General features: G+C 41.5%; 1 protein-coding gene across 3 annotated transcripts; it reads left to right on the top strand.

The window, feature by feature from the left end:
* The first annotated feature begins 50,445 nt into the window (after nt 1-50,445).
* On the top strand, nt 50,446-125,750 carry NIPAL2 (NIPA like domain containing 2). 3 transcript variants are annotated; one of them, XM_032421660.1, is made up of 11 exons: nt 50,446-51,221; nt 72,211-72,279; nt 73,311-73,482; nt 91,296-91,355; nt 98,549-98,670; nt 107,065-107,161; nt 114,440-114,575; nt 116,485-116,573; nt 120,447-120,510; nt 121,655-121,749; nt 123,141-125,750. In XM_032421660.1, exons 1-11 carry the CDS (start codon nt 51,156-51,158, stop codon nt 123,251-123,253), a joined length of 1,083 nt encoding a protein of 360 aa, XP_032277551.1. In that variant the 5' UTR covers nt 50,446-51,155; the 3' UTR covers nt 123,254-125,750. The 3 variants fall into 3 exon arrangements, with proteins under 3 accessions (XP_032277551.1, XP_032277550.1, XP_032277552.1); XM_032421659.1 differs by lacking the exon at nt 50,446-51,221 and adding an exon at nt 51,679-51,867; XM_032421661.1 differs by lacking the exon at nt 50,446-51,221 and adding an exon at nt 56,019-56,203.
* Nucleotides 125,751-144,179: the final 18,429 nt, after the last annotated feature.

Raw genomic sequence — 144,179 nt, 5'->3', positions numbered from 1 at the left:
GTTGATTGGTGTCCTGGAAATCACCAAGGAGACTGTCTTGTGGGATCCCTGCTAACCCAGCCATCAAAGGGGGCCAGAAACCACTGGACTTGAAAATTACGTTCACGGCACCTTGAGCTCTGATCATGAAGGGGAACCCAGAATAAAAAGCAGAAAGACTCTTTCCTTCTTCAATCAAAAGGGCAGACAGGCTACATGCATTTGAAAGTGGTTATAAACACCAGACCCACCAGCTACAATTTAGAAGGTCTTCTGTGTAATCTGCCCAGTCCCAGATACTTTAATTCTATGTTGCAGGGAAGTAAGGTGCCAGCTGGCTGCTGACCGACCACGCTCAGGGTTCAGTTCTCCATAGCACTGTTTGGGAAAAGCTCAATCTAAAACAGACAGCTCTGGATGTGTTTAGGTTTTGCTTTCTTTCCACTTTTAAATATTAAAAATTGACTCCAGCTGTGGGGTAGAAAGTAACGCCTAACCTATAAAAACATTGACAAATAAATCACAATGCAATTTGCTGCGCATTTTTGTGAGGTCTAAACACCAGTTCTTGAAAGGAATTTTCCATTATTGCATTTTGGGAAGATAACTCCTTCATGAAAAATTCATTTGACTTTTATATTTCATAAAATCATCACATCGCATTCCCACATTTGGGATCTGCATGTGGGCTGGAGCACCCATGGCTTTTAGCTTGGCTTTCTAGACTCCTAAACCTCTCTTCTGTGACTTTTGCAGGAAGAGGGAGAGCATCAGGAGCCTTATCTGGTTATGCTGTATCCCCTGCTTGGGGCCCTGTCCTTCTAAAAAACCAGGCTAAGTCTCAAGAAAGGACAGCTCTTTTTGAGTTGGATTGAATGCCAAACTCCCCTAACCAGACTGTCCATGTGTGCACACCACAAGGCATCACCCCCATCCAAGCAAGAAAGAAGCACTCAAATGTGTTATTCCTTGGTGGTATCACTACGAAGAAATAGCACTTTTACGTCTGAGGTAAGGATAAAAAATACATGGGAGACTCAGAACAGAGGAGGGGAGAAGAGTCTGTGTGACAGACTTAGTACTATGAATTAGAGACTTTAAGAGACTTTTTTCCAGAAATGATGCTGATCCCAGCCCAGTTCGCATGGTATCTGTCAGTAAGGTAGGCGTGCTGCACTAACAAACAGCCCCAAATCTCAATGACTCATTTCTGCTTATATTACATATCCACCACAGGTCCTTTGCACTGTAATATCCATGCCAGGATCCAAATGATGGAACAACCATGGTCTCAAACATTGCCAATGTTCATGCCAAAGGGAAAGGACCATCTTGGAAGGCCTCTCATAAGTCATTAAATGCTCACAGCCTATTGGGCCAGAGCTGCTCACATGGTGCCATCCAACCTCAGGGTATGCCAGGAAATAAAATCCAACTGCCCAGAAAACAGAACTGGAAAGACTTGGAATGTGGCACTGATGGATATGATAGCCAACATGTCTACCTAAACGTGGAGGTCCTTCTGCAGTGTCTATGTTAGTCAACAACCCTTCTGGGCCCTGGCCTCGATAAGATCATGACCCTGGGAATATAGCTTTGGGAATCCCGAATGGGTCAACTACAGTCAGGCTTGTAGTGGACACCTTCTTGGGGTGTCTGCCCTGTCCCTGCACTTCCCTGACTGCTATACCCAGCCTACCCACTCATAGGGGTGGCTCCAGCAGTTCCTGTCATGCTGGTACTACGCAGCCCTCTCCTAGATCCAATTGACTGGATCAGGGGAATGCACCTAACCAAAGCTGCGCCACTAGGATCCTCTGGGACAGAGGATCCTAGAATTGTAGTTCAGAAACAGCTAGTCCGTATGCCACGTGTAAATTTGGAAGCTCTGGTAAAGGCATTTTCTGCCATATGCATGGAAAAAACTAATGACATTGAACTGCAGGGCAAAAAGAATGAGTCAGACATGCAGGGAGAAGTGAATACAAGAAAGCCCATGGAGAGAGAGAGTGTGTGTGTGAGAGCAAGGGTGGAGGGTGAGGGAGGGAGAATCCCAGCCTATGTGCCTTGCACATAACCACTTGATGCTGGCATAAAATTGGCACTTGGTTGACAAGGGAGAATGAATGTTGTACAGACCAATATGAATGCCCACCACAGAAGGCAATTACTTAGATCAAGGGCATTGAGTGTCTAGAACATTCCTGTTAAAATACTGACAATCATGGAAAAATAACACCTGACACTATTACCAGCCATAGCCACTTTATGGTAGATACATTTAGTGAGTTCGGCAGCCATTTGGTGTTGTCCTTAGGGAAAAGAGCTCAGGATTAGTTAAATATATATAAAATAGTCAAATGTATATAAAATAGTCTATATGTATATATAACCATCAAATACAGAAAGCAAGGGGGAGGAGAGGAAAGAGAGAGAGAGGGAACACTGAATTACAGAGCTTTTATTAACTTCTTAAATCTGTATCTCTTTTCTTTCATGCCAAGAGTCCTGATTCTCAAGGACATGGAATGATAGAATGAGAATATCCCACAATTACTTATTTATTTTATCCCATATTTCATACACAGCAGCCTCAGAATCACAATACCAATCTTACCATCATTATGATGACCAAAAACATTTTGAAATGTTTTGTATATGATCTCTCCACTCCCCCTCCACCACCATTAAAAAAAATAGTTGTACTGTATCTACGTTGTCAGAGCATAGAGCTATTTAATACTTTCCTCTCCCTCCTGGACTTCATTTAGTCTTGGTGTTGACAAGTAATTACAGTCATCCCCTTTTATCTGCAGTTTCACTTTCCACGGTTCTGGTTACCCATGGTAAACCTGGGTCTGGAAGCAAACGATCCTTCTTCTGATGTATTGTCAGCAAGTCAGTAGTAACCCAACACTGTGGTCACGATGCCCACGTCATTCCCTTCACTACATCTCGTCACGTAGGTATTTTATCATCTTACGTCATCACGAGAAGGGTGAGTACAGTACAAGAAGATATTTTGAGACAGAGACCACATTCACATAAGTTTTATGGCAGTGTATTGTTGTAATTGGTCTATTTTATTATTGTTGTTAATCACCTACTTGCCTAATTTATAAATTAAAATTTATCATAGGTATGTGTAGGAGAAACCATAGCATATAAAGGGTTTGGTACCGTCCTCAGTTTCAGGCATCACTGGGGGTCTTGGAAAATGTCCCCCGTGGATAAGAAGGACTACTGTATATACTTAATGCTCCCTACAAACATCTTTCTTGTTATTTTGATAGTTCAGAGTTTGTTCTCTTATAGACTCTTCAGGGAGGTCTATGGGACCAGTTTCCCTAAATTGTCACATGTTGATAGCAATATGTCTGTACCCTTTGCAACTGAGAGTAAATTTTGCTGAATGCAAAATCTTGGCTCACATTTTCTTTTCTTGATTATCTTACACATTTTACTCTATTTTCTTCTGGCATAAAGTGGCACTATCAAAGTCTGATGATAATTTAATTTTTTTCTATTTTATGCTACATGTTCTTGTTTTCTATTCCCTGAAATATTTTTTTCTTGTTCTTTAAAGTCTCATGATTTTATAGAAATATATCATGGAATGGGTCATGCGGGTCAATATTCCCAGGTACATGGTATGCTTTTTCCTCCTGATGAATTGACCACTTAGATGTTATAGTATAGCCTTGTTTCTCTCTGGTGATATTATTTGCTCTGAAATCTACTTTGTGTAATATTAATATACCAACTCTAGCTTCCTTTTTATTATTTTTAATTGTGATAAAATATACATAATATGAAACTTACCACATTAACTATTTTTAATATACAGTTCAGTAGTATTAAGGACATGCACCATTGTTGTACAACTAATCTCCAAAACTCTTTTCATCTTGCAAAACTGAATCTTTATTTCCATTAAACAAACTCCCCATTCTTCCTTCCCCCTTCCACCTGGAAATTACTATTCCACTTTCTGTCTATTAATTTGACTGCTCTAGGTACCTCATATATGAGAAATCATACAATATTTGTCTTCTTGTGACTGGCTTACTTCACTTTTCTTAATGTCTTTAAGTTTCATCCATGTTGTAGCATGTGTCATAATGTCCTTACTTTTTAAGGTTGACTAATATTCCATTGTATGTATATAGATTTGTGTGTCCAGTCATCTTTATATGTATAAGATTTTGTTTATCCAAACATCTGTCAGTGGACACTTAGGTTGCTTCCATCTTTTGGCTATTGTAAATAATGCTGCTCTGAACATGGGTGTCTAAAAATCTCTTTGAGACCTTTTGGATATATACCTAGAAAAGGAATTGCTGGATCATATGATAATTCTATGTTCAATTTTTTGAGAAGCCACTCTTCTGTTTTCCATAGTGGTTGTCCCATTTTACATTTGCACCAGCAGTGCACAAGGAAGCATTCCAATTTTTCTACATCCTCACCAACACTTGTTACTTTCCTGGGGGTTTTTTTTTGTTTGATAGTAGCCATCCTAATGGGTATAAGGTAGTAGTATCTCATTGGGATTTCGATTTGCATTTCCCTAATGATTAGTGATGTTGAACATCTTTTCCCATATTTATTTGCCATTCATACATGTTCTTTGGAGAAATGTTTATTCAAGTTCTTTGCTCATTTTTAATCAGGTTGGGTTTTTTTTTGTTACTGAGTTGTGGGAGGTCTTTATATATTCTGTACATTAACCACTTATCAGATATACGGTTTGCAAATATTTTCTCCTATTATGTAGGTTGTCTTTTCACTCTGTTGGTCTTGTTCTTTGATGCACAGAAGTTAAGCTTTCTTATGATTACTATTATTATATCTTTTTTCATTCTTTCACTTTTAACCTATTTGCCTTTTTAATCCGTTCTGATAACCTCTGCCTTTTAACTGAGGGTGTTAAGACCATTTACATTTAATGTGATTATAGATATGAGTAGGTTTAAATCTATCATTTTATTTGTTTTCTATTTGTCTCATCTGTATTTTGTTCCATTTTTCTCTATTTCTGCCTTCTTTTTGGATTAATTGAATATTTTGTATGATTTTATTTTATCTTCTTTGTTGACTTATCAGCTATGACTATTATTTAGTTGTTGCTTTAGGGTTTATAATTTATATCTTTAAGTTATCATAGTCTACCTTCAAATGACATTATAGCATTTAATGTATATTATAAGAGCTTTGCTTCTTTTTCTCCCTTTCTGGACTTTGTGCTATTGTTGACATTCATTTACTTTTACATATGTTATAAATCCTAAAATACATTGCTATTATTTTTGTTTAAACAGACAATTATTTTTTGATGAAATTTAAATAATAAAAAAATTTTACATTATACACATGTACTTACCATTTTCGGTGTTCTTTGTTCCTTTGTGTAGAACTGTATTTCCATCTGGTACCATTTTTCTTCTGCCTTAGATGTCCTATAACATTTCTAACAATGCAGGTCTGCTGGTGATGAATTCTTTCAGCTTTTTATGTCTAAAAAAGTCTTTATTTGACACTTTTTTTGGAAAGATGTTTTTGGTGGATGTAGAAGTCTAGATTGATGTGACCTTCTTACTTGCATTGTTCCCAAAAAGAAATCTGTCATCCTTATCTTGTTCCTTTGTATGTTAAGTGTCCTTTATCTCTGGTTGATTTTATGCTTTTCTCTTTATCAGTGGCATTGAGCAATTTGATTTTGATGTGACTTCGTGGAGTTTTCTTCATGTTTTTTATACTTGGGATCCATTGAGCTTCTTGGATCTGTGAGTTTATAGTTTTCATCAAGTTTGGAAAAATCTTGGACATTATTTCTTCAAATAATTTTCAACCCCTCTCTCCTTCCTCTCCTTCAAAGACTCCAATTACATGTCTATTAGCCTATTGAAATTGTCCTAGAGCTTAAAAAGTCTGCTAACTTTTTAAAATTGTTTTTTCTCTCTATTTCATTTAGATAGTTATGTTTTCAAGTTCAGCTCATCCTTTTTGTGTGTGTGTGCAATGCCAGTCATCTCATCCACTGTATTCTTAATCTTAGACATTGTAGTTTTTATCTCTAGAAGTTCAGATCAGATCTCTCATATTTCCCATGTTTCTATTAAAGTTTAAAACATATAGGACATAGTTATAAAAGTTGTTTAATGTCCTTGTCTGTTAATTAATAGATGTTAATTCTAACATCTGTTGGTTCTGGGTTGGTTTCTACTGATTGATTATTCTCCTCGTCTGGGCCCTTCCTCTTTGCAGGCATTATTCCCAGGCCTGTGTGAGCATCAGGTATTCTTTCCTCCAATCCTCTCATGTGGTTCTTTCCCAGCCTTGGATATCACTGATCAATATTTTGCTCAGTGCCCTACATGACCCTCATCAGATCTATGGGTTCTTTCTCAGTATTTCTTTCTGCTAACTCTAGCTTCTTTTGGTCTTCCTGGACTCATAACTTTGTCTTCTCAACTTGAAGAATCTGCCAGATTCCTTCTGCCAGATTTCTCCTGCCAGATTTCCTTTCTTGTACCACAATCTGGAAACTATCACAAGGTAACAAGTTGGGACAATCATAGTGCTGACCTCAACGTTTTCTATATCTCAGGAATCACTGCCCTTCATTACTTGATGTCCAGTGCCTTGAAGCCCTTATTTCATACATTTTGTCCAGTTTTTTAAGTTGTTTCATACTGGAGAGTAAATCCATTCCCCGTTATTCCATCTTGGCCTGAAGCAGAAGAGTGATGTGCTTTTTCAATATGTATGATTTCATTTTTTTCAGGAATGTTTTCTTGAATTATATGTTAGTAATTTTTTCTATTCTCTTTAATTTTCACCTTCAAGAATTTCTATTATCTGTATATTGGACTTTCTTTGCCTATCTTCAATGATCTTTTTTCCCAATTTCTTTTTATCTCAGTCTTTATTTTTTTATTTTAAAATTTTACCTCTTTTTTTTTATGTTATGTTAGTCCCCATACAGTACATCATTAGTTTTTGATGTAGTGTTCCATGATTCATTGTTTGCATATAACACCCAGTGCTCCATGCAATACGTGCCCTCCTTAATACCCATCACTGGGCTCCCCCCACCCTCCTCCCCTCTAAAACCCTCAGTTTGTTTCTCAGAGTCCATACTTCTTTTCACTTTGATTTTTAAGGCATTAACTGTTGTGCATTTTGCTCTCATTATTCCTTATAGTTTAGTCTTTGTTTCTGAAATAATTTTTTTCTTTTATTTTTACATCTTTCCTGAGTTCTGTCAGCTCATTTATGAGTTTTTCCTATTTCTTTTTTTTTTTTTTTAAGAAATTTTTTTTAAGCAATTTCTACACCCAGTGTGGGGCTCAAACTTACAACCCTGAGATCAAGAGTTGCATGCTTCACTGACTGAGCCAGGCAGGTGCCCCTGAGTCTTTCCTATTTCTGACTTCTGTTGTTCTTTCAGGTCTTCAGTTACTTTCTTAATGTGTTTTGCTTCAATTTGAGGTAATGTTACAATTTTGATCTGTCTTATGGACACGTCTTTCCAAGGTTTTTATTATTTGTAGGGATATTATTTTCATTGTCTTCTGCTTTTAAATAGTAACTTTGTATGGGCTTTAAGTGTTGCTTATTTTTATGTGACATTAGTTTTCCTGAGCATTTAGAACAAGGCAGGAAATGAGGTTCAGGAAAGTTTTCTGCTCCCTCTTCTGTTGCTGTGCTGTGTTAATACATACATGAGCTTGTTTTCTGACACTTTGGAACTCAGTTCTTTCCCACCACATGGGACTGGACTTCTTTTCTCATCCTTTTATTGTCTATGTCCTGATCAATTTTTATTCCATTCCCATAAGTTTCTCCTAGCTGTGGGACTCTGTTGTGGAAGGGAGCTCTGGGTTGTTTTTGAGAATTCAAAGGGTGAGACAGATCCAGCCTCTTCAGTCATTCTTATCATGGGCCCTTTTCTTCACCTGGTGTTGGAAAAATCGACACTTCCAGTTTCAGCTGCCCTCCTCAAATTGGCCCACTATGCTTTCCAGTGTATACCTGTTGTCTGTTCTCTTTTTTTTTTTAATATTTTATTTATTTATTTGATAGAGACAGATAGTGACAGAGATATCTAGAGAGAACACAAGCAGGGGGAGAGGCAAAGGGAGAGGGAGAAGCTGGCTCCCCGTGGAGCAGGGAGCCCAACATGGGGCTTGATCCCAGGACCTTGGGATCATGACCTGAGCCGAAGGCAGATGCTTAACCAACTGAGCCACCCAGGGGACCCTGTTCTCTGGTTTATCAAACCCTGCCCAGTTGCTTCTCTCTCCTTCCTCCTGTACAGATCCTGCTACCATGCAGATTTTGTGGCTATTAATGGTTTGTCTTCATCTGCTTGTATTTGGGGTTGGTGAGGATAACTTATTACCTAGTTTTGTTTAAATGGTGTCCGTGGGTTTCTCAGTTCTGCTATCTAGTTGCACTGTCTGTTTTTATGACAGATTAAAACCTCTGCTGTCACCACCACCAAATTTTCTGAAAATTCTGTATCAATGTCCAATATTTTGAAAGAGCTTCTTGCTCGTTGACAAAGCCCTAGACAGACCAAAACCAGGAAAGGGAAGTGAGAGACAGGATTCCTACTAAGACAAAATGGAGAAAAGCATGAAATGGTTATCCAAAGCCTTCAGTTTAGGTGCTGAGTGTAAAGGGATGGTGTTGGTATTTAGAGAGCTGCTTTGTTTACTTCTACTCAGTAAGTATGAGCTCATCTTTTCATTATGAGACTCAAGAGGCCCTGTGATAGTTTGGGCACATATTGCTTGATCTAGTGTACATAGATCTCAAACCACTTCAGGCTCAGTAATTTGTAGTGCTTTGTCTTGTTTTTAATGAAAATGGTCTATTTCCACATTCTCATAGATACGTATGACTTTCAGCTCTAACATTCTGTGCTTCTAAGTATCTCAAAATATTTGACAGATATTTCATTGTATGGCTCCTTTTCTGATCTTGGAGATGCAACTCAGGATTTCAACTGCCCCATATCTCATTAATATTAGTGATGGAATTAGCATCACAGGGTAAGAAATTGGTAAGAGTCCCAGACTTCCAACTAATGCTTTCCTGCTTTAGCCATGTTGCATTCCCAACTGAGTTTGCCTATCCCACTCTTGAAAATAAACCCAGGTCATTTGTCAAGAGAACAAGAAGGCACTGGGCAATGAGTATGCCTAAATTATACTGAGTGTATTGCCTCATCTTTCTCCTTTTGGACCGTTGGGCTTTCCTGGCAACGAGACTTTGTGGAGTTGCTCAGAGTATTTGCTATAGGTAACTGTCCATGTTTCATTTGAACCAGAGATATAGGGAGCCAAGGAAGAAAATGGGATGGATTCCCAGATGTGAAGAACTGTGACATTGGAAAACATGGTGGAATTAGGGTAAACTTTATCTCCAGATGGAAACAGTGCCTTTCTATGATGTCAAATGATTTGCAAAATTATTATGTTTTCTTCCGTGGTTTGGAACAATGTCCAAATAGGTTTTTTATGGTTCTAGGGTCCCACATAGCCTAGTATCTTTTCAAAATCACATTCAAAAGAAAATGTACTTCAGAAACTAAAAGCAATTTTTAAAAGCACACTAGTCTTTACTGTGCCTCTCTAAGATAAGGATCCAATTTCTAATCCTAAGCAACACAATGCCCATTCAATTTTTCACTTATTTCCAGTTCTTTCACTTCACAGCTACTCTGTGGCATCTAATTCTCAATTTTCTCTAAAACTTGTCCTGACATCCAACCTACAGGTCTTCATACATGATTCTTTTCACTATCATTTTCCCCTACCCTGATGCCTCACCAGAAGTTGGCCACAGGGATTACCATACCTACCAGACTGCTCCAGGAAAGGTGGGAGACCCTCTGGCTCCATACTCTTTGGTCTTCTTTTGTTGCCCACAGAGGGAAGCTGGCAGGACCACTGGGTATTATATTCTTTGCTTGCTCTGACTGCTTTTCTTACAAAGAATTCCAGGAGAGAATTAATGAATAAAGCCCCCCTCTTTATATGTTTAATCAATAATGGAAAATACACTTGAGAAAGCTTCCAAATGAGCCCCTGGTGTCAGTGATAGTGATGAGAGGGGGCCTAAAAGACTGGGCAAAATTATTACTAGCCAACCCAGTGGGTGGACAGAGCTTCCAAAAGGCAGACCACTAAGGGAAGACTGGGTTATGACCCTGGTTGTTGCAGAAGCAGTGTGTGGTCCAGGCTCCCTGCCACCCCTCTGGGGGAAAATTCAGGTTTGCTTATAGTCCTCTTACAAATGCTTTAGTGTTACCTGGGGGTGGTTTAAACCTAGGGAATAGATGGCAAAAGTTGAGGAAGTATTATGCAGTGACCAAGGATATCAAAAGCTTATAAGTGGGCCTAGAATATAGGAGTGTATGGAAGTCAGAGAGAGGCAGTGTGGCTCAGTGAAGCTGGTGGTCAGCAACAGGGTGGTCTGTCAAAGGCAACAAGAAAATAGCAGTTATCCATAAATCTAGAAGGTACTGGGAAACCCACCCAGAATCTCAGACTCATAGGCAGTGCTAGAAAGATCAAGGCAAATATTTTGTCCTGGGAAAGTAGAGATCCTGGGTATGATGGGCACTCAATGCAGGGGAATTTGATAAGGATACAGTGACCAGAAATGGCCCTAAGACAAGAAGACTGGTTACTGGGAACAAAGCAGAACCTAGTTTTTAGAATGAAAGGACAAGATCAGAGCTGGACCCTAGGAAAACTGAGTGAAGTTGAGCCCCCAAGTACAAAGTGTAAGTGCCAGGTGCCTTGTAGGATCTGTTGTCTGATGTTCATTAAGAGCATGGGCTGGGTTAGAATGCCCGGCTCTGTGACCTCCCATCTTTATGACCTCAGGCAAGTTAGAGAATTCCAGCCCAGCTTCCTACCTCTAAAAGGGGGTTAGTAATTCCTACCTCACAGAATAGTCATAGACATTATAAGGCACAGTCATTGTCAAGCACTGGTACTACAGAGTAGGGTTGGAGAATGTATTAGCTCTTCTTCTCCTCCTACCACCACCACCACCACCATCACCATCATCACTGTATCTTACCCACCCTTTCAGATCAAGACTGGCCCCAGAGCCAGTTTTGGGAAGATATAGGTACAAAATGCACACACATGTACAAACAAGATGGCCCCAACTTATTCAAGCTTGTTTGTAAGACAGTTGTTTGCCACTTAGAATCCCTGTCTTTAAGAGCTATACTATAAACAATGGTTGGGTTTCCAGGCTAGCCTACTCATGCCTTTTTGTTCATGAGAAAGAGGCTAAGCATTGAGTCAGCATGAAGTGGGGCCACCATCTTCAGTGAAGCTTTCAGGGCTGACCTTCAAAGGAGAGGACTTGAGAGCAGAGAAGTAGTAGGAATCCACTTGAGATGAGCTGAGCTCATAAAGGCCACATGAGGGCTCTCTCAGAGATTCATGCCCCTCTTGGAGCCATGCTATGATCCAGCTCCTGGCAAGTGGCACCAAGCCCCCAGAGTGGTGGCCCAGGTGTTCCAGGGTTGAGAGCTGGGGAGAAGGGGGATGAATGGACCTTCTTTGCTATTACCCATTATCCTCATTCATCTCTCCTGCTTCTGCTGAAGTAGCTCCAGTGAGTGGGCATGTCTGTTCCTGCCATTTGTCAGCTGTTGTAAGAGAATTAGAAGTCCCATCTGAGGCTATGATGAACAACTTAATGATGTGACTGTGGATTACGGCATAATGGCAGAACTGTCACTTCATTTTTAGACTTAGATTAGTGGAGCTGACTTTATGCTGCCTGACCAGCAAATGGGTCCTGCGATGCACTTCTGTGCAGGAACAGGCAGAATTCACCAGGAAGGAGAAGAGGAGGAGGAACAACAGCAAAATTTGATCAGGCTGTTCTGATCCAGAGGAGAGCCAACAGAAAGTCGCAGATTAAACAGGAACTACAGCAATACCCAACTTATCCCAAACTTCTGGAGAAGAAGGAGTTCTAAATTAATGCATTTTTTAGATGACTGAAAGCAAATACTTTTTCCCAAAAAATGGAAACTTCTAAAAGCACTTTCATCATTGCTCCATGCTCTAATGGACTCCTGTCCCAAGGAGATTTTGAAGCATGTAGGGCTATTTTCCCTGACACTAAATGACTCCCAACTGATGTGCTTTTCTATTTGGAGACTCACCTCTTTTTTGCTGCCAGCTACCACTTCTCAGTGTATAATCTCCCAACATCTCCCACTCTGCTTGTTTGTCTTTAAATTTGGTAGAAACTAAAGTTTACCACGGAAAATGAGAAGATCAATCTGTTAGAGCAGTATCCATCAGTTTCATTTGATTCTAAGGCAATAGAGTTGTATTAAGGGTGGTTCTTCTTCTTTACCTTCTATCTGTCATCACTGCCACCCACCTGCCTAAAACATACAGAGAAACACATACACACACACACACACACACCTTGTTGAATACAAAGGTCCTAACTCAGTCTTTTCCTCCATCCCAATCCTTGCCATTTCTGCCCTTAGGCACAACCCATCAGGATTTCTATCCTGGGGCCCATCTTTTAGAGGACCCTGCTCTGGCCTTCCTATAAACATGTTCCTTCCCAAGGGGCAAGGAGTCCATGGGGCCAAGAGTAGAGCCCCATAGGGAACACATGCTTCCTCTTTCAGAACCATGTTCTGGGTTCCTAGGACCCTGAAAGTCCCTACCCACGTGGCCCTGAGCCCCCTTCCAGGGCCTCTTTCATGTATCTGTCCTCTAGAAGGTGGACAGTGCTGCTGGCATGTGCACTCTTAGGAGTAGCCAAGTCGCCTATGGTTGAAGGGGTGAGGAGAGAGCTTGGCTGTGCAGGCTGAGGTCACACAGGCAGAAGAGCAAGCCCCCAACTCAGAATGGAACAGGGCTGGGGTTGGGAAGAGAAGAGGGGCACCTCTATTTGTACTCCTGCCAAAGCTGCACAAATCTTAGGGGTGAACTGAATCCCTGCTTGATTCTAGGACTTTCCAATGGCTTTGTGGATGGCTCAGAGGGTCACTACCTATAGTTCAGTCTCTTTTGGGGACATCCTGTCCCATTTCTTGACTCTGTACCTTCCTTCCTTCCATCACCTAGACCACATCTTCCCTTGAGTGTCATGTTAGTCTCTCATCTGGCCTCTGCTCTTTTTTAAAAAAATATTCCTATTTTATTTGTTTTTTTAAAATTGCAGTGTAACTGACATACAGTATCCTATTAGTTCAGGTGTGCATCCTAGTGATTTGATAAGTTTATCCATTATGAAATGGCCTCTGTTCTTTAAATCCATGCTTGATGCTGCAGCAAGACGAAAATCAGACTGCCTCACACTGTGCTTGAGACATTGCCCTCCCCATGCACAAGAGGGCTCCCACTCCAGGTCCTCTATGACCTGGCCTCTCCATCTCCCCAGACTCACCTCCAATCCATCCCAGCCCCATCAACATCAGATCATACGTAATTTGCCTCCCATATCTTCCCAGGACTTGCCTCTGGAGTTCTGTTTATGCTATTCCTCTGCCTGGGTGACCATTGCCATCATCCTACCCCTTCACTGACCACCTCCCTTCACATGACCAACTTCTGGTTGTCCCTTCATACTCAGCCCACATATCACACTTTCCCACCTTGTTCCTCTCTCCTACTAGCAAAGACCAGGTTGGTGGCCCTTGATTGGACTCCCACAGCACTGGTAAAACCCCTTTATCTTAGGATGTCTCACATTGCATTGAAATTATCCACCGCTCTGCCTTTAAGTGACTTGAAGTGCCTCAAAAGGAGGGACTGCATCTTTTTACCTTCGTGTCCCAGCCCCGCTGCACCAAGCACTCAATAAATATTTACTGAACAGATCCAAACTGAGAAGAGTATGTGCATTTCTGTGATACTTATTTCTTCACTCGTGACTCACTCCAATAAAGATACCTACCGAAATTCTGTTCACTTACTTCTAGACTAACTATGACTAAGGCTGCCAGAAGTCTAACTACTAGATGACAATTTTAATTAAACAGTTAATTATTATACATTTATTGAGCACCTACTGTATGCCAAGCTTTGTGGACAATTATACAGTTATACTCAGAGGCACAGAACACAGCGCCTGCCTTCAAGGAGATTATAACCTTGATGGTTTTTCTGGAAATTAAAAATAACATCATTTACAACAGAGTATTTTTAATCAAAAGGACATTTAAAAGTTCTCTTTTGCCTTTCAGTGTCTGAAAATGTTTGATTATCAGTTCACCTAAAGTTCCCAAGCCACAGGGCTTTTGTTTGGCAGGCATGGTGTGCCTGAGAGGACTGAGAAAATCAAATAAACTATTATAGGGGAATGTGTATTTTCAGGCAGCAAAAAGACTCTGGAAGTTAGAAAAGCAACTACAGACTAAAAGAAGGAAAGGTGAAGACCTGTTTCTTTCTTTTTTTTTTTTCTTTTGGGAAAAAAAACCAGAACGACCCACTTAGATTTTTTTTGGAATAATTTTGTTCTATAGCAAGATCGTGTGACCCTAGGTCAGTGGTTCTCAAACGGGGACAGTTTTGTCCCCCAGGGGATATTTGGCAATGTCTTCAGACATTTTGATTGTCAGATCTTGGGAGAGGAGTAGTCTACTAGCATCTGTGTATTGGATGAAAGCCAGGGATACTGATAAAAATCCTATAATGCAAGGACAAAGCCCACAGCAAAGAATGATCCGGCTCAAAATGTCAGTAGTGCTGAGATTGAGAAACCCTGCCCTATGTTATGGGGTGGGATGGACACTAACTGCATTCTAAAATTCCACAGAAACAACCAAATGTAATAATGGCTCTTGGTAGTCACAAGCTTGACCCCTGGGTGCCTCTGACTCATGCATAAGGGTAAAGCTGGGACTTTGACAGGCTGGAACAGAGATCTTGGATGATTTTTATGCTGTAATTAGTTTTTAAATAGTCTCACTCTCCTGTCCCTTCCCCAACCCCAGCTGCCTTCTTTTAAAAAAAGGAAATTAAATAAACAAGAACACCCCCCCAAATGCCCATTGTTTATGTCACTGGCTTTTTCTCTTTTTTTCTTTGCTGATGAAATAAAACACAATATAATGGACAAAGAAGATCATCAAAGGCTGCTGCTAAGGCTTAGTGGTAGCTCACAGAGCACAGCAAAAGCCTTGCTTATGTGAACCGCTCAGAGAGACAAACACCTCAAACAGAGATGAAACGCATAGGTGGAATATGATCATCATAATTTGTTAATTGTGCTTTCCCCATGGTCGATATTTCTGGGTTATTTATTTATTTAAACACAGTGGTGTATGTTTGAAGTAAGAATATCCCAATCCATATTGTTCTATTTTCCCCTGCAAGGGTCATATTTCTTCTGTCAATAACACAAGCTTGGATCTCCTTGAGCCCCAAATTACACTTCCTCATAAGAGATGAAAATGTCACATTTTCCTTGAGATCTTTATTCCACATGACTTTGCTAATGACTAGGGTAAAATTGAGAAGTTCAGGAAAAGGAAATCTCTCCCTCCATCAAAGTGCGTAAACAAACCAAAGGAAAACAGGACGCCAGAAGCTAAAATGTGTAGAGAGTTTAAAATATGTTCCATAGATCTGGAGGATAGCCTAGGTCTATGGTTGGACCTCCTTGCTTGTCCACCCAGTTATCCCCACAGTATACAACCATGTCATATGGCCAACACTAACAAAATTTTTTCCACCATTTTGTTGTGGGTTTTTGTCTCTTGGCATTGAAAAGATGTGATGCAAATGCTTATCCAATCCCTCCAATCTCACCTTGCCCCTTGTTGCCTCAGCACCAACCCTGGCTCATCTGTACCCAGGTATCCCACATTAGCATAGTAATTCACATCTCTAAGCCCTCATGCATAATATCTTCTTGGTCTAAAACACTTTCCCTACTAGTCCACTTGGAGAACTTTTCCACCTTCAAACGTTGCTAAGACAGCACCTGTATGGAGATTTTTCTGACCTACAGTATTCTCTCCCTACACACATATTTCTGTGTCCATGTAGCAGATGTGGCTGGTGCCTCACTCATATCTCCTGGGACTCCCCCAGAAGCTGCCTGGAGATTCAGTAATTCCTGTGCATGTCTATGGCCTTATTTCTCAAACATCTGTTTCTCTTGACTTGAGGGCTTTCTCTCACCACAGGAGCACATCATCACCACATGGAGTAGGCCAAAGTGCCAGAAAGTTAATGCCCCAGAAACAACCCTTAACCATTGAGAGGCAGGAATTCACTGATGAACACCCCAGCTTCCTTACTTTACAACAGGACAATTCTGAAGGGTGCTCTCCACCATGTCTCAGAGGGTTCCAAGGAGGTCTGAGCCCCTATTGCCTCCAGTCTTTCCCTACTTTTTAATACACTCTCAATTGGCTTTTTCTCTTTCTCTGTTTCACTCTCTCAGTCCCTCATTGTGCTTCCTTGGATCACCTCTCAAATAAAGGAATGGCACTCAAATCTTTATCACAAGGTTTCTTCTTGGAGAAGAAAACTAAGACAGTCCCATATAAACTTCTGTTATGTAATTTCTCCGTGTTTTCTTTCTTTCTTTCTTTCTTTCTTTCTTTCTTTCTTTCTTTCTTTCTTTCTTTCTTTCTTTCTTTTCTTTCTTTCTGTATGTCTTGGATAATTCCTTCAAGGGCAAGCACTCTCTGTTATTTATCTTTATCCCCAGTGCCTACCAAATGCTTACCCCAGTAAATGCGTGTTGAAGTAAACGGAGGGGGAAACAGTCTAAGAGGCATGAGGGACCACCTGCAGAAGACCTGGAAGGCTGGATCAGTGAGAGTACAGGAGAGAAGAGGAAAAGGACATGACTGAAAGAAACTGAGCTGTGAGGAAAAAATACATTAATTAATAAGGATTTAAGAGCTCCCAGAAGAAGCAACAACAACAACAACAAAATGCATCAACTGAGGGGAATTTTCTAAGCAGACAGAGTGGTATGATAAATAAGTGGAAAGTGAATCCTAGGGTGAGATAGAATCCACACTGGCTTTTGGGTGGCCAAGGAAAGGAGAATCCCAGCTGTATGGAAGGTGTAGACTGGACAGACACAGAGTCAGGTGAAGGGGTGATCTGGCTCCTTTTAAAGGGACACCTTCTTAGATGGTTGAGCCCCAGACTGATGGGTCACATGATATCAAGGTTTAGCCCTCTCAGCACTTGCCACCTGCTTGCATGTAGTTTCTACTCAACAATGAATGCTAACAAGGTGGAAAAAAACACAATTTGCTTTCTAAATGGCTAAGCATGTGCTGGGCTGCAGGTTTATTGTGGAGGAGTCAGTAAAGAGAAGGTAGGGAAGAAAGATGATGCTCTTGATACAAGGTGCCCCAGGTGCCCAGGTGGAGGAAGCAGAAAGCTCCAGGAACAGAGCACTGGGTTTTATTTGGGGTGTGTGTGTGGGGGGGGTGCACTGTTTCATCACAAGGCTACATCTTTCCTTAATTTCTTTTTCTTTTTATATCTTCTATTTTTTCCCCATTTGTAATGATGGGACCCTAATGAAAAGTCTCAACTGATGTGAATGAACTAAGTATCAGGCCCTATACCAGGGGCTAAGCTTGAAGCTGGCAAAAATATTATCCCTACCCCCAGTGAGCTTACAATTTAGCAAGGCTGTATTTGAAGACTTGCTAAATATATTATCTGTATTATAGTACATTTCCAGGAGAGCCCAGAGATACTAATTCCACAGAGCGGACAGGGCAAGCTCAGCACTAGAGGAGAACTGAAGTTGGAGCCAATTTTTGAAGCAAAGCAAGGATTTCATCAAGAAGTGAAGACAGGGAAGGCATTCCAGATATTCATTCATTTGTTTATGTGTTCACTTTCTTTGCTGGATATTTATTGAATTCCTATTATGTGACAGGCATTGGGGAACAATAGTGAATAAGATGACAGTCCTGCCAGTTAGGGAATGCATAGTTCAGTGCTACAAGCTGACAAGAACCAGGCCGTGACCTGATAGTGAGGCAAGGACAAAGCGAGTAATTAACACATTGTGCTAGGATACATTGGATGGCAAAATATGCTTCCAAGCCTGAAAGACATTAGTAGGGGCAAGAGTCAAGGATGGTGTTCCAGAGGAGAAGACATCCCAACTGAGGCCTGACGGTTAAGAAGGCATTAGCCAAGTGAGGACTGAAACAGAATATTCTGGGCAAAGGGGCTTTTCTGTGCAAAGGCCCTTTTCTGTGAAAGGGCCCATTTAGGAGTTCAGTGAGAGATGAAGACTGGAGAAGTAAGCTAGGACAGGTCATGAAGGGCTCTTTGAAGGAATTTAGGCTTGATCCCTTTGGCAATGGGAGAGTATTGAGAGGCCTTAAGCGTGGACATGCCATGCTCAGCTCTGAATTTTAGAAAGATTACTCTGGCTACCAAGTAGAAAATGAACTGGGACAGAGAAAGAGGTAGAGGAAGGAAGACGAGTTGGAAGGTGGCTGCAGCAATCCAAATGAGAGCTAGAGGCCTAGGAATGAGTGGTAATGGTGGGTAGGCATGGGGAGAGGTGACCCAGGTAGCACATGCACATGGCCATAGGCACCAAAGAATGCAGTGGAGCTGAGAGATGCCCATAACGTGGTTACAGCCTAGAGTGAGTGGTAGAAATTGATGGGAATTGGGCCATGCAAATGTTGGTGGACTTCCAGTGCCATGCTAAGTTTGGAATTCACTCTACAGGCAGCAGTAAACCATTGACGGATTAAAGGGAAAGAAGAGTGTAACTTGAATATCTCTGAAGGATGGATTGGCAAGAAAGAAAACTGTCACCACCTTAGAAGTTAATACAGTAGTCCAAATGCAAAATTGAAGAGTTTGAGGAGTTTGAAACCTGCATGTAGCAAAAAAGAATCTAAGCTAAAAAAGAAACAACTGACGGGGCACCTGGCTGGCTCAGTCAGTTGAGCGTCTGCCTTCGGCTCAGGTCATGATCATGGGGTCCTGGAATCGAGCCCCGCATCAGGCTCCCTGCTTAGCGGGGAGCCTGCTTCTCCCTCTCCCTGTGCCCCTCCCCCTACTCATGCTCTCTCTCTCTCTCTCTCTCTCTCAAATAAATAAACAAATAAATCTTTAAAAAAAAAAAAGAAATGACTGACTTTTGTAAATTCCATTTTCTTCTACTTTTTTGCTCTATTCAGGCTCTCAATGGATTGAATGATGCCCACCCACACTGGGGAGAGCAATCTGCTTTACTATGTCCACAAATTCAATTGTTAGTCTCTCCCAGAAACTCTCACAGACACACCCAGAAGTAATAGTTAACAAGATATCTGGGCCTCCGGTGGCCCATTCACCATCATTCATGGTAAACACTTGGTATTAACCTATTTGCTTACTTACCGTTGTGAAGATTAAATTAAATAATGCATATAAAATTCTCAGCAAAGCGATGGTTCATACAAATTGATAAAGAAATAATAGCTATTACTATTAGTTCTATTATTTTATTATTAATGTTGAAAGTATAAAGTAGTGCCGAGACAATGGCAGGCCAGAGGAGGAATCATGTCGGCAATGTCATGCTGAATGTAGACTTTGATAAAAACACTTTCCAAAAATAAAAGAGAGGAAGAGAGGTTCTTTTTTCTTTGTATCTGAGCAGTTGGAGGTAAGAAAGTCAGCCAATTTACTTTGAAATATTATGATATTATTAAGAAAAACAGGCATCTGGTGAGAATGATTTGATAGCTTTCAAATTCCTCAAATTCTTGTATGGAGTATCCTAAAATTTTGTTAATACATGGGCTATACTGTCAGTGCCGATCTTTGCAAAAGTCAGTCATTTCTTTCTAGCCTAGATTCTTTTTGTTACATGGAGATTTCAGAGTTTGCCCTTTTGGGGTCAGTGACATGTCAATTGGTTATTTTTTCCCTTTACCTGCAGGCAGAAGTGAGTTTACCCTAAAAAGAAAACAAAGCAGAAAGATGTGCAGTAATTGACATCCCTGGCTCTGCTCAGAAGGCCCTCTGATAGCAGCTCTGCAGCCAACCTTGGGAACAGCCTTCTTGCCATGGAAGTCTAGGCCCTCCAGAGTGATGCTAGGACTGTTACCTGGGCTTTGGGTCATTCATAACTAAAGGACCTGCAGAGGGATGAGCCTGAATAAAGCCTCATCTCCTGCACAGAATATGCAAATACATAAGAATAAGAGCGTCTCTTTCATTGTATCAGGACAGCTGGAATTTTATGAGCTGACTTTCCAGGTTATGGGTGGATGAAGCATTAAATACCCCTCACAGGACCAACTGGTGAGTGAACACCACCCAAGATGGTACTCTAAACTCTATGAACCTCCCCAGCAGAAAGCAATAAGTAATACATGTGCAATCCTGTGAAATTACTTTCCTTCCCACTCCCCCTGCTTACACATGTTCTCCGAGCACCCAAGAACAAAATGGTGGCCATTAGTCCATGAGTGTTTACTCAGCAAGTGCTGGTGTCCTTAGGAACCTCTCTAGCCCAATACTCTGTTTGATCTTTTCAGAGCTGGCTCCAAGCTGACCCCACAAAGCAATGGGGATCATCATTTAGACATCAGAGTAGAATTATTTAGTTAAAAACAAACAGAGCTATCTGGTTAGAAAAAAGGTTTATTTCCCATTGCTCCCTCTGTCTGGGGGTCTGTTTAAGAATTTAATACCACCTAAGTCTGTTTAAGACCCATGTTGAATAAACAAGACAGAGTTTAAAAATATGTCAATTTTTTTACCCTAAAGTTATCAATGCAATATCAACCTCACATATCTTGATAATAAAATCATCAGGGCATAGGCACTCTTGTTCTTCTTCACTTTATCTTCTGTTTTTGAAATGCTGTTTTAAATTAGAGAAGACAAATGGGGGTAAGAAGAGCTACAGAGTGAGAACAGGACATCTGGAGAACTGAGCCAATATGAGGGTTCTGAGTCCACCCTCCCTCTTCATGTGCCATTCGAGCTAACTCGGGAGCACACAGAAGCCTGATGACCATACCCATGGCTCGTAACTGTGCTTAAAACCACTTTCAGTGGTAGTCTTTGCTAAGAGTTCTTTATATTTCATTTCCTTGATAATTTATGGACCGACCTTATCAGGGGATTTACAGGTTTCAAGAGAAAGCAAACCTGTGATTTAGTTAAGATATCGAGTATATGGAACAATCAGGACTAGCAATAAAGAGAGAGAAAAATTTAGGACATTCTTGGTTAGTGCTAGGAGTTGTACTGTTGGACGACATAGTGAGGATTCTGTTCAAACATAACCCAGTGCATTGGTACTGAGATTTGTGTTCAATTCTATTAGCTCTCATCATGTAATTTTGGGTAAGTAACTTAAACAGAAACATCTTGGATTGGACAGGACATGGTTTCTGGAATCAGGGAGATCTAGGTTTAAATCTTGGCTCTGCTGCTTAACTAAATGGTGACCTTGGGTACATTAATTAAGAGCTCTGAGTCAGTTTCCTTGTCAATCAGATGGAGAGGATGATCCTTACCTCACACTGTTTTATGAAGAATAAATGAGATTTGTGTGTAAAATGCCTTCTACTTCCTCTTGGTTTTTTTTATCCAGCTTTAAAAGATGAAATATACCTGTGCCTTCTTGTCTAATGATCTTTTGGGAGAATTAGTTAAGATTAGGCAGGGCGCCTGGGTGGCTCAGTTGGTTGAGCGACTGCTTTCAGCTCAGGTCATGATCCTGGAGTCCCGGGATCGAGTCCCGCATCGGGCTCCCTGCTTGGCAGGGAGTCTGCTTCTCCCTCTGATCCTCCCCCCTCTCATGCTCTCTGTCTCTCATTCTCTCTCTCTCTCAAATAAATAAATAAAATCTTTAAAAAAAAAAAAAAAGATTAGGCAACCCCTAGAAACCAGTTTTAGTGAGTAAAATAAATTAGTTTACAATAAAACCATTATTATTAAGAATTAAGTAGAGCACATGCCCAGGGGCCTGAGGAGAGGGTGGGATTCACAAGCCAATTCTCACCTACCAGACCCTAGGCAAGTTACTCCTCTGGGCGTCAGTATCCCCCAGAACAAAGTGGGGCTGGGTGGAGCAGCAGATTATAGGATCACTGTATGAACACTAAAGTCCTTCCCACCTGTCACAATCTTCGATTCGATCAATGAGTAACTTTGCAGTTTGTAAAATGTATTCTTATAGGAAAACATGCAAGGACAATTAAAATTTGTCTAAGAGTGACTTTTGTAGCATCTTCCTTCTGTGTGATTAGATACAATTTTCTGATTTCTAAGGCTTTGTGATGGTATGTGAATGCAGATATTCAAATACAATGACTTTGGTGCGTTGATCCATGAAACATACGTCACCAAGTTAAAATTCCCTATTTGACATTATCCAATAGCGAGTCCTTAGCTATTTGTTTCAGTAATTTCTATGCACCAGAGAAATAATACACGTGCATATGCATTTGGGGGGAGAGGGAGCTCTGTTTGCAGTGAATTTCACAAACATTTTAACGTCAGAGGAGATGAGCTTTGAAAAAAATCAGTTCTCTTCTCATGAACAAAACTGCAGGTGTATCAGTGCTTTTATAAGTAGAGTCCAGGGTTGCCTGCATGGCTCAATCAGTTAGGCGTCTGCCTTCAGCTCAGGTCATGATCCCAGTGTCCTGGGATGGAGGCCTGCATCGGGCTCCTTGCTCAGCGGGGAGCCTGCTTCTCCCTCTCCCTCTGACTGCACCTCTCCCTGCTTGTGTTCTCTCTCTCTGTCCAATAAAGTCTCAAGAAAAAAAAAAAAAGTAGAGTCCAAAAAATTTTGTCAGACTTTTCTTCCTCCTGTCATAAATGACAAGACTATAACAATTTTTCTCACACTAAACATTCATATTTCAAAGGATTTCTTTCCAAGGGTAAAGCCTACAGCCATATCAACTTCTAGGATAAAGGAGGATACTTTCATTCCTAAGATAAAATGTGCACTGTTCATTATTCAGCAGGAAGCCTAGAGCTGCCTTGCAATGCTGTCCCCAGGGACCATGCCCCGGATGATGCCACAGTGAGACTTTATAATTCGAAGTTTCAACATGGACCTCATTCATGCAAAATTCATTCTTTTCTGAAAACAGCAAAGTGCCAAGGACTCCAAACATTTCTAGAGCTTACACTTAACAAAATGCACATGTATTTCACGATTAAAGCTATACTGTTAAATAGCATTTAAAATTTTATCCTTATTGCTTATGGAAAACCCTCCCAGGTCTATCCTGTTAAAGAATGGAACAGTTGTTGTTTAATAACAACCTACACATTAAAAATTTGGTCAGTTTACTAAGCCTTTACATTTTTGACCACCGACATCATTTTTGTTAACTGAAATAACATCTCCGGGAGGCGTGAGAACTCAGTTTAGGTCCTTCCGTCATGTCAAAAAGAGACCCATGTTAAGCTTTAAACTTTCTCAACTTCTTATTGTTTCAATAAGATAATACAGGTGAAAGTCCTAGCACTTATCTACAGTAAAAGTTAGTTATCTTCTCTATGAATAAAAAGCCCCTTTATCTTGCTGATAAACTCCTATAAACACTAAACGCCAAAAAGACATTTCCTTAATGGAGAAGTCAGGTCAATAGGCAAGGGAAAACACAGAAGAGGTCCAGCTGTGGGTGTGCTGAGTTCCTGTTCTTCAACATGCTGCTTGAGCTCTCTGACCACACATCACTTTCAGAGTAGGGCATTCCTACCTTTAAGATCCACAGTGCTGAGATTTATTGGGAACTGGGGAATTTGCATCTAAACCGAGGGGCCTCTACCATAACATAGTTGACGTTGAGGAATAGGATTTATAATCCTCTCGAGAACCTTAATTATTTGGCCACTACCGCCCCTTTCATTAACTGGAATGAAAACTCTGGATGGCTTTGGGAACTCCGTGGTAATCGTACAGGATATACTGACATCTGGTGGCATTGATTAAGCAAATACTTATGAATTAATAAGCAGGGTTGTGATTAAAATTATTGACCAAAATTGCTCTTAAATACCCAGAACTCCTTCAGAGCTTTTCCAAACTCTGTTTTCAAAGGCTTTGCTTTTCCTCCCATAACATTTATCATCTGGCCTAGTCCATTCATTTAAGCCTTCAGTAAAAAGTTATGTTTTAACTCAAGGTTAATCAATCCTAGATTAACAATGATCGGTGTGAACTGTTGACCAATTTAGGACTTCAATTTTAATAATAAGGTCTCAATTGTAATCAATTTTTATGGGGTTATTGGTTTGAAGGAATACTTTAACGTGGAATAAATGTGATCCTTCTACTTTCCTCCTTAGAAGCCAAGAGTGGAGAGCTGCCCACAGTAAAAATGGGGTGTGGTGTGTACAATTTCATGCTACTAAATCATTTGACCTTTCAAAAATACATCTAATCAAATTGAGGAGAGAATTACCACTGTCTCCTTATTAGCATGACTCTCTCCAGAGTTGTCCATCAAAAGAAGTAAAACAAGAGTTTCCACCCTGCTTTTCAGAGTAAAAAAATGAAGACAGATTTTGACTTGTCCAAAGTCAGTGACGAATCCATGAATAGAATCCGGGAGTTGCTAAGTCTTGGTTCTTGCCACCTTTTGATGTGTGTTTCCATTTAAGATGAGTGACATGTAGTCAGTTGTCACGGTTTTTAAAAGAGCTCTGTAAGGTCTGGCTTTTGCATCAGATTCTGGACTAAAATCATGTTTAAATTGATTTCCTCTCATCTTTTCCTGGTTTTGATTATTTTTTAAGAGTAGTTGATGGTCTCATGACATGAGCCTTCTATTTTGCATTTTGTGTCTCGTGTTTTGAATTTTATGTGAAATTGTGGGTTTGATCTTTGACCTCTGTTTACTATAATACTGATTTGCCACTAATTTGATAGCAAGCCATAGGGATCTACTGTAAACATGCTGCTCACTTTACACAGCTCTGTTTTACTCTTAAGTGAAGAAATATGTGTGTAGAATATAATTGAGAGACTCTTGCAGAAGTAATAAAAACCACATAAGTTTCCAACTTCCCAGGTAGGACTCAGATTAACATAATCACTTTCTGTGATAGAAGGACCTGGTAAATTGAGAGGAAGTCATCAAAGAGGTATAAAACTTCACATTTCATTCTACCCAGTCTATATACTCATCCCAAAACGGGAGATGTGGCGTAGACCCCACAGCCCTACCTAGCTCACTGGGGTTCTGAACCCAGAGAATGCCGATCACAGGTGTGGTCAGCACAGGAGGTAAGATTAAGCCTAAATCATTCTGTGCACTAATTCTGGGGTGGGCGGTCAGTGCAACTAGGCGGGAAATACACAACAGAGAAACGTGGTGAAGAAGCATTGCCTATGAGTGAGAACGGCAGAGAGTGGGCATCATTAAGTCTTAGTCAAGCCTCATAAACCGGTAAGGTGATACTTTCATGAATTTTGTGTCCCATTTATCAGCTTTCCAAAGGCAACTATGTTTAGTTCTTAATCTGACAACCAAAGAGAGATGAGAAGACTTCGGAAAGCTCCAAGGAAGGTTTGCCTTGTTGCAGCTGCACCTCTGGGCTCTGTCCAGGAAACCACAGGGCAGCATCAGCCTCCAGAAAGTAGAGATATGGCAAGGTCAGCATTTTGGGAGGAAAACACTATCTTTCTCTTTCCTCCTATTATGCCAACTACCTGTGAGTTGCTGGCCTAAAGAAGTAAAAGTTATAAAAGGGTTGTCGTATCAGTGTATATTCCAAGTCTTAATTTCCTCATGGGCTGGTTTATGTTATGCCCAGTTTAAGATCACTCAGCCCTTGGGACTCTGGGCTTCAGCTAAACATGGAGCATCAGTGGCTGTCCTTGGAAAGTCCTTGGAATACTTTCATTCAATAGAAAAGAATTTGCTATTAAAAACACATTTGTGATATTCAACCCAATCTCCTTTTTTTGGTTTCATCTCTTTTCTCTTAATCATATTCAGAGATAGCATGAGAATGAAATCATTTGTTTGTCCACCAAATATCTATTGGGCCCTGCCTTCTTTGTGCGCTATGCAAGGCATGGTGGAGGAGAAAAGAAATAGAGGCACTCCATAGATGGTCCCTCAAAGAGCATGTAGCTCCACTGGAGACATGCGGCAGTCACTTGGGCAAAGCCTAGGAGCTCTTCGAAAATCTCACTATACCCTGAACATAATCTAATAAGGCAAGAGGCGCCACAAAGCATGGTAGGATTCTGAGGAAAAGGAACGGTTGTCTACAAAAAGTGTGTGGGTTCAGAGAAGGAGAAAGAGAACACTAAATACTAGAGCTCAGGAAAGGTTTGCTAGCGGAGACAGAAAAAGAACGAGAAACCAAGAGGTGGTATTCCACGAGCCAGGAGCAAAGGCGAAGTAGGCAAACACAGAACATGTTTTGGGAGCAAGTGTAACTTAGAGGAAAGGACTCAAGAATGTGTTGCTTGGGGCAGGAGACCTGGGTTCGAGCCCTAACTCAGCCCCTTACCGTTGTGTGACCTTCAGCCTGTCCATTGAGCCAGCTATCCCGAAGCCTGGTTATCCAAAAACTGACAACTACCTCCTCCCTTGACGTGCGTGAGGGGTACTGTACAGATCAAATGAGCTAATAGGCATGAAAATACGTTGTGATACCGGCATAAGGGAGATTAGAGAATGCCTGAAATGCCAGCCAGGCTTGACTTTAATCCTTTAAGTAATAAGAAGTCACTGAACATCTTTGAAGAAGGGAGTGAATGACATGATGAACAAGGTGTAAGGAAGCTAATTCCTTCTCCACCTCCCTCCCGCAGCCGGGCAATCAGTCTCTTTTCTCTGCTGACAATTTTCTGTGATGTCAATTCAATATCTCCTGCAGGTGCGGGGAGGAAAATCCATCCCAGCTCTTGGGAAGGGCTGTACACGCCTTGAAACAATCATGCTGTGTAAATCAAAGGCCTCGCTGCAGCTGAGTCTTCCCATTCACTTGAGCATATCTATTGTTTTTGGAACTTCATCCAATTTATTCACATTTCAAGATGCTTCATACTGTGTACAGAGCATTCTTGTCCTATATCACCAAAAAGCATCCTTGTTTTACGATGTGCTGTCTCTGGCTAGGCAGCTCTAAAGATCATTAGCCCTTTTTCCCATTTCTCTGCCTTGCTAAATCCAAACACACTTCTAAGCTCCTATAATCTTTTTAATATTATCCACCTTTTGAGAGGAATAGGTTTGCTTTCTCTTTTATTTGAATATCACTTGAAACACTGCTAAAATTCATGATGTTACCGAGTTTAACTTGGGAATGAGTCATTTTGCAGCAACAAATTAGAAAAGTATTAATTTCCAAGATATCAATCAAATGCAGTTAACTTAAAAAAACATACTATCCAACTTAGTTTTTCCTTTCTTTGTTTGAAACAACTAAAAGGTTTGAAGAAAATTGAAAGGCAATATCTACAGTCCTTTTTAACCCCCCATGAGTGTTTCTATGATTTTTAGTTCTTACCTGTCTACATGAATGAATGAATGAATGAATGGGAATCACTGGATCTGGAAAAATGTATTTCTTTTTATATCACATCAGCTCATTTAGGAGTCTGCAAACATTTCCTATAATGGGCCAGATAGTAAATCTTTTCAGGTTTGCGGGCCGCATGGTCTTTGTCACAACTAATCAGTCCTGCCGTTGTAGCATGAAATCAGGGCCATAGACAGTACAGAAACAATGGGTGTGATTTGCACTGTGGTGGGAATGCAAACTGATGCAGCCACTCGTGGAAAACAGTATGGAAGGTCCTCAAAAAATTAAAAAGAGAACTGCCCTACAACCCAGCAATTGCACTATTAGGTATTTATCCAAAGGATACAAAATTGTTGATTTGACAGGACACATGCACCCCAATGTTTATAGCAGCATTATCAACAATAGCCAAATTATGGAAAGAGCCCAAATGTCCATCAACTGATGAATGGATAAAGAAGATGTGGTACACACACACACACACACACACACACACACACACACACACAAAATGGAATATTATGCAGCCATCAAAAAGAATGAAATCTTGCCATTTGCAACAATGTGGATGGAACTAGAGGGTATTATGCTACTCGAAATAACTCAGAGAATGACAAGTATCATATGATTTCACTCGTGTGTGGAATTTAAGAAACAAAATAGGTGAACATAGGGAAGGGAAGGAAAAATAAGATAAAAACAGAGAGGGAGGCAAACCATAAGAGACCGAGGATTGCTGGAGGCTTGCTGGAGGGGGATTGGGAGTGGTGATGATGGCTAGATGGGGGATGGTAATGAAGGAGGGCGCTTGTTGGAATGAGCTGGGTATTTTATGTGGATGATGGATCTCTGGATTCTACTCCTGAAACCAGTACTACACTATATGTTAACTAACTTGAATTTAAACTAAAAAAAAAAGATGAAAAAAAATGATGGGTGTGGCTGTATTCCAATAAAGTGTTATCTACAAAAACAGGCAATGGGCAGATTTGGCCTTTGGGCGGGTCTCATTCATTTGTTCTCAAACTATGTGCATCAGGATAACCTGAGCGATTTGTGACCAAAAAAAAAAAAAAAAAAAAAAAGTTGCCCAGACCCCAGATTCTGATTCCATGGGTTCAGGCTGAAGCTCAGGTTCCCAAGGTTATTCTGAACTACCAAAGTTTGAGAAACCCTGCTCCTTTTCCTTAAAGAATGCAGCTCCAAAATGTTATGTTAACTACCAAAATTTTGATAAAAGATTCATAAGGGGCTCATAAAAGGGAGGTTTAGACAAGAGAATCAAAGTTGGCCCAATGAAAATTAGCATATTTTAAATTGAAAAAATAGAACAATTTCTGCATTTCTAGAAATTTTAGGAACCAATAATTTTGACCCATAATTCTAGCTAACATCAATTTCTATAAATCATCTAAATAGTGGCATTCAAATAAGTTATAGAACTAAAGCTATAGCCAAATAATATTTTGGATTTAGTCCTTAGGGTGTAAATTGAATTGAAACAATTTCAACTGATTTTAAAAGGTTAATCAGCCTTCCAGCCTCTAAAATCGTTTACTACTACTATTATTAAAATTATCACAACCAAAAAATTATTTAATAATAAGAGATTTACAGCCCATAAAATACCCCATTGTTCTAGCATAGCATCAGTTGATACTTTATAAATCTGGATCCAGACTTTTTCCAAAAGCTTGTTGAAAGCTACTCAGCAAAGCAATGAAAAGATAGAAAATATTTTTTTCCATATAGAAATTGAGAGGAGCATGGGTCCCACCCTGTACAAAAGCATTTCTCATACAAAGAAAAGACACTCAAATTATAAACAGATGGCCAATCATATGACAATCAATTAAAATATATCAGGTGAGGTCTGGTTCCAAATTTGAATTCCATTTTTGTTGGCTAACTCCAAGAGTTTCCTTCACAGTGGGCTGAACTGCTGCGTGGAGCTGTAGGCTCTGGCCACTCCCTGTCCTCCCTCCCTGAATGGCAAGGACAGACTGCTGCATAAGCAAAGAACTTGGCATGGGCGGCGGCTTGCATTGAGCCCATCTGCCAGCTGGTGGTGATGGATGGGGGAGTGAACGAGAGCCCTTCTTGGCTTATAGATGAGTTTCCATTTGGTGCTTTTTTGTTATTCAACCCAAAGCTAATAATTTTTATTACCTTATTATTTTCCCTCTTGTTCTTTATAGTAAGCTGCCTGCCTGACATACTGTACAAATACTAACCATGTTTAAAAAAAAAAATCAGAGTTCAATTCTCGAGTTTTAACACTGGATTGACGAACATATATGCACAAATTGACTCATTTCCCCACACTTCGATTTTGACAAATGACAAAATTACACTTTTTAATATATTTAATAAGACCATAAACAGGTTAATCTAGCTGTAAGGCAGTTGGGTATTAGAACAGAGAAAATTCAATCATCTGATATTTTAAGTTGTTTTTATAAGTGATACAAAGCTGTTTTAAATATGTGGTTAATGATGCAAGACTTTAATGCTTGTATAATTAAGAAATGATTTTTATATTTGCATTTGGCAAATATGAACTAACTTATAAATGCTTAATAACATAGTAATGATCTCTGTATGTGTCCAAATCCTCTTAAACCCAAAGCACCCCCTCCCAATGATGACACATTTAGTACTCTCTGGGTTTTTTTTTGAAAAGCTGCTAATCCTCAGCTTGTCCTCGCTAAAGTGAATGCTGGTGATCTCACTGGTTTTGTTCAAAGCAAGGTGAACCACACTGAAACCCTTCCTGAAGCCTCTGGTAATGCCTAACAAACAACTCTCAGCCATGAACGATTGTCTGCCACACACCATAACTGCTGATCCTGTTCCAGGGCATGGTCAATAAAACCTATAGTATTCTGGAACTGATTCTTAGAGGTCAAACTTTTAACTGTATTTTCCCCAAAGATAGTGGAATAAAATGTCTTTATGTTTGTTTGATTTAATTTTTCCCCCAAAGAACCAGCATCATGGCTCAAGAATGTTGGTTTACTACCAAAATGATATTTTATCTTAAAGTCACAATACTCTTAAACAATTTATCCCTCTGGACTGTATTCCCTGTGTCTCTCTTCAGTTTGAAATCAACCCCTGTACTTCTCTCATCTTGTGATCCAAGAAGACGTACAGTCATATCATATCCCATATACATTTCCCAGACCTCCACTGTATGACTTTCACTTTTGATATCTAAATTAAACAATGAGTTGCTTATTCACACCTCATACTTGTAAAGTGGAGGGATCTTTGAGTGGTTTCTTAACTTTCTACATAAAATGCTACAACCTCCTTAAGAATAACATTCTTTTGTTTGTTGAAAACTGTTAGGATGTATCTTTTTTTCTAAAGATTTTATTTTATTTGAGAGAGCGCACACGTGCAGGGGGAAGGGACAGAGGGAGAGGGAGAAGCAGGCTCCCTGCTGAGCAGGGAGTCTGAGGACAGCACGGGGCTCCAGGACTCTGAGATCATGACCTGAGTGACCTGAGTGACCTGAGCCAAAGGCAGATGCTTAACTGACTGAGCCAACCAGGCGCCCCCTAAAGGAAGACTTTGCATATGAATATATACTTTTTCCCTTCTTTTTAGTCTTCTATCAAGTATCAAACTATAGTATATCAACATCTCGTTTGATCTCCTCAGTTCCCAAACAAGAAAAAGGAAACACAAAGATGCTCTTTTGGGGGAATTATGTATTCAATTTTCTCTTCTCCAGATGATGAATCATCATTTTTAAAGTCAAGTATTCTCCCTCCACCATTGTATCTCCCGAAATCCTGTTCATCCTCTGACACTTGATGACTCAAGTCCTACACACTCAGTAGTGTTCTCAAACTTCCTCAAACCAGGCAGCTACACTCTTTCTGACTTGATCTATTTCTGACAGTATATTAGCCGCAGACTAGCCTTCAGTTGTTCTCTCATGCTTTCATGCTGGGTTTTTTTGTTTTTGTTTTTTAATTTTTTATTGTTATATTATTCACCATACATTACATCATTAGTTTTTGATGTAGTGTTCCATGATTCATTGTTTGCGTATAACACCCAGTGCTCCATGCAGAATATGCCCTCTTTAATACCCACCACCAGGCTAACCCATCCCCCCACCCCCCTCCCCTCTAGAACCCTCAGTTTGTTTTTCAGAGTCCATCGTCTCTCATGGTTCATCTCCCCCTCCGATTTCCCCCCTCCATTCTTCCGCTTTCATGCTGTTCTTTGTGGCTTGCCCAGTCACATAACTGGTAAGCTCCTATAAGGAAATGGGATGCTATGGCTGCCCCTCCAAGTTCTAGGATCTTTCTCTCCACATCATGCATCTCCTTGAACATTGTCACTCTTTACTCAGAAGAAGGAAGAGGTTGTTCTCTCCCCCAAAGGACTGTAACTTAGTATTTTATGTGCTGTCAAACTATTTTGTCTCCATAAGTTATACTCTTCCAACTGGTTCTCTACTCCTTGGATTTCTCCTTCTCTGTCTCCTTCAGGGACTCCTCATCCTCTTATTGCTCTTTCCAATTTTGAAGTTCCCTAAAGTTTATCTTCAGTCACCTTCTTCTTTTGTGTTCTCTACATTAGTGACTTCACTTATACCCCTGAGTTCAGCAACTGCTCAAGTGTAGGTTACTTAGCTCAAGTCTCTAGCCCTATAGTCTCTTAAGTTCCACTATTATATTTTCTGGTACCTGTTTAACATCTGCAGCGTGTTGTTGTTTTTTTTTTAAATGATCTCATCAGTTTTCCTCTATCAGTTCTTCCTCCTACCCTACCAAGCTCTCCCCAGAGAGAATCTCAAAATTTTCTTTCTCCTGTATCCCCACTCCAATCTCTAAACAAATCGTAGAGTTCTGTCCTCCTCTTCCATTTCTAGTGGTATCTCCTTCATTCAGGGCCTCTTCATCCTGCTTCTGGAACAAGTACAATAGATATATGACTCTTCTTCTCACTTCCCATCTCTCTGCCTCAATCCTTCCTACATGTTGCTTAAAGCCATGGAATAAATGATGCCAAAGCAGAGGAGGCAAAGCTAGGCAAGTACCTTGACGTTAAACAGATGGAAAACCAATATTTCAAGACCAAGGCAGAATAGATCAATAGATCAATATTTTTAAACTATCAGAAAATATAGGTGGAAGAGAAGGGAGAGAGAGAGAGAGAGAGGGACCCTGAAGGGATATCCTGAAAGGCAAGTAGAAGTAGGGAGGGGCCAAATACCGAAGAGGTCAAAGAGGATATTTATCTTTCATATATTCTACTTCCTTCCCCTCTATCTTCTTATCATATCACCAACAAGAAATAATATTTACATTAAAGCAAAATAAAAAATTGATAGCCAGTTCATTTTAATTTTTACAATTAATTGCAACTGTCAGAATGATGAGTCTCAAGAGACTTGACAGAGTAGGAAGTCAGAGCAGTATTAAATAGGATATAAACCTAGATCCTGGGAATGTACCAAAGTGTTCTTTTTACGGGAGCAATTTTTACTACTGTATCAGGCTCAACACAATCTCCTTTCTCAGGTTGTATTGTATGTAATAATCCACCAATGCTGAAGAAAAAGTGTTAGATTTTATTAACCTCGGGTACGCATTTAGACTTTATCAGAAAAAAACCAATGAAATCAAACACATTGCATCCTTGAAACAAAGTGTTTCTCATTAGACCACATCTCAAAATTATTTGCAACTGAATCAAGAAAAGACAGAATAACCAACCATTAAAAACTCCTGGGTACATTTAGTCTCCAACCAAAGGTAATCAGCACTGAGGAGGATTTATAATGAAAGCATCTTTATTTAGAACAGATTTTTGCCAACTGTGGTTTCCAACCCATTAGTGAGTTGTGAAACCAATTTAGTGGGGGTATGATCAACATTTTTAAATTTATTTTTTATTTATTTTTATCCCTTTTTTTCTTTTTTAAAATTTTTATTTAAATTCTAGTTAGTTAACATACAGTGTAATATTAGTTTCAGGAGTAGAATTCAGTGACTCATCACTTACATACAACACCCAGTGCTCATCACAAGTGCCCTCCTTAACACCCATCCCCCACCTAGCCCATCCCCCACCCTCCATCAACTCTCAGGTTTTTTTCTATCCTTAAGAGTCTCATATGGTTTGTTTCCCTCTTTCTCTCTTTTTCCCCCGTCCCATATGTTCATCTGTTTTGTTTCTTAAATTCCACACGAGTGAAATCAGATCAACACTTTTTTAAAAATATGAAACACAATAACATAAAAATGTTAGAACGCATCACAAATTACAAGGATATTATTTCGTGAAACCTGTATTTCAGTAAATATATTTGCATATATGTATGTACACCTTCTTGTGTGTTACAGTCGAAAAGGGTTGAAAAATTTAGGGCAGTGTAATATGCTTCCTGCCGCTTAAAAACAATAGCAGCCAATTCCATCAGATGATAATGCCTTCCGTCATCCTAGGTATTCCGGAAGACGCTGCTTTAAAAAGATCCCCTGCCCTCTGCTTGCCGCTCCCCGCCTTGCTTGTGCTCTCTCTCTCTCTCTCTGTCAAATAAATAAGAAAATAAAATCTTTAAAAACAAAAAATCCCCTGTCTCCTCAGCAGCACCTTCAGTGCATTCTTATACCTGTGATTCTCAAAGTACTGTCCATGCACCCCTGGAGGTCCCTGAGAGCCTTTCAGAGAGTCTACAAGTTCAAAACTATTTCATTGCACGACTCGAACATGATCCGCCTTTTCAGTGTGCTGATACTTGCATTGGGGAAGCAAGGGCAAGGTGGCTGAAGCTGCTTGAAGTGCAGCAGTCCGTGTATAAGGCACTGCCATGCACTTGCAGATTTTTCTTAAAATGCCAATTCCAGGGTGCCTGGGTGGCTCAGTCGTTAAGCGTCTGCCTTCGGCTCAGGTCATGATCCCAGTGTCCTGGGATCGAGTCCCGCATCGGGCTCCCTGCTTGGCGGGAAGCCTGCTTCTCCCTCTCCCACTCCCCCTGCTTGTGTTCCTGCTCTAGCTATCTCTCTCTCTGTCAAATAAATAAATAAAATCTTTAAAAAAAAAAAAAATGCCAATTCCACTTAACAGTGACCTTGATGAAGCAGTAAAAAGTATTCATTTTATTAAATGTTTACCCTTGAGCACATACCATTTTAATATTCTGTGTGAGGAAGTGGGAAGTTGTTACAAAGACCTGGACGCATACCGATTATGGTGGTTGTCTCAAGGAAAATCATTTGTGCGGTGAGCTGAACTAGCTGCTTTTCGGTGGAAAGGCATTTTTACTTGAAAAAGCCATGCTTATTCAGATGTCGGTATTTGGCAGACATTGTCTCTAAAATGAACAAAGTGAGACTATCACTTCAAGGAAAACAACTGAAAGCATTTATTGCCAATAATAAAATTCCAGCTTTATAGCAAAAATGAAAATTTTAGAAAACTTGACAGTATACCAACACTTAAAGAATTTTAGCACGAAATCAGTGGTGATATTGATAAAAGTGAGTGTTTGATACTGTATAATGAAATGTTTGGAACATCCGGAAGATCTGCATAACTCAGTGAACCAATAGTTTCCAAAGGATCAATGCATGATGCAAGTACAAGACAGACCATTGGATTTTAAAAGTGATGGGGTGCAAAAAGTCACAGACACGGTTTTAGAATCCACCAACATTGAAGAAACAACCTTTAGGACACTATCACTTGCTGAGTTCTGGTGTCAAATCAAAAGGGAAGATCCAATTATCTAAAAGGGTTCTTAACATATTTCTCCCTCTTCCAGTTACATATTTGTGTGAGGCCGAATTTTCTTCACCTCCTTCAACCAAAACGATGTATCACATCAGATTGGATGCAGAAGCAGATAGGGAGCTACAGCTGTTTTCCATGAAGCTAGACATTAAAGAGATTTCTAAAAAATGCAGAACAATGCCACTCTTCTCACCTCTTCTCATTAAAAGTCTCTTATCTATGTTATTATGCAACGGGCTTCTTAGTTTCAGTGAATAAAATAAATTTAAATTTTTTTCCTGGCTTTAATTTCTAAATACAATAAACACTGGTAAATATAACACACATAAACAAAGCTCTCTGGGGTCCTCAGTGATTTTTAAAAGTAGAAAGGACCCTGAGACCAAAATGTTTGAAAACCACTATCCTGGACCTTATTTTATTCCTCTTTCAAAAACTACCAAATCCAAACATATGAATGTATATTTGAGCTTCTGAGTCAATAATCAATTATACTGCTTAAGACCAGCTTGCTAACAGGTATGGACTGGGGATATTCAAAGCCATGTCTAGATTTAAAAAATGAATTTCCTAACTGAAGAATATTTAATGTACATGTCATATAGTAGGTAAGGTTCACATAGGGCTTCCAATAAAACCCTTAATGTTCTCTCTCCTGCTGATCTTGATTTTAAAGTGTTTGCTTTTAATTACTATATTATCAGGCTGCGTATCATGTAAAAACATAACCTTTATTCATTAGTAGAAGCCACAATTCTAATCTGGCACTTTAAATTCCTCATCTTACCTGAGCTGTGTATCAAACATGATGCCAAATGCCTGTCACCATGCTCCGAACATCAAGAGTTTTCTTGATGAAATGCCTGTTCGAGAACCCTTGCCCCCAACTGTCTCCAGAACACCCCAGAACAGACGTTATCCTGCAATGAAGGTTTGTATGAAATCAACATGACTTAATTACACTCATCATACTGAAAATCAAATTCTATGCCAATGATACATGGCACTTGGAGCTTATTTTACAAACATTAACTAATTAATCTGCAAAACATCCCCGAGAGGCAAGGCATAATGATATATGAGCTGACAACCTAATTATGTCTAATTATTCATAAGATTTCTCCCTTCCAAGTGTTTTCTATTGCCAGTTCAGAGAAACAGGCCTGCTACGTGCTTAAATCAGATGTGGAAATCAGCTATCACTTACTACATCCAGAATTCTTTTGCTACAGAGTGCCCACATTTCCTTTTAGAACAGATCATCCTGCACCATTTTCCACTGGAACAGTTCGTAGAAACCCCAGAGCTCCCAAGTTTCATCTAGTGCTGAACTCACAGTTCTAGATCTTAAATGGCATTCTTTGCTCCTTTCTTTCCCCCAGGCAATTTTGGTCATTATCCCAATTGCTCTGACCAGTTTTGCTCTACTGTCCTTTCTTCTCACAGCATCTTTTTCCACTGTAAAGACGCTCGGAGACACAGGGCCAATCATCCATGCGCTTTCTTTCCTCCAAATTTTGTCAGCAGGAGGCCAACACTGCCTTCTCTGGGCTATCACTTCTGTCACCTCCCTGACTCGAACACTTCTGCGGTTTCCTCAAGCTCTCTGCATTCCCTTATTTCTCATCCCGCTTGAAATTAGGCAGCTTTGTTCCATCTGATAATTCCATTTCGGCTTCTAAATTTTCTCTTTAACAGCAAAAGTTGGGCCTTGAAAGTCAATGCCATATGTTTAAAAAACATTGCTAGAAGACATATTTGTGAAGTGGGATGTTACCATTTGTGGGGGGAGGGAGGTATTATACAATTCTGAAAATGCATAGATTATCTCAGGAATGGGAAATAACAATTCTTATGAGAGCTGTATTAGGGTTCTCCAGAGAAACAGAACCAACAGGGGGTGTGTGTATGTGTGTATGTCTGTGTGTGTGCACGTGCACGCGCAGAGGGAAGGAGAGATAGACTTATTTAAGGAATTGGCTCACACGATTGTGGAAAGCAGTAAATCCAAAATCTGCAGGGTAGGCGGGCAAGAAATTCTAGCAAGAGCCGAGATTGTAGTCTTGAGTCCGGAGGCAGAATTTTCCTTTCTTGGGGGGAATTTCAATCTTTGCTCTCAAGGCCTTCAGCCGTTCGGATGAGGCCCATTCACGTTATGGAGGATACTCTCCTCAAAGTCTACTGATGTAAATGTTAACTGCAACTAAAAAATACCTTCACGGCCACATCTAGACTAGTGTTTGACCAACAGCTGGGCACCATAACCTAGCCAAGCTGACACATAAAATTAGCCTCACAGTGTTTCAGAAAGCATTTCAGGCAACTGTATTTTTCATCTTTGTGACTTTATGAGCTAGCAAAATACCTCCTATACGAGGTGCTCACTATTCAGTGGCCAAATAAATAAATGTGTGTTGGACTTGTGTTTCCAATAAAATTATAAACTTGAGGGATGATATTTATCTTGCATTTCCTATAACTATGGAAATCATTTGGCCCAAATTTTCCAGGGTAGTACTGATTTCAAATCTCTGTCCCCATTGTCACACCTGTGTCCTCATTTTTAATTGTGGAAAACATGGTCACCATCCCTCTAACAAGTAGTTTCATGCAGAACACAGTCCTTAAGTCTCACTAAATAGTGACTGATTAAAATGGAATTTCCAGTCAGCGGACATTTTGCTTAAAATATGACAAAATACAACTGGGGGAAATTATCATTTCTCTTCTCATTTATTTATGAGATACAAAGTGCAGTCTAGTTCTTGTGTTTTAAATTTTCCATGTCCAGTACAGGGTGTGGTTATAATAAATTGCCGAGCCAACATGAAGTAAGATACTTGGTAATCAAGGGCAAGTTTAAACAGTGTTGAACATTTTTTTAGGGTGAGTGAACATGCAGGTAATGTATCCAGGAAAGAGCTTGTGTAGAAAGGGAGGGACGCAATTAGACAAATAAAAATCCCTGTTTATGTATTCTCTGTGCTGGTAATATGACCTTACAATTTCAGGAGGAAGGTTGATGATTTTTTTTTAAAGATATAAGAAGACAGTAGAATCAAAAAAATAAATAAAACATTTTTTCCAATAAAAATTGCTTGGGGCGGGCACCTGGGTGGCTCAGTTGCTTAAGCGACTGCCTTCGGCTCAGGTCATGATCCTGGAGTCCCTGGATCGAGTCCCGCATCGGGCTCCCTGCTCGGCAGGGAGTCTGCTTTGCCTTCTGACCTTATCCCCTCTCATGTGTTCTCTCTCATTCTCTCTCTCTCAAATAAATAAATAAAATCTTTAAAAAAAAAAAAAAATTGCTTGGGGCATTTCTGGACTGCTGGAATTATTTTCCTACTTTATAATCTGATGTGATTTTTAAAACTGCTGGTTTGTTCCAAAATGATATCTCAAAGGAGTACAAATTATACCACTTGGAGTTTGGATAGCCCTGGTGAAAATTTAAAGCTATTATAGAAAAATGAGTGATGAATTATCTTCAAGGAAGCCAGAAAGTGCTTGAACCAAAAGCCTTCAGATATTCAGTCAAAAAATTAGTGAGATTTAGTGATGGCTTGGGTACAGGGGTGAAGATATAAATGGGGATGGAAGATGTTTTAGCTGTGGTAGGAGACTGGAACTATGCTGATCTCATTATGAGAGACAGAGAAATTAGGGTAGAGAACCAGTTTGTAATATTTAGCAGAGGAGTAAAGGTGATGAGTGATTTGGAGCATACTGAATTTAAGTGGAACATGGACATACCCTGTAAACAGCAAGCAAATCAGAACCAGAGCCGAGTTCCTAGGATCTTTACAATAGAATTTAAATAAAGCCCTATTAACCGTGGTTAATCCCTTGCCTCCCTGACATCTACCCAAACTACAAGTGTACTCTTCCTGGACTCCAGCTGGATGGGGTGATGTGCGGGCCCCCTACTTTGAACCTTCTGGGACATGTGATTGTTCTCTCCTTACCTAGAATGTTCTCTTTCTTTCTCCAGCTCCATACCCAATAACCCCATACTCCAATTTTAACTCAAACTTCAGATTTTACTTTAGATGTTGCTTCCCTGATTGCCCCCTTACACACACACACACACACACACACACACTACTGTGTTAGCTTGGTTGCCCTCCTATGAGCTTCCAGAGTACTTACTATTTATTCTCCCCATTATACTATAAGACCTTGCTTATTCACCCTCCCATCCAACTCAAGTTTAACATTCCCAAGGGCAGGCACTGCATTTTTCCTGCTCATTACTATATTCCTAACTCCATTACACATTGTAGGCACTCACTAAATTAAATGAACAAAGGAATTACCAGAGAGGGTTAGGTACAGGGCAGATCGCAGTGTTTTAAAGCTCTCCAAAGGCATGACTGAGAAAAGAGGATGATAGTTGATGGTTGATGATAGTTGATATTTCAAATAACAAGCTTGGAAGTGCTTTGAACAATTAATTCCCTGTTGTAGATGTATATCTCCTGGAAGGGGTGTTGAGGTTATGGTGTTGTATTCTGATGTGGTCTTTCCAGTGAGACATGGAAGATCAGAGCACACCCATGTGGGTAGTGGGTGTATCTTCTAAGAAGCCCGAAGCCTTTCTCTAGAGCACCCTCCTGGAAAATCAGTGGGTGCTCAGACAGGAAGTGGAACTAAGGGGGTGGGCTTGAGGGTGTGTGGGAGAGGCTTGATCGTGCATTCTTGATCTGGAGCCATGCCTTCCAATATAGGGGCCACTGGACACATGAGGTTATTGAGCACTTGAAATATGCTATCTGAATAGAGATACGCAGCAAGTGTAAAATCCATACCAGGTTTCACACTTAATACAAAAAATATTAAATAATTTTGATTTTGATTTTGATTGTGTATTGAAATGATAATACTTTGGATATAGTGGGTTAAATAAAGTACATTATTAAAATTAACTTCACTTATTTTTTTACCTTTTTTTAACAAGGCTACTAAGACTTTTAAAATTCTGTATGTGGCTTATATTTCTTTTGGACAGCACTGGTCTAGAGTGAAGAGGAGGTCTCGACATCTCCAAATGTCCTCTTGGGTGAAGTTTTGAAGACAGCAGATGGAATAGACCTGAAGGCCTGAAAACTAAGCCAGGTCTTGTAAAAGCAGAATGACTTATGAGCACCCCTTGCTTGTTTCCACTATCGGTAAAGGCTTTCTTTCTGGTGCCTGAGTGTGCCAGGCACCACGCTAGGTATTGAAGCTATAGGATAAGCCAGGTGGAGAGAGTCCTGCACTCGCGAAGCATGCTGTCCAGCTACATGATTCAGTCCCTCTCTCAGTCTGGAGATTTTCCTTCCACTATGCCATCCTTGGAGGAAAGCCAGCAGGGGAAGGAAGCACAGCAGTTACTATTACTTTTGTTTGTTTGTGGTTGTGATTAAATTTGTTGGATGTTTACTCTGTCCTGTGCAGGCTCAGTGAATGCCTTGTCTTGCTGAATCTTCATTCATAAGTCTACAAAGCGGGCACTATTCTGAGTCCCTGTTAAGAGGAAGAAACTGAGGCTTGAGGAAGTAGAATCACTCGCCCAAGGTACACAGCTGGTTAGGGATAAAGCCCAGACTGAAACTCAGATCTGCCTTGATCCAGTGTCCCCCTGCCAACCACTGTGTAACACTATACTTCACGTCCTCACGGCCCCACAGATGACGGCCACAGTGCGCCTCCGGCTTGTGGATATTTACTATGTGTAGGCACCATCCTAAGGACCTGATACCTGATACTTACAGATTTAATCCTCGCAGTTACCCTAAGGAGTGTGGTTCTTCTTCTTATTATTCTCATTTTATAAATGAGGAAACTGAGTCCCAGGAAAGTGAAGTAACTGGTTCAAGATCATATAGTTACTAAATTGTGGCATTTGAATCTTGGTTCTCCTACATATAAAGTTGTCTAAATATTCCATCTCTCTAAAATGCCCATAAAAGATTTTTTAATAATGTGTCTGGTAGGGGCACCTGGGTGGCTCAGTCGATTGAACCTCTGACTCGTGATTTCGGCTCAGGTCATGATCTCAGGGTCCTGGGACTGAGCCCTGCAGCGGGCTCCGCACTCAGCGGGGAGTCTGCTGGGGATTCTCCCTCCCTCTTCTTGTGTTCCTCCCCCCGCCCCCCGCTCATGCTCTCTCTCTCTCTCAAATGAATAAATACATCTTTTAAAAAACGTGTCTGGTAGGTAAAATCAAACCCTCTTTGATTAGAGACCATTATCTCAAGACATTTTAGGGAGAGGAACTAGTACCTTCTAGAGCTGCCCTTTCCTCCCCTAAGTAGCCAGGGGAGAAAAACACTATGATATAATTCGAGGAAGATACAATTCCTCCTAGACTCATCCTTCAGAGTTGAAACATTCTGCATGGTCATCTAGTCCAAACCTCTCATTTTACAGTTGAGAAAATGGGGCTTAGGGAGGGAAAGGGACTTGCAGCTGGTTCGTGGCAGAACGGGACGGGAGCACAGGTGGTTTCTCACAGGGTTTCACTCTCCGTGACCTACACAGCCTCCCCAGGACCCAGGAGGGTCTGGGGAAATTGGGGGGAGGAAGGTGAGCTGCCCTACTGGCTGACGGCGGCAAAGCTTACACCGTCTCATCACACACACAGTTTCTATGCTGTCCCCAACGCAAACCGAACACAACACTGAGCAGGGCCCTAGGAGAGAACCACCAGACCAGTCCCTGCTTGCTCTGTGATCTATAGCTCACCGGGACTATGGACCCAGACAAACAGGACAAGCCATATAAAAACAGCATTCACTGAGCACATGAAAACAAGTAGAGGCTTTTTCTTTCTTTCCTCTTTTTTTTTTTTTTCCTTTAATCATGTGCAAATCCAGGATTTTCCGAGGGAATATATGTAACTCGGTAGAGCAGCAGGGATACCTGACCGGCTAGACAGGTTTAGGAAGTTGTGCTGGGAGGGAGATGCCTCTCAGAGATGCAGATGACTCTCCGTGCTGATCCTGGAAAATTTCACACACAGTGAAAAAATTTTAATTAGCAACCTGGCCCTAAAGTTGTTCCTGGCTACTCTCCAAGCATCAAGCTGTTCAATGGCTCAGGAAGGAGCCCACTGAGCCTCGCCTCGCTGTCTCTGCACACACTCACACTTTCCACTGTCATCCAGCGGGTTCTCCCTCGTTCTTGACAGTCTCTCTTGTTTTGGATGCACCCTTCCCTCAGGCCCTGCCCAACGGTCACAGACGCCTTGAAGCTTTTCCAGACCACGCTCAGCCTGCTTATCACTCCCTTTTTGTGGCATCTTAAGATGAATGTCCTCCTGCACTTAGCCCTTAGTTAACTCGTTCAGAGTTGGTTTACATTTATTTATCTCTTTATGCTTATGTTCTGTCTCCTAAACTGTAATTAAGCCACTCAAAGCAAGGGACAGATCTAGTTTCCCCTGTGAATTCTGAATTCCTTCCTGGTACAGAGCCATGAGAGCAGAAGGCACTCAGTAAACCTTGGATGCTGCTGATGACAGCATGATGATAATGATGATGCGGGAGAAGGAGAAGGAGATGGGGAGAAAGATAGAAAATAAATCCTATTCAAGTAAAGTGGTCATAGAAAACCTACAGGACAAATCGGATTACTACAGACACTAAACTCCAAGCCAAAGAAAAATGGTACAAATAATCAAATTTATGTCCGTGAAACTTCTGCTGGCCACCTTTGTCACACCTGGTTCCATAGGGCATTTCATTGGTATTCAATGCAATACAGGACTGTCTTTTTATTTCCCTCTTTGAGGTTCTCGTTATGATGGTTAATTTTATATGTCAGCCTGACTGGGCCACAAGGCACACAGACATTGGGTCAAACACTATTCTGGTTGTTTCTGAGAGGGTGTTTCTGGATGAGATTAGCATTCGCATCAGTAGACTGAGTAACATAGATTGCCCTTCCTAATGTGGGGAGGTCTCCTCCAATCAGTTGAAGACCTGAATAAAATAAAAGATTGGGTAAGAGGGAACTACTTCTGCCTGCCCGATGAGCTGGAACACCAGTCTTTTTCTGCCTTCAACCTTGAACTGAAAAGCTGACTCTTCTTGGGTCTCAAGCCTTCTGACTAGTTGAGACTAGAACTGACACCATCAGCTCCCCTGCATCTCCAGCTTGCTGGCTGTAGATCTTGGGACTTCTCAGTCTCCATCATCACATGAGCTCTGTATCTGTATCTATATCTACATCTCCTATTGATTCTTTCTCTCTGGAGAACCTTGACTAATTCACCCACGTGGCAGGACTTCTTGAGCAGCAGAGGTCCAAACTCCACCCCAGACCAGAGTGAACATTAGATGAGTGCTTTAGCTTCTCTAAGCTGAATTTTTTTGGTTTTGCTTTTTAAAAAGAAATTTTTAAAATGCTTTTAAGAAACACAAATGCCTCACCTACTTCACAGAACTTTTGTGAGGATCAAGTGAAATAACAGATGTAAGCATAGAAGATATGAACTGGAAGAAAAGGGTAATACCAGGATATGGGTAACTGTGTCCTGACCCTGGATTTGTGGCCTTTTGTCTAGCCCTGTGATTCTCACATCAGAACATTTTCATTTAGCAATTACATCTAAAATCTGTTGTGTTGTCACCTAAAATTAAATATTTTATTTCTAAAATTAAGGTTCTTATTTAACTTCCTTCAATGCCTTCTCCAGTTCAGGACAAACCTCATCAGTGACAAACTTATTATGTGGTAAGATTTGAGAGGCAATTTTGCACGCCCCACCTCTGTCTGCCCAATTCTTACTCCTTTGACAGAAATATTCCTTTGGGTTGAGATGTCATGTTACCAGGAGAGTCCATTTAGAAAGGAAATAACCACGGAAGAAGTTAATATCTTGGCATGGATCCATTCCCAGGTGCCTCCTTCAGAGTGGAGAGCAAAGGAATGAGACATGAGACAGTACAATTTAAGAGGAGGCAGAAGGAATGATGTTGGGGTACTGTCTGGGGAGGACCAGCCTGGGTGAGACACAGCCTTGGGAAGTTGTACATAGTTAGACATCAGTAAAGGCAGGCGGGATAGGGTGGAGCATGTCCCCCTTAGCGGGGACAGGAAAGAGGACAGGGGCTAAGGAAAGGGGCCTGAAAGAAGTCAAGACAAGGTCAGAGTCCCAAAAGGGGGTGGGCACTAGGTTAACATTTTGTCAGTTGGATACCTGTGTGACGGCTGGCTCTGTTACTGTTTCTCCAGGCCTGAGACCAGATACTCTTATCAGCTGTCTCTTCCCTTGGCCTCTCCCACCTCCCTCGTGATCCCTCACTAAACCCTGCTGTTTTAATTTCCATGTCGCTTGGATCCTGCCTTCACATCTGGTTCCCAAAGATACAATTCTGCTGCTACAGGCCCTGAGGGTCACACCAAGACTGTGCTCCACCTTTCACCCTGGTTCCACCCTTGAGGGCTGTATCTCCCACTTCGAGAACCATCTCCCTCCAGTGTGGATGATCCCAACACTCCCTTTCCCTGGAGGCTTCCCGTGGCTCCATAGTGCTGCACTGATTAATGAAACTCCTGACCCCCAACTCACGGACTCCTAACCTGCTCCTTATCTAAGGTCCTTCTTAGGAATAGCTAAAGCTCCTATAGTGAATTAGAGTTTATTGAAATATAATCATCAACTATCATCTGGCCGGTGCCCCCAATACTCAACTGAAACTGCTCAAAGATCACTAATGACTTTTATTGGTCATTATTGCCAAAGCACTTGAACACCTTTCGTTTATTGTCTCCATGTCTTCTTGGCCATCTATGGCCCTCACTTTTGCCTGTGTCCCTGGTACGACTCCCCATGGCTTCTCCACAGCACTGGCTACTGCTTTGGTCTGCTCAGCCCGCCTCTCCTCACCTTGGTAACTGCCCCCAACTCTCAGAGAGAGTGAGCGCAGGATCCAAATCTCTCTGCTCTCGGTAATTGGTCCCGAGATGGGTTACATGTCCCCAAATCAGGCCAGTTTTCCCCCAGGACTTTCTAAATGAGACTGATTAAAGGTATGCCCAACCAGTATTTATTTTCTCATCCCTGAGTCCACAGGCCAGATGTGGCAAGGGTTGGCTCCAGGTGGGCTCACAGGTGTCTTCATTCTCTCTGGACCAGTGGCTACTTAAAGCCTCCTCTTCTCAGGATAGAGCACAGGAATACAGAGCGAGCAGAAATATGGGATACCTCTTAAGGTCTTGGCCCAGAACTGTCACATTGTCACTATCCACATTTCCAAAGCAAGCCATGTGGCCAAACCTAGCATCACTGAGATGCTGCCTCTGGTGGGAGGAATTGCAATCATTTGGCAATTGGCTGGTGGGGGGAAGGAGGGAGGAGTTGGGGGTGAATAATACATATATCCCTGCATTGGGGGGGCATAAATACCTGGGAACAATAACCAATCTGTCACACTCTACCTTTCTGAACCCAGGCTCTAAGGACAGACACCAGGAGTTGCTGTGGCCATGTCCCCACCATGTGAAGCTGACCTGAGGATGAAGCCCATACCCAGAAATCAAGTTCCTGGATCTAGTGGTCTGGCTCCATCCCTGCCTTCCCAGGTTTTAGTTATGAATTATTGAATTTTCCTTTGGTTTGGGATCCTGTCGCTCATGTGCCAAGAGGCCTAGTAAATGTATTCTCTTACTCTGAAGTGGTCCTTGTTGGCCTTGCGTTCTGCACTCAGCTCTCCTGTCTCTAGAAAGGGGGTCAGCAAACTATGGTTTGTGCCAGCCACCTGCTTTTGTAAATAAAGCTTTATTGGAACACAGCCACGTACTAATTTACATACTGTCCGTGGCTGCTTCTGCACTGTAACAGCAGAGTTGAATAGTTATGGTAGGAGACCATATGGTCCACAAAAACTATAATAGTTACTCTCTGGCCCTTTATAGAAAAAGTTTGCCTAGTCTGACTCCAAAAAATGGGGGCCATTGCTCTCCCTGGCTGGTCTCATGCACCTGCACACTGGTGGCTCCCAAATCTCCCTGGCCCCGGACTTCACTCCTGCATCTTAAGATAATTGTGCACATCCTTGTGCTTGTGCCCCACAAGCTCTTCAAATTCAATAAGTCTTCAACTCAAACTGAACTCACCCTCTGCCCCTAAACTGAATCCTCTTTCCTAGTCCCCATGCTGGTAAGTGGTGCTGCCTTAGCACACATTAGTGCAAACTGGAACACATCTTAGACTCTCTCTTCTCTCTCTCTCCCCTGCTTCACATCTCCCCTCCACCCCTTCTGTCTCCCTCCCCTGCCCCATCCACGGGTTGTGCTGGTTTTGCATGGAAACATTGCTGAAATCTCTGCACTCTCTAGCCTTTGCCATGTATCCTCACTTGAGCCGTTGTAGGCTCTTAACTTGACTCTCCCTCTCTGGTGTTTTCCACCTAAGCCATCACTGCCCTTCCAGCAGAGAATCTTTTAAAGCACCAATCCTGTCCTGCTGTTCCCTTATGTAAACTTACTCAAAGGCTGCCATTAAGAGTCAAGTCCAACCTTGATAACCCAGCACACAAATCCTCTATTTCCTGGCCCTAATGGTCCTTCTGTCCTTACTCGGGTAAATCTCATCCCACCATGACTAATGTGGAAACATGCACGCTATACTGTTTCTGGCCTCTGGCCTTGGTTTATGCTGTTCCTTCTGTCAGCCCTGCTCACTCCAACCTCCCTTCTGCAGTGGCTAACTCATCCCTGGGATTCGGAACACTCAGCACCCCCTTCTAGGTGGCCTTCGCAGGCTGCACTTGTCTTCCCAAGCTGAGCTGAGGACAACTATTTTGTTGTCTCCCGGCTCTCATGCTAAAGTTAACTTGAGTCTACCTGTTTACCTGCCTGTCTGCTCATGTCCGTGTCAGCCCCTGGGCACAGAGCCTGTGTTTCATTCATCCCTGTGCTTTGGCTCCTGGCACCAAGTGTTTGGTGAACTGAGCTGAACTATAAAGTGTTTTTCACTCACATTACCTAGTACTGAATGTTTACAACAGTCCTTGAAACCAAATATTACTATTTCCAACTTCATGAATTGGGAAACTGAATCTCAGAGAATTTGCCCAAAGCCACGCAGCTGATAAGGAGCAGAAGACTGAACTTAAATCCAGGTCTACCAACCTTGAACTTTCAGAAAGTTTGACCATAAAACCTTGCATTGTATTCTTAATTAATCTTTTGTGTTAGTTATAAAATATATTACACTTATAAAAATTATGTCACATAAGACATAAATGTGTATCTTTCATAATAATAATGAAATAAATGCCCATGTAGTCCATCACTCAGTTTAGGAAGTAGAACATTGCCAATACCTTTGAACCACTATCCAAATTTTGTGTTTATCATCCCCTTGCTTTTCTTTAGATTTTCCTACATATGGATGTACGGTGTGTTGTCTGATTTTGCATGCTTTTGAATCACACTGTATATAATCTGTGGACTTGCTTTTTTAACTCAATATCTTGTTTGTGGGATTCATCCATGTCAATGTGGATACGGGATAGCTGTGGTATAGGCAATTTCATTGCTGTCTAGTAGTTTATTGTATAAGAGTATCAAAGTTCACTTGCCCACTGCTTCTTCTGTTGATGGATACTTGAGATGTCGCCATTTTTTGTTTGTTTGTTTTGCTTTTACAAAGAGTGTTGTTATCCTTGTACATCTCTCCTGCTACCCATGTTTCTCTGGGGCATATACCTAAGAGTGAAATTCATAGAAGCACCTTTATCTTTACCAAATCATGTCAAACTATTTCCAGTGTCAATAGCATCAGCAGTGAAAAGGAGTTTCTGTTACTCCACATCCTTACCAAAATTTATATGTGCTGTGATCTGAATGTTTGTGTCCCCCCAAAATTCATGTGTTAAAATCCAAACCTGCCCAAAGGTTGATGATATTAGTAGGTGAGGCCTTGGAAAGTGGAGCCTTCATAAATAAGATTAGTGCCTTATAAAAGAGGCTCCAGAGAGATCTCTAGCCCATAGGTGCTGGCTGTGAACGAGGAAAAGGGCCTTCCTGAATGTGACCATGCTGGTGCCTTGATCTTGGACTTCCCAGCCTCAAAACTGAGAGAAATGAATTTCTGTTGTTTATAAGCTATCCAGTTGTTAGTATTTTGGTATAGCAGCCCAAATGAACTGAAACAATACAAAAATTTAAAAAAAATTTTTTTGCCAACCAGGTAGGTATAAATGGATTCTCATTAGGCTTTTTAATTTGCATTTTCCTAATTATTGGTGAGACAGAAGCATTTCATATGTTTATCAGCCATTTATACTTTATCTTATGAAATATGCCTGTTTATGTTTTTGCCCTTTTTTCTCCTGGGTTATCTGGCATTTTCTTATTGACCTATCGGAGTTATTTACATATTCTGGATGTGAACCTTTGTCGGTTATATGTTGTGACAAATAATGTTCTCATTTTGTGACTTATCTTTTTATATTTTATGGTCTATTGATATATGAAGGTTCTTAATTTTATTGCAATTGTGTGTTATCAATCTTATCCTCTGTGGTTTGTATTTTTGTGTGTATTTGTTTGTTTAAAGAATTCTTCCCTCTCCCACGGTCATAAGTAGTAAATGATAGCACTTAATGAGTACTTTCTATGTTTCAGTACTCATCAGCTCCATTTTACAGATGATGAATGCAAAGCACAGAGAAATTAAGCAACTTGATCAAAATCACACAGCCAATCTGCAGTGGAGTCAGGATTTAGCTTCAAATGATGTGGCACCAGAATAGAATTCCTTGAATTAACTGAGGAACAGACCTCCACCATTTCAGTGCTCAAAACAGGCAGTTGATCGAAGGCTTTTGGTGTCCTATAAAGTGAACAGGATATCCCCGGAAGAAAACCCGCAAGAGGTAGAGGCCGTCATAAAGCCCTGAACAGCCTTCAGCAACTCCTACTCTGCTGGGACCAAAATAGCTCACACAGCATTCCTGCCGCCTCCTTGTGAACTGAGTGGAAAGGAACATTGGTCACGAATTCTTTGTTCCAACCACCCCCACGCACTAGGACAACCACAGCAACGGCAGCGGCATCTTGGACTCTGGAGAACAGCATGTCACAAGCTACACATCACACTTCTTCTGTACCAAGTGCTGTCTTCCTCCAAAATTAGACGTTTTTTAAACAAATGCAAAGAAACAGAAAATGATCTTTTTAATTAAAAAAATAAAATGGGAGTAATTTGAGTGTAGCAGCGTAGGGGGGCCAGATCATAAAGTATCTCATATGCCAAGCTTAAAAAGTGTGAACTTTATTGTGTCAATGGGGAGGTTTGGTAGCATTTGAAACAGGAAAGTGACACGATCCATTTATTATCTTGCTTGTTAGAGACAGTATGACTAGTTACAATCTGGCTGATAGAATATACTGAGGAGTGGTTGTGCCAGGCTCTGGTGATAGTACCCTCCCACCCCATCCTGGCTTCTTCCTTGCTGACAGAGCTCCACTCCCACTCTGAAGGCTGGAAATGCCTGAGAGTCACTTTCCCAGCTTCCTTTTGCACGTAGAGCGTGGATGGGCGTGTGACCCAGTCCTGGCTAAAGGGACCTGAAAGGGAGTCTGCTGGGGGAATCTGAAAAAAGTTTTCCTCTAATCAAAAGATGCATAAGAAGAAATGCCTCTTGGGCGCCAGGGTGGCTCAGTCTGTTAAACATCTATCTGCCTTTCGACTCAGGTCATGATCCCAGGGTCCTGGGATCGAGCCCCGCATCGGGCTCCCTGTTCAGCGGAGAGCCTGCTTCTCCCTCTCCCTCTGGTGCTCCCCCTGCTTGTGCTCTCTCTCTGTCAAATAAATAAATAAAATCTTTAAAAAAAAGAAGAAGATATGCCTCGTTTTTGTTTTTCTTTTTTTTTCCTAGATGTGGTCCTGTTTGCATGTAATGCCTGGAGCTGCCACCATGAAAAGGGAAAAGTCTGATATATCCGGGATGGTAGAGCAGAAAGATGGAAGTGATGATATCATTGAGCCATACAGAACAAAATTTCCTCCGGGGATAATAGATGTTTGTTGTCTAAGCCACTTTTACTAGGATATTCTGTTACTGGTACCCTAAAGCAGCTCAACTGAAGGAAGCCTTAATAAAGTCACCAACACAAGTTAATGTGATATTATAGAAGATATAAAAAATAAACACTTTTTCCTTCAGATATTTATTTGAAATAAGTGAGCCTCTTAAAATTGCGTATAGTTAGCTACCCTATTAACTGTTCATTGAGCATTTCGGGTGGTGCTCAAGCAAGAAACCACACAGCTTCCCAGATGACATGTCTTGTTATTTCTTTACCTAAAATGATATTTTTCTCATTTCCTTCTCTCATTTGCACACATCCCCTAATAAACACTGAAAATTTTCTCCCAGTTTTTCACTAGGCAGCAATTCTCTGTTCTTGAAGGTCTCTCTGTAATGAAGTCATGGCAGTCAAAATACAATATGTAAGAAGAATCTCAGCATTGTGTAAACAAAAGAATTGCAAGTGCCAGGGCTTCAGGCAACAATATAGAATCACAGGATTCTCAAGGTCAGTGATACCTTACAAGTCGTTTGTGTAGTAACAGTAGAATTTGCATACAGACAAAACCAAAACATCTAGTTAGAGTTCTTGAAGACCATTAACAATTATCTCCCATTCTAAATTCTTAAATCCAGCAGCTGGCAACATTTCAGCAATTCCTTCTGGTTCCATCTGAAGTAAACCCCATTTCTGAAGGAAACTTTGGGGTCCTCCAGCTACCACCAGGAGATTCCTTCCTTCATTGCGGGAATATTTACTAAGATCTATCAGTTGTTGGTATTGAGATTTAATCGATCCAACCTTCATTCTCGTGTTGCTTACAGTATTTTCGGGAACTCGTGACTTTTCCATATGCAAACAACTTTGAAAGTTCAAGTGAGAAACACTGGAAGTGTGATAGAGAGCTGGAACTGCCAGGTACAGACGGGGTGAAGGGGGCTGCTTTGGGCTAGACGGAGGGGCTTCTCTCCCATTCACTTCCGTGCGTCCTGACCGAGCGCTCGCTGGGGCTGGAAGCGCCTGTGGAGACACCTCCTTCTCGCCCCAGCAGGTGCGGCCACCCGCGCGCACGGGGATCCGCCCTGGGCGGTCTGGCCAGCGAGGGCGCCGAGCGCCCAGGCCCCGCGGCCCCGAGGATGCGCCGCGAGCCGGGCCGCCCCGAGAGGCCGCAGACGGCGGCGGTCCCTGCGGGCACCTGGCGCCCGAGGACCGAGGCCGCGCCGGGCCGGGCGGGGGGGGGGGGGCGGGAGCCGCACCTGCCGCCGCGCGGGGGCGGGAGCCAGGTGGCCGCGGCGCGCCCGCCATCCCGGGCGCCGAGCAGGAAGTGGCCTCGGCGCGGCCCGGGCGCGGCCTCGGCAGGGCGCGCCTCCTCCGCGGCGCCTGGCGGAGCTGCGGGGCCGGGAGGCAGCCGGAGGCCGAGCCCGAGCCCGAGCCCGAGCGCCGGGAACGAGCCCCAATGGCCGCCGCCTCGGCTGCGGTGGACGAGCTGTCCCGGAACTTCACGTACTGGGCGCTGGGCGCCGGCAACGGCTCCCTGTCGGGCGCGTGGTACCGCAGGAACCAGGTAAGGGGCCGGCCGCCCCAGTCGCCCGGTGGGGACACGGGCGGGGCCGCGGCGCCTCCTGCTCCTCGGCCGCGCGCCTGCCAGCTCTCAGACGCCGGGAAGAGCTGACGTGATGTTGCCACACGTTCACTGAAGTACCCCTCCTGTGGGAGAGCGCGGGGGCCCCCCTCCCCCGGCCTCACTCTCCGCCGCATCAGTCCCTGGGAGTGGGGCGCCTAGGTCTGCGGCTCCGACCTCTGCGGGGTCATTCCGGGGCCTCTTGGTCCCGAACATTCCCGCCTCTCCAGCCTGAATCCGCCTGCTCCCGGAAGGATTCTAGGAGTGTGGGGTGACTGCCCTCCACCCATATTCGGTTCCCCTGCATCCCGATTATTTTACAGTGAAAAATAAATGACACCCCATTCTCAGAAGCAGGGAACTCATTAAGGGCTTCCAAATGTCCCCTCCGCGCAGATGCTCTGCGCGCGCGTGTCCCCGCTGGCTCAGCACGGCGCTTCCATTTCCGTGCGAAGAACACCCATATTCTTGGGTTGCGATTGCATGACTCTGTCCTTCTGTCTCACCGGTCCTCTGGGGGAACATCGTCAGCCTAAACAATGCCAGTTTGTGCTGGAAATATACACTGAAAAAGATCAAAGGGGAGTGGAGCTGCCCATTTATTTTTGTCTTGGTTTAAGATAGAAAAACAGCCCTGGCAAGCCCTTCCTCTGGGCGCATTTATATTCTTTCAAGTGGGAGCAAGAGATCTTGACGTAGTGGATCCCGGGCTTCCTCCTGGGTTCATAAGTGTGTTACTTTTTTCTTGTTCTTTAACAAATCCGTGGGCCTTCTTAGTTTGCAACAATATAATCAAAGTATTTGTTACTGTTGGCTACATCGTTTTTTAACCAATAATCAAAGGTCTAGAATTCCTCTAAGAACACTTGAAAAGTGTTTTGAATGTTAATTTATAAAATATTGAAATTTTGTTTTCAGAAATTTAACACAGAAAATTTATATAAAGACAGGATAAGCATGTTCACCTTATTCGTTTTCAACAAAGGAGAGGGTATTGCTTGAAGTCTGTCTCACCACAAAACGTACTAAAGTAGGAAAAATGAGGGGACTCAGAGCCTCTTGGTCACTGTTTTTTAACTCTTCCAGTTCTTCCTTCACAGCAGTTACAAAGAAAAAAAATGCTTTTTTATGGAAAGATCTTTGAGTCTATCTATTAAATTATGCTTATGCTAGTATATATTATAAACATGCTATAATGTGCTTCTGCTAGAGGCACTCCCAGTAAAGGTTTAAGAATGAACTTTTTTCTTTTGGTAAAGAAACTAGAGGGTTAGTAGTTGTGACCTACAATGGCATCATCCAAAACAGGAAAAAACATTGTTCTCAGAGTTGGAACTCCTGTAGTCAGTTTTCCTTGATGTTTCCTGGAATTCAAGATTGTCTTGGCTCTCTAACAGCAAAACAGATTACCACGTGACATAAATGTGGGGACCTAACGTGATGTTTGCAAGGCCTAACTTGCCTTTGACGGTATATGTTTGTACAGATTTAAAAGGGTGTATCCAGGATATGCTAATTGAAATTATTCAACTGACATCCAAACTATACCTAGTTTGAGGTAAGGTTGTATCAACTTTTCCCAATATTGTACAAATTTAGGCCATCTTATAAGACTCAGAAGAGTGTGAAAATTGATTTTTTGAAATTCATTCAGCAAACATTTTATTGAGTGCCTCTAGTGCGGGCCAGGCCAACAAAAATAAAATGGAGTCTAATTTTTTTTTTTTTTTCTTTTCTTTTTTGACACAGCCAAATGTAGATGACTGAAAATGGGAGTGGCTCCCGAAAAACAAAAATGTGAGATCTCAGTTTAGGACTCTCACACTCAAAATTAGCCTTGGTTGCTGAGTAGTCATGGTTTAATCAGTTTTATCACAACTGAACTATTTGATGACAGTAGCCCAGCTCTCTGCGTCTTTCCAAGTGATAATCATCAGACTGATAAATTAACCTTATTCCTAGAGAAAGACCAACACTTTCACATAACAGATGAATATTTAACAGTGGTCTCTTAGAAGCAATGTTTTCCAAGGCAAAAATGTGAGTGCTTCTAGAGGAGGAAATCCTAAAGCGGGTAGAAAGTAGTAGTTCAGTGGGGAAAATGTTTTGGGAAGCCAGAGAAATGAGGTCTTTGCTCCTTTTTGTCACTCAAGAGTCTGCCTCTGAAAGTACAGATGTGGTGGAGTTCGGTAAATGCGTTTTCTTAATGTTTGATCCACAAGTTTTCAGTATAAAAGGGTAATATTTCTGAGACAACTATTGAGCCCCCTACTTTGTACAAAACACGTGAACCTATTCACCCTTCCCTCCAGGAGTGTTATTAGGTGCTAGGGGAAATGAGCTATACTCCAAAACAAGGCAGTATGTTTTAAGTGTCATGTGAGTGATATAAAGTCCTGTGGAAATTCGGAGCAAGGTGGCTTTGTGCAGGGGCCATCAGGGATGTTTTGTGAAAAGGTGGTATTTCAGCTGGGCACTTACGGATGGACAGAGTTTCACTGATGGGAGTGCACAGGTGGAAGGGATTCCAAGAGAGGGAAAGTCTGGGGACCAAGGACAGCCCATGGCCTGGGCAGGTGACTTTCTGACTATTTTTATACCTGATGTAGTAATCGGTGGCCATTCTGGTTGCAGGGGAGGACAGAGACTGTAAGGTGGAAATATAATTTGGGGTCTTAAATATAGTCATGGATTGCCTGGAAGGACTGGTTAAGAAGTTTGAACTTTATCTTGTTGGCAATGGGGAGCCCTCGAAGATTGTTTTTTTGGTTGTTGTTGTTGTTGTTGTTGTTGTTTTAGCAAGGAATATGAGAATCAAAGCAAATTAAAGAAATTTAACTTAGGGTTAGCAGTGTTCATGCAGAGGCCTCAAATTGGCTAAATCCAGCCCACAGATGTGTCTTATTTGACCTGCAAAGAGGCTTAAAAAAATGTTTAATACATTGCCAGCATTTAAAAGCAAGTAGATTATATATAAAGTTTCAAGTTTCGGTGATCTCTTTAAATGTTCGAAGTTCTAGCAGCACTTGGCCTTTTCTCCCACGTGGTAACTGTGAGCAGAAGTTCACAGTTTATGACAGCTGTGCTCCCCAGCTAAGCCCCTCCCTTTACTCTCATCTCTTTTACATACTGGCCCCTGTAGGCACTTAATTTGCAACCAGTGTTAGAGGCTGTAGTCTAGTCTCTGCTGTGAGCTAGAGTGTGCTTAGGCTTCAGTTTCCTCTCCAGGAAAATGAGGGTTGGAATAAAAGATCTTCAGTCTCCCTTTTGCTATCTGATTGATGAAATAGTGCCAAACCAGCAAGGTTATGGAGGGAATCGACAGGAAAGGATGAACGTGGGAAGTATTGTAAAGGAGGGGTTTTGTCCCTGGTTCTTAAAGTTTAAGCATATTGCTAAGTATCTAAATTCACAAGGACATTGTCAAAAAGGTTTATTCTGCATAGGGTGAAATGAAAATTCAGAATTTTTTATGTCCTTTATTTGAACTTTTGATTTTCAATGGCTTGAATGTTTAAAGTCAACATATTTAAAGGAAAATTGATAGAGCTTGGCCAGGAAGAGGCAAAGCCGAGAGACTGACATTTGTTATGCATTTACTATGTGACACTTTATAGCTATTATCTCAATGGAGGCCCCAACAACAACCTCGTAAGGTACATATTAGCTTCACTGTTCATGTAAGGAAACCTCTAAATAACTTGCCCCAAGATCTTACAGCAAGTAGGTTTAACTACACAGCTATCCTTTTTCCTTGCCTGAAGGCCATTGCTTAGAAACTATGGCTTGAAAAGAAGTGGTAGTGAGAGGCAACGTGAGGAGGGGAATGAATATGGCTTATTTCATTGCACTAAAGAAAAATTGCTTTGAGTTTTATATCACCCTTTTATTGATTTTTGCTTTGATTCCATCTATTTCTTTTCTGTTGGTAGCTGCATCTGTCTGTCTCTTAAAGAAAGAAAAGTGCCAAAATTTCCAAATAACCGAAGTGCTGGGTAGAGGTTGCTGGTCCTTTCCTTTTTGTTCCCAAGAAAAAAAATCCTTTTTTTTTTGTTTTATTTATGCTTATTGATTTTTTTTTGCATCCCTTATATATCCAACATGGCATTTTCCTGTTACCAGATTTTCTACAAGATATATGTATGAGGCAGCAAGAGGAAGAAACAGATTACCTCAAGGCAACTATATCAAAGCTTTTGTGAAAACAAAATAAATCATCATCATCACCATCATCATCATCCCATGGTTTTTGTTAGAGGAAAAAAGTCTTAATGCTCCTGTGAGTTTGGCAGACAAGATGTTTGCATTTCATTCTACCTGATCTCCTCCTTATGGCTTGATTTATACTAACTAGTTATAATATTTGTATTGATGCAATCAGCAAATTCAGGCTAACATTGCCATTTTACAGGTTGAAATGGCTCCATTTCTTCAAAAATCATTTTTACAAGAAAGAAAAGGGAGAGGATGGAGAAGTTGTAAATTAAGAGACCTAAAAAACCTATCTGGAAAAAAAAAAAAAACCTTCAACTATAGTGTTGAAGGATGTGCACTTGGGTGATGAAACTACAAGGAAAGGCAAGAAAATTATTACAATAAAGTCAGGCCAGTGGTTCCTTGTGGGAGGGGGGCTGGTATGATGAGATGGGGCAAAGGGAGGGCTTTGGGTGGGCGCCCCATTTCTTTTGGCGTCTTGATCTGGATTGTGTTATAAGGGTGTTTGCCTTCTAATAATTCATTTTAGTAATTTATTCATCTGTATCATTCTCTTTGCAGTTGTCTGTATCTATTATATTCTATAATTTTTTTAAGTTTTAAAAATATTATTAGCATTGCAATAACTGTTCAACTTGCATGTTTTACCCAGGTGGATAATGGTATATACCATATTCACCTTGTGGGAAGTGGTATGCCATATTCACTTTGTTTGCTTAAACAAGCGATTGAGAATTACTTAAATAATTCCTTTTTAAAAATGATGATGACTGTTCAAGTTGGCATTTGAGAGCTTACCATGGAAAGGATGATGTTCCCCTAAGCTATCCTTTTTGTTTTTGTATAGTGCATTTTTAAAAGCTGAGTCTTTTTACCAGAGATGTTGGCAAGTCTCTTAATTTCTCCAAATATTGGCTTTCTCTATTGAAATGGTAATAATAATAATACATACCTTGCAGGGTTGATGTAGGAATAGGATAAGGTGATATATGTCCGAAAATTAGCAAAGTGCCAGACACATAGAAAGTACTCGAATAAATACTAGCTATTATTACTAGTAATATTACAGTCAACCTATTTTATAGGAAATGTCATAATATTTCTAATAATTCATAATTATTGGGCTTAGCTCATTGCAAATGGAAATAAGAGAAATCGTGTCAGATGTTTGATGTTAACCTTTCCTTTTTTAATCTAAAACTGCTGATTTCTCTGTATCTAGCACCTTCCTCACTCCCTTTGATGTTTGGCTCCCCATCACTCTGCAAACATATTCACATTCCAGAGCACTTCCTAATTGCAGTACTTTCCTCATTGGAACACTTGTTAGTGCTAAGGGAAGGATTCCTCCTACGTCTTCTGCCACTTGCCAACTCCTGGGCTGGGGGGATGGGTGTGCGGCACTGGGAACAGTGATAGAGGGGTTAGGTGGGAGTAGTGTGATCCTGTTACCAGACGCTGATTGTAGTTCAACCAGCAAGACAAGCACTCCCAGCCTGGGAAGGGCTCAGGCGCCGTTAATGTTGAGATTTCCATGGGGGCATTTATGTTAGCTTGGGTTTGCCTGTTTGTTTTTTCCTAAAGGTCCAGTATTACTCTATTCAGTTTACACCTTTTTATAACTCATCTTCCACTGTGTTCCAGATAAACTTACATTTTTCATAAAGTCAGAGCTCACCGACCCCCCCCCCCCCGCCCCCAGTCCGTCCTGGTTCACCGGAATGCCCTGATTGCCTGGCGGCTGGCAGATAACACTCCACTTCCCCTCACATGGTTCTTAGCATGTGCTTTCTCTTGTCACTTGCCCTGCCCTTGGTCATTCTTCAGATGGCCTCCTGTCATCTTTGGCACACGTTGGAGGTGTGGACTGTCCCCTTTTGTAAATACAAGCTAACATACACTTAGTCCCGAGCACCACACCTCACCAAAGATTATGTTTGGCCTGGCCGGACTCCTTCAGAGACCCTGGCCTTGACAGGTCCTCCCAAGGTCTGCCTCCAGGGATTGTCCTGCTGCCTGCCTGCAGCCTCAGCACAGGTTTCTGAAATCCCCCACGCCTCCTTCTTTGTACCTCTCCAGTTGGTTTCTTCTTGGAGGAATTTGGATCACTGGCCAAACTAAGTTTGCTGTAGGATTCTGTCTCTCTTCTAGCTTAACTTGGTTTCCCTAACCAAGAATGCTTTGTAATTAAGAGGCATTAGTTTGCGGGCAACTGGGTGGCTCAGTCGGTTAAGCGTCTGCCTTTGGCTCATGTCCTGATCCCGGGGTCCTGGGATCGAGCCCCGCGTCGGGCTCCCTACGGGGAGCCTGCTTCTCCCTCTCTGTCTGCCTGCCACTCCCCCTGCTTGTGCTCTCCCTCTCTCTGTCAAATAAATAAATAAAATCTTTTTAAAAAATAAAAGAGGTGTTAGTTGGCAAGTCACAGAAAACCTAACACTAACTGGCTTAAATAGTCAGCTTAACATGAAAGTCCAAGAGAACTCCGGGTTCAACTAAGGCTTGATCCCGGGGCTCTAACAACATGGCGAAGGCTCAGATCTCACTGTCCTCTTCCTTAGAGTTTGTTGGTTCCACTTTTAGCAGACTCGCCCCACTAGCCTACATTCTTCCTTCCACTTCCAGGAGAAGAAGCTTGACTTTCTCAACCAATGAAAATAAATGGGCTTCAGCCTGACTGGATGAGGTTAGGTTCGTGGACTTTCCCATACCAGTCACCAAGGGCAGAGTTACTGGGCTTGGCATCCCCAAAGAACATGGGCACTTTTAGGAAGGGCTAGCTGAAAGAGAGGTCCTGTAACCAAGAGAAGGGGATACTGTGTGGCCCTAACAACAATGTCCTCCTATGGATTATTGTCGACTTGGGCAACTCTCAAACTAACACCCTTCTCAGCTCATTTAGGGCCTTCCTTTTCTGTATCCTGCTTCACATGAGCAGCCCTAAAAAGTTGCCCCCTATTTAGCCTGCCTGCCTTTGTGGGTGAGACCTGAACAGGATAATCTCCTTAAAAGCTCAGGTTATAGGATCAACTTCTGAAATATTTTTATTACCCTTATGTCAAATAAGTGGTGACTTATTTCTAAATTCTGAACTTAGCCCCTCAGACATCACCCCCCAAAAAAAATCTACAAAGAGCCCCTGTCTTTCCTACTGATGGCAAAGTCAAAGGGAATCATCTGGCAAAGGTAGTATCCCTTGCTTAGTCTCTTTCTTATCTCTACCTGCTTAGAAATTTCTTTACCATCAACAATCACCTCTTCAGTAAGTTGGAAACTCCTAAAAGTTTAGTGGATTTAGGTGGAAAAGGTATGGTGTATGAGTGCAATACTATATGGAATCCTAGAAGCCATGTTAGCATTTCCAATATCTCATTCAAGTTTGAGGTGAATCCTGTGAATTCGGGGTGGGGGGTCCTTTATGTTTTCTTCAGCCTCTGGATTTGCAAATCTCTGATTGTTCCAGGGATGTTAGGGACATAGCTGCACTGTCTTCCCTGTTGTCACAGCCCATATTAAGCTTGGTCAGCAAATCAACAAATGAGGGCCTAAAATGCCATCAACATTCTATACAATAAAAATCACAAGCAGAGAGCCCTTCTTAACAGAGCAGTGTTAGTGATATCAAAGAAATCAGAAAACGTGGATTGTGTCCTCAAAATGTAGCTATATATATGTGATATACATATTGTATGTGTGTGTGTGTGAGAAAGAGAGACAGAGAGAGAGAGGGACAGGGAGGGAGAGAGAATGTTTTATAATGACTTGATCAACCACGTTTGAAGGACTGCTGTGAAGCTACCCTTGCCTATATTATCTGATAGACTATTTACATTAAGCTTCCAGACTAACAGAGTACAGGTATGTAATGGCAAATAAGAGCACCAAAGCAGAAGGGGAAACTATAATGTACCTTTGGATGTGGCTGTCTGAGTCACAGCAGTGGAGAAATGAGTGGTCCTTTGTGGGCAGGGTACAAGCAGACCTCATGCTATAAGCACCTGCTGCAGCCATAAAGTTGAGAATAATCGTGAGCTACATGTAAAGTGTTGTATTAATCTTTTGAACTACATTTGCAGACCTAAATCAGAGTCACCATCATTGGCCAGGAAGGAGGAGCTTGGGGATAGGGGAAATTATTTGGGCTATGAGGAGTGGCCCTTTGGAGGCAATGAAGAGTGCAAGTCACAATGCCTAAGAGGTGTAGAACACTTGAGCTTGATTCCTGCTTTGCTGTCAGAAAGATCTGGTCTGGTGGGTGGCAAGATTCTCTGGCAGAAGTCTGTCAGAGAGCAGCAACGTCATTATCCCTCCCTCATACGCAGGCAGAAACTCACCCAATGGCTGATGCCTGACATACGCGATAGAGTTTAATCTCCAGGGGGATGGGGCCAACCAAACACAGAGTTCAAGGCAGGCATTGCTCTTCAGAAGGACAGATACCCCCAGAAACCCAGGCAGGTGTGAGGGAAGGACTTATAGCTACAAGAGCTCTCAGGTTCCCAGCTTTAGGAGAGGAAGCCTCTTCCAAAGCCTGGGCTGGCCCTGCAAAAGGCAGACTGAAATCCTGCTTCTTTGAAAACAAGGGATTACAGAGTTTTTAAATTATTATTTTTTTTTAAAGATTTTATTTATTTATTTGACAGAGAGAGACACAGCGAGAGAGGGAATACAAGCAGGGGGAGTGGGAGAGGGAGAAGCAGGCTTCCCGCCGAGCAGGGAGCCCGATGCGGGGCTCGATCCCAGGACCTGGAATCATGACCTGAGCCGAAGGCAGACGCTCAACGACTGAGCCACCCAGGCGCCCCAGAGTTTTTAAATTATTATGAATATGATCTTGCAAAATTTGAAAGTTATGGACCTTAGATCTGTCTGGATGGAAACAATAGCATTCTTTGTGTTCAGCATGTCTGCCCTTGTTTCAAAGATTCCCTTCACAACCTTCTATGGGGTTGATTTGTTTTATAATAGAACCAAGTTTGAAGACTTCCTGGACCAGTATCTCATCTTTCTTGACAATTGTTGCTCTCCTTTTCACAAAGTGTTAAAAGCCCCCAAAGGATGTGTTGTTAAATATGTTACTTTTCCCATAAACTTTTTTTCTACTGAAACTTAGATTTCTCAAAGGCAAAAAACATGGTGGCTTCTTGGTAAGCTTAGTAAGGTTTATCCTTAATGGAGTTCGGTTTATAAAAATAATGAATGTACAATTATGTAAGTCAATGTGTTCCCAAGTAAAAGACAAAATGTAATAGTTCTTAATTGTATGGGAAGGCAATATGTTCGGCTTTTTCTGCCTAGGTTTTAAGGTTGATTACAAATTGGCATGGAATCGCTTGTAAGAATAGCAATGATATACTGTGTTATGTAACCCAGATCTAGTCTGTTGGCTTTAAATCACCAGATTTGGATCCAGTGTCATGAGATTTTCTCAGGGTGGAAAGGTAATAACCTTATAGCATACAACAACCGAGATAACAAATTAAAAATCTGTCATGCCTGAACATTATTCTTTTATTTTCCACATATGATATTATGGTTTTAACTCAGTTGGGGTTAGTATTGCAGACAAATCTGCAAGGGCAAAGGAAATTAGTGGTAAGAATAGTCCAACCCATTCAGTAATCCAAAAAGCATTACATGTTTCAGGTTGTCTCCAATGTTTACCACGATGAATATGAATATTGTTTCTTCATGGCCCGGTTGTAATTAACTCTCCCATTGTCCCTACTTCTTCTCCGAACTCCTGAAGTCGTCTCCTAAATGGTTTTCCTGTTCTCTGGTCTTGCTCCTTGCCAGTCCATCCTCCACACTACAGCCAGGATGAGTCTTCTTCAAAGTCAAATCTGCATCTGTCCTCTAGTTTAGAGTCTTTTGTGCCACCTACAGATTCATGGCAGATAGTGGCTCCTGCCTGCTTCTCCAGTCCGGCTCTCCTGGCATCTTCTGCTTGAAGGCCCTTCAGGTATCCTGTTGACTGCAGATATGATTAAGTTAAAGTTCTTGAGGTAGGAAGACTATCCTGGATTATTTGGATGGACCCCAAATGCCACCTTAATATAAGAGGGAGGCACAGGGAGATTTCATACAAAAAAGAGACGGCGATGTGGCCATAGAGGTAGAGATTAGAGTGATAGAACCATAAACCAACGATATGCCCGCAGCCACCAGAAAATGGGAAAGGCAAGAAATGAATTCTCCTCTAGAGCCTTCAGAGGGAATGTAGCTCTGCCATCTTGATTTCGGCCCAGTGAAATTGATTCTGGGTTTCTCTTCTGCCGAACTGTGAAAGAATACATTCCTGTTGTTTTAAGCCACCAAGTTTGTGGTAATTTGTCATCGCAGCCACTCCTGTAGCTAATATACTCTCCAAGCTAGGTTGATTCGCACTCTCTGTCCCTTCTGTTCCCATGGGTTCTGTAAAGCATCTACCTCTATTACAGATTTAGCAGGTGGCCTTAGTCTGTTATCAGTTGCTTTTTCTACTTCTTCTGAGCTCCTCAAGGGTACTTTGCATCCTCAGTTCCTGACATAGAACCTAATATTTGGCAGTTGCGGAATAAATACCAAATGGATGCATGACTGAATGAATAGCATCTGCTGTGATCATCCTTGAGATGTCTCTGCCATACTTACCTTTTTTCTCTCTGACCCCTTGCATTTCATGTCCTTTTCCTCCACTTTGTGTGTTTCTCCTAAGCAGTGTCTGCATGTGGTTTTAAGTTGTGCAATCGTTTTATTTTCCCCCTTAATATCTTTCCTTGGTTCAACCGGCTTGCTTTATATTTCTTGCTTTTCTTGTCATCTCCTCTTTTAACTCTTTTTAAGTGAATCCATATTCCCTTTAACTTCATTGAGTCTGTAAAGCAGTGGTTTTTTAACTTCTTAGTTTGAAAATTTTCCAACTTACATAAAGTGAGGAAGAGTAGAACAATGAACACCACATGTCCTTCACCTGGAGATTCACCAGTTGTGAACATTGTGAAACATTTGTTTGTTCTCTCTCTCTGTATGTTTTTTTTTTTTACTTTATATTGTAATATGCCATTTCAAAGTAAGTTGTATACACTATGAGTCTTCACTCCTAATACTTAAATATTACGAAGTATTACTAAGAATTTGGATGTCCACCTGTCCCTTCCTAATTGTTCTGGAGGTGAGGTAATTGTCTACCAGTTTACAAGGTGCAAATGCAAAACAATAAGCTCATTCCTAAGAGTTTCCTGTGACATGGGGTGAACTGAACACCCGTTTCTCAGACATTTCATCCCCTTGCAGATTGAGGCTCTTACTGTCATTCCTACAGGGACTAGTTGACCTAAATCACCCAAGCTGTGGTATTTCCAGCACTAAAAACTAAATCTGTCACTTGCGTGTTCAGGCATATTTTACTGCCTGGAATAGGAGACATAGCATTATTCCAGTTGCAAGGTGAATATGACTATTATAGCATTCAAAACTAGCTCTGAATCTATGGTTCTTTGGAACCACACACTAGCTCCACTGGGGTCTGATTCTGAATTTATGTTTTGAAGGCAGAGCCAGGAATATGTTTGAGTTCAAAGTCAGAACCAGGACATACTATGACCAACTCCACACACCCATGTTATATCCCACCTCCATCTGGCCAAACTACCCCCACCCCACCCATGGATTATAGGTCAATAACTTTATGCAAAATATCTAAAGAACACTTTTGGCACAAAAGGTAGGATAGAAGATTGTTACTCCAAATAAAACAAAAACATCCTTGATACTTATCAGTGCTGATATTTTGAATCTTATTCCAGATAAATTGTTTGCTGTGGCTCCCACCATCTGTTTGCCAAGACATCCTGGAAAAGTCAGGAATTAAGCTACAGTGGTGACAAGAGAGAGCACTGAACAAATTAAGGGCATCTTTCTGTGTGTCCGGCCTGTACTTCTAACTGCATTATTGAGCGGTGGAGCAACCTTTCCTTTCGATTATTATCTTTGCTTTATTTGACTTGTGCTGAGAAAAAGAAACAGATTTTGCAATTTTAAAATTGTAGTAAATTGACAATGACTAGCCAGAAGGTTACTGATTGCAGTCGGCGAAGACATAGTGGTTCAGACATGAGCTGGGTGCCTTGGGGCCAAAATTTGCCTGATTCTAGCTATGTGACTTTGCACAAGTCCCTCTGTTCTCTTTCCTGAGCAGTCTCCAAACCAACAAGGGGAGAAAAGGGGTGGGGGAAGGAGAGGAGATCTAAACTCCCACTAATTCTAAAATGCTAGAAAACAGAGAACACTCTGAGTAAAGTAATGATGTAAACAAGACATCTTTAATTTAAATGGCAGTTTATAAGGGTCTGCTCACTGTATGCAAATGATACTCTTGATTGCAGATGAGGATTTTGTAGTCATTAAAGCACATTTACCAGAGCCTCTAATTGGAAACAGCATTTAATATTGGTTACTTCAAGTTACTGTATGTTCTTGAAGGTAATTAAACCACCTTCTTTTAAAAACACTGCAAATTTGAAGTATTCCTCCCCTTCAATTAGGGGCATTAATGAGGATTTACTCTATTACTACTATTTATAATTATGTGTGAAATGAATTTAATGAGTATGCAATTAACCTTGAATAATTAGGTAAAGTTTCAGAAAAAATAAAGAATCAGATATACTGGGTTTATCAGGAAACTGTTTCTGACACCTGCTTTAATACCTATATATTACTTGTTCTTTGTATAACATGAATTAACTAGATTTTAAATGTCAGCAAGCAGCTTTTTATTGCACACTAGCGGAAACTCTTAATTGTTGAAATCTGAATTCTGGGACAAGTTTGTGTTCTCACAAAAACTGAGAGCTTAGTATATTCAAACTCCAGTTGATTACAAAATATTCCCTTTGAGATCTTCCTAGGACCAAAGGCCCAAATGTGCTATTTCTAGACAGTTTATAATCAGTTCAAAAAGCATTTAATAAACAACATCATTCTGCCAGGTCCTATACTAGTCATTAGGGTTACAAAAATGAGTTGACAAGTAAGTCACAGCTCTGCCCTCAAGGAGCTTATAGTCTAGAGGAAAAATGAACTTGTACAAAATCATCGCAGTATTGTAGAATATATGTAGACATAGAAGTGTGTAAAGACTTAATTCAGAGGACAGAAGTCAGAAAAGCTAACCTAGAACAGATCTTCTGTCAGAGGAAATTGTCCAGAATTCAGTATTAAGAGATAAAGAGTTGGAAATATGATATTAACAGGAAACAAGGAGGATAGTATTTAAGAGTCTAACATTACTGATAACAGGAGTTCTATGTGGAGAGAATAGAACAAAAGGGAGAGGACATTCAAATAGATAATAGTTGAGAACTTAACCAAATTGGTGAAAGACATGAATCCTCAAAATAATTCACATACCGAAAAACTGTAGTGAAACTGCTGAAAACCAATGACAAAGAAAATCTTAAGAACATCCTGAGAAAAATGACAGACCATCTGCAAAGGAGCAACAATTAGGTTGACAACTTACTTCTCAACAACAAGCAGCCCCAGGTGACAATAGAATAATATCATCAGAGCACTGAATGAAGTAACTGTCAGCCTGCATTTCTATACTTAAGGGGAAAGATGACATGAAGGTATTTGCAGAATAACAGAGAACTGGAACTCAAAGATTTCATTGAAAGAGCTACTAAAGGTTTCTTCGGGAAGGACACTGAACCCAGAAAAAAAATTAAGATGCCAGAATGTTAATATCCAAAAAGTAGAAACAACCCAAATGTCCATCAACTGATGAATACATAAATAAAATGTGGTAAATCCCTACAATGGAATATTTCATACAAAGGAAGGATATATTCTACATTCTTGGTACATGCTGATACATGCCATACCATAGTAAGCCTTGAGAACAACATGCTAAGTGAAAGAAACCAGACACAAAAGGTCACATATTGTTATGAGTCATTTTATATAAAATGCCCACAATAGGCAAATCCACACAGACAGAAAGTAGTTTGGTGGTTGCAAGGGACTGAGGGGAGGAGGGAATGGGAAGTGGGTGCTAATGGGTGTAGAGTTTGTTTTGGGGGGTGATGAAAATATTCTGAAATCAGATAGTGGTGATAGTTGCATAACTCTGAATATTCTAAAAGCTATTAAATTGTACACTTTAAAAGGGTGAACATGATGGTATGTGAATTATATCTCAAAGCTGTTTTTTTCAAAAGAGCAGTGATGAGCAAAGAAATAAACATGGATAAATAAGGCAAGTATTGATTGTATGAAACAATCATAACAATGACTAATGTGAGGATATAAAAGCGAGGTGGAGCTAATATACCATTAAGACCATGTAAGATAGGAGAGGAGAGAATGTCATTAAAACAAAATTTTTATAATGTTCAGGAGGTTGGGAATATTGATTAACATTAGAATTTATATCAAGAATGCAAGATAAATAGAATAGTAGAGAAACTGTATCACTCATATATTGCTGTTGGGAATGTAAAATGGGACAGTTACTCTGGAAAATATTTTGGCAGTTCTTTTCAAAACTTAAAATAGACTTTCCACATGATCCAGCAGTTACACTTTTGGCCTTTATCCCAGAGCAATGAACTTACTTTCATACAGAATTTGTACACAGTGTTCATAGCAGCTTTATTCATACAGCCAAAAACTGGAAACTACTCAAAATGTCATTCAGTGGGTGAGTGGTTAAATAAATTGTGGTACATCCATACCATGGAATACTACTCAGCATTTAAAAGGAATGGACTATTGATCCAACAACTTGGATGAACATCAAGGCTGATGCCAATTTCAAAAGTATATAAACGGCATGGTTCCATTTAAGTAGCATATGTAAATTAATATAATTCTAGAGATGGAGAACAGATTAGTGGTTGCTATAGGTTAGAGATGGGGAGGGGAAGAAGATGGGTGTATCAATAAAGGGGTAACACAAGGGAATCTTGTGATGATGGTACAGATGAGTATCTTGTTCTCACATATATACACATACACACAAGTGCTAGCTAGCATAGCTGGTAAAATTTGAACAAGAGCTTTACCAATGCTGATTTCTTGACTTTGATGTTTCGTTATAGTTGTGTAAGATGTTAACTTTGAGGGGAGGTTGGGGGGAGAGCGCACAGGACCTACCTTTACATTTCTTTACAGCCTACTGTGAGTCAATAAGTATTTCAAAATAAAAAGGTTTTAAAACTTAACAATAATTACTAAAAGAAAATAAATAAGATATATAACTTCCTAGCCAAATGAGTAGGGGAAGGAAAAAAGTAAAGAATGATTAACCAATCCAACAAGATAGAGGAAAGGAGGAACTAGAAAGCAAAGAAAAAACAAAATAACTACAAATACAAAAAAAAGATGGTAGAAACAAATGAAAATATACTTACAATCACAATAAATAAAATGGACCAAACTTCCCATTTAACAGAAAGTCTCAGGTTTTGTTTTGTTTTTTTAGTTCAGTTATTTTCAATGTATAAGAGGCCTGACTAAATATAATGACACAGAAATATTGAAAGTAAGTGATGTGGAAAGTGGCAAATATCCAAAGAAAGCAGCTATATTATAGTAATATCAGATAAACATTAAAGTGAAAACATTATTGAGATTGAAAGAGTCAATATATAATGATAAAAGGAACAATTAACTGAAAAGATAAAACAATCCTGAACTTATATATACCAACACTATAGCACTTTACATCTTTTAAAGCAAAATTCAGTATATTTAAAAGGAAAATGGATAAATCCATGCTCATAGTTATATTTTTAATATACCTACATTGGTATTAAGAGTAGCAGAGATTTGAGCAATGAATTAATGGAGATAGGTAGATGGATGGGTGGGTAGATGGATGGATAGATAGATAGCAAAATTTATATAGAATGTATTAACCCAACAATTAAATACTCTCTTTTCAAGCATACATGGAATACTTATAAAACTTGACCATTCACTATTAAGTCACAAAATAAATTTCAGTTTATACCATATAGTAGGTCAAAAAGCAAATGTTAATTTACACACAGCCTATTTTCTGCCCACAGCTCAATAAAATTAGAAATTGGTAACAAAGCAATAACCAACACCCCAATTCATTTAGAAATATTAAAAAACAGACCTTTGAATAAGGCTCAGATAAAAATAATAAAATAATTAGGAAATATTTAGAAGTAAATGCCAATGAACTAAATGCCTAAAGTAAGCATGGAGCTAAAACAGAGGGTGTACTTATAGGAATATGTATAGTGTGCTTGTATATATTATTAGATAGGAAGAAAGAGGAAAAGCTAATGAGTTAAGTGTCTAAATGAAGAAGATGAAAAAAATCAGTAAGCAAAGATAAAAGCAAATCTAGGAAAGAAATTGATCTATATCAACTTGAGAAAAATGTTTCTTATCTCTGGAAGGGAGAAGAGACTGTAAGAAAGTGAGCTACATTGGTAGCATTTTATTTCTTTGGGCCAAAAAAAAGGTGTAAATACTTTGTGTATTAAAAATTATTGTTTGGAACAACTTTATTGAAATGCAGTTCACAACTCATACAGCTCACTCATTTTAAAGTGTACAATTCACTGGTTTTTAGTATATTCGCAGAGTTGTGTGACCATCACCACAATCAACTTTAGAACATTTTCATCACCTCAAAAAGAAACCCTCCACCCTTTGGCTGTCATCCCTGAGCCCTGCATCCTTACCTGGCCTAAGCAACCACTAATTTGCTTTCTCTATTTATAGATTTGTCTACTCGGGACCTTTAATATATAAGGAATCATATAACATGTGGTCTTCTGTGACTAGATTCTTTTACATAGCATAAATTTTCCAAGACTCATCCAGGTCGTGGCATATATCTGTGCTTCATTCCTTTTTATGGGTAAATGATATTCCATTGTGTGAATACACTACATTTTATTTATGCATTAGCTGGTGGACATTTGAGTCATTTTCACTTTTGGCTGTATTATGAGTAATACTGCTATGGACATTTGTGTACAAATGTTTGTGTAGACATATGCTTTCATTTCTCTTGGATATATACCTAGGAGTGGAATTGCTGAGTCAAATGGAAATTCCACACTTACATTTTTGAGGAACTGCCAGACTGTTTTCCAAAGTAGTTGCACCATTTTGTATTTCCATCAGCAGTGTATGAGGCTTCTGATTTATCTACATCCTTGCTAATACCTGTTGTTATTTTTGATTATAGCCATCTTATTTGGTGTGAAGTGGTATATCACTGTGTTTTCTTTTTGCATTACCTGATGACTAATGATGTTGAACATCTTTTCATGTGTTTATTAGCCATTTGTCTTCTTTGGAGAAATGTCTATTCTGATCCTTTGCCCAATTTTAATTGGGTTGTCTTTTTGTTATTGAGTTCTAAGGTATTTATATATATATTCTAGATACAAGTCCCTTATCAGATATATGATTTCCAAATATTTTCTCCCATTTTATGGGTTGTCTTTTCACTTTCTTCATGGTGTCCTTTGAAACACAAAAGTTTTTAATCTTGATAAGGTCCAATTATTTTTTCTTTTGTTGCTTATGCCTTTGATGTCTTATCTCTAAGAATCCATGGCCAAATCCAAGATGATGAAGGTTTATTTCTATGTTTTTTCCTGAGAATTTCATAGTTTTAGCTCTTAACTTGGGTCTTTGATTTGAGTTAATTCTTATATATGGTGTATGATCAGCAACTATACCATTTAACATCCTTTTCAGCAGTGCACATGGGTTCCAATTTCTCCACATCCTTTCCAACACTTGTTATTTTCTGTTGTTGTTGTTTTTTAATTGTAGCCATTTGAATGGGTGGTAGCTCATTGTGATTTCTATTTGCATGTTCTGAGTGATTAGTGCTGTTGAAAGTCTTTTCATGTGCCTAATGGCCATTTGTATATCTTCTTTGGAGAGATGTCTATACAAGTCCTTTGCCTATTTTTAATTGGGTTGTTAATTTGTTATTGAATTGTAGGAGTTCTTTATGCTGGATATCAATATTTAGGAGATACATGATTTGCAAATATTTATTCCTATTGTGTAGATTGCCTTTTCACTCCATTAATAGTGTCCTTTGTTGAACAAAAGATTTTAATCTTGATGAAGTCCAGCTCATCTATTCTTTCTTTTGTTGCCTGTGCTTTTGGTGTCATATCTGAGCAATCGTTGCCAATTTCTAAACACTCAGCCTGGTGGTGTTTAAACTACTCAGTGAATGATTTAAAGAACTGAAGTAAGTTATTTCTATTCTACAATTTACTGTTATAATTATGGAAGATTTCATAATCATCCATTCAATCCCAAACTTCTTCTGAATCTTTATTTTCCTGATTACTGCCAAATGCATTCAATTATAAATTGAAAGCATGGAAATAGCACAATTTATTATGATACAGTTTTTCCCCATGAGGAATAGTGATCAAAATTATTGCCAAGTGACTTTATTAGGAAAAGAAAATTCTTAACTGATTAAAGGCTATGGATATTGTATATCAACTATTAAATGGGTTTTCAACTTTTCTCCTTCATTTTTTAAAAACACTGAATTTCACTTCAGCACATATAATAAAGTTCTAAAACTTCCAAGACATTTTGCATGCTGGAAGGGTTCCTTGTGGTTATAATATTCATTTGAAATTCAAATAACTCCTTGGAATTTGAACCTAGCTAGAAGTCATGTACTGTAAAAAAAAAAAAAAAAAAAGGGCAAAGATCCCTGATACTGTTGCTAATTTATACTGCTACAAGATGTGACACCTTTGAACCTAGATAGGAGCAGCAAATGTATCTTTTGAAGTCATCAAATAATACATGCACTCTCTATAGTAAATTTCTTGGGCAATGTGTAAGAACTTATTTTTAAACCTCTTTTTAGTTCTTGTTTTAAATCATTATATACTTTTTCCAGCCAGTGTTTTTCAAGAGCCCCGAATTTTGTAAAGTAGATGATGTAGACAATCCAATAGAAGCCTAAGACATGGTCCTCTTCCCTCAATTTGCCATCCATCCATAGAACGTAATGATGCACATGACAACGTAAAAGAAGAAATAAAAGCACTTACCATTTAGAGTCTGAGAAAGTAAGGATGGGCTGCGGTGATGTGAACAGGTCTCAGGGAGGCAGACCTCAGCAGGCCAGGAGGGTGAAGTAGACCAGAATGGGCTGAGGAAGAGCACTGTTCTCTCTAGACGAGAGGGAAGACAAAGTGTGACAGACTGGAGAACATCGAGCGCCAGGTACCTGAGGTAGAGGGTACATTAAATATGCTGTGGCTGATTGGATGGTCAGGATGAGGACAGATTATGGGGAGGTGGTATGGTAGTTTTATATTTGATGTAGCTGACTGTAGAGAAACACTGTGGGTTCTTGATCAGAGAAGTGGTGGGAAAATGTAGTCTGTCTCCCATGGAGATCATAGAACTTTAGAAATAAAGGGATTTTGAAAACATCTTATTCAACGTCTTTTTGTTTCCTGAGGCCAGAGAACTGAAATAACTTCCTCAGAGTCACCCATTAGAAAATAGCAGATCTGAATCTCAGATACATCCTTTCATTCCAAGGCCAGCACTCTTTCCTTCATACCACAGTCCTCCAGAATATAGTACGAGAAAGGAGCGAGGGAGACCAGATGGGCAACAATTATACAGTCCATCCTTGAGGCAATGAACACCATGATCAGAGGCGTTGCTGAGGAAAGTCGACAGAAAGGACAAATAAGAAGCACCTTAGTGAGAAAAAGTCAGAATCTGGTAACTATTTTCTTTATTTGAGTCAATGAGGCAAATATCTGGAGAATTCAGTAAAGGATTGCACTAGTTCTAAAAAATAATATTTGACTAAAGTGAAAAAGACAGATCCTAGTAAAACCACTATTCATAATCCAAACGACCCTAGCAAATGGGTGCTAAGTAAATATTTGCTGAATGAAAAAACGAATGAATGTATCAACTTAAATTTTGTTGGTTTTTGTTTTGTTTTGTTTTGTTTTGTTTTTTTGGATATTTAGGAAGTATCTTACAAGTGCTATTTTAAAAAGAAAACATTTTCTTTTACAGATTCACCTTTTGGGAGTTTTGCTAGCCATTTTAGGAAATTTGGTAATGAGTATTTCCCTAAATATTCAGGTAAGAAGTAGCTTATTTTTCTAACTCTATAGTTTGATCCAGGAACACATGATGACTTCAAGGTGCCTCAGGCACCTCTTGGGGATCCTTCTTCCACAAAAATATATAAACAATTATATTTTATGACCTCATTGATATAAAGACAAATAGAGTCTAGGCTGGATTGCATTCACTTCTTCTGATTTTAAAAGAAATTAAATGTTTTTGTGGGCCTCTTAATAATATTACATGGCTGAGGCAAGATGCCTTGGTGGCTTGTGAATATGTACCACAAATTTGTACCAAAGATGTTCATAATCTTGGCATAAACAAGATTTATTTTTAATGTTCTGCATTTTCTTCTAGCACTTTTATTATTTTTTTAAAAGTTTTTAAATGTAATCTAGAATGGTACATACTTCTTAGTAGAAAGTAGGTTCAGGCATCATCAAATCAATAAGGAAATAGGGCTTTATTTAACGGCCAATTTTCCAGGAATGTAGATGTTTCAAATACAAAGAAACACTCTTACCATGTATAAACAAGCTTCTACTACCGGACCCCATACCAGCAAAGCATCTGCCCTGCTATGTTTATTGTGGTAGCTGCTTTGACTCATACATTTAAATCCCTTTTCAAACAGGTTTTCTTGAGTAACTTATTATTTTTATTTCATCAATGTTTATTTTGGCATCTGGACTTTTTTGACATTCTAAAGGAAGTGTTGTGGTGTGGTGAGCTAAAAAGACACTTAATTCTTTAGCACACTGCTCATCTTTGGAGAGCAATTACTGATACTAATTTCACAGTTATGAGAATTAAGCAAAATTCCTACATAAGGAAGGCCCTTTCCACCACAAAATTCTCTGTCAGTGGCAGTCGCTTCTGCAGTTAATATGTTTGGAACAAGCAGAAAACCATAATAATTGCTCTGTAATAATCGGCAAATAAACTTAAAAGCCATGATGCAAATGCATAGAACCAAAAAATGTTCAAAGCAAGTTTTAATTGGGTAGAAATATTATCTTATTTGCATTCTGATTTACTTCCAGAAATATTCTCATGTCCAGCTGGCGCACCAGGAACACCCAAGGCCCTACTTCAAGAGCATGTTGTGGTGGGCTGGGGCTGCTCTCATGGCCGTAGGGGAGATGGGCAACTTTGCAGCCTACGGATTTGCTCCCATTACTCTCATCGCGCCATTAGGCTGTGTGTCTGTTACAGGTGAGCCATTTCTCTGTGCTTTGACAAGTAGAAATTTTTAGAAATCAGAATAGCTGGCAAAAAACATGTAACTTGAACAACATATGAATAAAAGAAGAAAGTCTACTTCCTGTTTTCTTAGCACTTTAACTTGGAACAATTATACTGATTTCACTGATCCGCCATCATGCTGCCACGTTACTCACAAAGAAACCTGCACTTTGTAACTGTAATATTTATGTTTAAAAGCCTGATTTCCAGTGTCTGCATCTTAATAAATTAACAGGAACAGCAAATGTTATACCATGCTTTTTAAATTATTAATGAATTATCTAAAAGCATTCATAATACATCATACTTTATTCATATGTTAAACTGACATTACATGTACTTAGAGTGTTTGATGCCTGATCTTGACTCCATAGTTCAGTATCTCTTTTACATTAAGAATTAAATATGAGGGGGGGCACCTGGGTGGCTCAGTCGGTTAAGCTCTGCCTTTAGCTCAGGTCATGATCCCAGCATCCTGGGATCGGGTCCCGCATCAGGCTCCCTGCTCCTGGGGGGAAGAGGGGGGTCCTGCTTCTCCCTCTCCCTTGGCCCCTCTTGCCTGCTTGTGCTCTCTCTCTCTCAAATAAATTAAATAAATAAATAAATAAATAAATAAATAATTATTTTTAAAAAAATAATTAAATAGTGGGGTGCCTGGGTGGCTCAGTTGGTTAAGCATCTGACTCTTGATTTAGGCTCAGGTCATGATCTCAAAGTTGTGGGCTAGAGTCCTATGGGCTCCGTGCTGGGCCTGGAGCCTGCTTAAGATTCTCTCTCTGTCTCTCCCCCTCCCCCTTTGCCCCTCCCCCGGCTCACATGCTCGTGCTTGTGCACACCCTTTCGCACTCTCTCTAAAATAAATAAATCTTTTAAAAAAAGAATTAAATATTGGTATTCTACATTACTATAAGAATGTGTAATTTTATAGTAATGTCAGAATTAACCTACTTTCAAAATTTATGATTTACTAAATATATCTAGAAAAGAGAATATGAGATGTTACTAAAGACTAAAAAAAAAAGAGCAAAAATCATTGCTAAAAAGATGAATTTTCTAAGCCTTGTTAAAATCAATAAAAGCTTTTTAGTTTTACTCTTTATTTGCTGCTATGGAAACAGCATGTTTTTAAATGTCTGTGAATTTGAAACCACTGAAGTAGAAACGAGTTGATGGTTATTGTCTGGTAACAACTAGATGAAGCGTAAGATGCGCTCACCTGCCCCAATTTTAATATTTCTCCCAAAAAAATATGATATTCTTAAAGAAAGCATAGCTTAAACCGAAATAATATATATTCAAAAAGAATTTAATTTATTTTGATAGTAGTTTCCCCCTCTTAACCACTCAAAATATTTTATTTAAAATGCTTTCATGGTATACTATAGTAGAATATTTAGCAAAGAACACCTTTTCAGCTTTCTAGAAATTGCTCAGTTAAAAATGCCATCTTGTTATTACTCTGAGTAGGCACACAATTTATGTAACCATTTGCCATTTTTAACATTCTAATAAAATGAGCAATTTTAGCGTATCTTCTCTTTGCTACACATACCATGTACATGGACATTATGGATTTCTTCTTTCTTCTCAAAATCTGAGGAATAATAGATAAAAGATCTAGTTATATTGTAACCTTGGGACCTCTACAGGCCCCAGTTGTTCTGAAAATTTTGTATTATTCTTCATAATGACTGTATATTTAGAGCTGGTTTTCGTCTTTATTTCTTGTTTTGCTTTATGCTTAGCTTCCATGAAATAGACAAAAAAGTGTCCAGGAATATAAACAGACACCTGGGGGAGGGTTGAGTATACCACATTGTAATGAAATTCTCCATTTATCTCGAGTCTCCCAGGTACTGGGAATCCTTTTCTCTGGGAACAAGAAAAAGAGAGCTACTCCAGCTAGCTCAGAGAAAGGGGAGTATGGCTCGATTTCTTATAATGATCAGGATTTCACAGAAATGAAATACAACCAGGCCCTCTGGGACCTAAAGTGAGAATTTGGAAGTTGTCAGAGATTAAGGGTCCCTTGATACCCCTTGCAGACCTTCAGGGAAGCTGCTTGTGAAGCTGCTCATCTTGGCCTGACTTGTGCAAAACTCCCATTAATAATAGGAAGCTTAAGTTTTCTCACTCACCTTAGACAGTGTCCTGTCCTCCCCAAGTTCCCATGGGGCCAGTCTACCTACCTTCAAACTCTGAGCCCACTGGTTTGACAGATGCGACTTTCTTAATGCTACAGATCATTTTTCCTTGTGTGCTCTTAGCCCCAATTAACATTTCAGTGTTAAAACCTTTTTAGCAACCCCCCTCTCTGCCCATAAAATGATTCAAAGAAGTAAAAAAAAAAGAACACCAAAAATCAAAACTTATAGCCTCAAATACAAACCATTTCCTACTTTACAATCTTTTCAAACAGTAATATATGCTCATGAGTAATATTCCCACAGCATTCCTGAGCTGAATTTAGGTTATTGTGAAGTGTTTTGGGTGGGTTATGGACCATTGGTGATTGAGAATATTCCTCAGAACAAACCCCTACCACCCTGAGATTCCTTACAAAGATTCTAGAAACTCTAAAGGACCTGGAGCAAAAAAGGAAAGTATTTTTAAAATAGCTATATCATATGGCTCTGTCTACAGATGAGGCAGAAGAGTGTCCACATTTTTCTGTGCTGGAATTTTTCCTCTAATTATTTCTTGGGAGATTCATGAAAGAAATCAGACTTCCTTCTGAGTTTAAAAAAACAAACAAAAAAAAGATATTGTATGTTGCATGGAATGGGAGTTTGCCTATTCTTTTCTGGCCTTTCTTCTATCTTTTGTTGTTTTTAAAATTAAAAAAAGGTGGGGGGCGCCTGGGTGGCTCAGTTGGTTAAGCGTCTGCCTTCGGCTCAGGTCATGATCCCAGGGTCCTGGGTTCGAGCCCTGCATCGGGCTCCCTGCTCAGCGGGAAGCCTGCTTCTCCCTCTCCCACTCCCCCTGCTTGTGTTCCTGCTCTTGCTATCTCTCTGTCAAATAAATAAATAAAAAATCTTTAAAAAAATAAATAAAATTTTAAAAAAAAAAGAAGGAAAGAAAATTAAAATCCAGAACAGCTTAAAAAAAGTTGGAGCTCCAACGTAGGGTAGGTACTTTCTTCCATCTTCCTTCCTCTGCTTAGGTGATCTGATTCACACCAACACCATGCTCCTTTCTCCCTTCCAGAAGTAAGAAGAGACCCCGGTAGGTAATCCTGTGTTCTAATCTCACTGCACACAATATGCCAGGCCTGCTGTCTTGTCCTACATCATCAAAATTCCTTTTCCCTTTGTAACTTCAATGGAACAGATTGTTCTTAGGACTAGTATATAAGAAACACTATGGTAAGCATTATGGCTATTTCAGTTTGTGCTCTTCTCACATTCCTGCCTCCAGCCATCTTCCGGCCTATCCTTTCTTCCCCCTTCTGTGCGTGTTCTGCCGTGCCTCACTGCCATGCTCACCTGGAAGCAGCCACCCCTCAAACACTAGTTTTACTGGTGGCGCCAAAGGGATTCTGAGAAACAAGGAGTTCCACAGTCAAACAGATTTCTGTGATATTGGACTGTAACTGTTAGGCCGGTTTCATGCGTGCAGGGCTTGGCGGAGCGCATCCCAGGACGGGCCCACGCACGCTGTGCGTCTCAGAGACAGATGCACTAGGCCAGGTTTCAGAACCTGCTGACCACAAAATATTTTTATATGAAGCATCCTCAAACGACAGCAGTTCTGCAGAAAACCTTTAGGGAATTCTTAAGGCCATGCTCACATTAATCATTATCCAATCTCCACTGCCTGGCTCCGGCGAGTTATCGAGCCTGCCTGAGTCTCAAGGACTGGATAATGGGGAATGATCCTGGCAGATATGAATGCCCAGGCCTGGGTCCAGCTTTTTGAGAATGTCAGAGCCCTAGTATCCTTGTGTCACCTTGCACTTTTACCCTATTTTTCTCACTGAACAATAGGTCCAAAAGCTCATTCTGACTAATATGCTCGTTTTACTGGCAGTGTGGCTAATTCTGGATGTTGACTTGTGTTTGTATTTCCGTTAAGTAAGAAAGCTTAATGGATGTTTTTCTTTTTTTTTTAAGATTTTATTTATTTATTTATTTAAGAGAGGGAGAGAGAGCAAGTGAGTGGGGGGAGGAGCAGAGGGAGAGGGGCAAGCCGGCTGCACGCACTGAGCGTGGAGCCCAACACAGGGCTTGATCTCACAACCCTGAGGTCATGACCTGAGCCGAAGTCCAGAGTCGGACGCTTGCTTACCCTACTGAGCCACCCAGGTGCCCCTTAATGGATGTTTTCAATCTGGTCTACAGCCTAGGCTGGATATTTGTCCCAATAAGACAGGGCAGTTGAATGGTCAGGAACATGTGCTCTGGGGCCACACAGCTAGGTCTAGGGTTCAAATCTCAGTTCTGCCACTGGAAAACTCTGTGACCTCACACAAGTAGTTTAAACAGGTTTATGCCTCAGATCCCTAATCTGCAAAATGGAGATAAAAAGAGTTCTTACCTCAGAAGTTGTCCTGGGGAGAAAACAGAGTAAACACAAACACCTAAGAACAGTGTTGGATACAGAAACAGAGAACAGTATTCATTATAAGGGCATCTGTTCCCTGGCCCTGAAAGATGGCTGATGATTAAATTCTCTAAAATGGAGGAGCCAGTTTAAGAAAAGCTTTTTATTGTTCTTATCCATGTAATGGTTAATTTTCAGGGAGCAGAAAAATAGGATCCTCGCAGCTCATGTGTTCAGCCATCGAGTAGCAATTACCCTTTGACGTCTCCACATCCTCCCTATCGAAACATGTTGGAAAATACCAGAATCTCCAAATAACCTACCAAGACAAAACACATTAAACACACACACACACACACACACACACACAGAAATTTGTCAGAGGAAAAGCACGGCAGCCTAAGACGTGTGTGTAACTTTCTGCCTTCCTGCTCTGGCCTCGTAGCTCCTTTGTGTACTTGCGAATTAACTGCAGACAGGCTGAAGGACTGATTTCTTTCAGGCCTAACTGCCATTTGAGAATGTGTTTTCAGAGAAACTATTATACTAGAAATCTAGTAAAAAGAAATAATTTGGATATTCTGTGCAGTTTGCAATAAAATTTTAAACTGCTAATCCTTCCCTTCTCAGAAGGCCTTTCTTTGCTTCTAGACTAAATTAAACAGGCTTATTCTCTGTTTCCTTAGCACCCCACGTGGGCCCTCTTCTTGTCTATCCGGTGCCTTTTTGTGAATAGAAAAAGGTAAACTTTCTCATGATACTTTATTTCTGTTGGTCTGCAAATCATCATAATACAGCGATTTCATTAGTGCAGGACACTTTGGTACCACCTGGCATAAAATTGTCCTGAGAAATATACAAATTGACATGATAGGCGATGTGGGTGGTATCTTTGTGCACTGTGCCACCTGCTCAAACACACACAGCAGTCCTGGTCCTACATTTCCCCTCCATCGACTTTCATCATTTTCACGATGACCTGCTTAATGTCTTTCCTCACCATTTAACTGAGACCCAAGAGACGTGACTGTGTATGTCTGGTTGCTTTCCATCCTCTTTCTCCAGGAAAGCAGAGTGCAGGGAAATCATACAATACAGCCTTGTAGGCCTGGTTTGAATTTGAATTTTGATAAAATGAGGATAGGATGTTCTGTTCTAGGGTGTTAGAAGACAAAAACACTTGCTTAAAAGCATAATAGTGAAGCATTTCATTGCAAGGAACTCATGGAGATTCACTTCTGTACATAAAAGTTTATAAGCTTGTCCTTCAGGGGTTAAGTTAGATTATTTGTGCATCTACAAAGTGCAGCCTTACATTTAACATTTTCCTTTTTCTGCTCATCCTCGTGCCATATCTATGCTATGCCTAAGCATTGAGAGATGGTTAAAAAGCATGCAGCCATCAACAATCAAAAGAATTGAAGTCACATGGAATTAAGGAGATTCATGAGATCTTAGTCAGTATAAAATTAATTTTTCTAGGGGTGACAAGGGAGATTGTTGCAGGGACAGGGAGGGTGGGAGAAACAGAACATAATGAAAGCACCAATGATATTTTTCAGTTCTATACCCCTGAGTGTATTGATTTAAAGTAATTAGAAGAGAGTTCACAGAATATATCACCCTTTTCCAAGTTAAATTCAGGCAGTACTTTAGAAATAAAGGTAAGGAACAAGTACTGAGTGAGCATCCACTATGTCAGGTAATGTATGAGACACATAAACTTGCTATTTTACTTCATTATTGCCCAGATGAATAGAAGTGGGTAATGAATAGATTAAACTTGAGGTGAATTACATGAGATCAAACACTTGGAATTTTACATGGAACGATAGAATCAATAGCAGGAAGATCTCCTTGGTCTTGGAATAATTTCCTAAGAGAAGTAGTCACCATGTGACTGGGCTAATTCAGATGACAGTTGGAGAGCCAACTGCACTGAGAAAATGAGGAGAGAATGGGACATATGACCAATAAGTCTTTTCCATCTCCGACTTTTCCCTAACATGCTGGCTTCGGCTCAAATGGAAATTCATGATGTGGAATATATGTTGTCTTGTGTATTTCTCTTGTGCTGTGATGGAGCTGTGAGCTAAAGTGTGTCTGTAATCCATTAGGCGATGGTCATGGTGTATCCAGAAAGCCCTAGTGAGGCCTTTTGGAACTCTAAAGAAGTCATCTCAAGCAGAAACTTTGGTCTCCAAGATTTTTATTAGAAACAAATGAAAGGAAACATAAACAGACCAATAAGCAAATGACCTGTAGCATTCCACAAACCTAGATGCTGCGAATTCTCCCAGTCCTTCGGAGCCCCGAGCTTAGTGCCAGGCTGGATGAGATCACTGGAGCTCCAGACCACATGGGCTGCCTGTGGGCGCTTTACATAGGCATTTATTTTAATGTTGGAAATATGCAGAAAATCTCCCCCTTTTTGGTGGCTTGTTGGGTTGTCTGCTTTAGCAGATTTGTCCCCAAACCAGCCTAAATAAAATGTGCAAGATAAAACTCTGCAGTTCTCATTTTATGTCTGCTCATGCACTCACCTGAAAGCATTCCTAAAACCTAAAAAGCTCTATTTGAAAGGTCTTTTCCACTCATCCTGATTTTTTGAGGATGCCACGAAGTTTTTCTAGAGAAATTGCCCCTGATGAAGTAATGTGCTATTATATAAATTTATAATACAGAGTTTATCTTCTCAATGATAGAGTTTTTACTTTTTTGGAGTCTTTCAAGTTTAATCACTAATGTGTGTCAAGAAAAATATAGAAAAGAAAGAATGATTATTCTTAATCCAGGTGAATTTTCTTATTTGAAATTATACAAATTACTATGAACAGTTTCTGCAGTATCTTCAGTAAATGACAATAGCAATTTTTTTATTAACATGAATTACTTGACACTTTTATTCCTGCCAATATGATAGGACAACTTTTTTTCTCTACAAAGAAACATTTTTCAAACTGTCACATCCTCAGATTTTCAAATCCTAACTCCATGGAGTACGTTGTAATTGACATACATTCCCCCTAAAATTCTACAACTAAGAGGGAATGATAATTTTGGGGTAGTTAGTACTTCCATACAATTACAGTTGATTAAGCCTGGGAGCACGCTCAACATGTCCACATGTTTGAAGCTTGATTGTGAGTGACGGGAAAGTGTCTTCGTGGTTTGCTTTTTAGCAGTGCAATAAAGTTGCCGTTATAAGTGGTCAGAAACCACAAGCCAGATATTTACATGTGAGGATCTGTTTGTAGCATTATTATATAAATATGTTCTTTTCATGTCATGGGCTATTTTTTATAAAACGGTTTCCTTTACTACTTTGTCTTCTACTTTCCTATAGTATAAAAATATACCCTGGTTTCTCTTCAGATCATAGAGGTTAAACAATAAATTGGATGACACTAAATGAAAATTGATGAAATTTTCACTGCAGGCTAGATGAGATTCCAAAAACTGGTGTCCTGTAGGTCAGATCTGACCTTTGCTGTGTTTTGTTTGGCTTAATGCTTTGAAAGAATATAAACTAACTTCCCATGTTTAAAAATTAGGCCACGACACAGAAAAAGTGGTTTGCCTTAAAGATTCAGATTTGGTAGTCCTGGACTTGCATTTGGCTAGGGCTGAATTATGGCTGCCACCTTTCACTGATCTTGTATATTCTAGGTCACCATGGCCCCACTGGTCCTCATAGCTACAGCAACCTGCCCTCATCACACCAGTCCACCACCCATAGGCCATCACCCTTCATTGCCCAAGCCCACCACCTTCATTATTTTGCCCTCTGTAGAGGATTGCCTAATTGGCCCCATCGGCATTTGAATTTGTAACCCATGGACCAAAGGTTTTTTTGGTTTGTTTTGTTTTTTACAACTGAATCAGGTAAGAATATTATATCCATAATCATAGTTGAGCAAAGTATACTTGATTGTTTTAATTTGGGGTTATGTTTGCCTTTTAAGAAGTGGTCACAATTGCATGAAAAAGAATAAAATACCTAGGAGTAAATTTAACCAAAGAGGTAAGAGACCTGTATACTGAAAACTATAAGACATAAATGGAAGAAGACACAAATAAATGGAAAGATAGTCTGTGCTCAAGGATTGGAAGAATTCATATTGTTAAAATGTCCATACTACCCAAAGCAATTTACAGGTTCAATGCAATCCCTATTAAAATTCCAGTGGCATTTTTCACAGAGCTAGAAAAGACAATTCTAAAATTTGTATGGAACCACAAAAGACTCCAAATAGCCAAAGGAATCTTAAGAAAGAAGAACAAAGCTGGAGGCATCATGTGCCCTGGTTTTGAACCATATTACAAAGCTATAGTAATCAAGACTGTATCGTATTATCATAAAAATAGACACAGACCAATGGGCCAAAATAGAGAGCCCAGAAATACACCCAGCCATATATGTTTAATTAATTTACTGCAAAGGAACCAAGAATATACATTGGAGAAAGGTCAGTCTCTTCAACAAATGGTGTTGGGAAAACTGCACAGCCCCATGCAAAAGAATGCAACTGGCCCACTATTTTACACCACACACAAAAATTAACTCTAAATGGATTAAAGACTTGAATGTAAGACCTGAAATCATGAAACTCCTAGAGGAAAATGTAGGCAGTAAGCCCCTTGACACTGGTCTTGGCAATGATTTTTTTGGATTTGACACCAAAAGCAAAGGCAACAAAAGCAAAAATGAACAAATGGGACTACATCAAACTAAAAAGCTTCTGCACAGCAAAGGAAACAATCAACAAAATGAAAATGCAAGCTACTAAAAGGGAGAAAATACTTGCAAATCGTATATCTAATGAGGCGTTAGCATCCAAAATATATAAAGAACTCACACAACTCAATAGCAAAAACAACAAATGACCCACTTTTAAAATGGGCACATGATCTGAATAGACTTTTCTCAAAGAAGACATACAGATTGCCAACAACTACATAAAAAGATGTTTGAAATCACTAATCAATAGGCGATTGCAAATCAAAACCACAATGTGATATCACCTTATACCTGTTAGAATGGCTGTTATCAAAGATAAGAAGTAACAAGTGTTGGCGAGGGTGTGGAAAAAAAGGAACCCTTGTACACTACTGGTGATAAGGTAAATTGGTATACCCACTTCAGAAAACAATATTGAGATTCCTCAAAACTTAAAAATAGAATTACCATATTATCCAGCAATTCCACTTCTGAGTATTTATCCAAAGAAACAAAAACAGTAACTGTAAAAGATATATATGCATCCCCATGTTCATTGCAGCATTATTTACAATAGGCAAGATACGGAAACAACCCACCCAACACCCAAGTGTCTATCAGTGGATTAATAAAGAAAAATGAGGTATGCATACACAATGGAATATTATCCAGCCATCAGAAACGATGAATACCCACCATTTGCATCAACATGGTTGGAATTGGAGGGGATTATGTTAAGTGAAGTAAGTCAAGCAGAGGAAGACAATTATCATATGGTTTCACTCATATGTGAAACATAAGCAATAGCACAGAGGATCGTAGGGGAAGGGAAGGAAATCCAAAGAGGGAGAAATCAGAGAGGGAGATGAACCATGAGAGACTATGGACACTGAGAAACAATTTGGGGGTTTCAAAGGGGAGGAGGGTGGGGGGAGGGGGTAACAGGGTGATGGGTATTGAGGAGGGCACATGCTGTGATGAGCACTGGGTGTCATACTTAACTAATGAATCATTGAACACTACATCAAAAACTAATTATGTACTATACAGTGGCTAACTGAACATAATAAAAAAAAAGAAAAATGAGGTATACATACACAATGGAATATTATTCAACCATAAAAAAGAATGAAATCTTATCATTTGTGACAACATGGATGGACCTTGAGGGCATTCTGCTAAGTGAAATAAGTCAGAGAAAGACTAATACCATATTATCTCACTTCTATGGGAAATCTAAAAAACAAACAAAAAACCAAGCTTATATATACAGAGAACAGATTGGTGGTTACCAGAGGCAGGGAGAGAGGGGGTGGGTGAAATGGGTGAAGGGAGTCAAAAGGTACAAACTTCCAGTCATAAAATAAATAAGTCATGGGATGTAATGTACACCATGGCAACTATAGCTAATAATACTGTATTGCGTATTTAAAAGTTGCTAAGAGTAAATTTTAAAAGTTTTCATTATAAGAAAAAAATATTCTGTAACTATATATGGTGACTGATGTTAACTGGACTTAATGTGGTGATCATTTTGCAATATATACGAATATCGACAGATGTAATGCAATCCCTATCAAAATACCAACATTTTTCACAGGACTAGAACAAATTATCCCAACATTTGTATGGAACCACAAAAGAACCTGAATAACAAAGCAGCAGAGAGAAGGACAAAGCTGGAGGGATCACAGTCCTAAATTTCAAGATATACTACAAAGCTGTAGTCATCAAAACAGTATGGCACTGGCACAAAAATAGACACATAAATCAATGGGACAGAATAGAGAGTCCAGAAATAAACCCATGCTTGTATGGAAAAGGAGGCAAGAATATACAGTGGGGAAAAGACAGTCTTTTCAACAAATGGTGCTGGGAAAACTGAAGAGCTGCATGCAAGAGAAGGAAATTGGACCACTTTCTGACACCACACACAAAAATAAACTCAAAATGGATTAAAGACCCTAAGTGTGAAACCTGAAACCATAAAAATCCTACAAGAGAACATAGGCAGTAATTTCTCTGACATCAGCTGTAGAAAAATTTTTCTAGTTATGTCTCCTAAGGCAAGAGAAACAAAAGCAAAAATAAACTGTTGGGACTACATCAAAAAAAAAAAAAAAAAAAAAAGCTTTTGCACAGTGAAAGAAACCAACAAAACAAAAAGGCAACCTACTGAATGGGAGAAGATACTTGCAAATGATATATCCCAATAAGGGGTTAATATCCAAAATATATAAAGAACTTCTACAACTCAACACCAAAAAACTCAATCCAATTAAAAAATGGGCAGAGGACATGAACAGACATTTTTCCAAAGAAGACATACAGATGGCCAACAGACATGAAAAGATGCTCAGTATTTTTAGGGGTACTTAAGGGAATGCCCACAAAAACACAAAATGAATAAACAAAGAAAAAACAGAATCAGGCCTATAAATACAGAGAACAAACTGATGGTTGCCAGAGGGGAGGGGGGTGAGGTTGGGCAAAATGGGTGAAGAAGAGTGGGAGACACTCCCCTTGCTTGTGTTCCCTCTCTCGCTGTGTTTCTCTCTGTCGAATGAATAAAATCTTAAAAAAAAAAAAAAGTGGGAGACACAGGCTTCCAGTTATGAAATGAATAAGACATGAGAATAAAAGGCACAGCATAAGGAATATAGTGCTTATTGTAATAATGACATATAGTAGCTACACTTGAGGTGAACATAACAATGTATAAACCTGTCAAATCACTAAGTTGTACACCTAAACTAATGTAAGATTGTGTGTCAGCTCTACTCAAATAAAAAATTAAATTTTAAAAGAGTACACTAATCTTGATGAGCACTGAGAAATGTATAGAATTGTTGAATCATTACATTGTATCCCTGAAACTAATATAACACTGTATGTAGTTATACTTCAATTAAAAAATAAATAAAAACTGGGGCGCCTGGGTGGCTCAGTTGGTTAAACGACTGCCTTCGGCTCAGGTCATGATCCTGGAGTCCCAGGATCGAGCCCCACATCTGGCTCCCTGCTCAGCAGGGAGTCTGCTTCTCCCTCTGACCCTCTCCCCTCTCGTGTTCTCTCTCTCATTCTCTCTCTCTCTCAAATAAATAAATAAAATCTTAAAAAATAAATAAATAAATAAATAAATAAAAACAAAAACAAAAAACCCTGGGCGTCTGGGTGGCTCAGTCGGTTAAACGTCTGCCTTTGGCTCAGGTCATGATCCCGGGGTCCTGTGATCGAGTCCCACATTGGGTTCCCTGAGGAGCCGGGAGTCTGCTTCTCCCTCTCCCTCTTCCCCGCTCGTGCATATGCTATCTCTCTCAAATAAATAAAATCTTTAAAAAAAAAGAAAAAAAGGAAAAAAAAAACCAAATACAAATATCAAATCATTATGTTGTACACCTGAAACTAATATAATGTTGTATGTCAATTATACCTCAAGTTTTAAAAAAGATCTTAAAAATTAAGTTGTCATAAAGGGTCAAAAATGAGAAGTAGTAAATAAAGGTGAACAAAATGTTTTAAAATGGCCATAGTATAACACATTAAATAATAATTGAACTCTTCTGTACTGTTAAACCTTTAGTAAAAAGAGAGTTTAAGTTAAAAGTGCACATATAAATGTAAAAACGGAATCCTCAGTTATCTATTCTACAGACACAGAGATCTGAACTCACCTGTAAAAATCTACCCTTGAGTTTGATTGTTAACATATAAAAATGTGATGCTTAACTTCTGATTTATTAATCCCTATGGTGGCTATTACAGAAGAAACCCAAATCAAATTTGTATGATCTTTCTGAATTCTCATGCACCAGATCAATTTATAGTTGTCTTTTTCTTTTTCTTTTCTTTTTTTTTAAAGATTTTATTTATTTGACAGAGACAGACACAGTGAGAGAGGGAACACAAGCAGGGGGAGGGGGAGAGGGAGAAGCAGGCTTCCTGCTGAGCAGGGAGCCCGATGCGGGGCTCGATCCCAGGACCCTGGGATCATGACCTGAGCCAAAGGCAGACACTTAACGACTGAGCCACCCAGGTGCCCTATAGTTGTCTTTTTCTTTCACTTGTGGCCTGCTATGGATCTTAGAGCATCAACTCTTGACCACATTAAGCGAAATAACTCTTCCATAATAACAGCCAGTCCTTGGACCAAGTCTGAGATGTAAGAGAGGAGGCAAAGAAAGGACAAACTTGTGGTCCATTTCAGGGAGCGTTACGAAGCTCAACACCAGGTCACGTACCTACCGCTGGAACGGGCACCCTCCCCCACATCTAGACTTGGTTCAGATGACGCCACCAGAATCTTGCTTGGCCTTTATCTGTTTTCATCTGGAAACCAGAATCAGAATTCCTACATGTAAGTTTCTCTATGTCAACCTTGACCAGAAAGGATCTCCATTCTGATTGCTAATCTGAATGACCACTAATGGCCAAAAATAGAATAGTTGACTCACCCGTAATAATTGTTGTTGAGAGTCTTCCTGACAATGAAGCATTAGAACTTTAAGGCCTAGTGAATACATTAATAAACTGCCTCATGGGAACACCATTTTGCACCAGAGAAAGTACTAGAAGCTTTTTTATTTTTTCCCTTAAACAGAAAATATTCGTGCTATCTTTTTTTTTCCCGCCATGACTTCTACATAACCACTGTTTAAATTTCGGTCAGATTATCTTTCATATGCTACCTCTCACCTTTTCTTTTTTAATGCATTATGCACATTGTGGTTCAGTGTCCAGCTCTGGAGTCCTTGTGAGACATGGTGTAATGAATTTAACCCCAGTGTCCACAAGTACCCTCTGTGTAGACCCATGTCTGTGAGCACTCTGTTTCGATCTGTGTCCATATGAAGGCTGGAATGGAAAAGGGTTCTCGAACCTCTGCCCAAATATGCCCCCAGTCAAAAATCTACACGGAACTGAGTGCTGAAGTTAACGCTCAGTAGTAAGTATAGTTTAATCATTCCTAGCACAAATCTATTTAATGTACAACTGTGTTCTGTTTTAATGCTTTTTAAGCTATTGATCTTGAAATGCTTGATTTCTGAATACTAAATTTTACTATAGGAGTAAAAGCATAGTAGTTCTTTCCTCTTCCCAGGTGTTTATTAGGCAGTGGTGGTTGTTACAGTAACAACTAGACAGGGTTGAGCTTGACAAATCTCTGATTGCAAATGTATATGGGGCACTTCAGTTTATTTATTTTTTCTCATTTTATTTATTTATTTATTTATTTATTTTTAAAGATTTTATTTATTTATTTGAGAGAGAGAGCACATGAGAGGGGGGAGGGTCAGAGGGAGAAGCAGACTCCCTGCCGAGCAGGGAGCCCGATGCGGGACTCGATCCAGGGACTCCAGGATCATGACCTGAGCCGAAGGCAGTCGCTTAACCAACTGAGCCACCCAGGCGCCCTATTTTTTCTCATTTTAAAAAGTTACTGCTCTACTTAGAAGTCATGTTATGAGCTGTTGCTCAGATACTGTCTTTTTGCTCAGCATAGCTCTCGTTTTAGCCATATTTTGAAAGATAAATGAATTATGAATGTTTCTTGACAGAATGTCCTTTTTTATTACTTGCTTTGCTAGATAAATAAAACTAAAAAATCTTATTCTCTTATCTAACAATTTTGTAGAAACTCTCACGTTCTCTTAGAACAAACAAAACAATGAGTATGGAAGTGCATTAGACAGAAGTTCTTTCAGAGAGTAAAAGTAGCATATTTATGTTCATAAAACACTGGTAACTACTTTATGGCAGTCAATGTAATTTGATGCATACAATATATTTCAAGTTTATTGTTACCAATCGTGTCCCTTTCTCTTTTAGCAATGAAATTATCACCTGTAGAACATTTCCCCCATCCCTTCTAAAAGTGAAATTAGTTATGAAACTGGTTCAGCAACAAGAAGAGAAGGAGAGCAATGCCTTTCTCCTTTCAAGGGAGGCAATGGAGTGTAGTGTACCTGAAAGAGCTCTGGACTGGGGTTAAGGAAATGTGGGCTTTGGTTCCAATTCCACTGTAATATAAATGTTTGTTAAATGAATGGATCAATGAATGAACAAACAACTTCTCTGGACCTGCCTCCAAAATATGAAGTTTAGGACCTGGAGTACATTGTCTTTGTATCTCCTACCAGCTCTAAGATGTCCCCATTCCATGTAAGCAGTGTCTCCCTTCTTCCTGGACTCCTTTGCTGTGAAATAGTCCTCTCAAGGACTGTTATAATGGAATGCATTTGGTATATGTTAATAGTGATACTTCACCTGTTTCTTATCGATCTACCTCTCTCCACTTGGAAACATTCCTTTTGTAATTACACAGGGAGTCAGTGACGGGATGGGAATGGGGTCTTGGTTTTTATACCTTTCCTAATTCTCTAACATATGAAATTAGTTTCCCTGAATTGTTTTGGTTCAAATATGAAACGGAAAATTTTCAGACGTTTTTACACCTGTCCCAAACTCAATTCTTAACGTAATGGGCTATGCGTCTGTACAGAAAACATTCCTTTAGTGTTTTAAAGCCACACCACCCAATTAAATCCATGGTTGGTGGACGTTTTCCATGCTCTGTTTATTCTGTGTAAAATGTCCATTTGGATAAATTACCTGCCCAGGAGAAGTTTGCAAGGACATAGCTCAGCTTGAATAAAAGAGAGCCAGGTTGAGAAAAAGATGGAGAAAACATAAGAGAATCCCATCCTATCTTGAATGAGGGTTTCTGCTATGGATTTATTTTGTTTTAAATCAATTGCCAGAATACCAGATATAGTTATATTCAAATTTAACTAATTTAATGAATTATTATACAGACTCATGAAAATTTTTATCTAAGAAGAATTTTAAATGACATGGCAAGTTTAATAATATGGTAACTAAGGAAACTGAAAAAAAAGCGTTTGCATTACAGTTTTATCTCGGCTAAGGTAAAATAAACACGCCAACATATTAACTGCAGTTTTTTCTAGATGATGAGTTATTTTCATGATGATTTTTCTTCTGTATATTTTTACTTTAAAAAATAAACTTAAAAACCTGGCTAATAAATTCTGTTAAAAATTTAAAATACGGGGACACCTGGATGACTCAGTCGGTTAAGCATCCGACTCTTGACTTTGGTTCAGGTCATGATCTCAGGGTTGTGAGATAAGCCCCACATCCGGCTCCATGCTGGGTGTGGAGCCTGCTTAAGATTCTCTCTCTCCCTCTCCCTTTGCCCCTTCCCCACTCTTAAAAAATTTAAATACAAATTATGTTGTGTACTATTTTGTATTATTGCAAGTTTGGATTTCCCCATGCCTCTACTCATAGAGGAATGGCTCCATAAGAGGAACAACTCAAAGAGATTCAATGTATCCTACATAACCTGAGACCAAGTAGCAGGTCATGGCTTACTTAGAGGTTGAGGGTTCAGTAGCATCAGTCATGGGAAAGAGGATCTTACACCATGAGGGCCAGCAAATGCAGGGCAGAGATCCCACAAACTCTCTTATTTATGTGCTAGGTAACCCTGGGAGATCTTAGAAGAATAAGACCTATCTCTCAGAGTCAAAGGAACTGATAGTCTTTGAGGGGAGACAGGCAAATAAATCTTCAGTGTAACAAGAAAGCTATATTAGAGGGGGTAATTACACAAAAGTCTGGTTTGGTCAACTGGGTCTAGGGGAATCCAGAGGTGATCCTTGAGTCCAGAGTTGGTCACAAGAATGGAGGCAGAGTTGCAAAGGGAATAGCCCAAATAAGAGTCCTTCAGAATGAAACTAGATGGTGGTTCTGGGAATTCTGATTATTCGAGTAAGGGAGTAAGGATGGGCATGGAATATAAAAGAGATCAAGAACAGATGTGGTGAGCAGCAGGAGCCTGAGGTCTAAGCCTGAGGTGAAGCTGGCCTGAGCAGCTCAGTGACAGTGGACTGGAGGGGGTGGGCGGGAGAGATGGTGAAACTCAGACCCAGCAGACCTGGGATCCTGTTGGATGTGTAGTGTGAAGCAGAGTGGGGACGGCAGCAGTCCTAGGATTCTGGGGCTCCTTAGAGGTGTCATTAGAATAGGAATTATAGGAGGAGATGAAGGCAAATAATGAGTTTCGGTTTGGGATATATTTAAAGTTAAAACTTCCTTCCTTCCACTCTTTCTTTCCATCCCTTCTTGCTCTTTCTGCCTCCCTCCCTCCCTGTCCCTCTTCCTTCCTCCCTCTCTCCCTCCCTCCCTCTCTCTCTCTTTTTCTCTTTCTTTCCATCTATTCATTTAGTTATTTAGTAAGCTTTTATTATGCCCTTGCTGTCCGCAGGGCACTATCCCAGCCACTGTCCTCGGTCCTCTGTAAACCAGGCCAGTTTCTATGTATCCTCAACCGTGAGGGGGGAAAGTTGTTTTCACAGCCACAGTTACTGGGTGTCTCTGACCAGGACATAGCTAGTCCAGGTATAAGACACAAAGTGCTTAACTCCTTTCAAATGGCACCGCATAATATATGTTTTTGTCTTGGGAACACCACTAATGGCCATTTTCTTTCTAGGTAGTGCCATTATTTCTGTTATGTTTCTGAAAGAAAACTTAAGAGCTTCAGATTTACTAGGTAAGTCATTGGTTAATTCATGTAATTGTAGCACTGCTTGATCAGGAAATAAATAATAGTATTCATAAAAAATATGTGCATTAAAAACTGGGAACAAATTACTGAAATGGATAAATCTCATTTGGAGATGGATAGTATTCTTTCTTGGAGCTGCGTTCTGCTCTTTCATGTGAAATACTTCAATTTTCACTGTGCCCACTGCTCATGCTATTGGCCACAGTGAATTATTACTTTACACTATTATTATTATGAATGTTATAAAATTTTCATGAGCATAATAAAATCCAAGAAAACATCTGTGTTACCTAATAGAGTATTCCACTTCAAAGGATGTATTTGTTAGATTGTTACATGAAAGTACTGCATAAAAATGAAAACCACACAAAAATTAGATGCACCAATTAACTACCTAATTTGTATTTCGCTCTTTCCAAAAGTAACATGGAACGTTCCCCTTCAAAATTTTATTTAGAAATACAGCTATTAGTGGAAAGTAACAGTAGCCTTCCTGGCTGTAAGAAAGATTGCTGTTATATAGCAAAGCCATCCTGTATTGATTGTATCTTCTACCTCTTATTGGAAGTATCACTTGTGAGAAGAATTCTGGAACTTCATATTTTCTTCCTTGACAAAATCCTCTCTGAATTGCTGCATCCTCTCTGAATATGATAACAAATATGATACTTTAGGTGCTTTAAATAAAGCAATGTCTATTCCCTTCCAAGGATATCAGCTTTTTTAAAAAATTTGAGCTTTAAATGTGACACCAGTATTGGTATGTTGAGCATTTTTTGCCCCTGATTGTGTTTCCCTGGAGCCTAGTGTCTTGAACATGTTTTCACTTTTTCTTTTTCCTCCTTGGTTTGATTCTGCTAGTAGAGTTTTTAGTTGACATCATCAAATTCGTCATGGTTGCAGTGTTTTTCCAAATGTACTCATATGTGCATTGTATCTTTTCAAATATATCATTTTTCTATACTCCTTTTTTAATATATCATGGTTTATGGAATCATTTGGGGAAGATGCATGGAATCAGAAATAAGAATGAACATTTGCCTGAGTTTTACAAATTAAAAAAATTAGGTCCTATATTATTTTTCTCATTTATCAAATGTCTTAAGGAAACTCTAAATCATTTTATCTAACATATGCCATCTTTTGTAGTTAATGGTCGATTAAGGTTTAAATTAATCTAAGGTATTTAATGAGGTAATACAGGTCGATATGTAGGGAGACTTGCTAATTATTGTGAACATTGCGATCAGAAGATGATTAATATGGAATCTCTGCCCTCAAATAATACAGTCAATGATAAAATATATACATTAATAAGTTTTTTAAAAGTGGAAAATAATATATGTCCTAATGCCTTGAGACTTTAGTTTAGAACAGGGTTTCTCAGCCTCAGCACTGCTGACATTTTAGGCTGGAGAATTCTTCATTGCAGGGGGCTGTCCTGTGCCCTGCTGGATGTTTAGCAGCATTCCTCCTGGCCTTTACCCATCAGATGCCAGTAGCACTGCATGCCCTAGTTATGGCAACCAAAAATGACTTCACATATTGCCAAATGTCCCCTGGGGGACAAAATCACCCCCAATTGAGAACCACTGGTGTAAAATAAATAGAGGTTACTCTAGCTGAGAAGCTCAGAGAGGATTTTTTATAGCGGTAACATTCCATTCAGTTCTGATGGCCGGATAGGACAGGCATGGGCCATTTCCAAGCATTTGGAGGATGATATACAGAGGGATTAAAACGAGAAGTAGTAACAAAGGTACAAAAAGGCAGGGTAAGTTTCTATTTAATACTGCACTCAACTGCTGCCAACAGGATTAGGAAAAAAATAAAGTCACAACTATGGAAAAGGAAGAAATAGAAATATCAGTGTGTGCAGATGATTTGATTATATACTTGGAAATCCCAAGATCAACAAAACATTACTAAAACCAGGAAACTAGCTCAACTCAAAGGATATAAATTAAACTCACTTTCATAAGTTCGAATCTGAATTCCACCTTTTCTGTCAACTATGTGGCCAACATAATATTACTTAACTTCCCTAAGCCTCAGTTTGTTGACAAATATAGAATACTGTTCTAAGGATCAAATTGCATAATTCGTTTAAGCACACTGAAAAATGTAAAGCCCTGTTAATATAATTTTCATCATTTCTGTGATCAACTTCATTCCTGAGAGGTAATACTAAAAATGTAATACAGGGAATAAGAAACATGCACACATATACACACACATACCAAAAAATAATAATAAAAAAAATTAAACCTCTATTAACTCTTTGATTCTTTGCTAATTTCTCTTATTTTAAGAACAGCTAACATTTATTAAATATTTCCTCTTTCCAGGTACCATTAGTGTTTTATATGAACTATCTCATTTAAATGTAGGAGCAACCTATTTACAGAGCTGATAGTTAGAGAGGTTAACTAACTTGCCCAAGGTCCTGTAACCAGTGAATGGTAGACCAGTATTCTAATAGTGGCAGCCTGATACAACCAGGTGAGTCTCTAGTGACAGAGAGCTGTGTGACCTTTCAAAGTAACTTAATCTCCTTAAGCCTCATTTTCCTCACGTTTTAAATGAAGATAATATTACCTACGTTGTTGGATTAAATGAGTTCATAGAGGCAGAACTCTTAGCACAGGACCTGTCACATAATAAGCACTCGATGTTAGCTATTATCATTACCGCTGCTACCACCCCCCCTCCACCCCTACATGTACTCCAGTGGTTCATCAGAGGAAACCTTGATTAGGATATTTTTGCAAACTTTAACATTTTCCACAACTCTAGTTGGGTATTTTCGCCTTCCTAATTTAATGCTTTTTGGGTAGGGCTATATAACTGATGTCACATTTGTTTCACACTGTAGTTAAAAGTGATCAATTCTTTTTTTTTTTTTTTTTGACCAGCCAATGCAATTCTTTATTCTTTTTTTAAATTTTTTATTGTTATGTTAATCACCATACATTACATCATTAGTTTTTGATGTAGTGTTCCATGATTCACTGTTTGCGTGTAACACCTAGTGCTCCATGCAGAACGTGCCCTCTTTAATACCCATCACCAGGCTGACCCATCCCCCCACCCCCTCCCCTCTAGAACCCTCAGGTTGTTTCTCAGAGTCCATCGTCTCCTGTGTAGGAAGAAGAAACAACAGAGCCACCTATTCCATACCCATGACTCCAACAGCAACGTCACAACGTTATCATGACCTGAAATGCAATAACCCTCTTCATACTTGGGGAGAAGGATTTCTCCCCAGACTCACTCAGTAATGTGTTAAGTCACATGCATTTTCTTTGGGTCTGTATTGCCGTTGCCTTGAGAAAATTGGGCTTTTTCTGTTGAGAGCTAAAAACGCAGGTTTTTTTCTTTACAGGGACTAAAACCAAACATGGAAAAGAGTAGTTAGTGGCTTTAAAAAAAAAAAAAAAAAGATTACCATATAAGCATGCTAAAAATTAAATTGTCAAAATATGCAAAAGAAAATCATTTATTTTTCCCTGCTTCAAGCAAATGAAAGTTTGTTTTTCATGATGGAACAAATGAAGATTTTTGGGCCATGTGGAAACAAGCTGAACTAATTTATTGCCAAATGTTGCTCTATGGCTATGAAGCTTTTCACCACTAGCCTCAAAAAAATGACCTCACAAAAGCTATGTCTGAAAGGATTTGCCAACTATTATTAACTCAGTGACAGGCTTTGGACTGTGCTCTGATTCTTAGTGGATTAATAACTTTAAATTATTTTAATGATTATTTTTCCTTTAAAAAGCACCAGATTTCTCTCCTCTTCAATCAGCCAAAACCTATATGGTACTTTCCCCTCTCTTCTCCCTTAGTCATCAAAAGTACTAAATCTAATAGGCTGTGAGATCCTAGCTGACTAAAGTCCAGATAGTATCATCATTAAAAAAAAAAAAAAATACAGACAATTCATCAGTACTCTCCAGAGACCAGTAACTTGATTACTTCAAGTGACCTATAAGTGGGTTCCCCGGATAGAATATCAGGAGATTAATAGTGACATGAGGACCATCCCTTTCCTTCCTTCTCCCACACCAAATGGTCAGCTTGGGTGAGGGCCAGTATCGAGAATACTGATCTAGCCAAACAAACCATCATTTCTGGTTGAGAGAACAGATTGGCTCTTTTGTTTCGGGCTTGCCTCAAGCAAAAAGGTGCTTTCATGATAGCACAGGGACAGGACCCATGTGCAGAGAGAGCTGCCAATTTTGGATTAAATTTTAAGCATAACTGAGATAGCTTTTGACTCCTAGTGGTCAGCATCCTGAGGTAGATGTGTCCCGGGCTCTTCTGTCACATCAGGCCTCCAGATGAGCTGTCAAATCTATTCGGCTCCCTAGATTGGCTTCTTGTCCAGCCAAATTCCTGGAGTCTAGCAGGTGTGATAAGTTAGTTTGTACCTAGAGATGAGAAGACTAAGTCACAGAGGGAGAAGTAACATGCTTAAGCTTTTCCAACCAGCAAATAGCAGTGAAATTTGAATTCTGTGGGGACAGTTTCAGTGTGGTTTAGACTTTCACGATCCAAGTTTTGACCTGGAATTTAATCATTTCCGTGGGCAAAGAGCAGACCAAGTGTGGCTTCCCTTCCTTGAGTATCTTACGCGTCCAGATTACTCCCTTGGGCAAATGGACCAGTGGCAGTTAAACTAGCCAGTTTTCTAATGTAGAAATCTGTGTCTTTCTAATGAAAGAATATTTGTGGATCTAATGCCACTTCTAGAAAAATAAGGAATATAAATACATTTTAAGGAAATTTATATAAGGAGCTGCTAATGAGTATCTTCAACACTTCTAAACACTTAGGAAACACGTGCACATGATCTGTAAAGGAGACCGTGAGTCACACAGACAAATACAAATGACACCCAGTAAACAAACATGTAACAGCAGCTATCTAGAACTACCTTTGTAATTGTCAGAGGAAGCTGAAATTAAAATTATTAAGAAGAAACGATGTGTGACCTACTGAGCTGCCCTAGAGTCATTAACTAGATCCACAGTGACATGGGGCTCAAGTGACATAATACATGTGCAGAAGTACTTTGAAAGTATAATTGCAAAATCATGAGTCATCTTATTTGTTTTCAAGGAGTTTTGAAATGCAGTGAAGATCTACATTTGTAGAAATGGGCACAGTATGCAAATGTGGAAGCAGATGGGAAACAGGGACCCTGTTGGAAAGTTAAGTTAAATAACACTCCCTCCAGAGAATGGGACATTATGCAGACTTAAAAAGAATGAGGCTGCCCTATATACACTGATGTGAAATGTTCTCCAAGATGTTCTGTTAAATAGAACAAAAGCAAGGTACAGAAAAGTGTATATAATATGCTACTGTTTGCGTAGAAAACTCAAACGCATGCATTCCTCACACACCTGCATAAAATACCCCTGAAAAGGGAAATCGAAGAGTTGGTGGCAGTGTTTACTGCCAGGAGGGGAACTAGTGGGCCATAAGGGTGTACGAGAGATTTAACTTTTCACTCACCACCCTTGTGTGTCTTTTGAATTTTTTACATATGCATGTGTTACCCAATCAAAACTAAATTTAAAAATAGAGAAATGTAATCACACTAGATACAGCTAGTGGAGATAAAAAAAAAAATTACTGGCAGAGGAACTCAATAAAAATAAGAAATTTGGATTTCACAAAAGAAAGCTGGAAGTCTCTGCGATTTTTAAGTTGTATTCGATGCATTTATTCTACTGCACTATACCAAGTTTAGAAGACTGTTTTTTTTTTTTTAGAAGCCCATCCTCCTAGGTACCTAATATTGAACAATTACAAGATCTTTTTTTCTTTTCCAAAGAAAGGGTGGGGCTGACCAATAATTTTGCCCAGGTTTCTTAGCTACTTGTAATTTTTATTATTTTCCTTTTATCGCAATGCTTAATAATATATATAGTTTTTATTTATTTTTAAAACTCTCATTAGAAATAGCTTTTGAAATTTTGTATATAATTTCTGCCTTCACAAAGTATTACAGAGTAAGCTCTTAACATTAGAGGAAGCTTATTTTATAGCTTCTACAATACCTCAAATAGCTATCGTCTAGCTTGTGTGAAAAGTCAAATGCTGTTTGTTTTCAGAAACAAAAGTTCAAAACCCTAAATCATTTGGTTAGGAGGAACAGGAAATTGGTGTCTTCCAATTGTGAGATTTTATAGACGAGCCAAACTGCTTCAGGTTAGAGTCAGTGCTGGTTGTAAATTATATACACAACAGTGCTGACCTTAGTGATGAAACAAGTTGAATTATGTTTTCAAGGGTGCTATCTGAAAAATGCTACCTATATCAATTTTTCTCTACTGATTGTTAATAAATAAGCAGTTTTCAGTGTTATTTGGAATGTCAAGGCCTCCCTTTACTCCCCCTTACATAGACCCGCTTCCCATACACATTTCTTTCCTCTATTATTTTAAGTACTGTTAAAGGGATGACAGTAACACATTCCTTACTTATGCTTAAAATGTGGATATTTTACTAAGTTGGCCCTAGAATTCTAGGTTCTAAATGGGAGTAAATAAATCTTATAGCAAAGTCAGCATTCACCTTTGTTATTTCTGCTAAAAGGACTCCAATACATGGCAATGATTAAGGTGCTCTTTTACCAGAGTTTCAAAGTGTAAAATCGTGTGTGTGTGTGTGTGTGTGTGTGTGTGTGTGTAAAGGCTTCAAAGATGAATAAGTACAGAGTAGATCATCAGGTCATTATCAGGTGATAGACTTCCCCACTCTCTGGGCTCTGATGGATCTAGATCTATCGTGTACTTACTGGTCCACATAGAAATAAACAGCCAGCTTGGATATGTTTTTATGTGTCCAAATGCATGTGTTCTGATCTTTCCCATCTTTGGGGAAAGGTTTTCTGAAGAGGCAAGGATTCATCTGGAACAACAAAGAAAAATCAGAAGTTAGGTCCGACCGCACCCTTTCCCTGGCCCTTATCCCCCGTTTTAAAGATAATGCCATCAAGTGAATGCATGATGCTATCTAGGGATGGTTTGATGAATCATATTTTAATAGGGAGGGACTAAAGGCACTTTTATAAGTAATGCTTATTCTATAGGTAATATTTGAATTGACAAAAAGGCTTAAATATCCCTTTTCAACTTGGTTTGTCTTTTCAATTTTATTTAAAGGTATAACATTGGCATTTGTGGGAACATACTTATTGGTGAACTTTGCTCCAAATAGAAGTCAGTCTATCTCTGCAAGAACCGTACAGTATTACTTTGTTGGCTGGCAGTTCCTGATCTATGTGGTAAGAATCTTAAACATTTTACTCTACCAGAAGTTCTATTATCTAGACCACTGGTACATGCAGATGTTAGAGAATGAATAGTCTTTTCTTCTCAGCATTAATATCTCATTAAATTGTAAATATATTTGACCAAGGCCAAGGTATTTGAAACACTAAATCAACGATAGAACACCCCCAGTTTCCTGAGTATCCTATTCTTGGGGGTGACTTGTCACTGGAACAATTTCCACAATATTTAATCCAGCAAATTCCAAAGCAACATGTTGTAGGACAACTCAAAGTAAAAAACAAACCCAAAAAACCTCTCTTCCTAGGTCAAAGGGAAATGCCTGAAGACACATTTAACTTCATCGACTTTTATTCGAGATAGATATTTTCTTCAAAAAAGTATTCTTGAGACGAATGCAGCAGACTGTCTGGGGAGAAGTAGACAGCAGTAGGGTAATATTGGGAGATGTGTAAAAAAAAAAAAAAGAATGGAATGAGCTGATGTAGAAATTTGAAGGCACTAATTGGGATATTTTATTTGATTCAGTGACTGTATCGAATGTGCTGGAGACAGTTGGTATGTAACTTGTTACAGAAGTTGATTTAGGTTGCAGAATCAACATATTCCAGGAAGGGCAGGTGGTACGAAGAAAACTGGGATAGAGGTCATGAGCATTTAACCAAGAACTGTATTAGTAAAATAATTGTGATTCAACAAAAAGAATCAAAGCACAGAGAATCATACATCTTTAGGATTAGAAGTGACTTCAAAAAGCTATCTGGTCTAGTCCTCTGCCACAGTAACAGGTAAGCTAGTATGACCCTACTTCCTACACCTATTATTCCAAGTGTGACATTGGCATTTGTAGAGACATGTTTTTTGGTGAGATTTGTTCTAAGTGTAACCCAGAATATTACAGTGGAGACTACATGGTCCTACATTATTATCTGACCATCCTTAGTCCGTGTGACAGGAATTCTATGTATCTTGCTGTCTCTGACATAAAATTCTGACCCCTGGAGCGCAAATGCTTACAGTATTTTCTCTTCGTAGCCTCCCGCTATGCTACTTTCTTACTCAACAAAGATACGCAGGTTTCTCTGCTTTAAAAAAAAAAAAAAATCTCCTCATCCTTACACACTCTGTCATAAACTGTCCTATTTCCCCCCCACTCCACTCTCTCCTCTACTTTCCCAGCTCCTAGTCACTCCTCACTCATTTTAATCTGGTAGATTCCCCCCACACCCACGAATTGCCAAGCGGAATTGCTTTTTTGGTCCTGCTTCTTCTTGAACCTTATGCAGCATTTACTCGTGACCCATCATCTCCTTGAGCCCCTCTCTTTCCTGGTTTCCTCATTTTGTTTTCCCTGTTTCTCCTCTTCCTCTCTGACAGTCCATCCCATTCTCTTGGTGGGTACCTCCTTCTCTGGTGCCAACCACTCTTTATCTATTCAGGTACATACTCTTCCATGGTTTTCTAGGGTGATCTCATTGCCAACCCCCATCATCCTATAGGAAGACTTCTAAATCCAGACCTACATCTCTTTCCCAGGCCTCTTCTGAGTTGCAGATCTATGTTCTCATCGGTCCACTTATTATTCATCCCTGCCTGGATGTCTCATAGGTTCCTCAAATGTATCATCTCAAAAACTGAACTTAATATCTTCTCCCCTGAACTCTCTTCTTTCTTGTATTGGAATGCCCCCCTTCCTCCTGCTCTCCATCAACCTTTAGGATTGGACTTTCCAGCTCAGATTAGCCTTCCTCGGGCCTGTCGTACTTTGTGCTTCCTCTGCCCCATTGTAATCCTCCTGCTTATCCACCAGACCCAACCCTTTAACAGATTTCATCAATCAAATCCAAGGCTCTAGAAGGATTTACCTAGTGTTTCATGGTAGCCCAGACTTGAAGTCTTACCAACGTATTATTATTCTTTGCCTACAGGCAAAACAAATTCTTCATCCAGTAGGAAAAGGGTCACACAGTCTGTGACCAGAAAATGAATAGCCAGAGTTGAATCCTTTGGAGATTAAAGTTGCATCAAGACTTAATTTCCTGGAATAAACAGCATTGTTTGACGATGACATATCTTATATTGTTTTAACACCAGAGGAAACATTGAAAAGAACAAAACTACTTTTTATTAAACCTTAAAGTTCCACAAAAAAACACTCTGACATTACTTGCATTTTGCCACTTTCCAAAGTCAACTCTTAAATTCATTCATTCATTTATTCACTAGTTCATTCAACTGATTAGACACCCAGGGTCTAGAGAAGAATTCCTGTAACAGGAATTTTACTGTCCTGGGAGAGGCCCATATTCCTATAAAATAAGGAAAGTATATTTAAAAGTAAATGTCACCCAAAAATGTAACTAATTTCAGGTATTTATAAGATAGTATAAAATAAATCTTTAATAAAGTCACATTTGAATAACACTATTGGCTGTAGACTCTAAAGGGAATTATCTGCATTATCTTAGTTTGGAATTTAAAGATATCAATTATATGCTAAGATCTTGAGCTGAAGTTTGGTTTAAATCTGTTAAGCATTAAAGTAATTAATATTTAATCCTTGGAGGTGGCAGTTTCTGTGCTTTTTCTGCCAACCATGACTGCAAAGATCATAATTACAGCCGTTAAGACTGTTCTTTGAAGAATCATTCATCTAGCTGTTCTTGGATTACACCAAGGATAAATGCAGTACCTGAAATGCTTTTCAGGACTGATCAAATAACTAATACAATGAATAAAAATATTTTTGTCTAGATAAGTTTCACATTTCTCAAAAGGGGATTGTAAAATCATATCCCAGGAAGCTGATAGCATCTCCTTGTCTCGTGGGTTTACCTGTGCCAGGTGGATGTCCAGGTTACCCTTAAGGCTTACACAAGGTGGAAGCCTCAGAAACAAGGCCCAGGAGCCTGTCCCCTGAGCTGATTCTCTTTTTGATAGGAAGAGGATTTGAGAAGCCTGGTATCAACTGGCCAGTGAAGAATGACGTGTCCTTTGCTCACCCACTAAAACAGCCTTTCCCAACCTCTGTTCACAAAAAACAATTGCATTTTCAAGGTTAAACTTGCGAGGAAAGCTTCTGCATAACATGGCCCTCTCTGAGAAATTCATCTCTGTTAGCATGTTCAAAGCCAGAGGTCCTTTAGGAAGGAAACAGGCTTGCTGACCACGGGGTCCTTTTCTCAAAGGACCTTTGGTTGAGTAACACCTATCAATGCGGTCCACAGAGCCCGCGTGAGGAAATTCAGCCCTGAGCCTCAATTACTTCATGTTCTTTGGCAGGCTTGGTTGTGGCCGTTTTGCCCACCCAGACTTTCCAACAGAGCATTCATATGGAAACTTCTGTTGTGAACATAAGATCCTTCACAAAATAATCTGCATGGTGCTCATTTTCTCTCCACCAGACAAAAAAATTAAATCAGCAGAAGCAGGGGCCAAGCCCTATTTTTGGGGGTCATTCTAAGCTAATTATTAAGTCAGCCTTTCCGGCAGAGCTGCTTCAAAACCCACCAGGTGTCGAAAACATGAAGGGAAAAAAAGCTGTTTTTCTCAGGCTTCACTCTGTATCACACGGGGTTCCTTTGCTTTGCCGTCGGAATGCATACAGCCCTTGAACGTCTGCACCGGGCCCACTTCTGCGGTAGCTGCAGCCGCCGCTCACTGAGCACGCTGAGCCCTGGGCAGAGCTCTAAGTCCCTTCTGTCCTTTACCTCGGCAGCAGATGGGGAAACTGAGGTAGGGAACCTGTCCGGGGTTACATGAATACTAAGAATTCAAAACCAGGCAGCCCACCTCCGCAGGGTGATGAGTGCCCTTAAATCTAGTTAGATTAGAGAATCAATCCAGAAAACCCTGGAGTCAATTCAGAAAATTCATCCCGAAGATTCTTTTTTTTTTTTTTAATTTTATTATGTTATGTTAGTCACCATACATTACATCATTAGTTTTTGATGTAGTGTTCCATGATTCATTGTTTACGAATAACACCCAGTGCTCCATTCAATACGTGCCCTGCTTAATTCCTTAATACCCATCACCGGGCTAACCCATCCCCCCACCCCCCTCCCCTCTAAAACCCTCAGTTTGTTTCTCAGAGTCCATAGTCTCTCATGGTTTGTCTCCCCCTCCGATTCCCCCCCCTTCATTTTTCCCTTCCTACTATCTTTTTTTTTTTTTTTTTTAATGTACAATGTATTATTTGTTTCAGAGGTACAGGTCTGTGATTCATCAGTCTTACACAATGCACAGTGCTCACCAACATCTATCGTTTCCTGACTTGTTAATTTTAGCCATTCTGACTGGTGTGAGGTGGTATCTCATGGAGGTTTTGATTTGGATTTCCCTGATACCGAGCGATGTTGAGCACTTTTTCATGTGTCTGTTGGCCATTTGGATGTCTTCTTTGCAAAAATGTCTGTTCGTGTCTTCTGCCCATTTCTTGATTGGATCATTTGTTCTTTGGGTGTTGAGTTTGGTCAGTTCTTTATAGATTTTGGATACTAGCCCTTTATCTGATATGTCATTTGCAAATATCTTCTCCCATTCTGTCAGTTGTCTTTTGGTTTTGTTGACTGTTTCCTTTGCTGTGCAAAAGCTTTTTATCTTGATGAAGTCCCAATAGTTCATTTTTGCCCTTGCTTCCCTTGCCTTTGGCGATGTATCTAGGAAGAAGTTGCTGCAGCTGAGGTAGAGGAGATTGCTGCCTGTGTTCTCCTCTCGGATTTTGAAGGACTCCTGTCTCACATTTAGGTCTCTCATCCATTTTGAGTCTATTTTTGTGTGTGGTGTAATGGTCCAGTTTCATTCTTCTGCATGTGGCTGTCCAATTTTCCCAACACCATTTGTTGAAGAGACTATCTTTGTTCCACTGGACATTCTTTCCTGCTTTGTCAAAGATTAGTTGACCATAGATTTGAGGGTCCATTTCTGGGCTCTCTATTCTGTTCCATTGATCTATGTGTCTGTTTTTGTGCCAGTACCATACTGTCTTGATGATGACAGCTTTGTAATAGAGCTGGAAGTCTGGAATTGTGATGCCACCAGCTTTGCTTTTCTTTTTCAACATTCCTCTGGCTATTTGGGGTCTTTTCTGGTTCCATACAAATTTTAGGATTATTTGTTCCATTTCTTTGAAAAAAGTTGATGGTATTTTGGTAGGGATTGCTTTAAATGTGTAGATTGCTCTAGGTAGCATAGACATCTTCACAATATTTGTTCTTCCAATCCATGAGCATGGAACGTTGGTTCCCCTGGAAAGACTTCAGATACGAAAACCTAGGTTAGTTTCCTATTACTTCTGTAACAAATTGTCACCAGCTTAGTGTCTTAAAACAATACAGACTTCTTATCTTACAGTTTTGAAGGTCAGAAGTCCAACACGGGTCTCACTGGACTAAAATCAAGGTACTGGCGGGGCCATATTCCTTGCTAGTGCCTCTGGAGGAGAAGCCGTTTCCTTGCCTTTCCCAGCTGCTAGGAATGCCACCAGAATTCCTTGACTCTGTTCTTTCTCACATTACATCTCTCTCTGACCAGGCCTGGGAAGGTTCTCTGCTTTTTAGGACTCATACAATTACTTCAAACCCACTTGGATAATCCAAGATAATCTCCCCATCTCAAGATCCATAGCCTTAATCACATCTCCAAAGCCCCTTTGCCATGTAAAGTAACATACACACAAGTTACAGAGATTAGAACGTGGGTATCTTTGGAAGGCCATTATTCTGCCTACCAGATGTATATCACTTAACCCCTCTGAGCCTTGGTTTCCTCATCTGTCAAATGGGGATAATAGTGCCTACCTCCTAAGGTTGTTGTGAGGATTCCATGAATTAGTGCAAGAATAGCATGTAGTAAGCCTTCAGTAAGTGCTGTTATTATTTCTGACCTCTGAGGTAGCAGTCAGCAAAGCAGCTTCTTCCTGGGTCTCAGCAACCTGTAGAAATCACAGCTGCTTTAATATTGTTATTTTCAGAGAGGGAGAAAATGTTGCTAGGAAAAAAAAAAACCAACATGAATTTGTGCTGCTTGAATATTTTATTCCTGGGAGCTCTATGACCTCTTGCCACAAGACAGAACATAGGGCAACTACAGTCATTCTGAGTCACAGGAGCTCATGTTTTATTTATCTGGAGCCACAGAGATGGAATTTGGAAAAAAGTCATATGTGATATTTAGAACTGATAACTCCCCTCATTTTCCCCCATCTGCTCCCAAAAGTAATCATCCTCTTGCTAATAGATTTAGCTAACACGCTCTGTGCCTTTAGTGCAGGAAGAACCTCCTTCTCTCCAGCAATGAATACAGGGGTCCCAAACGCTGCTGTGAGTCATTTGTAATTGTATCATGTGAGAAATGGAAGCCTGTGGTTGAAGCGGGGACAAAGCCGGCAGGGATATTTCTGTTAACAATTGAAGATCCGTACAGACATTGGGACACCCAACGTTTTGATGGCAGCTTTGGGGAAGGCAAAGTGATAGGAGTTTAATAGCTTTTGTAGCACGACTTGATTAAATTAAAGGCCTGGCAAATAAGTCCTATAAGAAAAAGTTAAAGTAATTAGTTTAATTAACCAGGAAAAGACTGAGGGATGACTTAATCTTCCATATGAGGTGAAAGGTTTTTAAATGAGGAAGATATGGTCCTGCTGCTTTCCATGCCCACAGAGAATTAAAGGGAAAAAAACCAAGCAGACCTTGAACTGAAACAGCAGAGATTCATGTTGATTTAGAGGAGGGCTCCATAAGTAAAATGTAGGCCTGAATGTAGTGAAGTCCCTAACTCTAGTAATTTTTAAGAAAAAAAATTAGTGGTGGTGTTTTTACATGTCTGACGTCAGAGAAGTAAACATTCATATTTATGATTTCAGTCCAGGGATACTGCCTCCTTGAAAAAAAAATAGCTTTGCTTCAGGTTATCTGAAGGACTTCAAAAAAGAAACAATGTTAAAACAAAAATAAAATTGAGAACTCAAAATTACGTTCCCGTTTTCGTAAGGGTAGGAAAATTTTAGACATTCGGTCAATTAATATTTATTGAACACTCAATTTTTTAGACATTAGGTCTGGTTTTTGGCAAGTTGCTCGTAATAAATTTGAGGTGTCATTTATTCATTAATTCCATAAATATGGATCGAGTGACCGACATGCCCAGGCACTGAAGACAGTAGCGAAGAGGACAGATAAGGTCCCTGTTCTCATTTGTGTGCTAGTCAGGGAGACAGAAAAGAAACCCATAAAAGCATGAACAGGAAATAGTCCAGATGATGATAAAACTCTCTACAGTAGACAAGGGGTGACTCTGCTGGATCAGAGTGGTCAGAGAAGATGTCTCGGAGGAGGTGATCAAGCTGAAATTTGAGTGATTGGAAGAAGCCATTGTAGGGAGATCGGGGAAGGAGTATTCCAGGCAACTCCAGTAGTTAGTGCAAAGGCCCAAAGGCAGGAGCCATCTGAGCTTTGCAGAGAACTGTGGGGGAGGCCATCTGTGGCTGGCTCAGGTGTATAAAGTCCAAACATATGCAAAAACCAGGAAGTGAAAACAAGTATGATTCTGCATGTATAAAGTCCAAACATATGCAAAAATAAACAGGGTGCTGTTTGAGGATACATAAAAGGTAGTAAACTATAAAGAAAGTAAATAGTAAACACAAAAATTCATTGTAGTGGTTGCTGGGGAGATCCTAGGAGGAGCGGAGTACAATTGGGGAGTGGTGTGCAAGAGACTTCAGAGGTCTTGGCAGGTTCTCTCTCTCTGGCTGGGTGCAGGGCACACGACTGCTTGTCATATTATGTAAATACCTTATGTGTGTATCATATATGTTCTCTACAAATAACATATGTCATTATTCAAGTTGTGCTTTGAAATGATTCCTCTGGCTGCTGAATGGCTGGATTGTAGAGGCAAGAGCCGAATCAGAGACAAATTGGAAACTATTGCAGGGGTTAGAGAGAAGGTGGCAGGGAGTGGGGGAAAGGAAGGAGTTACCGGCTGATGCAACGAGGTATGTATTGATGCCATTCATTGGGGGGTGAAGGCCCCAGGAGGGATAGGTAGGGAAGGAAGGCACTCAGGAGTTTAGCATTGCCCATATTTTGGGGATATGGCTATTAAACGTGCATGTGGAGATGCCTAGAAGATCGTTGGATAAATGAGACTGGAGTTGCCCATCTCAGGGTCGTTGGCATATAGGTGAGGTTAGAGCTCTGGGTCTGGATGCCTGAGGCTCCTTATATTGTTCTCATATGTTTATAATTGTCTTAGGAACACCAGTCACCCTCAGCTCTCATAGGAAAACTGTTGCAAAATCAGAAAGGAAAGTGTGGCATTCTGAAGACTTTGTATAAAATAATTTATAGTTTACTCTTTTTCATCTTTTTCATTTCTAGATTTTAGAAATATTAATTTTCTGCACTCTGCTATATTTCCATAAGAGAAAGGGAATGAAGCACATGGTGATACTGTTAACCCTGGTGGCACTTCTCGGTAAGGACACACTTTGTTTCCTAATTCTCTAATCTAGCCATGCGAAGTCAGGAAAGAGATTGGAAGGAGGCTCTTGAGCATTCATTCGATTCCTTTCTCGTCATTTCTACTTTTCAACTCTGATCTGTAGTAATAAACCCAGTCTCAATTATGCAAATTATATTTTGCGTGTCCATGGCTACAATTGGTATGTTTAATTCTTTTAAAAACATATGTAAGGGTTTTTACTTCTTGGTAATTTTATTTGCTGTCTGACAATTTGAGGATTGTCTTTCTTAGTACATAATTGAAAATTATTAAAGGAGGAACAAATGAATGATCCCAACTGAAACTTTTGTATCAGGGATTACTTACCAAGACCGATCTTGTTTACATGTTTTAAAAAACTTTAATGAAATGTGGCTAATAAGAAATGTAAATGTAAGCAATATGATTTTCTTAAATACATTTCTTTCATTCATTGTTGACCCACCCATCTCCTTTTTTTTCCAGAGTCACCTTATAAAATTTGAAAAGTGTTGCTTCTATAAGCCCACTATATATTTTTTTAAAATCTACCCTCTCTCCTCCTCTCTCTCATACACACACACACACACACACACTCTCTCTCTCTCTCTCTCTCTCATTTAAATCAACACTAGGAGCTCTCACTAATCATTTGGAAAAATTGCCTTTTAAAAGATTTATTTATAATGCTTCTTTTGCCTCTTTGCAGATAAGATGATCCATACATCAGGTGTTGTTTGCTAGGACTCTGTAGGTTATACTTATACCATTGGGACAGGCAGCGCTCATGTTAAGGAAGGGCTGGAGCTTTCCTTTTTTTTCATTTCACGACCTAATTCTCTCCTTTAAATTGGAAGATTTGTATTTGTGGTAGTTACTTATAGAAACAAATTTATACTATGTTCAGGTATGCTATTGATCAAAAGAACAGAAAAAGAACTTTATATTTGTTCCTTTCCGAATTACCAGATAGGGAGAACAAAAGCAAACAATCGAGAGACAAAATGTGAAGTATATAGGAAAATATTGAAAACAAAGGAAATTTTAAATAGGAAAGTAAGATAACAGTATTAAGATCATACACATCAGTTATGATCATAAATGTAAATGGGGTAAATTTACCTGGTAATAAAGAAAGATTCCCAAATTGGACTTCAGAAAAATTCCCAGCCTGATTTTGAAAGATTCTGAAATTGGATTCAGCCAGTGTTCTCTGGTTCAGATCTGTGAGAGTTGTAGAAATAGTGCCCTTTCTAACTGGCCCTTGCTGGTTGTGAAATACTTTGGCTTCATACATAAATAAATGTCATCTAAAACAAAGTAACTCTGTTTGAAAGTAAAAGAAAGCAGAAGGCCATACTATTACTATCTAAGTTAAAATCAAGGCGGAAGCATTAGATGCAGCAGAGGCTCCTGGAAGCCCCACATTAGTATTTAGCTGCTCAGCATGGTGGGCCTGGGGGGTGGGAGGGGGAGACACCAAGGCCAGGAGGCCTCAGGAGACTTGGGCAGCAGCTCTTTTGAAAACTACATTAACAGAAATATGAGAGGAGTAGAAACTTCTCTTAGCTCATGGAAGGTAGGTAGACAGAAAGATATGTAAGGATAGAGGAATGAGTCCTTAATTTTGATCTAATGTTGAACTCTAAATCCTGAAAACAGACCATACACCTGCTTTCAAGTGCCTGTGTGACATTTATAGAAGTTAATCGTGTAATTGGCCACAAAGAAATCCTTGATAAAGTCCAGGAAGTTGAAATAGTACAGACCACATTCTCAGATCACAGTGAAAGAAAAACAGAAAATAATAACAAAAATAGAAACAAGTAAAACCGTAACATCTGGAAATGTTAACACTACTCTTAAACTGGAGCTGGGCCCAAGTGGAAACCAAGATTTCATTACAGCATATATTTTTTAAATTATTATGAAAACACTTACTATTAAACCTATAGTTTATGACTAATGCTGTATTCAGAAGGAAATTCATTACTTTAAATGTAAGTCAAGCATTCCGCTCAAAAAGTTAGGGAAGAAAAACACTGAAATAAAGCTGAGGTGAGCAGAAAGGAGCAATTAATAAAGGTAAAAATTAATGAAATAGAGAATAGAAAAGCAATGGATTGATAAATAAACCCAAGACTCTATGCTTAAAGACATTACAATAGATCCTCCATAAGACCAAAAAAAAAAAATCTCAAATACCCAAAATTAGAAATAAAATTGAAAACAAATATGAAAACTTGGTTAAATAAAGGAAAATAACTATGGAGGAAATAGAAGCTACATCCTGAAAAGAACCAGGACTATATACTTTTACTTTCAACCTAGACAGTAATGCCTTTAAATTTTTAAGAAACAGATTATTCTGATGTTGTTCAAACTATTTGAGGACATAAGAAGAAAGCTTTCGCCTTTTTTTTTTTTACGTAATCAGTATAAATACTGATCCCAAACACCACACATAAAGAATACCATGAACTAATTTCACTACTGAATATTACTGTAAAAGTCTCTAATAAAAAGAGATAGGTAGAATCCAGAAAAAAAAAAAATCATTCTTAATTTAAGACCAAGTGGTCTTAATGAAACTGGTTCTTTTTTCTTTGTAAGACTTATAATAATTTGTACTTGCATAGTTTATTCATATACTTATATTCTGGTATGAACTCATCTCCCCCACCCGATTAGTTCTATGAGGACGCAGTCATGTCTGTTTTAGTGACATGGTATATAATTACCTAGAACTGAGGACAGTGAGTGCAAAGTAAACATTTTGAATTAACTAAATTAATTATCGGAATGAAAGGATGGTTCTTTAAGAAATCCATTAACATAGTTCATCATGTTAATGACTCAGAAGGGAACTATCATGATGCTGAAAAGACATGTTAAAGTTTAATATCCATTCCTAATAAAGAATTTGAAATGCAATCGGAATAGAAATATCTGTGTGTTAACAACATATTTCTCTCTTTTTAATAATTTTCACTTTATTGGGAAATAATTAACACATATAGCATATATATCTAAAGTACACAACACGATAATTTGATATGCATATACATTGTAGAGTGATTACCGAGCTCAAGATATAATGAACATATTTATCACCTCGTATGGTTAATATAGTTCACTGTTTTGTGTGTGTGCAGTGAGAATGCTTAAGATCTCTCAGCAACCTTGGAGTACACAGTACCGCGTTATTAACTGTAGTCACCATGCTGTGTCTTAGATCCTCAGAACTTAACTCTTCTTAAACTAAACATTTGGACCCTTTGACCTACATCACCCCATCTGCCCCTATCCCCAGCCCCTGACAACCACCATTCTATTCTCTGTCTCTATGACATTGGAAGAACATATTTCTCTCTCTCTTTTTTTAAGATTTTATTTATTTGACAGAGAGACACAGTGAGAGAGGGAACACAAGCAGGGGGAGTGGGAGAGAGAGAAGCAGGCTTCGCGTGGAGCAGGGAGTCCGATGTGGGGCTCGATCCCAGGATCCTGAGATCATGACCTGAGCCAAAGGCAGATGCTTAACGACTGAGCCACCCAGGCGCCCCAAGAACATATTTCTCTTAACCCAAAAGCTGGAGCACACCCATTGGTGAAAACCAGAAGTGTTCTCACTATAGTAAAAAAATGGAAAAAGATACCCACTCTTCACTTTATACTTACCTGTGCTGGCTGGGCATTTTACAATGATCAGTAATGACTTTTACAAGAAAAAAGTGATTGTGAAAATCATGTAGCAGCTTTGAAAAATATGTATAGTGTCAGGTTAAATGAAAGAGTAGCACACAATATTATACCTACCTTCGCTGTGATTAAAAGCACGCATGGGTATTAAGGAGGGCACGTTCTGCATGGAGCACTGGGTGTTATACGAAAATAAGGAATCGTGGAACACTACATCAAAAACTAATGATGTATTGTATGGTGACTAACATAACATAATAAAATAAAGTAAAATTTAAAAAAAAAAAGCACACATGAGGCGTACACTGGAAATGAATGAGAGGCAGTAGGCAAGTGGATTTTTCTTTTACTTTATTGTTAACATAATATTGTTTGTGTGACAGATTAAAAAATGAACTAAAAAAGAAAACAAAGTGAGGGCAACTGGGAAGAAAGAGATCTGGCTTCTGGTGGGTGGTGCCCCATGCTTGTGCCTGCAATCTTCTTTCTTTTTCTTTTTCTTTTTTTTTTTTTAAGATTTTATTTATTTATTTGACAGAGATACACAGTGAAAGAGGGAACACAAGCAGGGGGAGTGGGAAAGGGAGAAGCAGGCCTCCTGCCAAGCAGGGAGCCCGACGCGGGGCTCGAGCCCAGGACCCTGGGATCATGACCTGAGCTGAAGGCAGACACTTAATGACTGAGCCACCCAGGCGCCCTTGCAATCTTCTTTCTTAAAGGAGTCTTAAGACTCCCAGCAGAATGCTCAGCTGATCAGGAAGCTGGAAAGCTAGGAGGTCCTTCTCTCTGCTCTGCATACTCAGATTAGAGAAGCCAAATTAATAAATGAAATATTGATGGCTCTAATAAGGAGACATTGATGGCAATTTGGGAAAGTCTCTGGAAGGAGCAATTGATGAAGTAGGAGGGAACTGAGAAGGCCAGATTTCAAACACAGGTCAGCTATGTCAGGTAAAAATGGTTTGCTCTAATGTCTACTGTTGAGAATTAAGAAAAGAGATTCACCAAGAAAAATATAAAAATCCATGTAACTGAGCACTGCTGTACAGTATTATGGGAGTGTGACTGGCACTCTATAGAAGGCGGCTTGCCAGGGTATTTCAGAAGAACAGCAGCTGTTAACAAAGTCCCCTTTAGGTGATTTTCCTAGGGCAATTGGCAGAGTGGCATGCAAAGATTTGTGTTCAGGAATATTCATCACAGCCTCATTTTTAATACCAAAAAAAAAAAAAAGATGCAACCTAAATATGCAAAAATAGGGAATTGCCAAGATAAAGTATACACTGATGCAAAGACATATTCCACAGCTGATGAAAATCATGCTTTAGAAGAATATTTAATGGCATAGAAAATGCTTAATGGCAATTGAAAATAGGTTCCTAAATAGTATATACTGTATGATTCATATGTTACAATATATTCATACTTAGAGACAGAAAAATAGCTACAAAGAAATATTCCCAAATGTTAAAAATGATTTGGGGATGAGTGTTGAGATTACAGGTGATTTTCATTTTTCTTTCCAGACTTTTCTGCATTTTTCCCAATTTTCTTAAAGGAACATGTAACCTTTTATAGCTTAAAAAAAATGAGTTTAAAGATTATTCATAATCCCAGTGCCTAGAGATAACCACTGATAGCATCTTGATGTAGTTTCTTCTAGCATTTTTCCTAGACTTTTTTTCTGGATATAAAAAGAGAAGATACATAAATACTTTATATTTATATATATATTAGAATGATACTGCATTAAATTTTGTATTTTCACCTGTCTTCATTAACCACACGCCCACCCAAAAATAAAACGGAAATACTTGTCACCAGCCTAGAAGTAACTTGCGGAGTTACAATAGAGTGATTAATCAGTTGATGATTGTACATGCTTTGAAAATACAGTGATTAACTACAGCAAGCCGATAGTTGGTTTAGCTGTTTAATAAAAAAGTCTCCTTTTGCTTTTGTTTTGCGTTTAAGTATAATTTAACATCAGATGGTAGTTGCATTAGATGACCTTGAAGGGCCTTTGCAATCCGAAGGTTGTGAGGCTAATGGAACAGTGTGTTCAACTCCTTCCCATTAATGATCCCTTTGGGAAACCTGGCTGTTCGGACCACAAGACCATAACCACATTGTGCTCTAATTGCAAGCAAAATTTTGAGGAGGAAACCAAGGTCCCTTAAGAGCTAACCTTACAAACTTAAACCATCAAGTGACACACATCACTGCAGATATTTAAAATTCCTAGGTTAGCTAAGGTATGACTATTGTCATAATCTGTAGAAAACATGTAAAATGATGAGGTCAAAAGACATTTTGAGATGAAGAGGAGCCTGGTTGTAAGGACCTCTTTGTTCAGATTTGGGGTTTGTTTTTAGAATTTATCACCTGTTCTCCTCCGTTAATTATGACTCTTAATGGAAAGAAAATGTCTAATTTGGAAGTGTGCCGTGGTACTCTTCAAATTAAAGTATATTTTCGGTTTTTGGAAAGGAGATTATGGGAGGCTTTCCCTGGTTAGCCATCAGCTGCTATTTTAAACTGATTTTATATATACATATAAAATATATGAAAACTAAAATATTCAAAAGCTAAAAGGGATAAAGCCCACATATATTATGACCAACAGCACCAAAGATAATGTTTCTCCTTCACATTGCCTTTGATTATAGTTATTTGATTTCATGTAAAAATTATTTTTTCACTTTCTGTAGGTTTCAGCCAAGTTATGGAATTATATGCAACATTAAATGAACAAAACCAGAAAGAAAACATGATTTTCTTCCTACAGAGACATGGTGCTTCTAGAAAATGCTTCATTGCTTTCATGTTATAACCTTATCAAGTCACTTCATTGCTATTTGGGACCTATGAAAAATTTGTTCTCCTATGGATATGTTCCTCTTTAGCATATAGAGAATAGACATTGCTTATGTAAACCTTATATTTATGGTTGACTCTGAGAAATGCATACTCAGCTGTGGTCCTGCTTCCTATTACTGTCTTTGTAAAAAAATATATATATATATATTTTTTTTTCATGAAACTTCTAGACATTTATGAACAAAAAAGCTCATACAGAGACTCAGTACAACTCTTAGTAAACTCACAGAGTGAGCTGCCTTCCACACTCCAGTTTGCTCATCTGTTTGGCTTTAAATTTTTTTCAGTATAGTTTAATAGTTATTTTCCCCTTCGTGTCACATGGACTGTCTGACTTTTCTTCTCTCCCCCCTACATTGTTTTCTGCTCTCCCATCTCCTAGTAATTATAGACTCTGCGGCATCCTTTCAACAGTTAGGGCTGGAAAATAAGCATCTTGCCGCAAAGATAAAAAGCACCCTGTTGCACAGCAGATCTTTAGCTGATTTAAGCAAATTCAGAGTCCAGCGCGGCTTCGGGCGAGAGAGCTACTGGTTGTCTGGCACCCCGTCCTACCGCCACCTCATGCGAGCCTGCATTCCGAAAGCATAACGGGGGTTATCGACGGCGCCACTGTGCAAACTGGAGATATTTGTTTGTGATTCTGTCTCAACAATGTATTTTATTTGTGTTTCTTGTTTTCTTTTTCAGCCTCGCTGACTGTTATCTCGGTAAAAGCAGTCTCAGGCATGATCACTTTTTCTGTGACAGATAAAATGCAACTAACTTATCCCATCTTCTATATCATGTTTATCATCATGATCGCATCTTGTGTTTTCCAAGTCAAGTAAGTTAGCTTCTGCATACTCACTCATCTTTCAACATTCCTGTGCTTCTCTGAGCATTAATCTTTATTGGCATCTGTTGATAATTAAAATGAGGTGCAACTGATTTCTAAGGGTGAAGGGTCTACAGCTTATCCTCAGCCAGCATGCCTCGCTTTATCCTTCGTGTCCAATAATAAGTTTGTTTTTTTTTTTTTTTTTTTTTACTGAGCATTGCCTTCATGTCTTGTGAGTTCTAAAGTATGGCCGTAATCTAGCTAAGTGCACTTTGATACTTTCCTGATGCTCTTCTGCTTGTAATTAATATCCATCGTACGCAGGTTGTCATTAGCAATAAATCAAAGGGGCAGGTCCACATCCAGGATTTCATTCTAAATATAGGAAATACATGAACCTTTCACCTTCATCCTTAGCTCATGCTCATTAATTGCCCAGGGATGGACAAAACCAGACGTTTGGCCGGGAGGGAAATCCTTTCCCCAGAACTTTGTGTCATTGGCCAGAATTTTCTTTGTACCCCTGGGATGGCGGAATGATTGTTTTATGTTTCTCTGGGGGCCTAATAGTGGTGACATGGAACATTTTAAATTTCTGTTCTTCTGTCCCCCCACCTCCATCTGCTCCAGTCACTTCCCCTCCATTTCACATCCTGATTATGCCTTTGCCTGCGAGGCTGTCTTTAGTCAGCCAGGAAGTTTTCTGTTTATCCCAAAATGCTGTGCAAAAGCACCATCCCAGTGTCAGCTGGGAAATCAGAGCCTACACTCAGGAAGCGAGCGCTCCCCTCCGCAGGCGCTGGCAGTCAAGTCTAATAGCCGCGGGTCGGACATGGGCCCTGTTGCAAATGGAATGTGGACAATGACTGGAGAACCCCAATGCTTGGTCACTGTTTCACTTGTCATTTCCTTATGAGAATGAGTGTGTTTCTCAGGCTTGGCTCTCGCTACTTTGTTTCATCTCCCTTTCTTCTTCTGAGTTCATCAGCACTGCTAGAATATCTTTTGGAGTTTCAAGGCGAGCATTGTTATCTTTCAACTCCGCTTTGTGGATTTCAGTGGCAGGTAGAACTGAAGGTACCCTGCATTTTCCCACCCCCCTCATTCTAGTCCCTGCCTCTGCCACACTGGAGCTACGGTGAACGCACTAGAACCGTAGGACTGGCCACCCAGCGAAACCGCCCGAGGATATGTGTTTGTTCATAGATACGTACATATATGTACACACACGCACATGTATACGTACGTAAGTGTGTGCACATGGGCACATGTGTACACACACACGCTCAGGCACACCTGGGCTCTACCCACAGAACATTTTTTTTCAGTTGTGCTAGAATAGGACCTAAGCATTTTTTTTTAAATTGTCCAGCTGGTGTCAGTGACAGGGCAGTGCATCTTCTTTGGGGGAGCTGGAACCACGCTGGTGGCCAGAGTGAGACGCTGAGCTCCCACATGTGCTCTGCAGCTGGCGTCCTGAGCATTGTTTTCCAAACGCTAAACATTCCTTCACTTCTCCATCTTCTTTCTTGGCACGTGGCATGTCAATGGATAGCTATACTATTCCCCAGATATGCTATTTAACAGATTCTAGGGTCTATCCTAATGAATCAGCTCCAGTGTGATACTGGTCCAGCAGCTTGAATCGCTTCCAACTCAAACTTCTGTGGCCTCAGAATATGATTAATTGCTTTTCATTGTTACTGTTGTTGGTTTAAACAGACCATAAAACCTGACATCTGATCTCATACATCAGATGCATATAAGCAATGACTGCTGATTGGAAATGCCCTTTTACTGCACTTCCTCTCCCTTTGTAGTTGTAGCTTAAGGACATGCGTTTCTTGATGTTATTGTTAACTTATTGCTGAGCGTCTCTTAAAGCCAGGGCTTCAGTAAGTGCCTCCTGCTCTAGGTTCCTGAATCAAGCCACGAAACTCTACGCTACGACGATGGTGGTGCCGGTCAACCATATTTTCTTTACGACCAGTGCCATTATTGCAGGTGAGCTTTGGCTTTCTAGCCTCAGGTGATTCTACCCCCACACCAGGCATAAATCAAGTTTCTGTCAGAGTAAATGAGACAACCAAGGAATCTTTAGTTTATAAGGAACTGTGTAGCCCACGTCATATTGTCCTCACCTCTGCCCAGGACTGAATTTCCTCCATAACGTCCCCTAGGATGGGTTATTCTGCTTTGTGTGAAGGCTCCCCAGGGCTCTCTGTCTCCAGAGATAGCGCAGTCCTGTTTTGGATCACTCTAATTATTTGGAGAGCTCAAATTATTAGAAAGTGTTTCCTTATACTGGCCTTGAAACTAGCCTCCCTGTGAATTCAAGACTCTCATCTTAGTTCTGCTTTCTGGAGTCTTCTCCTTGCCAGCCCTTCTGATAATCAAAGCAGCTGAAGGGTCCTCTTGTATCTTCTCTCTGGACCAAACATCCCTATTTCCATGAACTCTTCCCTCCCTGTCCCTCACTGCCTTGATCAGGGAGAGGGGTCCAAAATTGAATCCGAAACTGAACCCAGTGTTCCAGGGAAGGCCAAGCAGACGAGAATAGAAACAACTATCCTTGCTGCTCTGACCTCTATTTTTCTGCTATTATAGTTCTTTGGTATTTACTGACAATTATATATATATATATATGAGACACAAAAGTGTTCTTAAAAAAGCACAAATTTGAAACTTGACCCAAATCAAAATACAGTAGATTCCAGTCTCTCACTCCTAAGTTTAGTACTGGTGTGGTCTAGTTTCCTGGCTTATTGTATATATTTACTACCTTCTCATATTGGAAGTTCATTTCCCAAAGCAAAAGTTATGCATTTTGGAAGCAATTAAGGATTATGTTTCCTAATTGGCACATCTTTCTTATTTCATGGCAAACAATGTGACTGCTAGTGGGCAGTTTTTAAGAGTAATTGATGCATTTTTTTTATTTCCCAAAATTGAACCTTACTTTTAAAGAGAAAGATCATATACCGAGACATCTGATTTTTTTTAGCATTTTATGCTTGTTGACAAAAGAAAGTAAGAAAAGACTGCACATTTGTGTGCCCTAGAATTACTAGAAAAAAAAAATTAATAGGGCCAAAAAGAGTTGCAGGCATGACATACGTCCTAACAGTTAATATTAATGTTGTAAAGATGTATAAAAAAAAAGGTAATTCCCTTGAAAAGAACATTTTGTAGGAGGACCAACAGGGCTGGAATCTCAATACTCAACACACCAAGTAATTGATGAGTCAGGGAGGCTGGAGCTTTCTGGGAGCGATCATTCATTTGCTGTTGCTGAAGTGTGGAATGGAGGTGAAGCTTCTTGACTAACTTTCCCTTTTTGCCCCCATCAAAAAGTCTAGCTTAAGATTAAAACGCAATACCATATTTTGCCTAGAAACTAGTAAGGTTTCTGTTTAGTTCTTTTTGTTGCAATAACTGATGCCGGAGGAGCTCTCATGGAGTTGGGTGGCATGGACCGCCCTCCTAGAGCTCAGTTTCATAATCTTTATCGAGAGCCTGAAAAATGTTTCTAGTCTCTGATCCTACAGCTCAACAACAACAACAACAAAAATAACCCAGTCTAAAGCTGGGCAAAGGCCTTGAATAGGCACTTCTCCAGAGAAGGTGTACAAATGACCAATAAGCACATGAGAAGATGCTCAACATCACTAATCCTTAGGGAAATTTAAGTCAAAACCATGAGGAGATACCACCTTATACCCATTAGGATGGCTACTAGCAAAAACAAAACAAAACAACAACAACAACAAAATTAACAAGTATTGCTGAGGATGTGGAAAAATTTGAATTCTACACACTGTTGGCGGGCGTGTAAAATGGAGTAGCCACTATGGAAAACACTACGGCAGTTCCTCCAAACATTAAACATAGAATTACCATATAGTCCAGCAATTCCACTTCTGGGCACACATCTGAAAGAATCAAAAGCAAGGACACGAAGAGATACCTGTATGCCTGGGTGATAACAGCATTATTCACAATAGCCAAAAGGTGGAAGCGATTCAGATGTCCATCGATAGATGAGTAGAAAGTGAAAATGTGGTATGTCATACAATGTAATATTATTCAGCCTTAAAAAGGAAGGAAATTCTAACCCATGCAACAACATGGATGAACCTTGAGGACATTATGCTGAGTGACATAAGCCAGTCATAAAAAGACCAATGCTGTATGATTGCACCTATATGAGGTATCCGGCATAGTCAGACTTACAGCAATGGGCAGCAGAGTGGTGATTGCCAGAGGCTGGAGGAGGGGCAAATGGGGAGTTGTCCTTTAATGGCTATGGACTTCCAGTGTGGCCACGTGAGAAAGGTCTGGAGATTAGTTGCTCAACAGTGTGAATATACTTCGCACAACAACTGCAAACTCAAACATGGTTATGATGGTAAACTTTAGGTTATTTGTATTTTACTACAAATTTTTTTAAAGATTTTATTTATTTATTTATTTATTTATTTATTTATTTATTTGTCAGAGAGAGCACAAGCAGGGAGGAGGATCAGAGGGAGAGGGAGAAGCAGGCTCCCCGCTGAGTAGGGAGCCCGATGCGGGGCTCGATCCCAGGACCCTGAGATCATGACCTGAGCTGAAGGCAGATGCTTAACGACTGAGCCACCCAGGCGTCCCTTTACTACAAATTTTTAAAAAGATGTTTCTACTCTTTACAAAAGAAATTCTGCTTTAAGGAGCAATAATAAGAAAAATCCTAAAATACTGAGAAAAAAAAGAAATATGTACAAAGAAGTTTATTGCTACTTGACTAAAGCAAAAAAATTTCAAAACTGCTTAAAATGCCCTTAGAGAAATGAATATTATGGTACATCTGCTTAGAATAACATGGGAACATTAAAATGATTACAAGGAAGTATGCAATAACATGGAAGAATGCTCTCAAAATATTTATCCACTCGACAGATATTTATTAGAACTGGACGTGGCTTCTGCCTGAACGAGATTTATTCTCTAGGTGAGGAGAAGGGCTTCTGAGAGTGCTCCTTGGGTACAGGACTCTGGCTTGTCCATCATGGTAGCCACGGCACCTCGCATCATGGCAGGCACGTGGGACTCCATAAATATTTGTCAGCTGACTAGCCAGGCTAACACCACACACACACACACACACACACACACACACACACACAAACACAAATTCAGTTCCACATAATACATAATTTAAAGATACCTTTAAAAAAAAATAACTCTCTGAAGGCTTTGGAACCTTAGACCAAGAAGAAGCCATCAAGACCAACAAGGAGAGAAGACAAGTTTATCAGAATAAATAACACATCCAAGTTTTCCTTTCCCCAAAAGGGAAGAGCAGAAGGAAGAGAAGGGAGAGGGGCTTGGCAGTGAGAAACGGAGCTGGGGAGAATGGTTCCACGTCCTCCAGTGCGTGAGCACGCACGAGACATTGCCAAGAGCATCGGCCTGGGCGGCCAGGCGCCGTGCTGAAGGGGATGCCGTGTCCCGGGCCCCAGAGTCCACCCAGACCCTCAGGTCGGGCTTGCTGACCCCTGGCCTAAAAGTGTAGGTGGGAAATGTCACTAGAGTTTTTTTCCTTGCCTCTTCCAGTGGGACAAATCCTAGGCTGGATAAGAAATTTCTATTTCCAAAAGCTATGTCAATTGTGTTGATTTTATAATAATAATACATTATATAAATTCTATAAATCTATGTTCTTTTTGAAATTACTGAAAATGTAAGTGTGGCATGCAAATATTTTTAAACTTAAGCTACTGAATGTGCATTTTAAGGGTAATCATCCTTAGAAAAAAATAATACATGAACATAATTTGAAAGCTAGTATATATATTCTTACCGTGAAATTAAGTTTGTCTTTTATTCCTGTTATAGGTATCATATTTTATCAGGAGTTCCTTGGCGCAGCTTTTCTAACTGTATTTATATATATTTTTGGGTGAGTAGATGTCTCATAAGTAAGGAATGTGAAATCCTATTACTTTTATGTGGGATTTTTGGCATTATATCTGAGGTACAGAAAATTGGAAGACAATATAAGAAACATTAGTTTCCTGAGCTCTTAAAAGAAACCTGGTTTTCAATATAACACCCTCCACAGGACTCTGTGTCTTTGACTTGGTAATTTGGGTCTCTCTCTGAGGGTTCTGAACCTGGGGATTTTCAGTTCCAGCCAAGGTCTAGATAAATCTACCATCAGCTGTTGGAGCTACTCCATGACCTTTCTGTGCTAAATCAGACCTATCTCGCTCTTGGAAATTTCTAGGTTAGAACTCACTCAGGAACCACAGATGCCTCTAGGATTCTCTAGAATAAAAGGTTAAGTCTGGGGCAGATTATTAGCTTTGGACCTACTAACATCAGATTGGTAGTATCCCTTTCCTGTGTCTGGGTGCCCATCTTTAACCTGCCTGGAAATTCAGTTGGCATCATTGCTGACATTCTTGCAAGCAGAGAGCAGAACTTTGACAGAACATCACCAATGTCTAAGATCTTCTGTTGATTCCAGCTGGTCCTCCATTAATGCTTAGCTGTTTCTTGCTCTGGTGTTCTGCATGACCATTATTATGCAGACTTGAGCCCAGCTTATTTTCAGCGTAGAAAACCATCTAGCTTGAAAATTCAATTTCATAAGATACTTGGGCAAGCCTAAACTTCTAGGATCTGGAAACTATGACTATTCTTATGGCCAAGGACAATTAGATTTCTTAGAAAATTAAAGAAATATATATATATACACACACACACACATATACTTGCTCGTGTTGCATGCCAGTAATGGGTCTGGGCATGCATGGGTAGAAAACGAGACCTAGTGTCTACCCAAAGGGTTTAGAGCCGGAATTAGCCTCCAGATGGTAAAAACCTGGGGCAGAGATTTATTGGAAGCTGCCCAAGTCTTGGTTCTGGGGAAAAATATAATTGGCTGCAGCAATTAAGACAAGTTCTAGGAGGCTTACCATGAGAAACAGGAAAAACAAAACCAGTGGAATTTATGTCATCATGTAGACTTATGGAGCTGTTATTTAACACCATGGGTTGTTTCAGTGTTCTTGTGTTCCTTATTAATATTGTTCTTACAGGTGTTTTCTGTCATTCCTTGGTGTGCTTTTGATCACAAGAAATCGAGAAAAGGAACATCTGCCACAATCTTACATTGATTTTGGAAATATTCCTGGTAAAACAGTATATTCTTTAATTTATGATGGAAAACTTTATAAATTAGTAGTTGCCGGTATTATTTGGGGTGTTAAGATTAATATAAAACATAATTCTTATAACCCAAGAAGATGTCTATTTAACCATGAAACCAGAGGTGATGTTTTAACTGTCAGTGTTACTAATCATTTATTTGAATGTCGGTTTTGCACAGAACACTGGGGATATAAGAGAACTGGCCCCATTTTCTTGATTTGGGGGATGTTGCCAATTTCTTTTTTTGGGTTCCCTTAAACTGAAAAAGGGTGGGGATAGAAGTAGGGAATGGCTATAGCAGGGGTCCCCTGCTGCTCGGAGAGCCTTTGAAGGAACTTCTAAGGACGGGAGCTTAGGCTGCCAAGGACCATCATTCCTGGTGAAGACTGCAGTGGCCTGTGCACGGTGGGGCCAAAAGGGACGTTCTTTACCATCGCCTGAACAGGGAGAGCTTCTCCCCCTCCCCCTTGCGTTCTTCATCCCGATCCACTTCACATGCACCATCTTTGCAGTCCTCCGCTCTCACTGGGAAATAACTCACTGTCGTCATGTAGACAGCAGAAGCGATGTTCAGAACAAAGCAAATGGTGGGCTGTGTCCTCACCTCCTCCCCTGCCCACCCAATATGTCCAGCTTTGCTAGGGATTTGGGGCAACCTACAGGTTTCTAGACCAAAGTAATGATGTTCTGACAGCTTCCTCTACCATTCTGTTAGGTCCCAGACTTTGAAGCAAAAGCCGTTAAAGCCTTGTCCCTACAACTGAGAAAATATGACCCAAGGAATTCCATGTTCTCTCTCCCTCTTGGGCCCTCTTACCAGCTAAGAGTGTTCAAGGCAAAGATTGGCATTTGTGGCAAAGTTGTGCATTATGAATGACTTGTGTGGTTAGGGGCACTTGGGTAGAAAATACCATTTGACTCGATTTTTCAGTTCACAAAGCCCCATACATAGGATCAGCAACAGCTTTTAGAAGCTGCTATGGAATCTGCTTTTCTTTGTTGTTACATGCATTAGAGCAAACACGGAAAAGGAGAAAGGACACTGGGATGGAAGGTGTGGAGATGAGTGGATGCTTCATGTTCATCTCTTGACCGATCCTACCCGGTTTCCATGCCCAGCCCAGGAGGCCCTGTGTGGTGGGGAGACCATTGTCTCCTGTGGAGAGTGTGTGGTCACCACAAGGGACACGGAGTTCTAGGGCCTTTTCTTCCTGACGTTGATCTCTTCTGTGCAGAGGGTGACCACAGAGCACTAAAAAAAAAAAAAAAAAAAAAAAAGGGAATAAAATGTGGCCTAAAGAGAGGGGAAATTATTATTAAGACGTATTCTTTTCTAAGAGCGCAAAAGATTTTTTGTGATCGTTATCTCCACAGGGAAACAAATGTTGGACAAAATACAACCAGATCCAAATGGCTTATCCTATGGAACTTTGCCTGATGGAAGTGACTCAACAAAGAGCCAAAGTGGAGAGAAGAAAGAGGTCTAAGCCACCGAGAGGGAACGGCTGCTGGCCTGTTATTCGATACCACCTTTAAAAAACCTCCCTTTGTGTCCACAGCTAGTTTGTGCTGACGCGCGCGAGCATTCCACGGCCCTTTAACAGCAGGGCCTTCCTAAGCTTTGACAGTCTTGTGTCCTCACGAAATGTAATTTGAAGTGTTCCCCACACCCTGGACGTCCCCCTCGTGAACATCGAACTGGCTAGAACTTAATGAGAGCCTGGCTCCCCAAGCAGGACTGTCACACAAAAATGTGCATTCACGATTTGGCCACAGAACACACAGGCCGCCCTTCCCACACAACTTCGAGCGTCAGCTGCTTTGTTTCAGAGAGACGTGTTCACCCCCCAACCTCACTCCTGGACCAAAAGTTTGAGAGCAGTCATTTCTCCTACGACGTCTTTTATGAGCCTCCCCCGTAAGGATATCACCTTTCCAGTCCTGAGTTAGAACAGTGAATCATCTTTTTTTTTCTGAAAATGAGCCCTATTCTAACTGTCCTTTGGAAAATTAAGGGTATCTTTAAAATGAGAGTCTGTAAGTGGCATTCTGTGATGGTGTATACCTTGGCTGGTGAACTTTTTCAGATAAAGAAAGCAATTTAAGAATTAAGACCAATTTTTCAGAAAATATAGAATGATGGACATTTTCTTCAGCTATGTGATCCGATTATACTTGAGCTGAAACTGAAAACTTCATACCCTATGCTGGTATTCGTATCGTTCTCATGACTTACCTAGTGGATTTGTTACACGTTTTAACTGTAGACGCAAGTCTCAAAAATTGTATTTAAATTCTTAGTGTTATTTTCACTAGCACACCATTTCCTCCCCCAAGTTATTATCTCAAGCTTTATAAATTCTTCTAGGCAAGAGTAGAGCTATGAGTAGAGAATTGGATTTTAGCCATTTAAATCTGTAGACATAGCCAGGTGACCCAACCTGAGTCTAGAGAGGAAGGTTATGTGCTCCCGGACCTGAATGGCTTTTCTGCTGCGACTAGTCACATATCTACTAAGATTCATTTGCAGATAGAGTCCATAATCACATGTGTTATTAATGATCTACTAATATATTTAAATGACAAGAAGAGAGCTAGCCTTCATTGTAAGCAACATCAGGTAAGAAGCCCTATCCTGAATGATATTCCATAAGCTTCCGGTCACCTCTGACATGCCATTCCAAGGTTGTTCCAGCCAGTTGTCTTGCATTTGTAAAGGTGGTATAACTCAGAGCTATTGAGACTGCAATCTTAACTGCTTTGGGTCTTTTAGCTTTGTTCTTTGTCGTAACCTATACTCCTGGCCAAACCTGGCCACAAAGGCAAGATTTGAATCCATCACCAGTGTATGAATAATAACCTAGAGCCTGTGTCTGGCTTTTGAACTCCCAGTAAGAATTCCTGCTATTGTGGAAAGTATCCCCTAATTCAAATAAAACAGTCATATAATTTATGGCATGTTTTACTGAATTGGTCCAACATGTTGGCACTGGAAGGCTCAGCTAAGAAATGCGTCTGGTGTCTTAAACTACAGATTTCTGATGACTCTTAAAAACTGGTTTCAAAGACTGAAAATATTTAGACTAAAGAGTTTCACTTGAAGTAGGACTACATTTATAGCTACAGCACGTGGTTTTGAGCATTGTCGAATTTTGCACAGACACAAGCATGATGCCAATACTTTAGAAGTTGCCAACATTTGCCTCTTTTAAAAGTTTTGAGAAATGACATTGACTTATGCACATTTCAGCAATCCAGCAATGCTTTAGAAGTCCAGGCAACATGTAAAATATACTGAGACCTAATTTTACTCTCCATACTCTTTCTTCAAAGCAAGGTGAATAGGAGTTTTAGTTGTACTGGCCCATAAGATTTTTTAAATTACAAAGTGCATGACAACAACCAAAGCCAACCCAGTCCTTCTCTTGGATTGTGGACTGGGGACCTGGAGCCAACAACTTGACTCATTTGACTATTTGTCTAGACGAGGGGTCTGCAAAATTTTCCTGTAAAGACGCAGAGAGTAAACATTTTTGGGTTTGTGGGCCAACGTTGCCTGTCGCAGCTACTCAACTCTGTCACTCTAGCATGAAAGCAAACATAGCTAATGTGTAAATGAATGAGCATGGCTGTATGCCAGTAAAATTTTATTTACAAAAACAGGTGGTCAGCCCTAGGACTGTAGTTTGCCAGTCCCTGATCTAGATTCCTTTACCCTTGCTGTGTAGTTTCTTTCCTGCTCCTTGGGCGTTCAGGAGTTGAAAAGGTGACACTTCATGATTCATGGCGAACTAGAATACTATGGGATTGTGGAGCCATGTCTTGATATTTACATTAGGATCTTGTTGTTTATATAAGATACAGATGGAAGTGATGAGTTTGTTATTGGCGCCCAGGTTTCTCTTGAAAGCAGTGGTTCAGGGGTGCCTGGGGTGCCTGGGTTGCCCAGTTGGTTAAGCATCTACCTTCGGCTCAGGTCATGATCCCAGGGTCCTGGGATCGAGCCCCATGTCGGGCTCTCCTCCCCGCTCGTGCTCTCTCTCGCTATCTCTCTCTCTCTCAAATAAATAAATAAAATCTTAAAAAAAAAAAAAAAAAAAAAGCAGTGATTCTTTTGTGTCACTACCTGTATTGGAAGAGCCCCTCCAATCCCACAGTCCAAGTTGATAATAGCTTCATAAATAAGTACTAGTGACCTCTCATTAAAGCAGAGGACTTTCCCATCTGATTGTTTTCAGTTTAAGTGTTTGCTCATTCTATACCCATAATACTTTCACTATGAGCATCGCTTGGGGAAAATATACAATAAAAACTTCTCAAGCGGTGACTCAGAATGTATTTTTCAACACCCCCATCCCACCCCCACAAGCTCCTGGAAATTCTGTTTTGTGGCAGAGAAAGAACAGGAAAGGACAGATTTCATAGATTATTGCAATTTCAGTGTTATTGAAGAGTAATGGTGATAATGTGCAGGTTTGGCTCCAAAAGGAGCAGGTGTAATGGTGGACATGATTCAAATGGATTGAAACCCTGAGTCAAATTCCTGGAAGCCAAGAACCCTCTTTACGCTCCTGTTTCCAAGCACACAGCTCATCCAGGAATGGTGACTGTATACGCTCGGCCACACTCAACGCTGCTTCATACTTGCCAATTTAATAGCGATATTGTGGACATAAATAGAGCAGTTACTGAAATGAACCTTCCCGACACCCCTCCAGACTGCTTTACTTAAATTCCATGGCTGGTTATAAGGACAATCCTTGCACTGGGCAACCGCAAACGTAACGCATGTGTCTGGCACTAGTGGATCTGAGTGCTTTAGTGAGGTCGCTAGATAAAAACACCACGCATTTTGAACTTTTCAAATAAGATCTCAGAATTGAACCTACCATGATTGTGTGGGAAATTTAGGAGCTGCTTCTAATCGTTAGACTCATCAACAGTCTGGCTCTTATTATGGCCATCTTGAAATTAAAAAAAAAAAAAAAAATTCCACACAAACACGGTTTCCATGCAAATATAGACCAGTCTTGGGCTATTAAACTTAGTGTTTTAGCAATTGTGGTAAGCGCAGGGAAAAAGCCTTCCCACCCAGGAATTCTTGAGTCTGTCCCCTTTCTTACCAGCCCCGGGGCACCCCACCACATGCTGCCGGGTGCCAGGAGAGCAAATCAGTTACAGGAGCTATGTCCTGTCCAAGGAAACATTTCTTTTTTCGCAAGAAAGGGAGGAAACTCCTCCTTCAACGTCGGTCCTTATTGAGAGTTAATGAGTCCCAACCACAATGTAAAAGAGGAATATCAATTCCGATATCAAATAAATGTGGTGTTTCGGGATGCACCCAGCTGAGCCAGATGCTGCCAACAGTTTCATGGAGTTCCAGGCAAGATGCAAGATAGTCTCCGTGTTCCAGGAAAGAATCTCCTTCCCACGGAACTGGCAAGGGCCTAACGGAGAGGGAGCCCGTCCGTTCCCGATGTGACCAGCTCGCATGAACCTAAGCCACTTTGCACATTTGAGCTGCTGCTACCCAGACGCGAGCTAATCCTTCCAGTGTGCACGCATCCCACTTTTGGAGCCTTTTCCTTCATGGTTCTAATTTGAAAACCAACCTCAGCAATTTTGTGAAGTTTGGGCTCTACTCCTTCTGTCCAAAACTCCTCACCTGAACCTTCTCAGCGCTCAACGTGAACCAGGAAATGAACCAGCTCAGGAACTCTTGATCCAGGGACTCGAAGTTGGAGCTGTTTTCCTGATTACAGACTCATCACCACACGCCTCAAACTTAGCAGCTATTAATTCACTTAAACATAATTGATTACATACTATTTTCGATGTAATGTGTTTAAAGTTACTAGGACTATAAAAATGAATTAGACATGAAGACCAGCTCGCCAGGCACTGTGCTAAGTCTCTTACTTGTGCTAGTTATTGAGTCCCTACACTTTCTCTACCAGGGAGGTCACTGTCCCTATTTCACAGATTAAAAAACCAGGGCAGGAGGCAGGGCACAGACTAGTGTAAGGCAAGAGAGGCATGAAATTTAAGGAAGCTCATAGAAACGTCCCTGTCAAGGTGGTGAGAGGGCTGACCCTACACCTGCTGGACCCTGAGAGTGAGTAGCTCCTTACATGGTGTGCCCTAAGCACCTCGGCGTATCCTGGCCCCAGCCAGAAAAACGACGTGGCTTGACCAGTGTCATTCAGCTGGCAAGTGGCAGAGCTGGGATTTGAAGCCTGGACATCTAACTCTGCAACCCACACTCTTACCACTGGTGGCAATATGTCTACGCTGCACAAGAGAACATCAAGAGTGCCTTGGGGCACCTGGGCGGCTCAGCCAGTTAAGCGTCTGACTCTTGGTTTCAGCTCAGGTCATGATCCCAGGGTTGTAAGATCGAGCCCCGTGTTGGGCTCCATGCTCAGCGTGGAGTCTGCTTGAGATTTTCTCTCTCCCTCTCCCTCTGCCTCTTCCCCTGCTCTCTAAATAAATAAATAAATAAAATCTTAAAAAAAATTTTTTTTTGGCAAGGGGCGCCTGGGTGGCTCAGTCAGTTAAGTGTCTGCCTTTGGCTCAGGTCATGATCCCAGGAGCTCAAGCCCTGTATCAGGCCCCCTGTGCAGCAGGGAGTCTGCTTCTTCCTCTCCTTCTGCCCCTCTCCCCTCCACTTGTGCTCTCCCTCTCTTTCTCAAATAAATAAAGTCTTCTAAAAAATCAAAATAAATTTTGGTGCCTTAAAAGACTTGAATAAAGGACATGGGAGCCCAGAGGAGAAAGAAGTCATTTTTGACCAGGAGGCAGTCTTCAAAAAGGAACTAGGGATTATAGTGGGTTAAATGGTGCTCCTCCCAAAAGATATGTCCACCTCCTAACCCCCAGAACCTATGAACATGACCTCTTTGGCCAAAGGGTCTTTGCAGATGTCATTAAATTAAAGATCTCGGAGTGATATCATCCTAGGTTACATCTTGGATTACCTGATCCAATAACAGGGGTCCTTAATAAGAGATGGAAGGGGAAAGGAGACAAACACACTGGGACGGGGGGAGCTACATGAAGATAGAGACAGAGATTGGAGCCATGAAGCCACAAGCCAAGGGATGCCAGGAGCCACCAGAAACCAGAAGAGGCAAGGAAAGACTCTCTCCTAGAGCCTTTGGAAGGAGCACAGCCCTGCCGACACCTTGACTTCAGATTTCAGGCCTCCAGAACTGTGAGAGAATGCATTTCTCGGAACCGCCCAGGTTGTGGTACTGTGGTACTTCGCTGCGGCAGCCCTAGGGAACGAATGCAGGTCCTGAGCTGGTCTCTGAAGCACATAGAGAATTTAGATGTAGACAGAAGCGCATGAGCAGAAGAGAAGCTGCATAGCTCAGAGTAACCTTGGGGACATCTGCCACGTGGGGTTAGGAGGAGGAAGGCAATTGGTAGGACGAGAAAGGCAGGTTGGAAAGACTTGAGTGGCCAGCTCTGCCACAGTTAAGAGTTTGGGTTTGATTTGGGAGGTACATGATGGCATTAACTTTAGTTCTGGGGGATGAAGGGTGGAGCTAAGGACATAATAAAAGAGACTGGAAGCCCTCCTGGGGGGGCATGAAGGTAGAAGGGGCAGCAAAGGCATAGCAAGCCACAGTCAGTAGGAAACTGAAGTTATAGGGAAGAAGGAATCGTGAGCATAAAAGAGCCAAATGAAAAGAGCCACATCTGTTGGCAGAGAAAGGGGAAGTAAGTAATACTGTAAGAGAAGGAGATGCACAGCGGGGTTGACCAGAGAGCTGCAGGGACAGACAGCCGTCTTGGGAAGGCCCGGGTGTGTGATGTTACCTCCTTCCATTCATGGGCATGCTTACAGTAACAGCCAACAGCTTCTCCAGCTGGCTGGAGAGAATGGGCGTTCCTGGTCACCATTAGGGTCGGATTTTCGCAAGACTCATGGGGTTTACAGAAAGCATGAGTTCGACGTTTAAGAAGTGCTCCATGATAACCAGGAGCAAGCTCTTTCCAGCATTCAAATTATAGTGCAGCACTGTTCAATGAGAGTCCAGAATCAGTAGGGGACAGTGCTCGGGTAGGAGACAGGAGAAGGTGAGCCCAAGAAAAGGACCACAAGTCCCCGGTAGATCCTCGGCTTAATCCTAATGAGCACCAGAACCTTGTTCTTTCTTTAAAGGCATAGCAATTCTGATATATGGTAATTTAAGGATGGCCGAGGCATCTGCTGAGAGAGGAGGATGAAGACAGGTGTTCAGGGGAGCAGGAGACGTACTGGGAAACCTTCTCACTGTGGGGAGACCGGTCAGTCACCCCTAATCATACAGACAGGAAAACGCCGTGGGGCTCAATGGCAAAAGAGGCTTATAAACGCCTCATTCCCTGACTCTCCACCGGGGAGAGCAGATCTGAACAGGTAGCCCCACGGCCGCCGCAGAGAACTGCACGGGCAGGGCTGGAGGAACGCGGCTCCAAGCAGTGCACCCCTCGGTTGCACTAGTTCCTCGGGCCGAGTCCGCCCTGTGTGCAGGACCCGCCGTGCATTCCTGCGGCCCGCCGAGCACGGCCCCCCCTCCCTGCGGCGGGGACTTCTCCAGCCGCCCGCTCCAGGGGCTGAACTCCGGGGGTGGGGTGGGGGGGACAGGAGCAGGGGCGCCCCCCTCCTCCGCGGCTGGCTGCCGGGAAAGCAGGCTCTGCGGAGGACGGCGATCTGTCACGGGGGGGGGCGGGGGGGGGCGCAGGCCCTCCCCTCGCTGGCCGTCCCGTCCCGCGGGCCTCCTCTAGAGCCAGCCACCCGCTTCCTGCCCCGGGAGGCCTCAGCCTCCAAGGTCTCGGCAAAGGAGACACCGGCCCAAACCGCCGCTGAGGAATGAGAGCCTTGGCACCGACTCCGCTTCTAGTTGTTGTTCACGAAGGAGTTTTGTGGAATCCGGACTCATTTTCCACTGAAACAAGGGAAAGTAAAGACAGCACCAAATAAAAATAGATTTCTGGCGTTTCCTGTTTACTCAGGGTTGCTGCTCTCTGCAGGCCAGGGGCTTCTCTGGACATCGGGAGAGAACCCCCCCCTCCACTCTCCCCCACAGAGAACATAAAAGTGATGACTTCTTTCATGTTTCTATTTCCTGTTCTTTGGTTGCTAGTAGGTTTATGGGGGGAGGGGGGCGCTTTCCTGGGTGAACTCCCAAATCTCCTTTTTCTAGCCCTCTTTAGAAGGAAACACATTTCTGGGTGTCTGTCTGCCTCTGGTGACCCCTTTTCCCTGTTTATAGAGTAGAGCTCCTTATTTCTGGCCTGCTGGGCCTCAGAAGACACAGGAGGAAGACGGGGTGGGTGACCAGTGGAAAGAGGGGCTTGAGGCCTGGCACAAAGACCCCACGTTCGCCTTCAGGAGAACGCACACAGGGCCGAGTCCGCAGCAAAGGCCCAAGGTGACAAGACAGGGAAAGCTCACCCAGACGGACCCCAGACGGACCCCAGACGGACCACGCACAGGTGCTGCAGATATCAGGCCTAAGGACACACATGCAACTTCATGTCCTTCCCGAAACCCATGGGGACGTCAAACATGTTTGGGGAAGAGGTCTGAGTGGTGAAGCAGCGGTTCCTGGGTGGGCTGGGGGTGACCGTCCTTGCTACAAATTGGTATTTGGCCCCTTCGCATAGCCCACGTGCTGCACACGTTTTCCCCATCCAAAAAGCAATGAGAGCAGCCTCACTTTCCTGACTGAGTTTTGCGCCACAGCAATAAAGCTAATAATGGAAAAAACATTTCTCCCGTGGCCACGGACACTCTCCTCAGGCAGAGCTTTGGATCTCTCAGCCTATCAACCGAAATTGCTGAGAGCAAACCAGAGCGTAGTCACTGATTTTTATGAATGATTGAAACAGCAAAGCAGATTGATTTCATTTCCATAATTTAGCAATTGACAATTACATAAATATCTTTCTAAAGCCATCAGGATGAAAACCATCCTGTTCTTCAGAGGAAGAGAAATGAAGTTAGAAGAAAGCCAAACCAACACGCTACTACTGTAGGGAACTATTATGGGCTGAATTGTGTCCCCCCCCCAAAAAAAAATATGCACTGAAGTCCTAATCGCCACTACCTCAGAATGTGACTTTATTTGGAAATCGGGTCTTTAGATCACCCCCGGTAGAGGTAATCAAGTTAAAAATGAAGTCTTTAGGGCAGGCCCTGATCCAATATGACTGGTGTCCTTTTAAAACAGGAAATTGAGACACAGAGATATACAGAGGGAAGACGATGAGAAGAGAAGACAGCCATCCTCACCCCAAGACACACCCGAGGCTCCCGGGAGAACAGATCCTACCTCACTGCCCTCAGAAGCGACCAACTCTGCTCACACCCGGATCTTGGACTTCTAGGCCCCGGGACTGTATTTATGCACCCCCAGTCTGTGGCACTTTGTTGCAGCAGATCTAGCCAACTAACACAGGGACGTTTGTTTCCGTTGGCTCCCAGCATGTGGCCCCCATGTTTGGGGCACCTCCGTGGTGCAAAGCTGCCTAGGAAGCAGAAGCCCCCTCACCCCCATCTTCCCACTATGAAAGCTGGAAAAGCAAGGCTCCCTGTCCCCAGCCCCTGGCAGTTCACGCTCCCTCCCAGAACACTGGGTTAAGCATGTACTCATTTGCCCCCAGCCAGGGTGGTATTCAGCATCCAGTTGTCACTCCAGTGTTCCCATGCCAGGGACGCCACTCAGTGCTGGCCAGAAGCCAGCCATTTGGTTTCACTTGGTTCCTGCCCCCTGTCCAGGCCTAATCCTACAGTCTTCCCACTGATTCTGGGAGCCCCTCAACAAACAAATCAGTGCAGGTCAGCAGAGAGCTGAGTGTGGCCACAGCGCCTTGACCTGCATTTCCAACCCCTGCTTGACCAGTGGCCCTTGGACAGCTTGCTCTCAGTATATCCAAAAGCAAAGTCATCACCTTCCTCCTTTCCTCTTTTCTCCACCCCTGCCACCAAACTGCACCCCTGTCCTCCCTGGGCCCAGGCTGGTAAATTTAAGGATGGCCTCTCGCAGCCCTGACCTCCCTGGGCCCAGGCTGGTAAATTTAAGGATGGCCCCTCGCAGCCATTTCTGACTCCTCCCTGATCAGCCAGCCGATCACTGGACAGACCACATTTCACCTCTCCCCCAAGCATCCCACTCATGCCTCCCCTTCTTCCTAGACTCCCAGCTGCTGCCCTCATTTTAGGTCCTCCTTCCCTCCCCCAGCCTCGGCCAGTTTGCCCCATTGTCTCTGTTCCCTCAGATTCCCCCACATGCTGCAGGCTGGGGCAGGATAGCAGGGATGGAGAGAGAAAGGCCTCAGCCTGTCCCTGCCTCTCCCTCTTCCCTGCTTTGCCCAGGCTGCAACTCCTGCCCTAATCGCCTTCCCACCCCTGCTCCCAGATGAAACCTTCCACCCTTCAAAGCCCAAATCTCTAACACAAAGATTTAATGATTTTATCAGCCAGATGTACTCCTTCCCTCCTTAGAATCCCTTCTACTTTTTTTTGTGTGTGCAACTCTTAGATTATCCACTTTGAGTTAGTCATTTGCATGCTCATCTGATTCCTGGTGTCCAATTACAACTCTTTGTGGAACAAGATTTGCCCTGGACTTGTCACCACCTCCACTGCCATGACTGCCATCTCCCACTGGATTACTGCTCTAGCCTTCTAAGTGGCCATTCAGTAGAAAAGCCCAAGTCCAAAGACCTGACGTGATCCAACCTCCAGGACCTCTCTGCCCTGAAGGCCCCTCCTACCTCCTTCTCTACCTCCAGCCTCAGTGCCTCCTTGAACATACCACGCATACTCCTGCCACAGGGCCTTTGCACACGCTGCTCTTGCTGCCATGCTAACCCTGAAAGTTCTCTAAATCTTTGCTCAAATGTCACTGGCCACCTTATTTAACATTGCAACCCATCCCACCTTCACCCAGCACTCTTAGGCCCCATGACATTTTCCTCTTCTTCATCTTTCTTTCCATAGCATTATTCATCTCCTAAAATACCGTATAATTTATGTGTTTACTATGTTTATTTATCACTTTCTGCCTCTCCACCCTTACCTGCCACAGCATGAACTCCCCAAGAACAGGGATCTTTGTCTGTTATGTCCACTGATGCCTGGCATGTGGTAGATGTTCAGAAAATATTTGTTACATAAATGAATCTCTATATGCTGCATACACAGAGCTACGACAATCACTAGGTTCCCAAATCATACTACTTTTTTTTCAAGCATAACTGCCTGGTTGCTTGGTTGCTCTTCCTGGTGCTGCCATGGAAACCAACAGCCGAGGGACCAGTTGCTTCTCATCCAGTCAGGCAATGTGTATCACCCCCCGCCCCCCGCCCCCAAACACACAGAGGCGTGCCATGCCCCCCACAGCCCATGGACAGGATGCCATGGCCAGCCAGCTGGAAGTATCCAGGATGCAAATGACCTGGGACCAGCACCTCTCCCTGCTGGGGGGCCTTGGGCTTTCTCCAGGACCCCGAGCAGTGAGCAGTGGAGGATCCCAGGAGGATGCGCCCCTGGCTGACGTCTGCCCACGCAGACCACACATTCTGTTCTCGGGAGATTCTCAAGTCCAAAAGTTCCCAGTGCCTCCCCCAGGCATCGTTTTTTCTCTATTCCCAGTAATAGCAGACATTTATGAAGCACTTTCTAAGGACAAGGCACTTTACGGGTATTATCACCAAGCCTCAAAACACTGCAAAGTAACCATTATTATTCCCCCATCAGAGTCGAGGGGCCGGGACTCAGGGAGACTAATCAGCGTTTCCTGGGTCACAGAGCAGTTCAGGGGTGGGTGGATCTGAGGCAGAATCCACGGCGCACTGCTCCCGCCCTCCAGGTTTGCTCCCCTCTGCTGCAACTGTCCCAGACCCTGCACCTGCAGAAGGGGGCAGGGGGCAAGCGGTGGGGACAGAAGGTCTCTGTCTCTGCAGAACCCCAGGAGCGTGCACATCACACACACGCACGCGTGCACACACACACGCACAGCACAGCAACACGGCCTGGGGAACACGGTATCACCCGGGTAGGTTTCCGAGGGAGGCCCAGCTCTCTCTGGAGGTCTTTAAAAACAAACAACAAATAAAAGATCACTCCTTCTCTCTGGGATGACGTACGCGTTGTCATGCCTAAGAGCAGAGATTAGCTGACCCCTGATAGTCCCCTTCAGCTTTATGACAATGATGAACCATTACTGGACAGGCGGACTGACTGCTCGGAGCATTACTAAATCTGTTTTTAATAACATCACGAATCCGGGACCAAACCCTAACCCGGCGCTGCAGTCAAGTTCATCATCGCTGGAGAGAGAGAGAGAGAGAGAGCACTGGGTCAGGGAGGGCGGAGGGGGGGAGACTGGGGACAGCCTGTTTGTTTGGAAGGACGGACAGGGCTTCGTGAGTCACAGACCAGCTCGGGGAGGAGGGGAGGCTTGGAGATTTATCTCAGATGAGGTCTGAGGGATGAAGAAGAAAACAATGACAAGGAGAACGTGTGGGAGCAGCAAGAACAGCCGGGCTTGAACGTGACTTAGGAAAGGGGTGTGGCAACCGTGCTGTCGGCAGACACACAACGTGTAAAACGTGTGAGTCAGAAGCACACAAGGAGAACACCGAGTGTGTCTAAGATTATCAGGGAAAGTGTGTCTCAAGAGCCGATTATATGACTCAGACATTAAGTATTGCCTTGGAGGTCCACCACGGGCCAAACCCGGTAGGTGCTGAAGAAACAGAAGGGCCTTCGGGGTAGTAAGGCCAGCGGCCGGCCGAGCATGAGCCTCCCAGGGCATCTGGCCGGCTGGCCCGGGCCCTCGGACTCTGCTGGTGTCCGAGGTGATCCTACCATGGCTGCCCAGCTCACTTGGAGTAAAAGCCAACGTGCTGGATCTGCTCCCACCACCCCCACTGGTTCCCGCCGTAGCCACACAAGCTTCTGCGGTCTCTTGAAAATTCCTGGATGCTCTCACATCAGATGGGATGCTGGATGCTCGGGCCTCTGCCCTGACCGCTCCTCTGCCTAGAACCTTCTTCCCTAGGAGTCACACCCCTCGGCCCTTGCCTCCTACGGGCCTCTACCTAGATGTCCCCTGCTCCGCGGGACCTTCCTGACTCACTCAAACTTCAGCCACCTCCTGAAACTCACGCTGCCCCTTCATTTCCTCCCAGTACCTCTTGCCATCAAATATCCAACTGAATGTCTTTTATTTTTTGTTTATTGTCTGCCTCCCCAGGCAGAATGCAAGCTCCCTGAGGGCAGAGATTATTGTCTGTTTGTTCCTGCCCCTCTGTCCGGTGCTTACTACAATGCCTGGCAGCTAGTACGTACCTGCGGTTGTTGAGAGGAGGAGGGAAGGGGAGGATGGGGGAGGGGGGAGGGAGGAAGGAGTGAACAGACAAGAGAAAGAGGAAAAAGTCACACAGTCCCTGCTTCCAAGGCCCTTGCTGTCAGGTTGAGTAGGTCCTTTTGCTCAGAACAACTTAGGAGCAACACAGCTCATTTCGCTTAGACAGTGTTTAAAAATGTCACAGCATTTGCGGCCCTGCCCTCCAGATCCCAGGCAGAAAGCCCCATCTAACTCCAGAGCGGTCATGACCGGTGCCTGAGACTCTGAAGGGAATGAGGAGGAAAGTCATCTGCTGCCTTGTGGTCCTCGCCCAAAGCAGCGGGCCTGGGGGCTGAGGCAGAACGCCGTGCTGGCCGCGCTGAGTGCAGGGGGCGGTGCTGAGGAATGTGGGTGACACCCGAAGGGGCAGCCTGGCAGTGGGGGCGCCCCCCCCCCGCTGGGGTGTGTGATTTTAAAACACTCCCGGGCTGCGCCGCACCCCCCTTACTGCGGGAGTGCACAGTTCAATTATAGGAAGGATCGTGAGGTCTGAAATTCTACCCTTTGAGTCCTGTCTGTATTAATTAGCTTATGCTGCGTAACCAGTTACCCCAGAACTCAGACTTAAACACCAATAACCACTGATTATCTCCAGTCATTTCTGTGGGTCAGGAATTCAAGAGCCGCTCGGCTGGGCTGGAGGATGCACTTCTAAAGCAGCTCACGGGCGTGATTGGCAAATTGGTGCCGGCTGTTGGTGTGGGGCTTGTTCTCCTGCCCCTGTGGGCCTCTCCGTAGGACTGACCGCTTGAGTCTCCTCATGTCATGGCGGCTGGTTTCCTCCAGAGCAGGGCATCCAAGGACCAAGGCAAAGCCTGCAATGTCTTTTTGACCTAGCCTTGGAAGTCACCCACCATCACTTCCACCATCGTCTGTTTGGCACACGGCCAGCCCTGATTCAATGAGGAGAGGGACCACACAGCTCGGGGATGCCCAGAGGTAAAAATACTGGGAGCTCCCTTGGAAGCCAATGACCACACTGTCTTCTGTGGCATCAAGTCATTGCCCACAGTTGGGGTGCAAGGGCCTCTGGGAGAGGCAGCAATTAAATCTTGTCAACCCAATTCTGATTCTACTGGAACGGATTTCATGAGGTCCCTTCCAACTAGGTTTTATAGCCCCCCAGGCACAAGGGAAAGTCTAAGAGGAGGCTCAATGAACATGACGATGAATGGGGGGGAGGGGCAGTGGGATAGGTGGAAAGGGAAGTGAGAGCCAAGGAAAGCAGGGAAAAGCTGGACAAGGGTCTTCTCCCCGGCATGCCCAGGACTCCCCTGTTCGTTCATTCATCTCTAGAACAAACAGCGATTGTACCCCTGCAGTGCTAGGGGCCCGGCAGTGACCCAGGCCTCCCATCCAAAGTTTGGAGTTGCATGGGACTTACGTTCCCATGTGGGGATGTTCAAGGTCCAACAGGAGCACAGAGAAAGAACTACATGGAGTCTGTGGTGGGGGAGACCAGGAAGGCTTCACAGAGGAGGCATCTCTCCACACACCAATGAAGTGAGCTTTCCCAGTCCTTGTACAGTCGGAGAAATAGGCACAAAAGACTGAGCATCTCATTCACTGTCAAAGTGGTGTCCAGCCACCAAACGGCACATTGGCAGGCTGTCATGTTTGACACGGCTCTCTGGCTGTCGAGGGGGTGGGGAGTGGGGGGTGGAGGTTAAGGCTAGAGCAACAGAGCCGGCAGATGGCTGGGAGCAAGCAGAGACCCCACGGTCACTTACCAACATGAAGCCCACGCAGGACCACAGACTGGTGGCTTTCCATCACCAGGGAGCTAAACCTCGGTAGCCCCTTCACCCAACCCCATCTGGGCAAACAGCCCTCACTGAGGGGACGGTCTTCCAAAGGCCCAGTGCCGGCCTCTCTGGCTGGAGGTTGAAGCTAGTTCTTACCATGAGAATTGTAACAGTTATTATACAATGTTCGTCTTTTCCTGCTGACTTGTTTCACTTAGAAAAATGTCTTCAAGGTTCATTCGTGTTGGCAGCGTGTGTCAGTATTTCCTTCCTTTTTAAGTAATATCCCATTGTATGTCTAGACCATGTGACCACGTCGCGTTTGTCCGCTCATCTGTTGGCCGATACATGGCCTGCCTCCCTGTTTGGCTGTTGTGAATCCTGCTGCTATGAACATGAATGTACGGATATTTGTTCAAGTCCCTGCTCTCAATTCTTTTGGGTATGTCCCAGAAGTGGAATTGCTAGACCCTATGGTAATTCTATTTGAGAAAGCACCATACTGTTTTCTGAAATAGTTATTATATAACCGCTATTAATAATAGAATCATGAGTGAAAGCAGCCACCCAGCAAAGCCCCATCACTGGGTCTCTGTCCTCCGACTCATCGTCTGGGCTCCAATCCCAATAGAGAGCCTTCACTCGCTTGCACTCAGAGTTGCTGCCGTACATTAAACTTTCCCAGTTCCGCTCGTTTCACACATGAACAGCCTGAGTTGAGCTCAGGGAAGGGGACGTGCCACGGGCAAGAGGGTAAAAAGTCAGCGCTCCGAGGCTCGCACCCGGGCGGCCCAGCCCTCACCCGGCCCAGGGAGGGGCGGTTCCGAGCTGGGGTTAGAACTGGGGCCTGTGCAGCTGTGTGGCCCAGGTCATGTCACTGAAACTCTCTTTGCCTCAGTTTTTCATCTAGAGAATGGGTCTAATGGTACTGACCTGGGGATTTAAGGATTAAGTTAGCTAACTATCTTAGCCACAACAAAATACCACAGCCTGGGTGGCTTCAGCAACAAAAAGTGATTTCTTACCGTTCTGGAGACTGGAAGTTGCAGATCCAGGTGTTGGTAGGGGGCTTTCAGGGCTTCGACAGGAATTTGGGAGTAGGGGCGACATACATTCCGCCCATCACAGCATCTCCCACTGAGGTGTCCCTGGGTGCCAGGCGCAGTGCCCAGTGCTCTCCCCCATTACCTCCCTCTGCCCTCACCTACCCCAGCCCGGCCGCACAAGGCAGGAGAACTTCGTGGCTAACGGCACACGCCCGGACACCAGCTGCCGGACATAGGGTAAGCCATTACTTGCTCTCACTTTACAGATAAGGACACTGAGCCTGAAGAAGTCCAGAAACTTGACAGCGGGGTGAGCTGGGCGGTAGATCCAGGCTGCCCGACTCCAGGCTCCCTGTAGAAGGCATGTGGCAGGCTTCCTGGCCCCAGGTAAACACTCAGTGGACGGTAGTGCTGGCTCTGGATGATGGTCATGATGTTTCCTTCTAGTTCAGGCCACTGCCCTGGCCGCTGTTGCCTGGATGTGCAAGGGGGGGCCCCCACAGGGACAAGCCCCTGTCCCCGAGGCCATGCCCACTTCTCCAAACTGTTGTCTCAGCCTCCGAGCCTTCCCCACTCCCATTAGCCATGGCCCGACTGCAAGATGCAGCTTCCTCGTGGGGGCTGCTGCTTCTTTTTTTTAAAAGATTTATTTATTTATTTGAGAGAGAGAGAGCACGAGCAGTGAGGGCGGTGGGGGGGGGGGGAGGAGGAAGAAGCAGGTTCCCGGCTGAGCAGGGAGCCCAACATGGGGCTTGATCCCAGGACCCTGGGATCATGACCTGAGCTGAAGGCAGATGCTCAACCGACTGAGCCACCCGGGCGTCCCCGCCGTGGGGGCTTCTGATGGCCAAGGGGAGTCATACGTCAGAGTATGCAGAGCAGCCATGGCTGGTAGCTCCAGCCTCCTTCCCGCCTTCCCATGAACTTGGCTTCAAGAGTCAGCTGCACCTTGCAGTGCTTGAGAGAGCTCCTGTGTGCATTAGTCCGTGCTCTTCCCAGGTCAGAGGAATAAGTTGTACCCATGCTCCTAAGCCTGATCTGAAGACTCCGGGAATCACTCCCCACACCCCCGCCCCGACACACACACACACACCCTTCAGCAGGGGCTCCCACCTTCCACTCTGTCCCATAGTTATTAAAGTGCATGTGTTATCTTTCTTCCAAACTGCAAGCTCCCTGCAGGCAGAAACCAAGAGGACATTGTGTTCTGAGCACCCAGAGATGCCCCAAGCCCCAGCCCTCACTCCAGGAGTGCTGATCAAACCAGACTGAATGGTTGTGAGTGAAATCCAAAGCTCCCAGGGCATCTCATTATCGCCTGAGCGGGGCCAGAAACGCCCTCGTGAAAAGAATGTCTTTGTGTCCTGGACACTCATTCCAGGCCTCCCCCAAGAGGGAGAGGGAGAGCTCAATCAACACTGAGGGCTTGAAACCTTTGCTTTTTTCTCTTTTTCCTCTTAAGGCATGTTTATTGTTATAATTGGCCCAAATATTTTAATTCCCGCAAAGACGTGTCACCTGCAGTCCCAGTTGGTAATGTCAGGTAATGTCAGGATGTCATCGGGTAACCTCTCTGAGGTCGCTTTCAGCCTCCATGTCAGCCATCAGCACCCCAAAGCTGGGGTGAGGCGGGAGGGGTGGGCCCCCTCCTGCCACACCTGCTTCTATATACATGCAAGCTAGCGATAGGAGATAAAACAACTGTCTCAGATGCTCAGGCTAAATCTTGCAAAGATGATGTCTTGCTGCTTGCTGTAAACCACCCAAGAACTGCTTGTCTCCAGAACTATTATCCTCAGCCACCGAGAGAACATTATCCTCTCCCCACAGGGTCATTGCTTTCACCTGCTGCTCTAGTTTTCTCCCACGGCATCATCGGTTTCAGTCCTAAGCGTAATACTTTGCTGAACTATGGTGGGGGGGTGGAATCTTCTTTAAGAGACACAGCCCTTTTAATTTCCTGACATGCAGATTGTTTTTACACACGTCCTTTCTTCCTTTTTAGTTTTTGGCCTCATGGTGTTGTGCAGGCTCTCTGTGTAGAGATGGGTGTTTCCTATTTCGTACTTGTGTGGGAGCGTGACCCATAGGTGTGTGCGCTCATGTGTGTGCATCTGTATGTGGATGTGAGCACGTGTGTGTGTGTGTGTGTGGTTTTCTGGCAGGGTTTGACCACATATGCATGTTACGTTTCTCAGCCGCCCCTGATTTTATGGTGGGGTCACATGGCCAGTGAATTGTGAACAGAGGTAACTTCTGGGCCAGGACAACCCACGTGCCCGTGTGGTGGCACCTGTTACGAACTGAATGTTTGTGTCCCACCCCAGCCCCCAAATTCCCCTGTGCAACACCTAGCCCCCACTGTGATAGTATTTGCAGGTGATGAGGGTGAGGTGAGGTCATGGCGGGAGGGAGGTCAGGATGGGATTCGTGTATTTATAAGAAGAGAAAGATATCAGAGCTCTCCTGCTCGCTCGCTGTCAGCCGTGCAGGACGGAGCCAGAAGATAACCATCTGTCAGCCAGGAAGGGGGCCCTCGACGGGAGCGCGATATGCCTGCACCTCGATCTCAGACTTCCCATCCTCCGGAACGGTGGGGGGAAAATGTCGAAGCCCCCCAGCCTGCGGTACTTTGTTAGAGCAGCCTGAGCAGCCTGAACCAGGCCGTGGAGAGATGTACTCAGGATGAAGTAGCTTCCAGTGACAGAAGACTGTCCACCTCCCCAGGCTGCGACAGGAGGCAGAACTTCTGAGGGTGCTAAGGCGCTGACATTTCAGGCTTCATCTCTTGCCACAACTAGCATCATCTCACCTATAAAATAGTGCCGACAATACCAAGCGGACAGGGCTCTTGCTTGGACTGAATTAGGTAATAAGTGTTTGAAAAAAAAATCCTGTGTGCTTTCTCTCTCAAGTACCTCAGTTAAATTGAACAAACACCTAATGGGCATGCCACTTGCCTGGCACTGCGGTGTGCTAGGGATCCAAGCCCAGAGACCCTGCCCTCAGGGACACTTTAGTCTAACAGGGCAGATGTGCAAACAAGTTACACACAATGTGGCAGATGCCCAATTGTAGGAGGGTCCACGATAGAGGACGAACTAGTTCATTCTGGAGGATTCAGGAAAAGTGTGGTGTTGGTTATGAATGGTAAGATGGGTTAGTGAGGAGGGCCCTTTACTGCTCTTTAGAACATTATCTAAGCCCTAGAATCCTCAAACACGACTTTCAGTTGGGGATGACCCACCCTTGGTGAGCAGCCAGGGATGGAAGAGAGAAAGCATGAAGTTTTTTTGGTCTTGGTAAAGAAAATATAGGTTGGGTTTTTGTGTTGATTTTTTTTTTTAATTTTATTTATTTATTTGAGAGAGGGCACAAGCATGGGGGCGCGGGGGGCTGGTCAGAGAGAGAAGCAGACTCCCCACTGAGCAGGGAGACAAGGGGCTCCATCTCAGGACCCTGGGATCATGACCTGAGCCGAAGGCAGATGCTTAACTGACTGAGCCGCCCAGGCGCCCCGAGAAAATACAGGTTTTCATTCTTTTTTAAGGCGGTGAAAAACTGCCCTGCTTTCTTGGCATTCATTCTGAAGAGAGCGACAGTGTCCACCTCTGGCTCCCCAGGTGGACTGTGTGCTCCCGGGGGCCAGGGACAGCCTGTTCCCACAAGCCCCTGGCTTCCCCAAGGCCAGGGCCTGCTCCGCGAATAGAACTCCACAAACACCTGGTGAATCCAGAGGAACCTAAAGCTCAGCCAGTTCTTGGGCTGCGTGCGGCACTGAACCACAGAACCGAACGGCCCTCCGGGGGGTTCTTTCCTGGGTCTCCTCCGGAAATCTGTCCGTCCACAGTCCACAGCAGTCCTGGGACTGACCTGAGGCTTCCTCTCCCGGGGACCTACGGGGGCTCCTGTGTCGGTCCACAGCGCCACCCCGCGGCCACTTCTGGGAACTGCGTAGAGAAGCCCCCGGCCCGCTGTCATTGTCATTGCATCATCCTCTCGGGCCCGCGGTTTTGAGGAAAACAGGGATCCCAAGCTGGTCATCCTCAGCCCCGCCCTCTTCCCCTACGAAGTCTCTGACCCTGGACGGGCACTGCTTTGACCACGGTTATTTTGATCCTGATACCTTAAGCCCTTGTTTCCCAAAGATACTTAAAAGGGGTCCCTGTGAGAACCCAAAAGGTACGTGAGAGACACAAGGGCAAAGACAGGGTGTGGTGAACCCTTAACCAAAGAGCATGTCGGGGAAGGATCCTGACAGATGCGGGCTTGATCCCAACGAGCTGTGTGACCCTGGGCAGCTCCCTCACGTCGCTGAGCCCTCAGCTTCCCTCTCTGCAAAATGGGGATGGTAAAACTCATAGAACTGCCATGAGGATCAAATGATAGAAGCCAAGGCTCTGTGAGTCATACACAGCAAGTGGCCGACAAATATAAACATAAAACACGAGTGCTTCTCTGACTTCCCTGAGTCTCAACTTCAAGATGGGGAGGTAGAGAGCAACTTTATTTCCATTATTGACAAGAACACTTAGGGTCGGTTTGTTTAAGCGACCTGCCCATTGTCTTTCAGCCAAGGAGTGACCGGAGTTGAAGGCAGCCTTCGGGTCTTGCCCCTGGAAAGAAGATGGGCAGAGGGCAGGGCCGCTGAAGAGAAGTCGGACGGCCAAAAGACGGCAAGAAAGAGGAGACGCAGAACTTGCACCAAGAAACCTGCTCTCTTCCCTCCTGGATTTTAGACTCTTTCTGGAAAGTTCTTTATTCAAAAGTCGGCCCTTGAAAAGGGCCTGTCAGGAGACATGCGTGCTGGTGGCAGTTCTGCTGCGGGGCAGCAGTGGGACTGGGTGACCTCCCCTGCGGGCCGGTGGGACTCGTCACCCCCGCCTGCTCCGGGCCTCTCAGCTTTCACCCCGTCACTCAACAGTCTGTGCCTTCCCGGCGCCCTGTGGGAAAGCTGCCCTACGGTCGCCCTGCACTGGCCGTGGGCACGGGTGTCACCGTGTGGCCTCAGACACCCCCGGGAAGGAGGAAGAATGGACACAGAACTCCGGCCTGAGGGGTGACAGATGGAAAGAATAACTCTTGACTCAGCCACCCGCACGCGAGATTAGCATTAATCCGTGCTGGGCCTGAGTAACTGCCCGAGAGGCCCGCACGAGCGGCTCAGCGCAGGCCGGGGAGCCGGGCCCCCTGATTTATGGGCAACATTCAGAA

Source organism: Phoca vitulina, unplaced genomic scaffold, assembly GCF_004348235.1.
Source record: "Phoca vitulina isolate PV1807 unplaced genomic scaffold, GSC_HSeal_1.0 scaffold25, whole genome shotgun sequence".
NCBI lineage: Eukaryota > Metazoa > Chordata > Mammalia > Carnivora > Phocidae > Phoca > Phoca vitulina.
This window is presented reverse-complemented; position numbering and strand designations above follow the sequence as displayed.

What these genes read in the sequence shown, in the direction of transcription:
- NIPAL2 (XM_032421659.1), top strand. Translation starts at nt 51,760, where the DNA reads ATGGCCGCCGCCTCGGCTGCGGTGGACGAGCTGTCCCGGAACTTCACG. An exon ending in CGTGGTACCGCAGGAACCAG is followed by an intron (nt 51,868 to 72,210) that starts GTAAGGGGCCGG and finishes TTTCTTTTACAG; the next exon opens with ATTCACCTTTTGGGAGTTTT. An exon ending in AACCCTGGTGGCACTTCTCG is followed by an intron (nt 107,162 to 114,439) that starts GTAAGGACACAC and finishes TTTCTTTTTCAG; the next exon opens with CCTCGCTGACTGTTATCTCG.